We start from the raw sequence: 144179 nt of genomic DNA on the forward strand, positions 1-144179 counted from the left end.
TTACTTTATGCTTCTTCCCACTAGAATGTAAGTACTATAGTAGGGACCTTGTCTGTCTTGCTCGCCACTGTATCTCTATTCCCAAGAACCTAGGAGATGCTCAGTGCATAGCTGTGGAACTAATTAATGCATGCAAGCATGAATGTTGGGAACTGTGCTAGTTGCTTTATGTAGATTACCTATAATTTTTACAATAATATGCTTAAGTAAATATTATTATCCCTATTTTATAGATGAGGAGACTGACTAGAACTTAAACTCGAGCCTGTTTGTCTCCAAAAACTATTGATAGTCTTCTACATGACATCTCCCTCCCATTTTATCAAGCAGCATTAAATGTGATGAAAAAGTTCTAGGTGGCAAAATTCTTTGGACATTTTCTTTTCACTGGTTGTGTTAGGATCTGCATTTTGTCTCTTTTCCTTAAAATAAATGGAGAAGTAATTTCCAATGTCCAAGAAAACATATGTCATTTGGTTATATAAAATAAAGTTTACTGAGATAAATAAATTAACGAAGCTAGAGTCAATATAATAGGTTTTGGAGTTAGACAACCGGGATAAAAGTCCAGGCTTTTCCTCAAGCTTCAGTATCCTTTTCTGTAAAATTAGGATAAAAATATCTGCTGCGTAGGATTGTTGTAAGGACTATAAAATGCTTAGCACAGTACCTTTGTATGGCAAATGTTCAATAAAAGGTATTATAATATCAGTGATGATAATAATAATGCTGCCAAAAATCAGAATTCTATGGCTGGAAAATTGAAGGAAAACTCTCTAAGAGACGGTTCATTTACTGAGTGAGAGCTGGACCAGATAATTTCTAAGAAAAATTTTTAACTCTAAGATTATATTAATCTGATCCAAGCTTTTCAAACTCTATCGAGCAGGACTTTTTGTTTCTAATTTTCAATCTGTCATGTAGCGTACTTTTATAAAGAACAAAAATCAAATGACTGAAAAAATTAAAATTTTAAGACATACAAAATAAAAGCCTAATTTTTAAAAAGTTATTACATTCAACAAAAATAAAATTACTCCTTCAAATTGCCACCAAATTTTCTAAATGTGTTTTCCTTATTGCTTGCTGCATAACAATTCCCCCACACTCAATGGCTTAAAGCAATAATAACCAGTTGCCATGGAGTTGATTCGGACTCATGACCTCATGTGTGTCAGAGCAGAACTATGTCCCATATGATTTTCAATGGCTGATTTTTCAGAAGTAGATCCCCAGGCCTTTATTCCAAGGCAACTCTACGTGGGCTCAGACCGCCAAGCTTTCATTTATCAGTCAAGCGCTTAATTGTTTCTGCCACCCAAAGAACAGCTGTTTATCATCTTGCAATTTCTCTGCGTCAGAAATTCAGGAGCAGATCAGTAGATGATTCTGCCTTGGGGTATTTCGTGAATACATTCAAGATATCTGAAGGCTTGACTGGGGCTGGAAGATCCACTTTCAAGGTGATCCATCCATATGATTGGAAAATGAGTGCTGGCTGTTGGCAAGAGGCCTCAGTTCCTCTTCTCCACATGGACCTCCCCATATTGCTGCTTGAACATCTCCATTGTATGGCAACTGGTTTTCCCCAGAGCAGGCGGTCCCAGAGAAAGCAATGCGGAAGCCACAAAGTTTTTTATGACCTAGACTTAGAAGCCACCCTTGTCATTTTCACAACATTCTATTGGTTAGAATGGTTTGGCCTATTTCATATGGGCAGGGACTACATGGGGCATGAATACCAGGAGACAAAAATTATTGAGAGCCATCTTGGAGACTGACTACCACAAAAAGCTTACTCCCAATTTCCATACTTATCTATCTATAAACCAAACTTTGAGTAGCAGTTTCTTAAAAATAATCTACTCCAAGTTCCTCATTTTGCAAACGAGGAAACTGAGGTCAGCCCAAAGACACACCCCCTACTTAGTGGGAAAATCAGGTTTCGTATTTCCATTCCACAGTGGTTAAGTGCCCGGCTAACCAAAAGATTGGCAGTCCAAATCCATCAGCTTCTCCTTAGAAACCCTACGGGGCGGTTCTACTCTGTCTATACGGTTGCTGTAAGTTGGATTCAACTCCACGGCAAAGGGTTTGGTTTTTTGGTTTGGTTTCATTTCCATTCCAAGGGGCCTTAGTGGCATGATAGTTAAAGCTCTAGGCTGGTAACAGGAAGGTAGGAGGTTTGAACCCATCAGCTGCTCTGCAAGAGAAAAGACCTGGCAGCTACCCTATGGGGCAGTCCTACACCATCCTTTAGTCTTGCTATGAGTGGAAATTGACTGGATGGCTGGCACACGACAGCATTTCCATCCTAGTGTTCTATCACATTACATTGCCTTAATATCTATTTTATATCCTATATAACTAAAAGGGGAGGGGCATTTGCCCTGAGCCGCTCATTTAGTAATTAGAATGAATGGGGTGAGGTAGAGAAGCTGAGGCACAGATGCTGCTGCTATGAGTTCTTTTGGGATCGCCACAAAGCCATCTTCAAAGTGGCCATCAAATAGGATAATTCGGTGAGCCCAGTTCAAAAGCATCACAATGTGACAATGGGAAATTGACTTGATTTAGCTTCAAAGATTCTATTAACTCAGAGCAATGATGATTTTCTTGGAGAATTAATATACAGCCACGGGTAGAGAACAGAAGTGACATTAGTGCTTTGAAACTTCTTTTAACTCAATTCTTAGATCTACGTACAAAACATTATCGCTCAGATTCCTGCCCCTATAATACACTCATTTCTGAACCAAGTGGTTAAATATTGATCCCAATTACAAAAGAAATACAGAATATTTAGCAAGCTCATTTTATAAGATTGGGAAGTAACCTGCTTCAGAAATTGACGGTAAGTGAATCCTCCTAAACACATCATTCCTATTAAGCGGGGAGAAAATCAGTTGCTTGAGACACATTCTTTATTTTTAAGGTCAAAACTACATTAAAATTCTGACAAATGCACAGTAGTATGTTATTAAATTCTAGACCGTATTTTCCTGTCTTTATCCCCCTTGTTCTCCTAACAGAGCCCAAAGCCCAAAACAAGACAAAGCCAATGTTTCTGAGTTGTTTTTTATTTTAATTTTTATTTGGAAATAGTTTCAAGTTTACAGACAAATTGCAACAATAGAAATAGTGCATCTTTATATCCTTTGCGTAGTTTCACCTATTGTTAACATTTTTACCCCATTTGCTTTACCATTTGTTCTTTCTCTTTCTCTCTATACACATACATACACACATGTCTGTTTGATATATATCATTTTTATTTATTATAAACATAAATTTTTATTTATTTTAAAAATAAACCTTATTATGAAAATTAAATTTTATTTATTGTAAAATATATTACATGTGTTTTATTTTATTTATACTGTATATAATTTTTTCTCAGTCATTTGAGAATAAGTTACAATGCTCTTTACTCCTAAATATTTCAGTGTGTATTTCCTAAGAAACAGGGTATTCTCTTAAATCACCACAGTACAGTTGTCAACTTCAGTAAATTTGATATTAACTCAATACTTTTAACTAGTCCACTCATTTGTATTCCAGTTATATTAATCGATCCAGTAATGTCTTTTATAGCATTTTCCTCCTCTAGTCCTGGATCCAGTGTAGGACCAGGCATTGGATTTAGTTGTCAGGTCTCCTCAGCCTTCTTTATTCTGGAACATTTCCACAGCCTTTTTCTTTTATGACATTAACATTTTTGAAGACTAGTGTTTCCACCACCACCTCCCCCCTTTTTTAACATAGAAGGCTCATCATTTTGGGTTTGACTGATAATTTGTCTCATAATTAGATTCAGGTTATGCATTCTCAGCCAGAGTACTGAAAAGAGTGAGGTTGTGTCCTTTTCAAGGTATCACATCTGGAGCCACAAAATGTCCATCTGCCCCTTGTTGATCACCTGGTCAAGGTGTTGTCCAGTTTCTCCACTGTGTAGTTAATGGTTTTGAGTTTTTCTTCCCCTCCCTTGTAACTAATAAGCAATCTATGGGAAGACACTTTAAGACTGCGTGAATCTCCTGCTCTTTGTTGACATTTAGCATTTACTGATGGATCTACCTTCATCCAAGCTTTACTGTGATAGTTGCAAAATGATGATTTTTCAGGTCTAGCGCTTTCTTCACATTTGCCAGTTGACATTCGGGAATCTACTGTAAGCAAAAGTCCTCCCTTCTCCCCATGTATTTATAATCGGTATGAACTCATGAAGTTTTATTTTTCTCAATGGTTTATAACTCATTGTTGTCATTAATTATTTTGGTAGTTAAGTTGTCCAGACTTGGCCAGTGAGGGCCACGTCAAGCTGACTCCTTTTTCTTTCTGGCATATTGACATCACTTTTTGGAGCACTTCCTTACTTTCTGGAATAACAAGATGCTCCAGATCCATCTCATATCTCCTCTTCCCCAGGCCTGGAGGTTCCTGACTTTTGTTCCCAACTTAGGCTTTGGTTTGTCATTTAGTCTCAAAATGGCAGAAAGCCTCAGCTCTCTATCTATTTACTCTCTACCCCTCCCTCTCATCTATTCATCCCATAAATATTTACTCCATGTTTTCCATATACATAACCTTGGCCTAGGTGTCCTAGGTGATGCTTAAGAACTTACAGGCATCAGGAAACAAGATTAACATACATAAATCAGTTGGATTCCTCTACACCAACAAAGAGAACGTAGAAAAGGAAATCATCAAATCAATACATTTACAATAGCCCCCAAGAAGATAAAATGCTTAGGAATACCAGTGACATTTTTTAATGAGATGGAGAAACAAATCACCAATTTCATATGGAAGAGAAAGAGGCCCCAGATAAGTAAAGCATTACTGAAAAAGAACAAAGTGGGAGGCCTCATGCTACCTGATTTTAGAACATATTATACCGCCACAGGAGTCAAAACAGCCTGGTACTGGTACAACAACAGATACATAGACCAACGGAACAGAATTGAGAATCCAGACATAAATCCATCCACATATGAGCAGCTGATATTTAACAAAGGCCCAAAGTCTGTTAAATGGGGAAAAGACAGCCTCTTTAACAACTAGTGCTGGCATAACTGGATATCCATCTGCAAAAAAATGAAACAAGACCCATACCTCACTCCATGCACAAAAACAAGCTCAAAATGGATCAAAGACCTAAATATAAAATCTAAAATGATAAAGATCATGGAAGAAAAAGTAGGGACAACATTAAGAGCCCTAGTATATGGCATGAACAGTATGCAAAACATTACTAACAATGTACAAACACCAAAAGAGAAACTAGACAACTGGGAGCTCCTAAAAGTCAAACACCTTTGCTCATCCGAAGACTTCACCAAAAGAGTAAAAGATTACCTACAGACTGGGAAAAACTTTTTAGCTATGACATTTCCAATCAGTGTCTGACCTCTAAAATCTATATGATACTGCAAAAACTCAACTACGAAAAGACAAATACCCCAATTAAAAAATGGGTAAAGGATATGAACAGGCATTTCACTAAAGAAGACATTCAGGTAGCTAACAGATACATGGGGAAATGCTCATGACCCTTACCCATTAGAGAAATGCAGATCAAAACTATGATGAGATACCATCTCACCCCAACAAGGCTGGCATTAGTCCAAAAAACACAAAATAATAAATGTTGGAGAGGTTGCAGATGGACTGGAACACTTACACACTGCTGGTGGGAATGTAAAATGGCACAACCACTTTGGAAATTGATTTGGTACTTCCTTAAAAAGCTAGAAATAGAACTACCATATAATCCAGCAATTCCACTCCTTGGAATATATCCTAGAGAAATAAGAACCTTCACATGAACAGATATATACACACCCATGTTCATTGCAGCACTGTTTACAATTGCAAAAGGGTGGAAGCAACCAAGATGCCTATCAACGGATAAATGGATAAATAAATTATGGTATATTCACACAATGGAATCCTACTAAATGATCAAGAACGATGAATCTGTGAAATATCTCATAAATGGAGGAATCTGGAAGGCGTTATGCTGAGTGAAATTAGTTGCACAAGGACAAATATTATATGAGACCACTATTATAAGAACTCTAGATAAAGTTTGAATACAGAAGAAAATTTTCTTTTATGGTTACAAGGGTAGGGAGGGAGGGAGAGGGATATTCACTAACTAGATAGTAGACTAGAACTATTTTAGGTACAGGGAAAGGCAACACACAACACAGGGGAAGTCAGCATAACTGGGCTAAACCAAAAGCAAAGAAGTTTCCTGAATACAACCAAATGCTTTGAAGGCCAGAGTAGCAGGGATGGGGGTCTGGGGACCATGGCTTCAGGTGACATCTAGGTCAATTGGCATAACAAAACGTATTAGGAAAGCATTCTGCGTCCCACTTTGGTGAGAGGCTTCTGGGGTCTTAAACGCTAGCAAGCAGCCATCTAAGATGCATCAATTGGTCTCATCCTACCTGGAGCAAAGGAGAATGAAGAACATCAAGAACATGGTAAAGATAAGCCCAGGAGACAGAAAGAGCCACATAAACCAGAGACTCCATCAGCCTGAGACCGGAAGAACTAGATGGTGCCTGGCTACCACCGATCACTACCCTGACAGGGAACACAACAGAGAATCCCTGATGGAGCCGGAGAAGAGTGGGATGCAGATCTCAAATTCTTGTAGAAACACCAGGCTTAATGGTTTGACTAAGATGGAAGGGACCCTGACAGTCATGGTCCCCAGACCCTTCGTTAGCCCAAGACTGGAACCATTCCTGAAACCAACTCTCCAGACAGGGATTGGACTGGACAATAAGATAGACAATGATACTGGTGAGGAGTGAGCTTCTTGGCTCAGGCAGACACATGAGACTATGTGGGCAGCTCCTGTCTGGTGGTGAGACGAGAAGGCAGAGGGGGACAGGAGCTGGTTGAATGGACACGGGGAATACAGGGTAGAGAAGAGGAATGTGCTGTCTCATTAGGAGAAGAGCAGCTAGGAGTACATAGCAAGGTGTATATTACTTTTTGTATGAGAGGCTGACTTGGTTTGTAAACTTTCACCTAAAGCACAATAAATGAATAAGAGCTTACAGGCTAGTTTGACATAAACCTTTCTTCCCATGTGAAGTTTTTAAGTAGTGGATATACTTTAAAATTATGATATTGGTAAAGAATATTGAATATATCATGGACTACTGGAAGAATGAAAAAATCTGTCTTGGAAGAAATATAGCCAGTATGCTCCTTAGAAGCAAGGATGATGAGATTTCATCTCACACACTTTGAACATGTTATCAGGAGAACCAGTCCCTGGAGAAGGAGATCATGCTTTGTAAAGGAGAGGGTCAGTGAAGAAGAGGAAGACCCTCAATGAGGTGGATTGACACAGTGGCTGCAACAACGGGCTCAAGCATAACGATTGTGAGAATGAGGCAGGCCCAGGCAGTGTTTCGTTCTGTTGTACATAGCGTCCCTCTGAGTTGGAACTGACTGTATGGCACCGAACAACAACAAAATTTTAAATAAAACAAAGACTATATACAATAAATACTATGAAAGCTGTGAAAAAGCAAATCCACTGCCAACAAATCGATTCCAACTCATGGTGATGCCATGTGTTACAGAGTAGAACTGCTCCATAGGGTTTTCTTGGCTGTAATCTTTACAGAAGTAGATCGCCAGGCCTTTCTACCATGGTATCACTGGGTGGGTTCAAACAGCCAGCCTTTAAGTTAGTAGTTGAGCACAAGCCATTTGCACCATCCAGGGATCTATGGAAGATGTGAGGAGAGTTAAAAATCATTTCAACAACATGTAAATGCCTACTATATTATCCAGACACTAGCACATGCATGTAAGTACCTAGCCAGCATGTGCTAGGGTCTGGAGACATAGGGATAAATAAGAGACACCATCCCTGCCTTCAAGGAATGAAGGGTTTAACGGCAGTTTCTGGTTGAAGTGAGGAAACAACCTACAATAACAATAAAGTACAACAGTAAGAGAAAGGGGCGGGGGAGTGGGTTGGCGAGCATGTAGATTCCTGGACCACACTACCAAGAGATCATGACCCTGCAGATTTGTGGTTCAGCCCGGGAGCCTGTGTATTAATACGCTCTTCTTTCAGTTGACCAAAAAAAAAAAAAAAAACCAAACCCACTGCCATCGAGTCGATTCCAACTCATAGCAGCCCTACAGGACAGAGTAGAACTGCCCCATAGAGCTTCCATGAAGCACCCAGCAGATCTGAACTGGCAACCTCTTGGTTAGCAGCTGTAGCACTTAACCACTAAGCCACCAGGGTTTCCATTTGGGAGACTCCTAAACACTAAAGCTTAAAACCACTGAATGAGGAGTAGATGTAAATTGGAGAGGTTGAGGGAGACTGCTGGGAAGAAGAGGGGCTTGACCAGAGGGTCTATGTCAAATAAGAAGTCAGCAATATTCACTGGACCCAGATTTTGTCCCTGGGACAGTAGTAACATTATGTGAGGGAACTGAGAATTAAAGATCACCCCACCAGCTCCTCTCTAGTCAATACCCCACCCCCAACCTTACCACCATGAAAATTCCAGGCTCCCCTGAAGACTTGCCTTGTATAGTCCAGGTCTCTGAGTCTTTATTCTTGCCCATACAACTCCCCACTTCCTGGTCCAAGGCCATTTCAAATGTCACTTCCTCTTCACTCCAGACAGCCACCCCCTCCCCTCTCCAGGCAGATTTCATTGTTCCCTTATCTGTGTTTCTATAGCACTTTTTATGTATCTTTATTATGGTGCTGATCTTGTATCCTTGTGATTTGTTTACATTTCTGGCTAGACTGAGCTCAAATATCCTCGAATAACTCTAGGAGAAAGGCATTCATTTTCCCCATTTTGCAGATGAGAAATCTGAGGTTCAGTGAGGTAAGCCCAAGAACACAGAGGCTAAGAGCCTTGGTTCAAGCTTATTTGTGTCATTTATCAGTTGTAGGATCTTAGCTAAGTAAATGAACCTCTCTGTGCCCCAGCTTCCTCAGCAGTAAAATGAAGACGATAATAAATAGAACCTGGCCTGCACCTAGAATTGGCAAAGCACCAGGTGTAAAGCACATGCTAAGTGATATATAAATGTTTGTTAAGTCATGTCATTGCAATCGTGAAAATGGTGCGGGGACAACATCTGACCTCCTTTAATTTCACAAGGGGGAAGGAAAATCGAGATCAGCTGCTCAAGGTTGAGTCCTACAAGGCGGTGGTCAGACATGCCTCTTCTCTGTGCCATCTTTACCACCTCTGACACCAACCATCCCCCCCACGGTACTCTCCACTTCTCTGCTGGGTTTGATAATTCATTGCAATGGCCACACAGAACTCACAGACGATACTCACAGTTATGGGGTTTCTTAGGGAAGTAACAGGTTACAATTCAGGTTGAGGAACGCTCAGGATACACTTCTCCCATCAGGACAGCCTCTTCCCAGCCATGCTCTCCAGCAGGCCTCTCTCTGGTCCTAGGCCTCTGTCCTGCTCAGGCAAGTATTACAAAGCTCTTTTAGCCCTGCCACTAAGTCCCCAGAGGCAACCCAGGTGCTCAGCTTTTTCGCTCCGTGTGCTGGACATCTCCTCCCATTGTTTCTCTGCCACCACTTCTCAAGCTCTCTCTTTCTCTCTGTCTCCTGGTTCCAGGAGCTTCTCAGCGCAGGGATGCCGGGTTCAAAGGATGCACTCTCCGCTCCTGGTGATGGTGGGATCCTCTCTTTCTCACCTCTGGGGTGGCTCATTTCAAGCTCAGCAGAATGACAAAACCAACAAATCCCCTTGGTGGGCCACAATTACCCTATTTGCACAGTCCCACACAAAAGCGATCCGTTGCACAAAGCAATTCAAACCAACTAGGAGTCTGGGTGGCACAAGCAGTTTGTGATCGGCTGCTAAACTACAGATTGGTGGTTCAAGCCCACCCAGCAGCTCCATGGAAGAAAGGCTTGGTGAACTGCTTCTGTAAAAATGATTACAGCCAAGAACATCCTATTGAGCAGTTCTACTTTCTAACACATGGGGTTGGTATGTATTGTAATTGACTTGACAACAATGGGTTGGGTTTTTGGTTTTATCCACTACTCTATTTTAACTTTATAGGATTCCAAAGTTCCCTGAGAAGTAATGGCTCTGTTAAAGGTGGAAGAAAAGGAAGCTGGTTTGGGACAGAAGATGTTAATGAGGTAAGAGGAAGTAGCATGTACAGCAAACTGCCTAATTAAGGCACTGGATCATGGCAGGGAGCAGGTGCCTGGTTCTCCTGACACCAGGTCTAGAGTGGAGGGCACACGGTTACACACCCAGGTGAGGACCACCAGGGTAGACTCAAGGGGCTGGTCCCCTTTGAGATCCCTTTACATGTCCTCTCAAGCCAGTTGTGGGTTAGACATTTAGGCCCTGAGGTAACTTGCCACAAAGACCCTACCTGTCCATCCGTAATTCTGCAAGATGGTGCAGTTGACAAATAGAAAATGTCAATTATTACTTTGTTGAGGATACTAATTTGTTGAAGTATTGGCTGATTTTTTAAATTTGAGATGTGTAGTATTATAATGAGGATTAGGAATAAAGAATCATTTTTATTTTTACCTAATACTTTTTAATAGGATAATTGCATAGCCAAAATAATTATTACAGTAGTAGTATTTATGTTGATAGGATTTCAAATGGGGGACTGAGGTGTGATTGATCTGGTAAACAAAGCACAGGCCAACTGTTAGCTGAGTGACAAAAGTACATACACGTCATCAGTTTCGGGATCATGGATAGAAAGTGTTTGTCTACATGTGGAAACGTTACTCACTGATGAACCTCTGTGTCAAATATTGACCATTAACAACTTAGAGTGCATTACCTTCCTAAGTGGAGGATGATTAGAACAGCAATTCTCAAACTTGAATGTGAGTCAGAATCACCCATAAAACCTGTTGCTGCCCAGTGGATTCCAACTTACACAGACACTGTAGGACAGACCAGAACTGCCCCATAGGGTTTCCAAGGCTGTAAATCTTTACAGAAGCAAACTGTCAATCTTTCTCCCAGGAAGCTGCTGGTGGTTTTGAGCTGCTGACCTTTTGGCCAGCAGCTGAGTACTTTAATCACTGCACCACAAAGACTTGTTAAAATAGATGGTTGGACCCCATCCTCAGAGACTGTGATTCAGGAGGCCTGGGGTGGGGCCCAAGAATCTGCATCTCTAACAAGTTCCAAGGTGACACTGACACCGCCGGTTCTGGGACCATGTTTAGAAAACCACTGATTTAGAACAAATTTCCCCCCATGGATAGCACCTCACCAACCACCTCAGCTGGAACGCGATATAATTAGATTTGTTTTAAATAGGTACCTTAATGAAATTTCTCAGCCACTTTTAGCACTTTACAGACCAAGAGAGGCATTACTTAATTATTTCTCATCTCCAAGGAGAAAAAGGAGCCCTGGTGGCTCAGCGTTTGGCTGCTAACTGAAAGGTCAGCAGTTCAAAACCACTAGCCACTCTGCTGGAGAAAGATGTGGCAGTCGGCTTCCATAAAGATTACAGCCTTGGAAACCCTACAGGGCAATTCTACTCTGTCCTCTAGGGTCCCTGTGAGTTGGAATCGACTCGCTGGCAATAGGTTTGGGTTTTTTTGGTTTAGGAGAAACAAAACAGAACAAAAACTTTAGTAATGACTGGTGATAAACGTATCTCATGGTTAACTTTAGCATTAGCTGCATGTTTCTGATGTCATAACAATTCAACATATTAACACTTCCTGGTGTTTTCCAATATTTTTAATGAAATAGTTGAAAAACGTATCTTTCCTAGAGGTTTGTCCTCATTGAGACATTCTTGGGCTAGCGAGCCGAGAGGTGATGACCAGCAGGTGGCGCTGTGAATCAGTTCATGGTCCCGGCTGGATCCAGTGAAAGGCACAAAGAAAGGTGCCTGCTTTAAATCCTCAAAGTAAGGTCTTCTTAATCACTTGTCATAAAATACTCTGAGACACACGTCTCAGAAAATCGAAGTGTCAAGCTCAGCACCTTTGCCACATTTCACACTAGGTAATTACCTTCTCTCCCAAAGGGAACCTGTTTTATGTATTTGTGTCCTTTCTAGGTTACAGGTTTCCCAAAGGCAATAATCTTGCCTTGCACTCACTCTATACAAGGCTGAGGTGAAATGCATATTTTACAACAACAATTTAATTATTCTACATCCCCTCTGAGCTAAATGATGACCTGTTACGTAATTGCTAGTAATAGAGAAACATGCCTGCCTCATATAAACCCTAGCAATAAAGGGAAGTTTTTATTTGACCTAAAAATAAATTGCTTATTTCCTTCTCCTTTCAATATAAAAAGCAGGCCATTGCCTGCCATCCCCAAACTGTAAGTCGTTACCAAACAAGCAGCACTGCATTTTAGCCTGTCATTTTTATTAAGTCTGCAGGGTTTTCTGTTTTGTTTTTTATTACACACCACAAATACTTTGATATAGTCTAAGATAATAAAATAGTTGAACATTTTTTTTTTTTAGATTTACATTTGTATAGAAACAATCTGTGGAATCCCTCAAAACAAAGGTGTCTAAAAACAGTGATTCATCAACAGTGCTTTAAATAATTGGTGAAAAGTTGCAGTTTCCATTCTCAACTGAAATATGTCTCCATGCAGTTTCCCTTGGTCCAAAGCTTAAGGCCTTGGGAAGACGGCCAAGGAAAAAAGGATGGCCACTCTAGTCTCTGTCCTTTCCTGCGTGGAGGACAGTGATTGGAACAGGGTCATTATAAAAGCCAGGGAGAAAAGAAATCAATTGCACATCTCCAGTTTGCAAGGGTCATAGTCATTACCAGTCTTTACACAACGACTATCTGTAGATGCGAAATCCCATCAGGATGGCACAGCTCCTGCTTGCCCCCCCAAACGCTCCTTTCCTCTGCTAATCACATCAGTTATTTCAACTAGGCTGTGGCCATAAATTCTCCCTAAGTACTGGTCCTTTTGTCCCATTTATATCTCGTCCTTTGCATTATGTCACTTGTTTGCTATGTCTCGGTGCCCAGTAACGGTCTACCATCACCTAAAAAATGCCTCACCCCCCCACCCCCCGTAAATCCCCAAAGTGCCTAGGAGTGAAGACCCAATGGAGACAGTGTCTGCAGTAAAACACCTCCCCGAAGATGCTGGGGGGCTCTGGCCTATATCATCCCATTGATCTTAGTCCACTCATAGATGTCCTGTTCACACACTATGTCGGAGTTGATGAGGAGGTATCTGTCGCCCACACAGAAATGCTTCTGACAGGCAGCACATTTGAAACATTCCAGGTGGTACACTTTGTCTTTCACCCGCATTGTCATCTCATAGGCACGGATCCGCTTGTCACAGGAGGCACAGAGACCATCTTGACCAAAAAGTCTGGGGAAAAAAGAAAGAAAGGCTAAGAAGACAGTGGCAGAGACAGTACTGGAAGAAAGGGCTTGGGGACGGGTTCCATAAAGTAGGCCGGATTTCCAAGAGGTCAGAAAGTTAGGAAGACTTGGGCTCACACAGACAGCTAACTCCTGTAGTCTTGTCTAGAAGGGAGAAGGTAGTTGGGGATGAAACAGTAACCAGTGGTATTTGTGTTTGGTTTTAACTCCTGTCTTTCCTGAGCTTGCCTTCAGAAACCACTCACCACAGCCTGTAGGCTGTCCCAGGCCTCTCTGCTATAGAAGAGACTGCCAACTGAAGTGATTTGAGTTAAAGGGTTAGGGATGTAGCAGTATGCCCTCCCAGGGAGCTTTCACTTTAGAAGAGGAGCTAGAGTAAACCCCTAGGGGCTCTCTGTGGGGAAGGGACTGACCAGAATGTAATGAAATGGGTATCCTCCTGGGGCTCCTCAAACTCTATCATGTCAACAGTCACTAATTCCACCCATGAGGAGGGTTGGCCCTGAATTCCTCCATCAGCTGCAAAGCCCATCTCCACATGATTGTTCTCTGGGGACAGAGGGAATTTGACAGAAAACACCTGGTGCAGTTAATCATGCCTCAGCAATCTGGAGGACAAACTATCTCCCCACATTGAGTGGAAGACCTTAATTTACAATCGTCCTTGCCCTGCTGACATGGATCTCTGGGGAAACTTTTATTCTGACATTTAAATCAAGCCATTTCTAAATCTCAGTTGATAAACCACTTATTTCAAGCAATATTCAATGTCAAGGTGGGTGATGCAGCATGGTAGAGCCTGGTGCCTGTTAAACCCGTTGCTGTCGAGTCTATTCCAACTCATGGTGACCTTTGTGCTTAACTAGTAACTTAAAGGTTGGCAGTTTGAACAAACCTGGTGGGACTGTGGAAGAAAGGCCTGGCCATCTGCTTCCGTAAAGATCATTGTTGTTAGATGCCATTGAGTCAATTTTCAGTTTGTAATGACCTCATCTGACAGAGTAGACCTGCCCCATAGGATTTCTTAGGTTGTAATCTTTACAGGGGCTGTTGGCCAGGTCTTTCTTCTGCGGAGCCACTGGGTGGGTGCAAATCGCCCATCTTTCAGTTAGCAGCCAAGTGCTTAACTGTTGCGCCACCAAGTCTCCTCTGTAAAGATTAAAAAAAAAATTTTTTTTTTTTTTTTTTTAATCTTTACGTAAAGATGTCAGCCAAGAAAATCCTATGGAGCAGTTCTACTCTGTAACACATGGGGTCGCCATGAGCCTAGTGCTATTGTTGTTAGGTGCTATTGAGTCAATTCTGACTCATAGCAAGCCCACGTGACAGAGTAGAACTGCCCCATAGGGATTTCTAGGCTGTAATATTTTTTTTTTAATTGTGCTTTAAGTGAAAGTTTAGAATTCAAGGCATTTTCTCATACAAAAACTTATACACACATTGTTATGGGACCCTAGTTACTCTGACTATAATGTGACAGCACACTCCTCCTCTCCACCCTGTATTTCCTGTGTCCATTCAACCATTTTTTTTATTCAACCAGGTCCTGTCCCCCTCTGCCTTCTCCAGACAGGAGCTGCCCACATAGTCTCATGTGCTACCTGAGCTAAGAAGCACACTCCTCACCAGTATCATTTTATGCCTTATAGTCCGATCTAATCTTTGTCTAAAGAGTTGGCTTTGGGAATGGTTTTAGTTTTGGGCTAACAGAACTTTACGTGAGCAGATCGCCAGGTCTTTCTCTGCCAGGTGGGTTTAAACTGCCAACGTTTTGGTTAGCAGCTGAGTGCCTAACCATTGTACCACCAGGGCTCCTCTAGTGCAGAGGTTCTCAAAGTGTTATCCCAGTACCAGCACTATGGGTATCACCTGAGAACTTGCCAGAAATGCGGGTCCTCAGGCCCGCCTGATTGAGAAGCTCTAAGGGTGAGACTTAGCAGTCTGTGTTAATGAGCACTTGCAGGTGTTCTGATGCAGGTCGAAGTTTGAGAATCAGCCTGCAAGAGCGCAGTAACACAAGTAATGGAGTCAGAAAATCAGATTCAAAGTACAGAACCAGCCATGAGTACATGAGCGACCCAGGTGAGATACTTGATTTCTCGGAGTTTCAGTGAAATAGCAGTGATTACAAAATCTACCAAGAAGGAGCCCTGGTGGTACAGTGGTTAAGTGCTCGGCTGCTAACTGCAAGATCAGCAGTTTGAACCTACCAGCCACTCTTTGGGAGAAAGATGTGGCAGCAGACTTCCATAAAGACTACAGCCATGGAAACTCTTTAGGGCAGTTCTACTCTGTCCTAAAGGGTCACTATGAGTCTGAAAGCAGAGAATACCAGAGAGATGTTTACCTGTGTTTATTGACTATGCAAAGGCATTCAACCGTGTGGATCATAACAAATTATGGATAACATTGCAAAAATGGGAATTGCAGAACCCTTAATCGTGCTCATGAGGAACCTGTACATAGACCAAGAGGCAGTCATTCAAATAGAACAAGGGGATACTGTGTGGTTTAAAATCAGTAACGGTGTGAGTCAGGGTTGTATCCTTCCACCAAATTTATTCAATCTGTATGCTGAGCAAATAATCCGAGAAGCTGGACTATATGAACAAGAACAGGGCATCAGGATTGGAGGAAGACTCATTAACAATCTGTATTATGCAGATAACACAACCTTGCTGGTTGAAAGTGAAGAGGACTTGAAGAACTTACTAATGAAGATCAAAGACCACAGCCTTCAGTATGGATTATATCTCAACATAAAGAAAACAAAAATCCTCACAACTGGACCAATAAGTAACATCATGATAAATGGAGAAAATATTAAAGTTGTCAAGGATTTCATTTTCCTTGGATCCACAATCAATGCCCATGGAAGCAGCAGTCAGGAAATCAAATGATGTATTGCATTGGACAAATCTGCTGCAAAAGACCTCTTGAAACTGTTAAAAAGCAAAGATGTCACTTTGAGGACTAACATGTGCCTGACCCAGGCCTCACATGCATGTGAAAACTGGACAATGAATAAGGACAACTGAAGAAAAATTGACACCTTTGAATTACGGTGAGAAGAATATTGAATATACTATGGACTTTCAGAAGAATGAACAAATCTATCTCGGAAGAAGTACAGCCAAAATGCTTCTTAGAAGCAAGGTAGCGAGACTTTATCTCACATACTTTGGACATGTTGTCAGGAGGCATCAGTCCCTGGAGAAGAACATCATGCTTGGTAAAACAGAGAATCAGCAAAAAAGAGGAAGACCCTCAATGAGATGGAGTGACACAGTGGTTGCAACAATGGACTCAAGCATGGCAACAATTGTGAGGGTGGCGCAGGACTGGGCAGTGTTTCGTTCTGCAGTGCATAGGGTCGCTATGAGTTGGAACCAACTCGAAAGTACCTAACAACAGCAACAACAACCTTTTGGTTAGGAGTCGATTGCTTTATTTTTAGAGTCAGGGCTATCTAATTTCTCCTGCATCCTACTTTTCATCTGAAGATCTCTGAGTGTTTTCAGAGTACCACCTGGGAGCAAACTCATTACTGGGGGAGAACATTTATCCCAATGTAGCAGATGGCAGAGCTGTAGGTAACCGCCACATTGGAGGTCATGGAGTGGAAAGACAGTTCTGGTTTCCTGGCTGTTCAGTAAGTTAAGATTGGGCTTGAGCAAGGATAAATGAGACAAAACAGTGTGCGCAGAATGACTCCAACTGCCTGAGGTGCGTGCCCTTTAAGGAAGGAGAGAGTTTACTAAAGGGATTTCAGGGAGTAAATTATAATACACATCAGGCAGCTAATGAAGGGAAGGACAAAGTGCTGAGATTTGGAAGACAAGCTCAGGTCCCAGCATCACCTCTAAGTAGCCAGGTGACCCCAAGCAAATGACATCCTCCCTCTGGGTGTCTGTGTCTTAAACCATTAAGCAAAGGAATCAGAAGAGAAAGGTTCTATGGCTCCTTCTAGCTCTGGCATTCTGAGGCTCTAATATATTGGTAAAAGTAAACCAGCACTTGGCACTAATTTGAGCATTAACCTTTGGCACCAAGAATTAGTGTCTTGGGTTGGATATCCCAGAAGAAGATGCTGAGGCAAGGATTTGTGTGCAAGGGATTTTTTAAAGATATGTTTCTAAGGGAACCCCAACTAGAAGGGGAAGCAGGGGAAGGTGAACTAGAAGGACAGGAGGTTAAGTAAAGTTGCAATCTCAGCCAAGTCTCTCAGAGGGGAACTTCACCCTGATGCCACGGGGAACTCTGGAGTCTAAGTTATGTCTCCAGTCATCCTGATCCCAGGCAAGGTTGCAGGGCTTTCATGCTCCTAAGGTGTCAGTCATTGGTTAAGGTCCACCGGGGTTGGGGGATGTGGAGGGTGGTGGAGGATGCAGGGGCGCTAGGATACTTCTGGCTCTAAGAGACTCAGGTACTGACTATTGGAAATAAAACCACTGGGAATTTGGGAGCTACCTCAGAAATTGATAAAAAGGGATCCAAGGAGATCTGGGCAGGTACTAACAGCTACTGTTAGGATCTGAAAAACACAACAGCGGCATGATTCGGGTTTGGTATAGGAATCTCGTGATTATTTCAGGTTAAATACCTGGAAAGGATTATAACAGGTGAGTGGGTCATTGGGAATCCTCAAGGGGAGAAGCCTCCTAGGGGAAGGACTGAACCCCGTTACAGGTGCCATTCAGTCAACCCTCCTTGCGTTTTTACGAAGACACCACCAGATAGGTTAAGAATGCCAGTAAAGGTCTCACCCCTTCGGGAGTAAGGAAAAATGAAGAAAGCTAAATATACAAGGGGAAGGTTATTCCAAAGGACTAATGGACCACATCTACCACGGCCTCCACCAGACTGAGTCCAGTACAGCTAGATGGTGCCTGGCTACCACCAATGACTCTTCTGACAGGGATCACAATAGAGGGTCCCGGACAGAGCTAGAGAAAAATGTAGAACAAAATTCTAACTCACAAAAAAAAGACCAGACTTACTGGAGAAACCGCAAGAGTATGACCCCAGGACACCCTTTCAGCTCAGTAATGAAGTCACTCCTGAGTTTCATCCCTCAGCCAAAGATTAGACAGGCCCGTAAAACAAAACAAGACTAACGGGGTGCAACACCCCAGGGGCAATGACTAGAAGGCAGGAGGGGTCAGGAAAGCTGGTAATAGGTACGCCCAAGGTCGAGAAGGAGAGTGTTGACATGTCATGGGGTTGTTAACCAATGTCAAAAAACAATATGTGTACTAGTTTTTTACTAACTGTTTAATGAGAAACTAGTTTGTCCTGTAAACCTTCATCTAAAGTATAAAAGAAAAAAAAAAAGAATGCCAGTAAACAAGCCCAGGTGAAAGGACCATCCCTGAAACAAAACCATTTCTCTTTCCTCTGTCAAGAGGTGTCACATCTTAAGCTTTCTGCTGCCCCTTTTAATAACAATATAAATATTAAAGAATGGCTGGAAATACCCGCACTAACACGGAGTTAATTAACATGTTGCCTGGGAATGTAGCAGGGAGAAGAATTATTTCATGTCACCAAGACACAAGTTAATTAACATTGGGTTCTTCCAGACTATTTTTTTTTCTTTCCTTTTTAAAAACGGAAGAGATTAACAAGCCCAGGCAGCCCTGGCTGTATTCTTGAATGTTCTATAAAAATTACAGAGATAGAGAGAAGCCCAGGCTCTTCTGACCTTACCCAATCTGCACTTCATTTAATAAGATTCAAATGGTTTGACAGGGATGTAGTCAGGGAGCCCAGTGGGAATCATTTACCCGTCTGCTTTCTGAGCTGACTTGGCAAACCAGTTACTGAGCAAAACCAGGTCTCTATTTATCCCCGTTCTATTTTCTTGTGATGTACAAAAAAAAAAAAAAAAAAAAGACCAAAAATATAATCATAATCATTGAAAACCACCAAATTTCTTGGAACCACCAAATTTGCAAGGGCTCTATGAAGGAATTTAGAAAAAAAAAAAAAAGGGAGGGGGATCATATTCTATCAGTCTCTGGGTAAACAGAAGCTTCCTTCACTATTGAATTGCCTGCAGTTTTTTTTTCTTAATGTAAAATGCTCTCGGGGCAGGTTTGGGAGGACAAGCTAGCCTGGCAGCCAAGGGCACTGAAGTCTAAACAAGCTTCCACTGGTTGGGTGGTCCTGTACGCTCCACAGACCCTCTGCCACAGAAGATGGCAAAAAACTGACAGCTACACAGCTGAGCAGGTCTGACAGTAGAGGGCACCGAGTTACCTGCGCAGTAGCTAATATGAAACTAGGAATGCCAGAACATTCCAGGCAAAGGCACTCGTTGAGTGCCTGAAAATCCACACTGCTGAAAGTACGGCCCAAAGCATTAGAGATGTCCTCAGCTGGTGTCTCACTTGGTGTTGTAGAGTTCCTATCTCACTCCTTCACACTTCTATCTCCTGTCATTAGACAGAAAAAGACTTATACATAATGTCATGAGGGTTAGTTATAACAGTAGCTAATCTCTATTCGATACTAGGTACCAAGCCAAGGGAAACCCTGGTGGTGTAGTGGTTAAGTGCTACAGCTGCTAACCAAAGGGTCGGCAGTTCAAATCCGCCAGGCACTCCTTGGCAACTCTATGGGGCAGTTCTACTCTGTCCTATAGGGTCGCTATGAGTTGGAATCGACTTGATGGCACTGGGTTTGGTTTGGTTTTGGCTACCAAGCCAAGTGCTTTACATGTATTATCCCATCTAATCCTCACCATCACCTTGGAAGTTATGGTTGTCTGCTGCCATCGAGTTGGCCCCCAATTCATAGCAATCCCATACACAATGGAACAAAACCCTGCCCAGTCCGGCGCCATCCCCATGAATAGTTGTGGAATAGACCATTGTGATCTGTAGGGTTTTCACTGGCTGATTTTTGCCAAGAAGCTCACTAGGTCTGTTTCCTAGTCCATCTTAGTCTGGCAGCTCTGCTGAAACCTGTTCGGTATCATAACAACACACAAGCCGCCACTGATAGACGGGTGGTGGCTGCACATGGGGGGCACTGGCAGGGAATTGAATCCGGGTCTTCCATACGGAAGGTGAGAATTCGACCACTGATCCATCACTGCTCTCTCACCTTGGAAGCAGGTACTATTATTGTCCCCATTTTACAAATGTGGAAATGGAGGATTAGAGAGGTTAAGTAACTTGCCCAAAGCCACAGAGCTAGAAGGTAATAGTGCTGGAACTCAAGCTTACAACTGACTCCTGGGCCTCTGCCCTTAGCCATATTCCATACTGTCTTCCTACGGGCAGGCACATGCTTGGTGCTTCATGGAGAAGGCATGCTTTCCATCTTTAAATTTCTCATCCCATAATATCAGAGCCATACGAAAGAATATTTATAACCTATATGTATGTTTTGAAGCATGAAAATGAACTCCCAAGAACCCATCCCCAAGTATATAAAATGAAACATTCTCAGCTCCCATGATGCCCAACTCTCCTTTTGCCTGCTCCCCAGAGGTAACTACTATTCTGAATTTTGTGTTTATCATTCTCTTGGCTTCCAAAAGGGAGCCCTGGTGGTGCAGTGGTTAGGCACTCCGCTGCTAACCAAAAGGTCGGCAATTCGAACCCACCCACGGCCCCATGGGAAAAAGATGTGGCAGTCTGCTCCTGTACAGACTACAGCCTTGGAAACCCTATGGGGGTAGTTCTACTCTGTCCTATATGGTTGCTATGAGTCAGAACCAACTCGAGTGTAAATGGGTTTGGTTTAGTGTGTCATTCAAAAAAATTAGTATTTTACCACTTGGGAATGTATCCCTGAGAACATGCTCCTCAAACAGAAGGAAACGCCAAATGCTTCTCCGCATGGTGCGGCTGAGACTGAGCCTCCACAGCCTGACCTCATTCTGGCAGCATGATGGCTCTGTGGCAGGAGCTGAGGGAGCTACATCCAGAGACAGGTGTCTGTGGACAACCTACCTCCTTTCTGAGGCCCCGGAGGGCCAGGGATGAAAGAAAAGATACCTGAGATAGTCTCTGCGGCAGAGCTTCCGGCCCAGCTTGTAGTAGAGGCGCCGCCCCACCTCGCCCAGCCGGCACCCACAGAGGTCACAGCTAAGGCAGTCCTCGTGCCAGTACTGGTCGATGGCCTTCAGGAAGTAGCGGTCCCCAATGTTCTGCTGGCAGCCGCCGCATGTCAGCAGGGATGGGGGGATCTGCAGCACTTCGTCCACTGGCTCCCTGAAAAGGAAGCCAAGCATTAGGGACAACCTCATCTTGGTGAGACAGGCACCAGACACCAGGCTCTGAGGCAAACAGGTCCGTGGCAGAGCTTCTATTATGGGAATCTCACTTGATTGCCTTTTGGTGACAGAAGGAGAAGTGACAGGCCACCATATCTCTAGGCCAGATTGCAGAGACACCCACCCAGCCTCGAGTAACAACAGGAGTGAGCTAGACTGGCAACCCCAGATCCTATAAGAAGTGAACACAGGGCACAAAAAGCATCCAAGACAACTGTAGGTGGTGCTGTATCCCTACCACAGCCCAGCACCATTCTTGGCACGCTGGTGTCCCTTCTTTTCCCAGCTCTCCCTGCCTACTCTCCTCTATCTTCACAATTCTCCCTCTTTTTTCCTCCTCCCAGACCCAGGACCCAAGAGCATGGCCTAACCCCAGAGGAGGCACTTGGGACTAAACCAGTTGCTTGCTGCCCAGCAGCCAACTACCCAGAGTGCTAAAAATCCACAAATTCCTTATTGAATCTATGTGTGGTCCCTACTCCATGTCCTTCCCAGTTATCCAAAAGCAGGAGGTAAGGGAGAAAGAAAAAAGCAATAAAAAAATTATTTTAGGTTGCTTTCTCTTTCCAAAATAAAAATTCCATCAAGATATAATAGGAATTCTCCTTGTTTTATTTTCTACAGAAATTTCTCATCCCATCCTTCTTAGTGAATGACTCCTTGGAGATCTTGAATCCAAGATGTTAAGGGTCATTGCTGTTGTTACAAAGGACGTCAAATACAAGTTTCTTTCCTCACATGAAAATTTTTACAACAGCAAAACTGATCTGAAAGAAGTTCACTTGGTAAGGAAAATGGGGAGGGAGGCAAGATTATTTTAAAGAGTAGAAGGCCATTAGCAGGCTTCTGAACTCTCAATCCAGGCAATTCTGATACACGTTCTTTCATTAAAAACTTGTACATAGCATCTTCTGTCCACTTTGCTTAGCAGGAATCTGAATACATTTGTTTTACATATTAAAATAAATAATGTTGTCAAAATAAAATAAAAGGGGTGGAACGATTCTAGCGCCAAATGGGACACAGAAAAAGCCTAATACTTGTTGATTTGTAATAATTAACAAGTGCTCTTTGGACAAAAATCTATTATTATTATTTTTTCTTTAAATGGACCTGCTTCCAACTGTAAAATTCCCAAAGGGAGTTTCCCCCTGGGTACCTCGGGGGTATAAATCTTCTCCTATTTCTAGCTGACACCCACTTACCAGATGACCTCAAGTCCTAACTGGTCTGTGCCCACAGAACTCAGTACCCATTGAACGTAGGGACGATGAGCCTCAGGTAATCATTGTTTTTAACACCCTTTGACAACCTCAGGTGACTGTCAGGTAAAGTGTACGCCTCCATATGAATATGTAGGAGATGCTAAAACCATCTCTTTTTTGTAGATAAAGGACATGTTTGGGAGGTTATCTCCTATTAGAACAAGAAAATGTGAAATCCAAGCCGATTAAAAAAAAAAATTGTGATCTTAAATAGTTATTAGAATTCACTGGAGCCTGACTTCCTTCTCTTTGTTTCTACAGATCATGTATCAGGACTTCCATTTTTCCTTCTGAAAAATAACTAATATCCTTGGCATTTTCATGTGCATCAACTCAGAATTGCATCTCTTCTTCCATAGGCCATGATCTTATTTGGGACTTTCGAAAGGCGCCTGACACTGCTGCCAGGCTGAATGCCCCCGGCACTGATGCTGCCAACCAACTGTGAAACAGGAGAATTCACCCTTAGCTCGTGCAAAACTGCCTGGAATTAAAAATGAACTGTTCTTATTACGGGAAGGCAGCAGGGGCCACAGATTGCATTGTAGAGGAAATCTCTTAAATTCGTGAATTCTGGTTGTCTTTCTGTCTTGCATAAGCCTAGGCAAGACTCCATCTGTAATATGGAGTTGCTGATTGTAAGACTCAAGGTGGCCTTGAGTAAGTATACAAAAAACATCTAGTAGGATCATGGTCCACCATAGAAATGTTAAGCAAAAGAGTTATCATGATGGCCTAAGATGAGATAGGAAAGGACAGGATAAGATATTGCTTCCAACTATCTTTCTATAATTAATGATAATATCACATTATCTTTGGTGGAGGTTCCAAGCCAATGAGTGAGTGGAATTTACCCTTAATGTTTTATATTCCCTTAGAGCCTATTCTGAATATTGCACCAGAAAATTACTTCAGCCTGGATTTCTAAGATAATTTATCACCAATTTCTGAGAACGATAAAAAAGGATGCCCCGCATCATTTCATCAACTATCTTGTCCATCTTCACTTAGAACCCGTCTTCATTGGCCAAATAGTGAAGCAAAGGATGGAGGAGGTCAGCATCCTTCAGTGGGTGCCTGCTATGTTACCAGGTTGGATGCTTCAATTTTCTAATCTCAGTGAAAAAGAACAAACTTTGAAGAGAGCAAACTTCCTTCAGGGAACTGAAACCTCCACATTTATCTTCTAATAAAAGGATTAGTGACTCACTTCTGCTGATCGAAAGGGCATTAGGCACCAATGCATCCAATTCACTCTCTTATTATTGTATTGCTGTGGTCTTGTCCAGTCTCTGAAAGCTCAGGGCTAAATTGTCATTCTGGGCTTGTAAGAAAGTAAGCAAACCATTGTTTGCATAGTTATGGACTTTAAAGTAAAGGAATGTTATTTTTCTCCAGAGAATTTGTTTAAGGAAGCTTGAGTTTTTGTTAACACAAACGTAGATCCTTATAGACTGGTGTCTTAACCTTCAAGATTGAATAGTGATGTTTATATTCTCGTTGGATGGAGGCACTTCCTGTGTTTTATGAGAACATACTGAGCTTTTATGTTGGTAACTCAGGGTAAAACCCAGGTAAATAAACAGTGGAGGGCTGAAATTGGAGGCGGGAGACTTCCAGCAGGAAAGCACAATTCTTTTAAGGCAGGAAAAGAAAAAACAAAACAAATGCCTCTTAAAAGCACAAATGGACAAGTCATTAACCAGCTCCTTTGGTCTGTGTCACAAATCCCTTCAAAGGATTAGCCAGGGACTTCAAAGGAATAAAAATTCTCAAAACCAGACAACTAATGAATCTTTAAAGGGCATTAGCGTTAATGGGAAAATGGTATCTTAAACCACATTTTTCTCCCCATGTTAACACCAAGGAATGGGTTGGGAGTGTAGGTTCGAAGTGGGAAACACTCGAAACCAGTAAAAGGTTCAGAAAACAGATGCGACAAATACTCATTAGAGCCCTGGTTCCCTGACTCCAAACCCGTTTAAAACTACAGTGCAAACCCTGAGACTCCTCTCTCCAGAAAAATTCACCTATACACAAAATGGTGCACTGACTTTTAAGGGGTGGGGGTTACATGAACCCAGATTAACTCTGGATTTGGCGGCTCTAGAAGCCTCGAGGCCAGGGCGTGCTCCTAGGTGGGCGCTCAAACCCCTCACCCGAGGTCCAGCGGCACTGCTAGCCGCCACTCCGCCTGCGGACTGGAAAGGGCTGTCGGGGATCCCGGACACCTCCACTTGGAATGTCCCTCTTTTCAGGATCAAAAGGACAAAGAGAAAAGCAGCTGGGAGCGGACAAGAGGGGAGAAGGGAACAGAACCGAGCCCTGCACGATCTCCGAACAGCATCTGCGCCCCTCTGAGCTCCCCCCTGGGCCTAACCCTGTGCAAACTTTCCAGCTCGCGGCCGCTTCAGAGAGCGTCCCAGGCAGCCGGAGGGGTACAAGGAGGTGCCGAGCCAGTCCCCTCTCCCTGCTGCTCTCTGCCCAGTCCCTCTTGCAGGGTCCCCGGGGCTACCCCGTGAGAAAAAGAGAGCCCTGCTCAAGGCAGAGAGAGCCAAGGGCACGCTGCGGGCGCGCACCTGGAGCCCCCTCGCGGGCTCTTCTCACCACCCTGCCGCCCCGGAGCTCGAGGCCGTGGACACCACGGGTGGCGGGGGCAGGAGCGCCACACTTACTCAGACGGGTCCAGGCTCTTCCTCTCGATGGCCGAGGACATTGGGGAGGGAGGCGGCGTGCCGGGTGGCGGGGGCACTCCCTTTGTGGCGCGGGGCTGGCCGGCTACCGGGACTCGGACCCCCTCGGGTGCTCGGACGCCGCTGCCGCTGCCGCCGCCGCCGCCGCTCCTGCGCCTTCTCTTGCTCCGGCGCTCCGGAGGCGAGCTCGCCCCTCCGCGCTCAAGGACAGTCACCGCGCTCCCTTCAAACGCCAAAGAGAGAGAGCGAATCACCGGGCTGCGGGCGCGCCACGGCCGAGGATGGGGCCGGGGCGCGCAGCCTGGCCCTGGGCGGCTGAAGCAGCAGCTGCTGCTCAGGACTTAACCTTCCATCCCGGTCCCGCCGCCGCCGCCGCCGCCGCCGCCGCCGCCGCCTCCCGGTCCCGCTCGCGCGCTGTCGCCGGCTTCGCGCCGCCCGCGGGGATCGTGCGCGCCGCCCGGTGCCCGGTGCCCCTCGCACCTTCGGCCCGGGTCGCGGCGCGCAGCTCGCCGCCGAGAGCGGGGCGGGGGGGGAGGGGGTCGGGCAGGGGGCTGTGCGTCTCCCCCCCGGACTCCCTCCTTGCTCGGGAAGGTCTATTTTCGCTCAGCTTCCCTCTGTCTCTGGTTTCATTTCCTTTTTCCTGATCACGATTCAAATACAATAGAAGGAAATCACATTTAAAGAGACAGCTGCCCGCCCCCCCCTTCTTCTTCTTCTTCTTCTTTTTTTTAAACAGGGCTCCAGGGGATTAGCAATACAAACAGCAGCAGCCTCAGGACTGACTTGGCTTCTTAAAGGGGCAAGCATAGGGGATCGGAAGAGTCACTTCGGAAACACCTCTCCTTGGAAAGGAGACCCGGCTGCCTCGAAATCCTTCCTTAGGGCACCCACTCTTTCACGTTCCCCTTCTGGCTTAACTGAAACTAAAGTAACCAGTGGGCCGCTCAAGGAAGAAATAAAAGACAAATGTGTGAAATAAGCACATACAGAAACGCCAGCTTTCGGAGTGGCTTTCGCGCCTGTCGGGGGTTCGAGGTCCCAGGTCCACTGACGCCGGGCGCCGGGATGCCTGGGACAGTGCGGCTCTGCTGGCTGCCGGCTGGGGACTGCGTCCACGCTCCAGATATGCAACTCGAGCTGTGCAAGCAGGGACCGCACGGGCTGGGTACGTCTGAGCGTGCCAGGGGTAGCTAATCCCGGAGGGAGGGACTACGCTGGTCCAGGTCTCCTCTCCATCTGCCGGCGGTAGAATTTTCTCCCTCAGCATCTTTCAAAAGGCGACTGAGGCGGACGCCTGCGGTTTAACTGGCCCCGTGCAAAGTGTCAGTAAGTAATCTGTACAGAGAAAGCGCTTTTCCAATGACCAAGAGCAATAGGGAGCTCATTTTGTCCAGGATCAGTGAAGGGGAAAGAAGCCAGATTTGATGCTGGGGTTAGTTCAGGTCTCCCCCCAACCTTTAAGGCAAAGTCTAGGAAGAGTGAGGAATGCAGAAGGAGACAGGAGGACCAACAGAGTCTGCCCTCTGTAGAGAACAAATTTGGTTCCCCTGGGCCTCAAACTTCCTTGGAAATGTCTGCCTTCAAAGCGATTAAAGACCTATTTGTGCATGAAGTGATGATGTCAGCCATAACCCCAAAACACCCAAACCAGTTGGGGTGGAGTAGATTCTGACTCATGGTGACCCCATGTGTTGTAGGGTAGAACTGGCTCCATAGGGTTTTCAAGGTTGTGACCTTTCAGAAGCAGATCACCCCGCCTTTCTTCCAAGGTGCCTCTGAGTGTGTTTGAACCACCAACCTTTTTAGGTTAGTAGTCGAGTGCTTAATTGTTTGCACCACCCAGGACTCCTGTGCCAGTCATAAGTCTTGTAAAAAAGGAAACTATCAAGTACTTTCAGAATCCATAATTTTATTTGAACAGTCTTACTCATGGTCATAGGCATTTGATTCCCATTTTAAACATGGTAGTGAAGGGGCTTGGATGAGCTCACCCTGAAAAGTGGTGGCTGAAGTCAGAAATGAATCTTTGGATGCTTCATTTTCCCTCTTCAGACAACTCCTCATTGACTTTTCAGGACACAGCGAGAATTTTCTATTTTCTGCATTGCTTCTGCCATTTTCTCATCTCTATGTCCCAAAGCATGAGTCCGTAATGAATAAAATTAAAACTTGTGTGTGTATGTATGTGTGCACACACTAAAGTAAGTGTTAAGGGTAGTTTTCAGTCTAAGTCAAGGCCATCAGTATATCGGACATTCTCCTGATCAGACCCTTGTTTTTAACTTAAGAAAAAAAAAAAAAACTCCCTAGAATTTTGCAGCAGGCCTAAACTGTGTGATAAATATGTAACCTACAACTCTACGATCAGACATTAAAACAAACATATAGGTTGTGATTAGCAGTTTACTTAGTTATAACTGGTCAATGTAGTCATTAAATGTGGAAATTTTGGAATGAGATTGCCTGAGCTTGATGGAGGCTCTTAATTCTCAGCTAGCGTGGATAGGAAAGTTACGTAGTATAAGGAGGCAGTATTGGATAGTGGCTAAGAGCGCAGAATCTGGAGCCAGACTCAATGAGCTCCAACCCACCACTTACCAGCTGTGTGAACCTGGGCTAACCTGCACTATCCTCATCTGGCTCAATATCATCAGTCAGAACAAGGCAAGGGGCTGACTGTGGAACAGACCCTCAATTGCTCATATGCAAGTGCAAGTCGAAACTAAAGAAAATCAGAATAAGCCCACGAGAGCCAAAGTATGACCTTGAGTATATCCTACCTGAATTTAGAGACCATCTCAACAACAGATTTGACGAATTGAGCACTAATGACCTAAGATCAGAGAAGTTGTGAAATGACATCATGGACATCATACAAAAAGAAAGCAAAAGGCCATTAAAAAGACCGGAAAGAAGGAGAAGGCCAAAATGGATGCCAGAAGAGACTCTGAAACTTGGTCTTGAACACTGAGTAGCTAAAGCAAAAGGAAGAAATGATGAAGTGAAAGAGTTGAACAAGGGCAGCTCAAGAAGACAAAGTAAAGTATTATGATGACATGTGCAAAGACCTGGAGATGGAAAACCAAAAGGGAAGAACACACTCGGCATTTCTCAAGCTGAAAGAACTGACAAAAAAACTCAAGCCCCAAGTTGCAATACTGAAAGATTCTATGGGAAAAATATTAAATGACTTAGGAAGCATCAAAAGAAGATAGAAGGAATACACAGTCACTATACTAAAAAGAATTGGGCAACCTTCATCCATTTCAGGAGGTACCATATGAGCAGGAACCAGTGGTACTGACAAAGTCCAGGCTGCACTGAAGGCATCGGTGAAAACAAGGCTCCAGGAGCTGACAGAATACCAACTGAGATGTTTCAACAAACAGATGCAGTGCTGGAAGTACTCACTCATCTATGCTGAGAAATGTAGAAGACAACTACCTGGCCAACTGACTAGAAGAGATCTATATTTATACCTATTCCCAAGAAAGGTGATTATAGAACAATATCATTAATATCACACACATGTAAAATATTGCTGACGACCATTCAAAAGTGGCTGCAGCAGTATATTCACAGGGAACTGCCAGAAATTCAAGCTGGATTCAGAAGAAGAAGTGGAACCAGGAATATCATTGCTGATGTCAGATGGATCCTGGCTGAAAGCAGAGAGTACCAGAAGGATGTTGACCTGTGTTTTATTGGCTATGCAAAGGCATTTGACTCTGTGGATCATAACAAATTATAGATGACATTGTGAAGAATAGGAATTCCAGAACACTTAATTGTGTTCATGAGGAATCTGTATATAGACCAAGAGGAAGTTGTTCAAACAGAACAAGGGAATATTGCATGGTTAAAAGTCAGGTAAAGTGTGCATCAGGGTTGTATCCTTTCACCATACCTATTCAAACTGTGTGCTAAGCAAATAATCTGAGAAGCTGGACTATATGAAGAACGGGGCATTAGGATTGCAGGGAGACTCATTAACAACCTGCATTATGCAGATGACAACCTTGCTGGTTGAAAGTGAAGAGGACCTGAAAAACTATTGATGAAGATCAAAGACCACAGCCTTCAGTATGGATTATACCTCAATGTAAAGAAAACAAAAATCCTCACAACTGGACAAATAAGCAACATTGTGACAAACGGGGAAAAGATTGATGTTGCCAAGGACTTCATTTTACTTGAATCCACAGTCAACACCCACAGAAGCAGCAGTCAAGAAATCAAAAGACACATTGCATTGGACAAATCTGCTGCAAAGGACCTCTTTAAACGGTTGAAAAGCAAGGATTTCACCCTGAAGACTAAGGTGAACCTGACCCAAGCCCTGGTGTTTTCAGTTGCCTCCTATGCATGTGAACGTGGAGGATAAATAAAGAAGACTAAAGAAGAATTGATGCCTTTGAATTTATCATGGCCTGCCAAAAGAACCAACAGACCTGTCTTGGAAGATGTACAACCAGAATGCTCCTTAGAAGCAAGGGTGGCGAGAATATGTCTCATATACTTTGGACATGTTGTCAGGAGGGATCAGTTCCTGGAAAAGGCCATCATGCTTGATAAAGTAGAAGGCCAGCGAAAAAGAGGAAGACCCTCAATGAGGTGGACTGACACAGTGGCTGTAACAATGGGCTTAAGGGTTAGGGTTAGGGTTAGGGTTAGGGTTAGGGTTAGGGTTAGGGTTAGGGTTAGGGTTAGGGTTAGGGTTAGGGTTAGGGTTAGGGTTAGGGTTAGGGTTAGGGTTAGGGTTAGGGTTAGGATGGTGCAGGACTGGGCAGTGTTTTGTTCTGTTGTACATAGCATTGCTATGAGTTAGAACTGACCCGATGGCACCTAACAACAACAACATCCTCACCTGTAAAATGGGGATAAGAATACCTACTGCATGGGTTGTTGTGAAGGTTGAATGAGCTAATGCATGCACAGCATGGTACACAGACTTGATAAAGCAGTGGGGGTTGATAATAGAGTCTCATCATAATGAAGATGAACTGAGCTATGGGATTAAACTTGTGGAAAGCCCCGGCTTATGTTAAACCCATTGCCATCAAGTCAATTCTGATTCACAGCAACCCTATAGGCCTATAGGACAGAGTAGAATTGCCCCACAGGGTTTCCAAGGAGTGCCTGGTGGATTCAAATGCCGACCTTTTGGCTAGCAACTGTAGTACGCTTATCCACTACTCCACCAGGGCTTCCAAGTGCTCATAAATGTTGACTGCTACACTAGAGCAAAAGACTTCATTGAGAGAATTTAGAAAGGGTTTGAAGTTAAATTTAAAGGTGAAATGGGGTTTAAAATAAGAATTACCCACCCAAATTAAAAAAAATAAAAACTAGCCCTTATTTTTAAAAAGAAATAGACCAGGGTTCCTTCATGGCATTCATGGCAACCCGTAATTGCTCCAAAATAAAAAACATTTTCCGTTTTAATAATCATAATCTTGGTGACTTAGATATGTTTGCTTTAATTAGATCTGATAAGTTGCTACCTTCCTTGCTACTGTTTTGCATAGGGCTCAAATCAGTTGTTAAAATATATATATCCTTGGGTTCCAGGAGGTAACCTCAGAACAACCAATTTTTTTGGCATGAAGTTTCCTTTTAATAATATGCTTCTGCTTTGACCCGAGTATGTGAAGCAAGCGAGAGTACTGCGTATGACTTTGGGTCAGTTTCTTATCTTTCACAACTCTTTGGGGAGAACTTCCTTAGAGAAGGTGAATATTTGAAATGGTATCTTAAGATTTCAATTTCACACACAGTGGTTGTAAGAAATAACTGCCTACCGGTGGGATTTCATTTCTAGTCAACAGGCAATTAAATCGCTCAAATTTAAGTTTAACATTTAGAATCAAATCTCAAAATGTGTATTTATTATGAATAATGTTAAAGCAAACGTGACTTTATTGTATCCTCCGGTAGCAACTTGTACAAGCCTTATTCAGAAGAGCGACTCAGTAACTAAGAAGTGATTCTGAACGTGTAAAATGGTTCTTGAGAGTTGGGGAAATCTGAACTCGACCCCAGCCCAGTGGGATTGAAATGTAATTCCTTTTCCCTCTCCCTCACTCCTTGTGAATCTTAAATACTCTAAAATCTAGACATTTCCCGAGTTTTCCTTCCTGAATGCAAACGTCAACGGACTGAATCAGTCTGCATGATGAACCCAATCCCTGGGTGGGCAATTTTCTCCTCTGGTCATTTCCTATTCTTTTTTCCTCATTACATTTACTGTTGTGTTCTAGGGAAGGAGCGGCATTTTCAAGTGATGAAGGCTACCTTCCTCTGTGGAAAATGGACATCTAGTAGAAATGAAAATGCAAATGTCACTGGGAAAATGCCACAGATGGCAATTTACCGCCCTTTTTTTTCAACAATTATGAGCCGAGTTGCAACATATGCCTGTTAGTTGTGACATTCACATAGAGGAACGAAAATAGAGATTTATCTTAATATGGCTTTTGCTTCCTTGCAAAATTCTTTTTTCAGTTGTCACAGGCATCTGGCTCCCAAACTCCTTTCGGAACATTTCAGGGCCGGTTGATGGACATATTTTCACAGAATTTTAGAGCTATTAACCTCAGTGATAAATAAATCAGGTTTCCTATACAGTACAGAAGAGCCTGCAATAAATCTAAAAAAAAAAAAAAAATTTTTTTTTTTTAATGAACTGAATATTAGGAGTTAGAAAGACATATTTTCAGCTGTTTACCCGCTGTGTGATTTGGGGAAATTGCTTCACCTCTCTGAACTTCAGTTTCTGTTATTTGCCAAATGGAAATGATATGATGCTCAGCAGAGCCAGGACTAGGGACCCCACCTGCCTCACCCTAGTCCCAGCCCTGTGCACCTCACAGGAGTTTTGGCAGAATTCAACAGGATAATGCTTTGCAGAGTGCTGGCAAGTAATAAATGCTCAGAAATGATAGCTGTTGCTATTACCCCGTCTTTTAGAAGCAATCAGCACCGTACCAGGAAGCAACAATCTCCCCGTCAATCAGGCCACCCACCAAAGTATGCTGAGACTGAGGTGTGGAGGCACTACAGAAAGAGGTGAAGCATGCCTGAAGCGTCAGCAAGCCTCAGACTTAGGGAGCCCAGCATCTCTCAGCTATAAATGAAGGGCTGTGCCCATTTAGCCACTGGTTGGCTATTGACAGAGTCCCTGGGTGGGACAAGCAGTCAATGCATGCGGCTGTTAACCAAAAGATTGGCGGTTCTAGTCCATCCACAGGTGCCTCAGAAGAAAGGCCTGGCAATCTATGGCCAAAAAATCAGCCCTTGAAAACCCTATAGAGCGGTTCTATTCTGACCCACATGGAGTCACCATAAGTTGGAATCAACTCGATGGCAGCTTTTTTTTTTCCCATTACTGACAACTTGCTTCCTTTACTACACTGCCTGCTCCTGCCACATCCCTGAATTTATTTATCAAATTTTCCCCCTTCCAACAACTTCTAAACCATCTCTTACAACTAAAAAAAGAGGTTAAATCAAGTGCTACAGTAACTGCCCCCAAATTTCACAATTCTACAGCGAGTTCTTAGAAGTTACGCTCATATCATGCCCCAGTGGAGGGAGCTTTAGAAATCTGACTTCCCAGCTCACACCTTGGGGTGGCAGGGGTTTCAAAGTACCTCGTACCTAGCGGGCTTCCCCCACCCCTGCTCCAACCACAGCAGCTCTGCCCTTGTTGAACTTGAGCTTGTTGCTTCACCTCTCTGCACTTCAGCGTCTGCATCCGTGAGATGGGGGGTATTCAGGGTACCTATCTCACACAGCTGTTAAAGGAGTCTATGCATTAAAAGGCAGAAGGAGCTTGCAAAGGAGACTCGCACATAGTAAGCTTCTATGGAAGATTTTGCCTGTATTAAAAGATTCTAACTTTAGAATATTTGAAACTCCATTGATAATTCAAACCCTTGGTTTGATGGACAAGGTAAATACAGAATCAGCAGCTTCTTCTTCCTCCTCTATCACCACCAAACCCTCCGGCACCTTCTTCCTTGGATACCGGACTGTTATGGGTTGATTTGTGTCCCCAAAAAGATATGTTTAAGTTCTAATCCCTGGTACTTGTGAATGTGACCTTATTTGGAAACAGCATCTTTACAGATGTGCTTAGTTAACAGGAGGTTATACTGGAGTAGGGTGGATCCTAATCCAAAATGATTGTTGTCCTTATTAAAAGAGGAGAGGAGACCCAGAGAGACAAAGAGACCCAGAGAGAAGAAGGCCATGTAATGACGGAGGCAGAAACTGGAGTGACGCACCTACCAGCCAAGGAACACCAAAGGCTACGGGCAACCACAGGAAGCTAGGAAAGAGGCAGGGAGCAGACTCTCAGACCCTCCAGAAGGAACCAACCTTGAGTTTAGATGCCCAGCCTCCATAACTGTCAGGCAGTACATTTCTGTTGTCTTGAGCCACTCAGGGTGTGGTACAGCAACTCTAGGAATCTAAGACGTGGACTACGGACTTATCTGTCGCTCACAGTTCAAAGACGGAATCAGGACTGAGGGGGCTGGCTCACTGAACTGTCTTTGAGCTCTTTGTTCCTGCAATTGTCTCCCCTCTTTCGTTACTCAGAGGCAGCCCACCTAAGTGGCACACTGCAGTGCCTGGGATCCTAGAACAGCACATTTGAAGTCCTAACTCCTTACTGTGCCTAGAAGACCAGCACTATCTGACCTCTGCTATCCCTCTGACCTCTTCTCCATCACACCCCCCTAGTGCTCTGTGCTTGAACTGCACTGGCCTTCTTTCTATTTCTTGGAACAAACCAAGCCAACTCCTACCCGAGTGCATTTGCTCTTGCTCCTTCCTCTGCCTGGGATGATCTTCCTCTAGGTCACACTGTGGCTCTCATGTACTTCATCCAGGTTTCTGTTCGTATATTTCATCCTCAGAAGAGCCTTTTAAAATCCCACTCCCCACACTCTCCATCCCCTTATCCTGCTTTACTTTGCTTCCCAGCCTCATTGCTACTTTCACTTTGTTGTTGTTGGGTGCCGTTGAGCCCGTGTTTGACTCTTAGTGACCCTATGTGACAGAACAGAACTGCCTCATAGGGTTTTCTTGGCTGTAATCTTTACAGGAGCAGACTGCCAGGTCTTTCTCCCACAGAGCTGCTGGGTAGGTTCAACTACCAACCTTCTGATTAGCAGCCAAGCACTTAACTGTTGTGCCACCACCCAAAACCCATGCTGTCGAGTCAATTCCAACTCATAGCAACCATATAGGACAGAGTAGAACTGCCCCATAGGGTTTCTGAGGAGCACCTATGGATTCAAACTGTTGACCTTTTGGTTAGTAGGTGAGCTCTTAACCACTGCACCACCACGGCTCCTTAAAACCACTTTGAAGGCAGAAACTCTTTTTGAGTTATTCCCAGTTGTGTCTTCAGCACCTGGAAGGTGCCTAGCATGTGATAGACCCTCAATAAATGTTAGTGGAGAGAATGAATGTACAAATGGTAGCCTTGCCCCCTTGGCTAAAGCATGTTGCGCTGCCCTCTCGGGGTAAAAGTTGTGAAGGAACTTCAAGATCTCTTGTTTTTCTCGAACATCATTTTTGGGAGAACAAGAGCCCAGGTACCATTCAGATTCTGTCTCAAAATTTTGATTTGGGAAAGAGGTCAGGTTCTTGGTTCCCAGGAACTTTGAATGTGAGTGGAATCAGGAAGCAACAAGGGCCCCTCCCACACAAGGAGACATGGCTGCAGTAGACCAACGTATAGAGCACAGTCAATCATACAGGTAAAGCACAGGATTTGGAGACAGACAGGCTGATGTTTGAGTCCTGGCTCCTTCAAACCGGTTACCATCAAGTCGACCCCCGACTCATGATGATCCTATGTATGTCAGAATAGAACTGTGCTCCCTACAGTTTGCAATGGCTGATTTTTCAGAAGTAGATGGCCAGGCCTTTCTTCTGAGGTGCCTCTGTGTGGACTCACACTTCTAACCTTTCGGTTGGCAGCCAAGTTCATTAACTGTTCATACCACCCTATACGGTTTTAGGCAAATTATTTAACAGCTCTGAGCTTCGATTCTATCATGTGTAAAATGAGGATAATAATACCCCCTCACAGAGCTGTAGGAATAAAATGAGATCATGCATGTAAAATGTTAGCAAGGTGATGGGCATGAAGTAAGTGTTCAATGCGTGGCAGCTATTATTAGAACTAATTAAGCAAAGAGAAACTCAGAGGAGGATAGCGCAGCAGGGTAGGCATTCCTTGGCTGAACATAGGTGGATAACTGGAGTTGTGCCTCACCAAGGGCTCAGCCCAAGCAGGGTGGAGTCAGCCTCTTGCCTGGGGTGGGGGAGCTCTTGCCTTACCTTACCTGCTCTGCTGACTCCCATGGGGCAGGTGGGTTAGGATCACAGAGGCCTGGCCCAGTCTCATGCTCAGGAAGGCAACACAAGGAGATGGTGCTAGGAGCCTGTCCTGGCCATCAGCTCATCAGAGTCAGGGGCCCCTAGTCTGACACACTGTACCCCAGACAGGGTTTCTGTTGCAGGAAGGAGAGGGAGAGGAGCCACGCCATGGCTGGGGAAGCTGTGTTTTCCACCACTAATGCCTAGCTGAGCCTGGGCTGTGACCTTCCGGATGACTTGTCCCTACTCTCATTCTGTCTGTCTCTGTGTATCTTCCTAAGCTACAGACCTCAGTGGGAAGGATAGAGCTGGAATCTTGTTTATGATGCTGTCTTAGTTGTCTAGTGCTGCTATAACAGTACCACAAGTGGGAGGCTTTAACAAACAAATTTATTCTCTCACAGATTAGGAGGCTAGAAGTCTGAATTCAGGACGGCAGCTCTAGGGGAAGGCTTTCTCTGTCTACTCTAGGGAAAGGTCCTCGTCTCCTTTCAACATCTGTGGGCCTGATGTTCCTTAGAGATCTCCCTGTATCTTGGCATCAATCTTCCCCTTGATCTCGGAGGTTCTCAGTGCAGGGAACCCAGGTCCAAAGGATGTGCTCCACTCCTGGCTCTTTTTTCTTCATGGTGGTGAGGTCCCTCTCGTCTCTGCTCGCTTCTCTCTCCTTTTATCTCTTAAGATGAAAGGTGTGACTCAAGCAAGCATGTGGCTTGAGTAACGGTGGTGACTTAAGTAAGGATGGTGACTTGAGCCACACCCTCTTGTAAGGCTGTGACTGAAGGTATACCCCACACTGATGCTGCCTCATTAACATGTAGAAGTTATGATTTACATCACAAAATGGAGGATAATTACATCAGGTCAAACATGGAGGACAACCACATAATACTGGGAATCATGGTGTAGACAAGTTGACACATATTTTGGGGGGACACAATTCAATCCACGACAGATGCTCCCTAGAAATATCCACTGCTGAAATGTCCTTTGGCAAAATCCAAGGAGAGATCTGCTGGCTTTTCTCTGCCAGTTTTCTCTGCTTCCCTTCAGCTGCCCCTCATGTATCTTACTGCCAAACTCACCTATCTGGAACACTGTTTTCTTCACTGTCACTACCCTTGCTCAAGAATTTGCAATGGTTCCCTGTTGCCTGTGAGCATGAGCAAGTTGCTTCACCTCTCAAGACCTTCATTTTCTCATCTGTATAGGGGGAAGAAATGAGCTGGAAGGTTAAAACTGAAGCTTACCTGTGTTTCTATCATTCTAGCAGAAAACCAAATTCCCCAGGCTTCCACTAAAGGTGCTCCATAATCTGGCCCATTCCAATTTTATTTCTCACAACCCTAGAGCCTGAAACTTCCCATTCAGCTGCCCTCCTCCCTGATCTCAAGCACCCTGCTCATGCCCATTTCTGTACATTGTCTTATTCCATTCTATCTGGAATGTCTGCTTGTTTGTGTTTCAAAACTCCTGTGCTAGAATAGAGTTTTTAAGAGCAGAGACTTCAAAGATAAATAAACCTGGTTTCAAGTCTCTGTTTCACAACTGCTACCAGGGTCATCTTAAGCAAATCTCTGAGCTTCAGTGCGCACAGTTATAAAATAGGGCTGATGATAAATATAGGGTTAAGAGGAGTAATTGTAATCATGTATGCAGCAGGCATAGCACTGTGCCTGGCACATAGTAAAAAAAAAAAAGCCAAATCAATCAATTTGCCATCGAATCAATTCTGACTCATAGTGACCCTATGGGACAGAGTAGAACTGCCCCATAGAGTTTCCAAGGAGCACATAGTAAGTGCTCAACAAATGACAATGATCTCAGTTAGTACAAATCCTCCCCACTCCTCTCTGCCTCTCCAGATCCTGCCCATCAACCTGGACCTAGGTCAAGCGATGTCTGAAGGCTTCCCTGCCTACCGAAGCTCATGGTAGCTAGTCCCTTCCTGAGTTCTTCCAGCTCCTGGCTCTATGACCTGGTTAGATGCCTCATTGGGCTCTTACGTGCAATGATTTCATGTGTGTGCAGCATCTTGACTCGAAAATGCCCTATGTATTCGGAGAGGCCATGATTTGCATCTTTGCTGGTTCCCACAGCATTGATATAAATCTGAAGACATCTGGAGGTACTCAGTGTTGTCAATTGAATTGTGTTCCCCAAAAGATATGTTGAAGTCCTAGCCCCTGCATTGGTGAATGTGACGTTGTTTGGGGAAATAGGACTTTTCTTAGTAGATGTTATCAGTTAAATTAACAAAGTCATACTGAAGCAGGGTGGGACCTAATCGTAATCCCTTCTGAGTAGGGTCTTGTAAAAGAGGACAGACACAGAAACACAGTCACACACAGGGAAAGACAGCATGTGAGGATCCCTCTACAAGCCAAGGAATGCCAAGGCTTGCCAGCAGCCACCAGAACTTGGAGAGAGGCGTGGAACAGTTCCACTCTCAAAGCTCCCAGAAGGAATTCACATAGCTGAGATCCTGATTTGGACCTCTAAACCCCAGAACCGTGAGAAAATAAATTTCTGTTCTTTAAAGCCACCCACTTTGTGGTATTTTTGTTATGGCAGCACTAGGACACTGAAACACTTGTAATTACCTTAGCATTGAAACCTTCAAATATCAAATGCATGCCATCAATTGCAGGATACATCAGCCCAACTCCTAGATCATACTGACCTGTGGAGGAAGGGTCTTTACATTGGTGAAGAAGGTCCTATCTGGGACCCCAGAATTGGTACTGGGGTTGGCAAAGTTGGTCTCAGACCTCTTAAAAACCTGGTAAAAGCTAAAGACCAGGCCCTTAGACACACCTCCATGCCTACGTGATTAATTTTGCATATAATTCAGGGAGTTCACAACCTGCTCAGGTTTATCTGTGGATCTGTTTAACTGGCCCAGCGTTATGATAAAACCAGACCCAGGAGTTCCAAGACATTCAATGGCAATCCTTGCTGCTTAGCCCTTCGTGGGCCGTGCCAGTCCCTGACTTGCAGACAACTTTCTTTGCAGGAGCCCACTTAGCTCCAGGGACAGAAAAAAAAGGCAATTTGTCATTATGTACAGCTACATCCTGAAAGGAACTCAATGTTTTTGTATCTGTCCTCTCCTCCGAGTCCCAGAGTTGAATGGAATGTAGCAAGCCCAGGCTCCTTTTTGGGCGGTGGTGACAGTGGGTGGGGAGGTCTCATACACAGCATTTTTCATGCCCATTCAGGACACAGCCTGTTTCCAAAGGCCCGGGGGCTGCTTTTGGGCCAGCTCGCCTCCTCTCATGCTTTCAGGCTACATTGCTTCCCATCATATTGCAGAAGGCTGCCTTGAGTCCTATCTCGCAAAGGAAGAGCTATTAAAAATATATTCCATTTGTATTTCCTGCGTGGCCCTCCATCTGGAAATATCTTTCATCTGGCAACTTTCACAAAGTGAACTGAATCTTGAAGGAGGTCCTGGCAGGTTTATGCTGCCTTCTCTATCACTCTAATAAGTCATTTCCATCCTAACCTTCATGAGGGTCGAGCAATCGTGACTTGGTCTCGGAAATAGGATTGTCCTGGAGTGGCAGCCAGGCTTCCGGCTATGAAGCATCTTTTTAACCCTGAAAACACCCACTTGGAGGGCAAGAGCTAAATCTACAAGATTGCTAATACACACTCCATCTCTTGGCACAAATGTCACTTCCTTGGGGAAGTTTCCCCCGGCCCCTATGACCAGATCAGGACCTGCTATTCTACGCTCTCACTCAAAGTTCAGATCACAGTTTGTAATTCTACATTTTGTGATTGCTAAATACCATCTGGCTCTCCCCAAAGACTGCAAGCTGCTGTCTATTCTGCTCAGAATTGAGTTCTAGCATAGTATCAGCACACAGTAAGCATACAATAAACATTTGCTGAATGAATGACCCAACAAATGAGTGCGTGATGAATGAATGAAACCTACCTTACCTGCCTCTCTTCAAGTCCAGGTTGAAATATATCTTCTTTTCAGAACTGTGGTTCCTGAAAGAAAATGACAAGGAACCCTTCTGTTTAGGTAGCTAGAAGTAGAAAGGAGAGAGAGAAAAATGTCCTTTATCTTCAGTTAGAGAAATGTTTCCACAAGGTCCCTGATAAACTAGGGAAAAATGCCCCTGGGGCTTTCTGATAGGAGTGGGTGTCCTCGATAGTGCAGGCTGGGTAGGGCAGAAAGAGCTTTGCCATCAGGGCAAAGAGGTGGATTCTAACGGTTTCTTTGCTGGTTGAAAAGACTGCTTCCTGCCTGACTTTTTTTTTTTTTTTTTTTTAATTCTTCACATGCCAGCCCAGCTTGTAAATATGAAGGAGTGGCTCCCACTCCCAACATGTGGGGTCAGGGTATCAGGAGTCCTTATCGCTCCTATTGTGGCCTTTCGGGTGGATGCTCTGTGGTCCCAGAAGGCAAGAGCTCTGCTTCTGTCTCACCATTTGCAATCTCACATCCTTTTGAGTCTCAGAAAACCCCCACGAGTTAGAAACGGGAGGTAGCCAAGTTCCCATTTGATATTAGGAAATGAGGCTAAAAGCCTTCCAAATCTCAAAGCTGCCTGAGATAGAGAGTCACAAGACACTATTTTTCAAGAGGAAGAGCTGCATTAGGAAAAAGTCAACTCAGAGGCCCTGTTACCTAGTAAGTGGCATTTGTTGGATAGGCCTTTTAAGTAATCAGACAAAAGACTACAGTTAGGAACAGATGAGCCTATCATTGCAAGTGGCGCCCCACTGGCACAGTTGTTAAGAGCTATTTCTGCTAACCAAAAGTTTGGCTGTTCGAATCTACCAGCTGCTCCTTGGAAACCCTATGGGGCAGTTCTACCCTGTTCTATGGGGCTGCTATGAATTGGAATTGACTTGATGGCAACAGGTTTTTATTTTTTAACATGGCAAGTAATAACTATCTTTTATTAAGCACTTATTTGGAGCCCTGGTGGTATAGTGGCTAAGAGCTACAGCTACTAACCAAAAGGTTGGTAGTTTGAATCCATCAGCCACTCCCTGGAAACCCTATGGGGCCGTTTTACTCTGTTCTATTGGGTTGCTATGAATTGGAATTGACTTGCCGGCAACGGATTTTTTTTTTTTTTAATGTGTCAGGTAGAGTCCCTGGATGCTGAAAGGCTGGAGGTTTGAGTCCACCCAGATGTCCCTCGGAAGAAAGTCCTGGAAATTGACTTTGGAAAAATCAGCCATTGAAAACCCCATGGAGCTCAGTTCTACTCTGACACACATGGGATCGCCATGACACAGAATCAACTCGACTCCCTGGCAAGTGGTATGGGCCAGCTAATTTATATGTTTTGTCTTATCTAATTCTTATAACAGCCTTCTGAGATCAGTAGTATTATTATTCCAGTTTTACAGATAAGGAAACTGAGGCTCAAAGAAGTTGAATAACTTTCCCAAGGTCACATAATTACATACGGGTAGGAGATGGGATTTGAACCTAGGTCTTCTGACTCCATGTCCTAACTCTTACTCACCGTGCCAATGCTTCCCAAACTTCCTACATTTGCTGATTAACAATACACATTCTTAGGCCCACACCAAATCTACTGGAACAAAATCTCTAGGGGCTCAGAAAATCTTTGTCTGAACATTCGGTCTAAAGTAGCCTTCCCCTTAAGCATTAACATGCCATTGTTTTATTTTCATCTTTGCACTTACCACTGCTTGATATTTTCTTATTTATATATTTGCTTATTGTCTTTCTTCCCCACTAGGTGACAAGTCCCAAAAGTGCAGGGACCAGACATTCAAAATTGTATCTCCAGAATACTGAACCTGGGGTGGTACCTAAACCAGTAAGTACTTTATACATATTTATTGAATAAATTGGTAGATGTTGCCCAAAGCACTCTGTTAAGAAGGATTCTGAGTCTGGACCCAGGTTCTGGGTGAGAAAGAGGGTCAATCATTGAATACTGGTGTCTTCCAAGATTGTGGTATGAGGAAATGTTGACACACAGATCATGGATTTGACATCCCAGAGAGAAAATGGAATCCCCCAAAAGCTAAATGCAAGATGACTCAGCTGGTCAGTGAGAGAACCAAGTTCAAGGACTTTTATATCTTACTTGGGATGTCAAAATGCACATATATGCAATGGAGAACAACAGTGCGATACTGACCAGAAATGCAGTCAGGAGAAATCAGAGTAGGAGTAGGCATGGAAGCCTTCCTGGAGGAAGTAGAAATTGAGCTGCCCCTTGATGGGTGACTACCTGGGGACTTCCTTTGTGTCAGGCCTTGTACCATTAGCTTTAGATAGAGTGTTTCATTTGGCCCTTACAAAATCCTAATGAAGTATTACTGTCATAATTTTATGGATAAGGAAGCTGAGGCACAGAAAGGCTAAGGAAATTGTGCCAGGTCACAGAGCTACTAAGGACTGCTTGTTGGAATTAACAGCCAGCTTCCTGTGATTTCAAAGCTGGTTGTCTTAACCAACCCAGTAAGCAGAGCAGGTGCGTCTGGCAGGCAGTAGCCTGAGTAAGGGTGTCGGTGTGGGGTCAAGAGCTGGGTGTGCAGTTCAGGGGTAAAAAACCCATTGCTGTCGAGTCGATTTCGATTCATAGCAACCCTATAGGATGGAGTAGAACTGTCCCACAGGGTTTCCAGGGAGCACCTGGTGGATTCGAACTACCAACCTTTTGTTTAGCTGCCATAGCTCTTAACTGCTACACTACCAGGGTTTCCAGTTCAGGAGTAGTGATGGAATAATGATGGGCTCAGGTTTCCTTTTGCTGGAATATTGTTACAGTCCATCTCGGCTGCTGGGTCTGCTCTTCGCTCCCATCTAAAGCCATTGGATGTCAAAATGCACCACAGCGGAGGCAGTAATGGCAAGTCCTTCAACTGTTTGTTGCTAACTCAAGCATAGCCAAAGCGAGGGGAGTCCCTCAACAAGGAGGTCCCCTGGCAAGAGAGTTCTGTGATGTCTCAGCTGAGAGAGGGCCTGGTCCTGGGGCCATAGATATAGGATAGTCGCCCACTGGAGGTAGTTTTTTAACAATGCTAGAGGCTGGGAGGCTGGGAGGCAGACTCATTTCTGGCAGTCCGTCCCTGTGTGGGGCAGTGGATCAAAACAGGAAGGGTGGGATGCCTCGCATGCAACTACTTGGGTGTAGCAGAAGCGTTTGGGGCTGGGGTTCTGATGGTTTCTGCCCTGGCCAAATGTCATTTTGCTATGAGTAACTTTTTGCACCCAACTCAAGTTGCCCCTGACATTTGGTTCACTATGTCACAATTCTTACTAATATACTTGCATGTAGGCTGTACTGGTTTTTCATAGCCAGCTGTGTATGTAAAGTCCACCTGCTAGCAGGAGGACCCCCTGAAACAAAGTACCCCAGGCTACAGGGAACATTCAGGAAAAAAGGTCCTTGGGAGTTTGGGGCACCTTGTGTAAAATTTGAGTTACATAGTTAACTTTTAGGAGCCTTGGAGGCACAATGGTTAAGCGCGTGGCTGCTAACTGAAAGGTTGGTGGTTCGAACCCACCCAACGGATCCTCAGGAGAAAAAGACCTGGTGATCTGCTCCTGTCGAGTGGACTCCGACTCATAGCAACCCCATCGGACAGAGTAGAACTGCCCATAGGGTTTCCAAGGCTGTAATCTTTAAGGGAGCAGACTGCCACATCTTTCTCCTGTGGAGGAGCTGGTGGGTTTGAACTGCCAACCTTTCAGTTAGCAGCCAAGCGCTTTAACTACTGCTCTACCAGGTGTCCTTCTGTAAAGACTGCAGCCTAGAAAACAGTATGGAGCAGTTCTACTCTGTCATATAGGGTCACTAGGAGTCGAAACAACAGTTAACTTTTGATTTGGTGGTGCATCTTTTGGGCTATTTAGATACTTTGCCTGCGTTATTTATACACACATAAAAGGAAATTCCCTAGGGGGTACATGCTTGTCGCTGGGCAGCTAGCAAATCACCTGGAACTAGTCTATCATCTGCTACCCCCAGCAGTTAGGAAATTTTGTCCTTTGGTTAAAGCCCCAAGTGCTGGCACTGTTGGTGTTATGTAGGCCAACAGAGCCTTGACTATTCTCTCTGCCGCTTCAGCTATTTTTCCTTGTATAATCATATTGTGAGGAGTCCCTGGGTGGTACAAACAGTTGATGTGCCCAGCAGCTAACTGAAAGGCTGGAGGTTCAAGTCCACCTAAAGGTGCCTCAGAAGAAAGACCTGGAAATCTCCTTCAAAAAAAAAATCAGCCATTGAAAACCCTATGGAGCACAGTTCTACTCTGACACACATGAGGTTGCCATGATTCAGAATCAACTCAATGGAAACTGGTTATTAATTGGTCATATTGTGAGCCCCTAATTCTATTCCTCTAGCCCCAAATGCCCTTTTTATAATTAGGGCAATGGGTAGGAAGATGGCTTGTTACCTCCTATTGGGGACCACAACCAATGAAGTCCAATAAGGGGGTGGCTGGAAGTGTGTCAGGATGGGCAGTGTTGCAGGTGAGGTTGCTAAGAGTGGGTCTAGGTAGTTGGGACATCAGAAGGGAGTTATCCAGGGGAGTGGCACCAGTGAACTTGATTTCCTCCAGGCTTCTAATTGCTCATTTAATATCTGGGCCAGAGGAAGGCTGTGCCACCCATCATGTTATGTAGGCGTCGAAACGTACAAACATAGGCAAGTGCATTTGGACAGGTGAATGATCTGGACTCATGGGCCAAGGACATGATAATGTCAATTAATGTTCCATAAAACTGGCCCTGGAGGGGGTAAGGCAAGACCTAGGGGCTTAAACTGGTAGTGTTTGGTATTGTGGGCCTGTTTCATGAGCTGAGGGTCGTTGGCAGGCAGGATGGGAATTAAGAGGTAGCCTTCTCTTTTCTTTCTTTTTTTTTCTCATGGGAGCAGATAGCAGGCCCAACATTGTGTGATGTTCAGCCATTGGGATGTGGCCTTGGCTATGAGTAGATACAGATTAGCCTCGGGGTAGCCTTAAGCAGTGGGCTTGTTTTGGGTGGTGCAAGAAGGGACGTTATAGCAAAAGTGGGGACAGGGACTGTTTTCATAGGGTGAGAGGACTAAAAGCAAGGGTAATCATGAAAATGGGGTCCATCGTGCTTAATGGGGAAGACGCGGAAGGAGAGGGAGTTAAAATTTTGGAGGTCTGAGTGGGGGTCAGCTGAGTGAGGGTTCCCGAATGTAAGAACTCCATGCTCTGGCAGGGGGAACCTTGGTAAATGATGTAGGTAACCAGGTAGTCATCCTCTGGGATGCTGTGGTTGGCTGGGCTGCAGTCATTGTCTGGGATGCAGTGATTGGTTCCCCAGACAGGTACAACTCTTGAGCCAGATCCATGTTATGGAGCATAGGTTGACATCAGGAAGGCTGTCCTAAAGATATGCAAAGTGGGAGGAGTGCCTGGGGTGCATTTAGCCACGCTGGGCTGCCATTGAGCACCATTACTGTAGTAAAAGTAGCCCAGGCCAGGCTACAAATGCAGGACCACATTCTTTTTTGTTTATCCTGATGGCTGTTTGGGATAATGTAATATGCCCAGCCTGTGGTGTTATAGAGGAATAGTTGTACATGCCAAACAGGGATAGCACTGTGGGTGCAATATTGCCCAGGTGTCCTGGCATTGAGTAGGGGAGATTGTGTTTCAGACCCAGGTCATCAGCCATATCAGGTATAGCCAGCTAGTGACAATCAAAAGGCTCCACAATAACATTTTCAGGTTTTTAGGCTCCACAGCAGCATTTGGGGCTGCCCATTTATAATAACGGGGCACATCTGAATCTCACAGCTGTGAGTAGCTGCCGATGCTTCAGCATCAAATAATGGGGAATAGATGGCTTCAGGAAATAGAATATTGGTAGGTCTCCACCACCAATAGCGTATTAGTGTTGGGAACCAGGAACTCTTTCACCTTTCTCCAAGATCCACATGGTGTTAGGTGTCAGTCCAGGCACCAAAACTTCTGTCTCCTGTGGGAAGGTCTGGAGTTAGCTAGCCTTTAAATCCATCATAACTGGAGTATGCTTTAGGTGGTAGTGGTGCTTGCTTTCCAGGCAGGCTAGTAGAAACGTATCTTAGGGATTTTGCTGTTGACCAGTAGGCAGAGGCATAACTAAGGTATGGCAGGTAAGGTGCATGCCCTGGGTGCCCCTTGAGGAGGGGCGCTAATGAGCAGTTTCTATTGGTCATCACAGTTTCCATCACCAGTTGTGAAATGCCATTCAGCAATTTAAAACTAATTGCCATAGGCTCTATTTTCCATAGATAGGCCCCTGCCAGCAGGGTCCAGCTTATAACTCACCCTTGGTCTGGGCACCAATTCTTTGTGGATGGTGCTTAAATTGAAAAAGGGAGAGGAATGGAGGGTTGGGGGAGCTTGAAGCAGGCAGCTGGATGTGGACATCCATGACTTGGAGCCTGGATCTCCTGTTAGAATCAGGAAGGGCAGAATGAGGGAGAGGTGCTGAGGGCATTTTGGTATGGGTGAGCGGCCCATGAGGACAGGTAGTGAGGGACATAAGAGCAATGAAAGCCCACTTGGGAATCCACATGCCAATCTGTAGCTTTAACACTTTTAAAAAAGGTGCTTTTTAAGAAGCTGTCATAGAGTTTTATGAGACCAGCTGCTTGGGGCTGATACAACATGTTGAAGTTCCAGAGGATGTATTGTTGGAGTACCCAGGTCTGGGTGGCTTGGGCTATGAAATCGCTGTCCTGATAAGAATTAATAATGTCCAGGAGGCTGAATGAGATCAATATGGACTTGATAAGACCCATTATCACAGAGTCCGAGGTAGCATGGCAGGAGGGATGAGCCAATAATAGATAAGTGTATGTGTCCACCATGGTTGGACATACCAGCCAGTCCAGGGGACCTGGGTAAGGGTCCGTTATAATCAATTTGCCATTGGGAATGCAACTGGGTCCCTCAGTCATTCTGCTGGGAGTTACGTATCATGCCCGATTCTTGAACTTCTATCTGATTTGACAAAAGGGGAAAGTGAGACTCAGGAAGGGTAAACAACTTGTCCAAGCAGGATGGCTAAAACCAAAACCAAACCTGTTGCCATTGAATTGATTCTGACTCATGGCGACCCCATGTGTTACAGAGTAGAACTGATCCATAGGGCTTTCTCGGCTGTAATCTTTACAGAAGCCGATCGCCAGGCCTTTCTTTCATGGCACTGCTGGGTGGGTTCAAACCACTGACCTTTAGATTAGGAGACAAGTGCAAGTGGTTTGTACCACTCAGGGACCTTAAGTAGGTGACAAAGCCAGGATTCAAACCCAGAATGGTTTTACCACAAAGACTGTGCTCTTTTTTGTTAGAGATGCAATACTCCCAAAGAGTTTTGTAACTAAGAAAATGGGTCTTTAATGTACAAAAATGGGGAAATTCTGTGGAAGAACAGGTTTGGGTGATGAGAGGGGAAAGATGATATAACCATTTTGGACTCTGCTCTTGTTTGAGTCCAGCTGGAGTTAAAAGTCCAGGGTTAGTATTTCCTATGTACTTGAGTATTTCCTGTGTGCCAGGCACTGTGCTGGGCACTAAGGATTTAAAAACCAGAACATGGTTCCCTCCCTTGAGATGCTCACTGTCTTTGGGTGAAGATCTGAGGGCACACTTAGTGAATTCAGGGTGTGGTAGCTAGGCACCAGGCCAACTACAACACTGAGATAGGCATGTGGCCAGACTCTCCAGGCCAGGTACCTGCCACGTAGCAGTGCCTCCTGGTCCTGCTTGTTTAATCAACAGAGTCACGGAACACTTAACACTGTGTCAGACATTGTGGACACATTAGAGATACAGAAATGAGTCAGGCAAGGGCCTCAACTCAGGAGCTCACAGAGGCAAGGAGGAGACAAATACTTCATTCACTCAATCATTCATTCACCAGCTAGAAGCAGAGTGCTTACAGTGTGCCAAGGACTCCTAAGATCTGGGTATAAAACAATTAACAACGCAGACACTGTCCCTGCACTCAAGGAACTTACAACCTAGTAGCAAGTAATTGTAATAAATATTATTATTGTTATTAACAACAACAACTAATAAGGGCTGACTCAGTGCCAGCCACTGTACAAACACTTACATGATTTATTTCATTTATTCCTCACAATGACCCTATTGTCACCCCATATTACAGATGAGCAAGTTGAGGCTGCAGTCTCCCTAAAGTCTATAATAATTCTTTGGAAGCACAAAGGAGGGCATAACTAATTTTACCTCGTAAAGTCAGGAAGGGCTTTACAGTAGATGTCATATTTCTGATGGAAACCTAAAGAACTATGGGTTTTCTCTAAACAGAAACATTGGGGCAGGAACCATCTAGAATAATGAAAGTGTAATACCTGCTTCAAAGAGTATTTGTGAAAAGTCAACAAAATACGTGAAACCCAAGCACAGTGCTTGGCATGGAGCAGGTATTCCCAGTTGTTTTTTCCCCTTCATTGGTTGTGTGCAGTGAAAGGAAATCGTGACCACTTTCCCCCACCCATTCACTTTGGTTTTTTAAAGACACCCTTCAAATTATAACTTCCCTGGGAGCCAAGGCCTCTCTAGGGCACTCCGTTATGATCCTTGCCTTCAATTCAGAATTGGAATGTCTTTGGAAACGTCAGTGAGGGCAGTGGACCCACCTCCTCATTGCATAAGGTGGTTGTGCAGACACGCAGATACACACACGCTCACACACACACACACACACACACACACACACACACACGGTTGCTGGGGAGATCGTGGTAAACACCAGCCTCTCTTCAGGATCAAAATAACTGAGTGGTCTCCCTTTGTGGCTGGTGTAGAGGAACAAATTAGATGGGTAAATTAGCAGTTCCCAAAGACATTAGCAATTGCTCACAGCAGTGCCTGCCTCACTGTGAGGCCTCTCCAAGTCACAGCCTATGAATAGACACTTCCTCTCTGGAAGAGAGAAGCCAGAGTGCCCAGAACACCATGGGGGAAGCTTGAAGGCTCACACTCCCTTCAAAATGGTTTTGTTTTTAAAGACAAATTTAATTACCACTTCTTTTGGCTCCTTAAAGAAGAAAAAAGTTCCCTCATCCATCAGAGAATTAATCAAGCCTACTCACCAGCAGATGATGTAATCCTGGTGTCTTCTTCTATCAGATCTAGGCCGCTGCCCTGCTGATGCCTTCCCCACTAATTGCCCTGCTTTGCACCTGTTTCTTCTCAGGAGGCCCTAGCACCCTAGCTTCAGGTGCCAGTGCTACCTCCTCTCCCTGACAAGACACCCACAAGCCCTTGTGGACAGCAAAGCCTGCTCCAAGACTGAGGGGGTGTTTCCTTCTCACGTCTGCTCACGGCCAGTAGCTGTCCTCTGAGTGTGTTGCAACCCAGGGTTCGGAGGGCTGGGCCTGTCGACTCTGGCTGTCTATCTGATAGGGCGGAGCCTTTGCCCTCACAGTGAGCTCTCTCACGCCAGATGTGCTCTGTATGGAACCCGAGGCCTTCAGGGGAGGTCCTCTGTGCAATATAGCAAGAGCTGGGTGGCTCATATCCTAACTCAGACCCTCACCCTCTGGCTCAGAACATGGACGAGGCTGACAATCTGCAGCTTCGAACCAGTTCCGACAGACTCTCCTATTCCAAGAAACTACCTTGGACCCTGTTCACACAAAGCTCCCTCTTCTTCCTATGGCTCCTCCTTTTGAACTTCTCCTCTCCACCATCAACCAGTATTTACTTTCCCTCTTGCCCAGTGCAATGACAAAACAACCAGTTGATGTTGAGTCGACTCCAACTCATGGCGACCCCACGTGTGTCAGGATAGAACTGTGCCCCACAGGGCTTTCAATGGCTGATTTTTTGGAAGTAGTTTCCAGGCCTTTCTTCTGAGGCACCTCTGGGTGGGCTTGAACTTCCAACCTTTCAGTTAGTGGCCAAGTGCATTAACTGTTTGCATCACCTAGGGCCTCCCTGCTCAATGCAGGACTATGCTATCCCAGTCAAGGGACTGCAGATTGTTATAGAAAGCTCACATAGACTTGGAATTGAATCCCAGCTCCACCACTTACTAGCTGGACACACGTAAATAAGGTATGCAGCCTCTCAGAGCCTCAGCACAGAACCCTCATCTGTAAAACAGGAATAATGGTACCCACATTTCAGGGTTGGTGAGTGATTAGATGTGATCATGCAAGGGAACAGCTTGCACAAGTGCCACTAGTCCTTTACATTTGCAGAATTTGCTCATCCAGCATTAATTTCAGTCTATGGATTTGCAATCGCTTCATTAGATGGTAAATTCTAACTTAGTGTTTCTTCGGAGCACCTCAGGGCCTGGAGCAGCTACAGGCATGCAGAGGTCACTCACAAGTACTTGGTTCTTTACTGGCTCAATATAAGGAGTCTCCTGTCTCTCAGTTTTCTGTCATCACCACAAAGCTTTATCAGCTGCTCTCCCAGCCCTGCCTCTTTGATCCTGGGCTTTGGGGCCACTACAGGCTCAGGCTCTCCTTTCCTTGTGCTCCACCCCCTAATGAGCTCCTGACTGCTGAAGCCTTGGTCTGCACGCTATTGTTGCCATCCACACATCTCATACCCTGAAATGGCTGCTTCCTCATATGGCAGTGTCTGTCAGCTGCCCCTCTTTCCCACCCCCCCCCACCCTCCCCCCTACATGAATTGTCTGTCTGCTGGGCCAGGCCCTAGCCCAGGGCAACAGCTCACCAGGCCTCACCTCTGAGTCTCTTCCAAGCACTAGCAGCCCACCCTGGTCCAAAGGTACCATTTATAGCTGATCTCTGTCAGCACCTCCTACCTTCCGCTTGGGAGCCTGTCAACACCCCAGCCATCACTGTTCCTGCAATGGCTGACAACCCTGGTGCTGCTGAGGCTGCTCTGGGAGAGTCAAGCAAAATGATTTCCATGGTGGTGATGGTGGTGGTGAGCACAAGAGTTGGAATCTAGCTGAATCCGCGTCTAGTCCAGCCTCCTCATTTTGCAAGGAGGTGTCTCGTTCCTCTTTGTATCTGCCACACCAAACTTGGGGTCTGGCATACAGTAGGTACTCAGTAAATGAATGCTTACAAGTTGGAAGTCCTAAGGACACATAACTAGCTAGGGATTTCCCTTTCTCAATGCCTGTTGATGTCCCGTTCACATTTCTTTCTCTTGTACTTGCGAACCAGAAAGTTAGCTCGTGATTAACCTTTCATGATCTTTCCTTTACTTCTGTGGTGGAAAGCAAATTTGCAGCAGAAAAAAGAAAGATGCCCAACCCCTTTGTTTCTGCCTCTTCAACCTTCTCTAGATCTTAAGATCATGGCGAGGATCTCTGAAATTCAGGCCCATTTTCAGAAACTGGAGCTGATGAAGGAAGTATGACACAATCTAACATTTTTCTTATCTGGCAGTGTGGTCTGGTGGTTTGCACAGGGGCTCTGTAAGTCGGAAGTCTGGCTTTCTATTTCTGGGGCTTAAGGGAAACCATGTAACAACAGTCTTTGCAGCCCTGGGCACTCTTGCTTTCTGTTTTTCTTGTTCCGTGTAATAAGCCTGGACTGGAATGGGTTACCCACAGAAGACAGTAGTTCAACAAGGAAAGGAAGTGTACCACCCTTCTGCCCCACCTTCTGCCTTGCTTGAGAATGTGAAGGTTAGCGGTCAGTAGAGGAAAGATAATCCAAAGAAATGGAAAGTGAGGGTAACGAGCGGGAGGAGAGTGGTTTGGGGCTGAGAGTATGAAGATGTGGTGATAGGTTACTTCACCACATCAAACTAAACCTTTCTCCGACTACACCTTGTGAGCAGGAAATCATGATGGGCTCTTAGAGGGGGAGATTTTCACTGGCTGAGGAGCCCCCTATGTGCCTGGAAAAGGAGGTGGGAAAGAAGCGAGCCTTGCTTTTCACTCCAGGGAGCAAATCCAAAAATGAGGAAATGGAGAAGTTCTTTGTTCTAAAGTAGAAAAAGGGAAGAAGAGATGGAAAAAGCAGAAAGAAAGTGACAGTTTATTTTTATTTTTATTGTGCTTTAAGTGAAAGTTTACAAATCAAGTCAGTCTCTCATACAAGAATTTATATACACCTTGCTATGTACTCCTAGTTGCTCTCGCCTTAATGAGCACACTCCTTCCCTCCACTCTCTATTTTCACGTCCACTCCGCCAGCCTCTGACCCCCTCTGCTCTCTCCCTTCCAGACAGGAGATGCTGACATAGTCTCACGTGTCTGCTTGATCCAGGAAGCTCACTCCTCACCAGGATCATTTTCTATCCCATTATCCAGCCCAATTCCTGTCTGAAGAGTTGGGTTGGGGAATGGTTCCAGTCTTGGGCTAACAGAAGGTCTGGGGACCATGACCTCCGGGGTCTTTCTAGTCTCAGTCAGACCATTAAGTCTGGTCTTCTTAAGAGAATTTGAGGTCTGCATCCCACTGCTCTCCTGCTCCCTCAGGAGTCCTCTTGTTGTGTTCCCTGTCAGAGCAGTCATTGGTTGTAGCAGGGGAAAGTGGCAACAAATTTGATTGAATCAGAAAAGGGGGAGGAAAAAAAAGAGGAGGGTATTAAGAGCAGATCTTCTGAAGGGCAGAGAACAACAATAACAGGACTTTATTGCTGGGCCCGGGACGGTGTATACTGCAGCTTCATAAAGGCCTCCTGAAGGAGTCTCTGCGTCAAACCAGCCTAACAATTCTCAAAGATGGGAGCGTAAATCTCTGAGGAATCCGACTGCATCCCAGACTTCAAAACACATAGAGATTTGAGTAGCCTTGAAATTGATAGAAATCTTTCAGAGTTTGATCAATCAAATGATCTCACTATCATTACTCAGGTTCTGGGGCTCTATCTAGAAAGAACAGGGTGAGTTGGGGAAAATAGTCATTTAACAGGCCATTTCCTTCCTCATTTCTACCCCACTGATCTTTAGGTCTCAATTCCTGCTACTGTAGTTGTTGTTTTACTAACCAGGAAGCTGTGAGACCTTTTGGGTTATCTTTAGAGTGACCCCCTGCAGAAGGTGTGAGGCTGAGTCTTGGAGTGGGTGATCAGATGGCATTCACCTCAGGCTAACTAAAGTGTTGGGACGATGTTTTCTCTCTACAAGGGTTGTGCAAACAGTATGTTTCCCTGGTTAACTATATGTGAATTATAGAGAGTCTAAGATGATGGTGGGAACCTGGCATTTTATGAGACCCCTGTGGTGATAGCACAGAGAAAGAAAAGAAAATTTGAATGCCAGGTGTAATTATATGATTTGGGATGCCTTAAAGAAAAAACAGTCTCTCTGGAAGGGTCAGCACCAACAAAAAGAAAACGGACTTTGTGGTTAGACAAACCTGGGTTTGAATTCTGGCTCAGTCTCTCACTTGGTCAAGCCACTTACTCTCTCCACCTCTACTTTTCATCTATAAATGGGTGTTGTAAACCCTCTCAAGGCTGTTTCAAGAATTTAATAAGTATATAATACATAATTTAATTTAATAAAATATATATTAATTTCATAAAATATTCCAATTGCTGTTGAGTTGATTCTAACTCATGGAGACCCCATGTGTGTCAGAGTTGAACTGTACTTCATAGGGTTTTCAATGGCTGGTTTTTTAGAAGTAGATTGCCAGGCCTTTCTTCTGAGGCACCTCTGGGTAGATAAACCTCCAAACTTTTGGGTAGTTAGCTGAGTGCTTAACCATTTGCACCACCTGGAGACTTCTGAATAAAATATAGACTATACAATCTTTTATATATATATATAATTAGTATAATTGCTGGTAGGTCATAAGCACTCAGTAAGTTGGAATTTGTTGCCCTTCTGTCCCAAAGTGCATTCTGGGGATTCATTTTTAAACATCAAAAAGATATTTCCACTATGCAGATTTCTCTCTAGCCAGTTGATGTTTACAGAGAGAAAGCTTTCAACTAGCAAAGGAGATCAAGGTGGCAGAGCACATTTCAGGGAGGATGGCCAAGACCAGCGATGTCCTCTCATTGAGTGGAGACGAGCAAATGCTACACAAGGAGCCCACAGCGCTCTAGCAGGCAGCAGGGAAGCATGTGCCTCATTGTCTCTCCAATGGGTTATAATCTCATGTAATAGATGAGGTAGCTTAAGCTGGGTCCAGACACCCTGAGCCAGTCTGGAGGCCCTATGGGGCAGCATCCCAACCTCAGGACATAATTACCTACAGGACCGAGTTGTCAAAAGCCAGCTTGCCCCAAGGAGAGGCAAAGTTGAGGGACATTTGTTTCATCTCCAAGGACACTGAGTAACAGTGAAGAGAAGGCAGAGGTGTTTCTGAGTCCTAGAGCAAGAGAGCTGTAAAAAGACAGGGAGTGAAAACAGAATCAGAGGCTTCACTGAAATATCTGTGGGAGAGCAACACAAAAGGTATTGGTGCCAGTTGCTTGGCTACGAGCAAAGATGGTACTGGTGGCTTCAGAAGACAGTGCCTGGAGGGCCAGTTTCAGTTGCCTCGGCTTTGGAAAGCAGCACTAGGTTTTGAGGTCATTCACTGATTCATTCATTCAACACATTTACTGAATGCCTATTATGTGCTGGGTTGGGCATCAATGCCTAGGATTCAAAAGTCAGTGCCCTCAATACATGTGAGCCACAAGAAACATACCTGAAGATTTGCTTCCAAAACTACACAGGGCAGTGCGGGGGGAAAAAGGGAATATGATGGGCCTGGAGTCACCACAGAGCCTGAGCCAGGGGATCCTGCACAGTGTCTGCCCCTGAGACCCTGTTTTTATCTGCAGCCTGGTGAAATCATGGGCTTTATTTAAATGCTCATCTGTAAAATGAATTGGCTCAACAAATGATCTAATACTGTATTTAAAGGTCTCCAAACTGAAACTCTAAGCCCTTATAAAAAGCACTAACGAAGTATGAACCGAACTTATAAACAGCACCCTATATGACTTTGTGATCCAGTTTGACAGTTTTGGATTATCAGCTTCTGAAATGGCCCGTGGGTCTCATTCCTCCTCTTTACCTTGTGTTAGGATCTGCTCCAGCTCCTTGCTGCCATGTGGGTCTATAGGCCCAGAGATGATAACTAATCTGCATTTCAAAGGGAATTCTTCTAGTTTTTAAGGACAGGCAACTAATTTAGCAATATTTTTAAAACCTGTCTGGGCCTACACTGTGGACTTTAAATAAATAAATAAACAGGCTGAATTCAACCAATGGCTACCAGTTTATAACCTTTGGGTTTTACGATTGGAACTGGATCGAGTCAGGAGAACTGAGCTCCAGTCATATTTGCCTCTGATATCTGCGTGGTGTTGAGCAGACCATCAAACTCCTACGGGATCTTGGTGTATGCTCTGCTGTATATTCTCAACAACAATAAAAAATTAAATAAATTATAAAATATAAAACAACAACACCTTCTATGGCACCCAAGTTTCCTCACCTTACAATGAGATCTTAGAATTCAGTATAGCTTTCCCACTCTGACAGCCTGTACCTATGTTTTAGAGCAAGTACTTCATGAGTGGATACGTTGACTCGTGAATAACTCACTGTTTTTGCACAAGATTAGAAAGTGTGTCCATGTCCTTTTAGTTGGGAGGGGCGTTCCATAGGAGTAGAATTGTCTGCCTTTCCTCCTCCTCCTTTGCATTAGAACCAACTGTAAAATAGATAAAGAAGCCAAGTGGGAATTAAACTATCGTAAAAAAAAAAAAAAATTTTTTTTTTTTTTATTAGCTTTATTGCTGGTAAAGCTGAATAATCATTGCCCTTTCAACCTGTGGCCAAAGTAGGGGCCTCTTATTACCTTCTCCCAGGTTTAGGCCAAGGGACCTGCTTGTGGACAGAGTTCGGGGCTACAGATCAGAACCTTATGCCAGCAGCCATACTGAGGATCTAGCCACCTTACCTTGTGGGAGCATTGCTGTGTCAGTTCCCAAGAGGGCTCATCTGGGCCGAAACACAGCCTGGTCCTGTGCCATCCCCACTGCTTGCTACGCTTGAGCCTACTGTTGAAGCCACTGCGTCAATCCATCTCAATGATGGTCTTCCTCTCTTTACTGATTCCCTACTTTACCAAGCATGATGTCCTTCTCCAGGAGCTGGTCCATCCTGATGACATGTCCAAAGTACATGAGACAAAGTCTCGCTATCCTCGCTTCTAAGGAGCATTCTGGCTATACTTCTCCCAAGACAGATTTGTTCATCCTTCTGGCAGTCCATGGTATATTCAATATTCTTCACCAACACCATAATTCAAAGACATCAATTTTTCCTCCATCTTTCTTATTCATTATCCAGCTGTTTCATCATACGAGGCAATTGAAAATACCATGGCTTGGGTCAGGCGCACCTTAGTTCTCAAAGTGATATCTTTGCTTTTCAACACTTTAAAGAGGTCTTTAGCAGCTGATTTGCCCAATGTAATATGTCGTTTGATTTCTTGACTGCTGTTTCCATGGGTGTTGATTGTGGATCCAAGTAAAACGAAATCCTTGACAACTTCAACCTTTTCTCTGTTTAGCATGATGTTGCTCATTGGTCCAGTTGTGAGGATTTTTGTTTTCTTTACGTTGAGGTGTAATCCCTATTGAAGGCTGTAGTCTTTGATCTTCATCAGTAAGTACTTCAAACCCTCTTCACTTTCAGCAAGCAAGGTTGTATCACCTGCTTATTGCAAGTTGTTAATGAATCTTCCTCCAATCCTGATGCTCCATTCCTCATATAGTCTAGTTTCTCAGATTATTTACTCAGCATACAGATTGAATAAGTATGGTGAAGGCAACCATGATGCACACCTTTCCAGATTTTAAATCATGTAGTATCCCTTTGTTCTGTTCAAACAACTGCTTCTTGGTCTAAGTACAGGTTCACATGAGCACAGTCAAGTGTTTTGGAACTCTCATTCTTCACAATGTTATCTATAATGTGTTATGATCTACACAGTTGAATGCCTTTGCATAGTCACTAAAATACAGGTAAACATCTTTCTAGTATTCTCTGCTTTCAGCCAAGATCTATCTGACATCAGCAATGATATCCTTTGTTCCACTTCCTCTTCTGAATCCAGCTTGAATTTCTGGCAGCTCCCTGTTGATATACTGCTGCAAACACTTCTGAATTATCTTCAGCAAAATTTTACTTACATGTGATATTACTGATATTGTTCAATGATTTCCACATTCTGTTGGATCACCTTTCTTTAGAATGGGCACAAATATGAATATCTTCTAGTCTGTTGGCCAGATAGCTGTCTTCCAAATTTCTTAGAATAGACGAGTGAGCCCTTCCAATGCTGCATCCATTTGTTGAAACATTTCAATTGGTATTCTGTCAATGCCTGGAGCCATGTTTTTCACCAATGCCTTCAGTGCAGCTTGGACTTCTTAATCAGTACCATCGGTACTTGATCATATGCTACCTTCTGAAATGGTTGAACATCAACCAGTTCTTTTTGGCACAGTTACTCTGCGTATTCCTTCCATCTTCTTTTGATGCTTCCTGTGTCGTTCAATATTTTGCCCATAGAGTCCTTCGATATTGCAGCTTGTTATGGGTTGTATAGTGTCCCCAAAAATGTGTGTCAACGTGGCTAGGCCATGATACCCACTATTGTGTGGCTGTCCACCACTTTGTGATCTGATGTGATTATCCTATGTGTTATAAATCCTAACCTCTATGATGTTAATGAGGCAGGATTAGAGGCAGTTATATTAATGAGGCAGGACTCAATCTACAGGATTAGGTTGTATCTTTAGTCAATCTCTTTTAAGATATAAAGGAGAAAAGTGAGCATAAAGGGTAGGGGCCTCATTACCACTAAGCAAGAAGAGCAAGAAGTATGTCCTTTGGACTCAGGGTCTCTTGCTAGGAAGCTCCTAGACCAGGGGAAGACTGATGACAAGGACCTTCCCCTAGAGGCAACAGAGAAAGAAAGCCTTCCCCTGGAGCTGGTGCCCTGAATTCTGATTTCTAGCCTCCTATACTGTTTTTTTTTTTTTTATACTGTGGAAGAATAAATTTGTTTGTTTAAACCACCCACTTGTGGTATTTCTGTTATAGCAGCACTGGATAAGACAAAATTTGGTACTGGAAGTGGGGTGCCTCCAAGAACTTATTGGTAGAGCTAAAGAGTTTCATAACACTAGCCTATGCAGAGCAGAGGCCTCACTGGCCCAAGAGGCCTGAGGGGTGGAGGGGCCAAGAGGCCAAGAAACCAGGAAGCAGAAGCTGAAGAAACAAAGAGCACAGGAAGCAGAGCTGCCTTAGTCTCAAAGGGTAAGGCCATGACCTCTGGGGTCTGAAAGGGTGGAACCACAGCCTGCTGGGTCTCAAAGGGTGGGGCAATGGCCTCTTACATTTCATACAGTCAGATCATCACCACCTTGGTTCCGGAGTGTGGGGCTGCTTTTCACGAGTGCCAGTGGGATGGGGCCAAATCCTCTGCCCAGTGCTGAGGTGGTGTGGCTGCCATGCTCAAGGGGCAGAATAACAGGGCCTGCCAGGGCCGAGGGGTGGAGTTCCCACTCAGATGGACTAAGAGAATTGGGCCACCCAAAGCTGAGGGAGCAGAGTTGCCGTTCCAGTGGGCCTGGAAGAAGGAGCTGAAGCCCAGGGCCAAGGTGCCTCCACCCAGATTCCAGACAGTGTGGCCAACACCCAGAGTCTGTAGGGAAGGACCATTGCCTAAATGGTCTCAGAAAACAGAGGATTATTTTCAAGCCTTGACAGATAATGCATGTGTTCTGCTAGGTTTTGGACTTGCTTCGTGCCTGTTATTCCTTCTTTCCCTCCAATTTCTCCCTTTTGTAATGGAAATGTCTACCTTGTGCCTGTTCTACCAGGGTTCTTTGGAAGAAGATAACTTGTATTCTAGATTTTACAGATGAAGAGGAATTTTTCAGAAAATGGAATTTGCCCTTGGAGTTGATTTAAGACTTTTGGGGTAATATGATGGGGTGAATGTGTTTGACATGTGGCAAGGACATGAGTTTGGAGGGGCCAAAGGGTGGAATGTTCTGGATTGAATTGCATGCCCAAAAATGTGTGTCAAGTTTGCTAGGCCATGATTCCCAGTATTGTGTGGTTGTCTACCATTTTGTGATCTGATGTGACTATCCTATGTGTTGTAAATCCTAACCTCTATGATGTTAATGAGGCAGGGTTAGAGGCAGTTATGTTAATGAGGCAGGACACAATCTACAGGATTAGGTTGTATTTTAGTCAATCTGTTTTGAGATATAAAAGAGAGAAGTGAGCATAAAAGGTGGGGACCTCATTACAACTACACAAGAAGAGCAAGGGGTGTCTTTTAGATCCAGGGCTCCTGTGCCGAGAAGCTCCTAGACAAAGGGAAGATTGATGATAAGGACCTTCCCCCAGAGCTGACAGAGAGAGAAAACCATCCCCTGGAGCTGGTGCTCTGAATTCAGATCGACTCGACTGCACTGGATTGGGTTATAATGTAAGAGAATAAATTTCTGTTTGTTAAAGCCATCCACTGGTGATATTTCTGTTACAGAGCACTAGATAACTAAGACACAACTCGAGGCTTAAATTTTTTCTTCAGTTCTTTTAGCTTGAGAAATGTGAGCATATTCTTCTCTTTTGGTCTTCTAACTCCAAGCGTTTGCACATTTTCTTTTAATACTTTACTTTGTATTCTCAAAACCATCCATTAAAGTTATAGTCAAGAAAACCTTATGGAGCAGTTCTACTTATAACACATGGGATCATCATCACTTGGAATGAACTCGATGACAACTACCAACAACAACAAAGTCTTAAGAAACTTACATTTATTCCCTCCTGCCACTCCCCATCAAGGACTATATTCTCCAGCCTCTCAGACCACTCACTGGATTCCCAATATTCTGGGTCATTTCCTGTCTCCATGCTTTTGTTCGTGCTACTCCCTCTTCCTAAAACGTCTTTCCTCTATGGATAACTGCCCATCCACTGAAATCCTGCTCACTCTTCAAGGCCAGATCAGATGACAACTCCCTGTCCCTCAGATAGACACTGCTTTCTCCCGAGAACTCCCAAAGCTGCCCAATCATCCATCATAACACTTTTTGCACTGATTCTAGTGGGTGTTTGCTGTCTTGCTCCCCTGCTCACCATGTGCCCCTGAGGGCAGGCACCTGTCTCATTCATCTCTATGACTTTAGGGCCTGTGTGAGAAAGACTCTCAAAGCTGAGTCTCTGGAAGGAAGATTTCTTGAACACTACCATTAAGGCTCTGTGTGGGACAATTGTTTAATAATACTTATAGTTCCAACGCCTGAAGCACTGTGTGTATGGTGTTCTACGTTCATCTTCTCTGATCTTCAGAGCATCCTGTGATGGGTACTCCCCCCTCCCCCAATTTACAGATGATAAACTGAGGTTTAGAGATCTGCAGTCATCCAAAGTGACCCAGCTAGAAAATGGCAAAGTGACACTTGAACAAACATCTCCTTGACTGCAGAGCTGGGAAGCCTCTCATTTGAGTGGACGGTCTGTGCACCCAGCCTGGCAGACCTGCATTTGCTTACTTCAGACAGGATCTAGGACAAGGAGTTCCAGCTAAGCAGTGGGTTCAGGGCAGCTGCCCTTTGGCACATGGACAAACACCTTCCCTGGAGGGGATGTCAAGGCAGGGGGCCAGGGCTAGAGAGAAGACCTGTCTCTGGGAGGGTTTCACTGGCTTCGTTCCTCTGGACGGGGCTTGGCCAGCCCAGGGGCTCTCGTCTTTCTCCCTGTTTGTGGCACTGACTAAGCCTAATCTCTGTACTATGATCAGCCTGACAAACTGTTCTCAACTCCTAATGATGCTTCTCTTTTGGTTTGGCATTTTCCACCTGGGACTGTCCTTTTCCTCCCCAACTCATTGTCTGTTGCTTCTTGTTAACTTTGGCACAGCAGGAAGGCAAGTTTAACTCCCTGGCTGAGAATCCAAAACTCACTGCCATTGAGTTGAATTCTGACTCATAGTGACCCTATAGGCCAGAGTAGAACTGCCCCATAGGGTTTCCAAGGCTGTAATCTTTATGGAAGCAGGCTGCCACATCTTTCTCCCACAGAGTGGCTGGTGGGTTCAAACCACTGACCTTTTGGTTAGCAGCTGAGTGCTTAACCACTGCACCACCAGGGCTCCTTTCCCTGGCTGAGGGAGGACATGAATTCCCTGACTTTCTCTTTTGTTTCAGCTTCAGATCAGATACTCTATCTCTCCTCTGTCCTCAAAGGCACCATTTCCATAGCGGGGCTAGGTGATCTGGGCAGTTTTATGATGACATAAAAAAAAAATTTTTTTTTTCCTTCCTGCAAGAGGCTTTTAACTAGAGTGTCATAACTAACTCTGAGCGCCTTATTACTGAAACTCGTTCTGCCAAGGGAGAGACTTTTTGTACTCAAAACTTGTTATAAAGAGTGGTCAAACTGGGGAAAGAAGCCCAAGTCATCAGGCACAGCCTGTCCCCCCCAGGTCCCCTCCTGGCACAGGTCTTCCGAGGGCTGTACTGAGGGGCAACCATAGTAAATGTCAAAACACAAGTCTCTGACCTCCCACTATACTTGCCTGTTTTCTCTTTGCTGCCCTTGTCCTCTTTTCTCTTCTAATTCGCTTTTTCTTACTTCTCATGTTCTCTTATCCCTGTATACACCTTAACTCTCCCAATGAGTCCCCCAGCCTTGCGTGACCCCACGGCGGCACTCAGCTGAGAATATATTTTGATGTGGTCTCTGAGCTCCGGCGGACCACCTCTGTCCCCCTTCTGGCTTACTCCCAAGCCACAGTGAACTTCTCTGCTTTATGCTTTGAGGTTTAGAGTCTATGAATACAAAGGATCTGAATTGTGAGCCAAGATACACACAGGAGGAGGGAGACACCTGTATTTGAGGAGCCAGGCCACTTGCCTCCTAGAAGATCACCTTTCTTTCTGGCCCTGCCCTGCTCACCTTGAATCTGGCCTTGACAACCTGATTCTTAGCCCTTGGGCTCCTTGGGCTCTGACTTTCTGTTTGTGGCATTGGCTGAGCCTAATCTCTCTGTTAGGTCCATCCTGACAGCCTGTTCCCAACTCCTGATGATGTTTCTCCTACGTTTTGGCATTTTCCACCTGGGACTGTCCCCCAACTCTGTGTAAACCCTTTATAAGACCTGAGCCACTTCTTCTAAAACTAAGCGCTATAATGTAGAGGTTAAGAACACCGCCCCAGCTGATAAAGATTTAATATCCGGAATATACGACAAACTCCTACAACGCAATAATGAAAAGATGAACAACCCAATCAAAAAATGGGCAAAGGATTGAACAGACATTTCATCAAAGAAAATATACAAATGACCAATAAGCATATGAAGAGATGCTCATTAGTCATTAAAAAAAGGTACATGCAAATCAAAACCACAATGAGACACCACTTCACCTCCACTGTTGTGTCGTTAGGTTCTGTCCAGTCAGTTTATGACACATAGCAACCCCATATGGCAGTGTAGAGCTATCCCATTGGGGTTTTTTGATCTTTACAGGAGCAGATCCCCAGGTCTTTCTCCCATGGCACCGCTGGGTAGGTTCCAACCTTGAGGTTAGCAGCCAAGCGCTTAACTGTTGCACCACCAGGGCTCCTTTCACCTCCACTAGGATGACTACTATCAGAAAACCTGAAAACAATAGTAAGGATGTGGACAAATGGGGACCCTCGTTCATCATTGCTGGGAATGTAAACTGGTATAGCCACTGTGGAAAACTTTGGCAGCTCCTCAAAAGGTTTAACCTAAGATTACCATATAACCCAGCAATTCCACTCCTGGGTACATACCCAAAAGACTTGAAAACAGGGACACAAACAGATACTTGTACAGAAATATTCATTGCAGCACTATTCACAATAGCCAAAAGGTGGAAACAACCCAAATGTCCATCAACAGATAAATGGATAAACAAAATGTGGTATATACATACAATGGAATATTATTCAGTCATAAAGAGAAATGAAGTTCTGATATACACTATGGCATGGATGAACCTTGAAAACATTATGCAGAGTGAAATAAGACAGAGACAAAAGGACAAATATTATATGATCCCACTTATATGAAATATCTGGAATAGGTAAGTACATAGAGACCACAGTTTATTAGTGATTACCAGGGGCAGTAGGGAGGGGAAAAGGGAGTTACTGCTTAAGTGGCACTGCGTTTCTATTAAGGGTGATGAAAAAAACTGGAAACAGAAGCTCAGTGTCTTTTCCGCTCCCTCCTGTCCACCCCTGGTAACTACTAATAAACTTTGTATACATTTGCCTATTCTAGATATTTCATACAGGTGGCTCATATAATATGTCTTTTCATGACTGACTTATTTCACTTAGCATAATGTTTCAAGGTTTATCCACATTCTAGCATGCATCAGTACGTCATATCTCTTTATGACTAAGTACTACTTCATTGTATGGATGTCTTAGTTATCTAGTGCCGCCGTAACAGAAATACCAGGAGCGGACAGCTTTAACAAACAAAAATTTATTCTCTCACAGTTTAGGAGGCTACAATTCCAAATTCAGGGCATCAGCTCCAGGAGAAGGTTTTCTTTCTCTGTCGGCTCTGGGGGAAGGTCCTTACCATCAATCTTCCTCCGGTCTAGGGGCTTCTCAGCGCAGAGACCCCAAGTCCAGAGGACAAACTCCTCTCCTGGCTCTTCTTATTTGGTGGTAACAAGATCTATCCTCTCTGCTCACTTCTGTCTTTTATATCTCAAAAGAAATTGACTCAAGATACAACTTAATCCTGTAGATTAAGTCCTGCCTCATTAACATAAGTGCCTCTGATCCTGCCTCGTTAACATCATGTTGTTGTTGTTGTTGTTGTTGTTAGGCGTCTGTTGCTTCTTATTAACTTTGGCACAGCAGAAAGGCAAGTTTGACTCCCTGGCTGAGAACCCAAAACCCATTTCTACTGAGTTGAATTCTGACTTATAACAACCCTATAGGACAGAGTGGAACTTCCCACAGGGATTCCAAGGAGTGGCTGGTGGATTTGAACTGCCGACCTTTTGGTTAGCCGTCAAGCTCTTAACCACTACACCACCAGGGCTCCCGTTAGGATTTACGACACATAGGATTATCAGATCAGATCACAAAATGGTGGACGAGCACACAACACTGGGAATCATGGCCTAGCCAAGTTGACATATATTTTGGGGGGGCACAATTCAATCCATGAGAATGTATGTGCCACATTTTGTTTATCCATTCATCTATTGATGAACAATAGGCTGTTTCCACTTTTGACTATTGTGAACAATGCTGAAATGAACATTGGTGTACCTAGATGGAAATTTATTTGATCCTCCCAATAGCCCTATGAAAGCAATGCCAGGTTATCATCATCCCAAGCACCCAATAAAGTGGGTTCACACACAAAGGTGTGTGTAGAGCTAGAACGAACACCCAGTTCGTCTGCCTTTGGCTAAGCCATCTCCTGAAGCACTGCTGTCTTGTTAATCTCAGATAACACCTCTATCCCCACCCCTTACTCCTGGTTTCTATTCCAAGTCAGAAACAGGAAAAATAGACAAAAGACCAAGCTCACGGTTCACCTCTTTTCCAGAGTCTGTATCCAACCCTCAAAAGCGTACTAGCAATTGGTGAGTAACTTGCTTACTCATCTTCCTGCCTACTTTATTTATCGTTAAGAAATTTGCGTGAATTTTCCTCCTTGTAAGCCAAGAGGCCTTCTGCTTTGACGGGCTGCTTCTCACAGAAAGCTTTCCCTCAAAATGTTTGGAAGCATATTTTGAATATAACAGAACAAGGTTTTGATTTGTTTTTCAAATTATACAGTGGTTTCCTTACTTCTATAATTACAGTAGAAATCACTGCTTGTTGGCACCGCATTGCCAGGGGCTAAAGATAGAAACTGGGTTGATTTCCACATAATGATCCAGATAAAAAAGGCTCACAAGTGAACCCTAAGCCATAAATCCAGTGCAGCGTATATAACTGCCTTACGTTTAGCAGCGGCCATGGAAAGTTTCCCTGATTTGTGAGCATAAAAATAAAGCATTTTCCTGTGGACAATTGCTAACTGCAAATTTTTTCCGTAGCCAGATTTGCTCTGACCCCAGGGGTGAACCTTTGGAGAGCATGCTTCATACTAGCAATTCCCATGATGCTAACAATCCCATTGTAGGACCAACAATTAATTATAACAATAAGAAAGCCATTATTCATCCAGGCCTCCCTTCCTGCTCTTAAATTCACAGAACTCTCTGCCACCTGGACAGTTGTTGGTGTGTGTTTCTGTGTGTGTGTGTGCTTAAAATAACCCAATTAAAATTACGTATAAAACACACAAGTGAAAAACTCTGAAAGGAAAAACGTCAAAATAATAAAAGCAGCTGTATAAGAGTGGTGATACTAATAGAAATGTGTCTTTTACTTTATTCTTTTTTTCTAAAATAACTATATTGTGATTTAATTACATTAAGGACTTTTCTATCCCTTCATTGTTTATTGAGTGCCTACTGCGTGCCATGGTAACCCCATGTGTGTCAGAGTAGAACTGTCCTCCATTGTAATGGCTGATTTTTTTGGAAGTAGATCACCTGGCCTTTCTTCCAAGGAGCCTCTGGGGGACTTGAACCTCCAACCCTTAGATTAGCAACTGAGCATGGTAAACATTTGCACCACTCATGGGGTCACCGTGAGTTGAAATTCACTTGATGGCAACTGGTGTTGGGTAGTATACTGTGTGCCAGGCACTGTTCTAGGTACCAAGGATACATCGTAAATAAGACAGACACAGTTCCTTCTTTCATGGAGTTTCTAGTCAATTAAGGGAGCTAGTCCATAAACAAGTAATTATATAGATTTATTAACTACTGTATACAACAAATATTATTGACTACCTGTTATGTGCCAGCAACGGTTCTAGGCAGTGAGAATCAGCAGTGAACAAAACAGGCAAACACCCTTACCTTCATGGAGCTTACATTCTAGTGAACGTAGATGGTGATTTATTTCCAACTAGGATGCATATCATGAAGGAAAAGTACAGGGGACCTGACCACATCTGAAAGGTCAGGGGCAGTCTCCCTAAGTAAACAATATAATTTTAAGTACCTCAAATAAAACAGAGCTTTGTTTTGCTCTCCAGGATGGAGTCTCCCTGGACATGGCAGGAGGCTCCCAACATGACTAAATTTTGGTGGATGACTCCTTGCTGAGGTCTGCCTCTCAGTTCCATCTGCCACAGAGTATAACCTGGTACCAGAACTGCCTGAGGCAACGTGTAGACTAACCAGGTGGTGGACTGGCTTGAGTAGGGGGGTTGGAACCAAGTTTCCATTTATAGTCCCCACCCATTTTTTGGCCCCAGTACATTATGTATGGGAAGTCCTGATACAGGAAAAGCAAGGCAGGCAGCGCAGACAGTAACTAATGGGCCTTCCTCCTGCAGACGGGGAAAACTGGAGCAGAAAAGACGTAACACCAGCTCCAGCCAATAAGCCCCTGCATCGCTGGCCAGGAGAAAGCAGCTGCTAGGTTTCTGGTCTGCCCCTCAGACTGAGGAGCTCCAGGTCACCAGCCTGAACCCGTTTATGCACATCATGCCTGGGTCGACTTGGAAATGGCTGAAGGCATTTAAATGGAACTTCCAACCTCTGTCCCCAGCCCCAAAACCGTGAGTAAGTATTTGGGACTGTGTTGTATCGATCATGCCTCCCACCGGCACCAGGCAAAACACTGTGAAGCAAGTCAAGTTTCCTGTGACAAGGGAAGCCGGTCTCCTAATCCTTTCTCACTGGACAATCAGGTTGACAAAAACCATTAAGTTTTCTGAGATTAGAAATCCACTGTCAGAGGGAGCCGTGTATAGAGTTTTCCACTCCATTACACTCTGGACAATAACCAGAGGCCAAGTGACAGGAAAAGGCCAGGGCTTTTTAAAGTTTCCTGTGTCCTTGGGTGGAGGGAAATAAATTAACAAGTGCCTACTTTTTGTCAGACACAGGGTATATATTATCTCATTAATCAACCCAACAATCTATGAGGAGGGCTCTATTTATTGCATTTTACAGAAGAATAAGCTGGGACTCAGAGGGATTGTGTCACTATCAAAGATTACACAGCTAGTTAGTGTCAGCTGGGGTTGAGAATCTGAGTCACCAGGCCCCAGGGGTCATTAAAGCTAATGATCTATTTTCTTCTAGGTGGTTGTTGTTTATAGTGGAATGACACACTGCCTGGCCTCACCATCCCCATGATAAGTTGCAGATCAGACAATGTTGCCTTGTGTTCCATAGGGTTTTCATTGGCTGACTTTCAGAAGTAGATTGCCAGGTCTTTCTTCCTAGTCTGTCTTAGTCTGGAAGCTCCACTCAGACCTGTTTGGCATCATAGCAACATGCAAACCTCCACAGACAGATGGGTGGTGGTTGCACCTGCGGTGCATTGGCTGGGAATTGAACTCGGCTCTCTCGCATGGAAGGCAAGAATTCTACCACTAAGCCACCATTGCCTCTTTCTTCCAAGCAGAACCATACTTTAACCACCCCTGAACTGGCTTCACTCTGAAAAACTCCACAGTCCTGGAGCAAGTGGAAGCAGGCTGGCACAGTAGGTAAGGTGCAAACTCTGCTGCCTGGCCATGCAGGTCCACGCTTCAGTTCTGCCTCTCACCATATGACTTGGGACAAGCTCTTTTCCTTCCAAAGCCTCCTTGTCCCCATCTTACTCATGAGGAGATAGTAACTTAAAACACCCACCCCATAAGCGTTCTGAGGATTAAATGAAATCACATATGTAAATCATTTAGCATTTTGCATGGCACATGGTAAAAAAAAAAAAAAAAATTAGGAGTCGGCAATAGGAAGTGGCTTTTTTACTTATAATTTTACTGTAAATTCATATAATTACATTATTGAAAGTTTGTATAATAGAAAAAAATCACCTATATTCATAACCATTATCATTTTGGTATAACCAAACACAAAACCAAACCCACTGCCATTGGGTTCATTCTGACTCACAGCAACCTTGCAGGAGAGAGTAGAACTGCCCCATAGAATTTGCTAGGCTGTAGTCTTTATTGCAGCAGATTGTCAGGTCTTTTCTCCTACAGAGCCACTGGTAGATTCAATCCACCAATCTTTTGCTTAGCAGCCAAGCACTTAACCACTGAGCTGCCAGGGTTCCTTTCATTTTGTTATATTTCCTTCTAATATTTTTTCTAATGTATCTATTTTTTCCACAGATATAATTATTTTTTCCTTGAGGCACTGTATTCTACTCTTGTTTTCACTTAGCAGTATATTAAAATCATTTATTCATGTTGCTACAATCTTTATTTTCATAATTGTAAAATATTCTATCATTTGCATATACCATAATTTACTTATTCATTCCTCTATTGCCTTACATTTAAGTTGTTTCTAATTTCCCCCTATTAAAAATAATGCTGGGATGAAGATTTTTGTGCATGTAGTGTTTATACATACTTCCATCTGAGCATTTACCACATCGGGTTGAAATGACCTGTTTCTATGGCTGTCTTCCCTAACTAGGCTTGGCGCTTCTGAAAAACAGCAATGGGTTTCCTCACCATAGTATCTCCAGTATAGAATGTGGGTGCTGAATGTTTGTTGAGTCAAACACTTTTTCCCTGTTTAGAATTTTGATTTTAGATATTTCCTTGAGATAGATTCCTGGAAATGGAATTACTGGGTTAAAATATAAGTTGTACTAATTGAACCTTCTATCAGTAAGTGGTGTAGTGGTTAAGAGCTACGGCTGCTAACCAAAAGGTCAGCAGTTCAAATCCACCAGGTGCTCCATGGAAATCCTATCTGTGCCAGTTCTACTCTGTCCTATAGGGTCACTATGAGTCAGAATGGACTTGATGGCAATGGTTTTTTTGTTTGTTTGTTCTATCAGTAAGTAGTGACTTTTTACTGTCAATCAACTTCATGGTCTTTGTGAAAAATTAGGTAAAACACTCTTGAAAAAGAGAACAAAAGGTGGGAAGATTTACCATATTTCAATACATACAAGGTTATAGTAATTAAGTATACATGGTATTAGCACCAGGATAGACCAGTAGATCAAGGAAATAGAACAGCTCCAAGAAACAGATCTATACATAAATGGAGTTTGACTTATGATAAAAGTAGCCCATCACAGCAGTGGGAGAAAGGGTGGTCTTTTAATAAATGATGTTATAACAATTGAGTACCCAAAAAATGGGACTGGACCCCTACCTCACACCATGTAGATGAAGTCAATTCCAAGTACACTAAGACCTCAATGTGAAAGGTAAAATAAGGAAGCTTTAAAAAAATAACATAATATCTTCATGACCTCAAGATAAGATTTCTTAAAGCAACACACAAAAAGGTTCCATAAGTTTGACTACATTAGCATCAAAAACTTCTGTTCATCAAAAGACGTATCACAAGAGAAAAGGCAAGCCCCAGGCTGGGAGAAAACAACTGCAACACATACAAATAACAAAGGAATGTGCCCAGAATATGTAGAGGAAAGGGCAGACAACCCAACAGAAAAAGGGGCTAATGATTTTTACAGACATTTCCTAAAGTGGAAGTCCAAATGGCCAATAGACATTTGAAAATGTACTTAAGATCTATTAGTAACCAGGGAAATGCAAATTAAAACCATAATGAAATACTGCTTCACACCCAACAGATTGGTTAAAATTATAAATCTGACAATATAAAATGTTGGCAAGAATGTAAAGCAACAGGAACTTTTATCCATTGCTTATGGAAATATAAAATGTATGTAAACTGGAAAGTTGGCATTATCTACTGAGGTGTTAAAAATCCATATCCAATAACACACTAATTTCACTCAAAATCATACTCTACCTCAGAGATCAGAAAATTTTTCCTGTAAATGGCCAAAAATAAGTATTTTAGCCTTTGTGGGACTCTATCACAACTTCGCAACTCTGCTGAGCAATAAAAAAAGAGCAATAAAGCAACCATAAAAAGCAACCATAGGCAATACATAGAGAAATGGGCTTGACTGTGTGCCAATAAAACTTCATGTATAGGCACCGAAATTTGAATTTCATAAAATTTTTACATGTCACAAAATATTCTTCAGATTTTATTCCAACCGTTTAAAAATGTAGAAGCCATTCTGAGCTCATGGACTGTACCAAAACTGGTTATGCGTCTGATTTGGCTAATGGGCTGTAGTTTGCCAACCCCTGCTCTGGACCAGTGTGGCTCAGGGGTCAGCAGCATCACTATCACTTAGGAATTTGTTCGAAATACACGTTTATGGAATCCACCCTAGACTTTCAGAATCTCTAGGGGAGAGGGCCAGGAATCTGCATTTTAGTAAGCTCTCCAACTATTTTCAGGCAGACTCAAGTTTGAGAACCAACTGTAGAGAAACTCATGCCTACGTGCACAAGGGTATACATACAAGAACATCCATAGCAGCATCATTTTGTAATAATCCCAAACTGGAAACAACCAAGATATCTAAGAACAGTAAAAAAAGATAAACGGAAAAAATATTCAGTAATGAAAATGAACAAACTAGAACCTCATGCAGTATGGATAAATTTTTTTTTTGATTGAGCAAAAAAAAAAAAAGACAGAATATGGATATTATGATTCTATGTTGTTGCTATTGTCGGTTGCTGTCAAGTTGGTTCCGACTTGTGGTGACCTCATATATGCAGAGTAGAATTGCTCCATAGGGCTTTCAAGGCTGTGACCTTCCAGAAGCAAATCGCCAGGTCTGTCTTCTGAGGTGCCTTTGGGTGGGTTATAACCACCAACTTTTTAGCTAGTGGTCAAGCACTTAACCATTTGCACCACCCAGGGACTCTTATGATTCTGTACAATTATATAAAGCTCAAAAGCAGGCTAATGAAATTTATGTTGCTTTGGGGTAAATAAATGACCAAACAGTAAAATGAGGCAAGGAAGCTACACTCATTAAAGTTAGGATTGTTATCTCTGTGAGGAAGAGGGGATTGTCATTAGGAAGGGACACTCGTGAGGCTTCTGGAGGGCTGGCAATGTCCAATTTCTTGACTTGGGTGATTGTTACCTAGGTTATTACTTTATAATAATTTGTTTAAGTGTACATTCGTTTTATACACTTTTCTGTATGTGTGATATATTTTAAAATAAAAATTTTAAAAGAAAAATAACTACCAGGAACAGCAACTTTCTAAGCTAGCTCTGTGTGTGGAACCTGCCAGATCCATTTCACACCTTGACTTCCTGCTTGGCCAGTTCCCTGTAGCCCACCCAACTGCAAGTTGAAAATTTATAGGCCAACTGAGCCCAGATGGTTTCCTGTGATAGCTGCTAGGGGCATAATAATGAATACACATCTCCCCGCATGTTCCTGAATGCATTTTGGCAGGATTTTTACTGCAGGCAGTAAAACCTAGTTACAAAGTCCCTTACTGTCTCAGGGGCCTGGCCACACTGCAGTTGAGCCACACTGCCTCTTGTTACAGGCATCCTTGTTCCACATAGCATCCTTCAGAGCTGGCTTTTTCTCCATTGTTCTATGAGGTTATTTGATTGATTGTTACTAATAATCATCGCATTTCTAACTTTCCCTCCTGCCCCCATTCCTGTCCTCATAGCTGGAACTTCCTCTTTGCACTAATTGGAAAAACATCCTCTGGGAAATGGAGCATCTTTATTGAGTCAATCTTTGGTGATGTCAACTGGCAAGATCCAGTTTACAGCAGGGAAGTGAAGGCTCTGAAACCTTCCCAGTGCAATGGTCACAGAGTCCAAGAAGCCAGGCTGACCTGACATGTATCCAGATCCCCATCTGGAGAAACTAAGGGTCACATTAGGGGAGGGCTAACTAGAAAGGTTGGGGTCAACCCAGGGGTCCAAGAGCCATCCCAGCTAATGATTCCCCAATTTGCCTCCCTCCTACTTCATTAACAGTAGCTTTGTAATATTAGCTTTGTAATTAACACCATATTTTCCAGACTTCCTTGTAGTTACATATGGTCATGTGACTAAATTCTGACTAATGAGAATGCAAGCAGAAGTGGTGTGTGAACTTCCAGAAAGATCCTTAAAGAAAGGGTGCATGTCCTCCCCTCCCCTCCCCTCCCCGCCCCTTCCCTCCCTTCTCCTTCCCTTCCCTTCCCTTCCTTTCTTGACTGGAGTATGGCTGAAGCTTTAGTAGCCATTTTGAACAAAGAGGAGACTTTGGAAATGGGGCCCATGCCAATGGATATTGAAGTACCATAGCAGCCCTGGACTAAGCTACTGCTTGGGGGCGGCGGCGGGGTGGGGGGAGCTTTCTGTCACTTGGAGCTAAACCCAGCCTTAACTGATACACCAGCATTTCAGGTAATGATAAAGAAATGGAGACAATCTCAGTGGCCTCCCAGAAAAGACTGATTAAATTTGGTTACTCATTTACTGACCCATTCATCAAAGTTTTAATGAGTGCCTACCCTGCCCTTCTTGTCTAGGCATTGGGGATATAGTGAAAAGAAAAAAAGAAAAAGGTGGTGTCTTTACCTTAAAGAACTTTAACAGAAGAGGAGGCAGGAAGCATAAAAAAATGAACTACAACATAGGGTAAGCAGTGGAATCATAGAGGCTAAAGAGTTAGAAAAAATATTTTAACAAGATGGGGAAAATGTTCATGACATACTGGCAATGAAAAGTTGGTTATTAAAGATCATGCACAGTAAGGGGGGGTGTAGAATAAATGGATGTATGACTTGTCTGAACATACACTGGCATTTAGTAGGCTAATGAATGAAAAAATTGTCTATTTCAGGGAGGGAGAACTATTTTTTCTCTGTATTTTTCTGTACTTTCCAAATGTTCCCCAATAAGTATGCATTACTTGTGTAATAAAGAAAAAAAAACATTGCCATTAGGAAACAGTGTGAATTATAAAGTTGAGGATCAAGATGAAATGTGTAGGGTAGCAATTTGTTACGCTATTAAATAAGTTGTGCTGAACAGTCTCAAAAAAGAAACTCAAGCCTGAGGTCTGAGTTTGGCCTCTCCCTAAGAGGAAGATTCTGGAAGGGTCTGGTCTCTGCCCTACGCAATGTCTGGAAGCATGCAGGGAAGTTTGCCCAGGGCTTTGTTCTACATTTTTAGTGGGGCAGGACCCACTGCAGCCAAGTTATTAAGCACTGGCCCTATCCTTCTCTTCCCATGGCTCGTCTCCACTGGGCCTCCTGCCCCACCATTAAAGCAGCTGTTGTTGTTTTGTAGGGGCTAATTAACTCCACACTGCATGAAGCCAGATGCTAATTGGCCCACTCACTTAATCAACTTTAATGTCTCTCTTCTGGTGGACTGAGCTGCTGCTTTTGTTCCCCTGATCAGCAGCAAATGCAGCTTCGGAGGAGTGGCAGTAACAGCCTCTTGTGGCCATATGTAGCCCTAATCCTGGTACCCACCACCAGGAATGCTGGAGGCCCATTTGACCTTCCGTTAGCTCAATGGATAGGCACTTAAGTTCATAATCACCACAGCATCTTGAGACCTGAGCTTATTGCTTCTTTTCCAAACGTTGCATGATGGCATGAGTCATCAGATGGTCGGTTCCTCAAGAGAATCGGCCTGATCTTTGTCCGTTGCTGACACATTGAATTGAAGGCTCTAAATTCTAATTAACTTACACAACTACTGCAACTACAGTTTATTGGGGTGTTTTTTTTTTTTTTTCTGTAGCAGACACCGTCAAGCTTTTTTCATTGTAACATGAAGGCAACACGGTACCTGATAGGTAAGCAATATATATTTTTAATGGAATGAAGAAGAAACCCTGCTCTTATTCCCATCTGTCAGATGAGAAAACTGAGGCAATAATAGTATATTACATCTGTGATTGAAATGACGTACACACTCATTTCAATCACACAGCCCTATAAGATTAGAACCATGTAGTATTATAATTCCAGTTTACGAGAGAAATGGAAGCTTTCAGAAAGACAGATGATTTTCTGAAGGTCACAGAATGTGTGTGGTAAACGGAGTAACAGCTCTCCAAGAAGTCCACATCCCCATATGTTGCCTTATATGGAAGGAGGGATTTCGCTAGTATGATTTAAGTCAAGGATCCTGAGATGGAAAAATTTCTCTGGATTATCCAGGGGGGCCCAGTATAATCACGAGGACCTTTAGAAGAGGGAGGTAAGCCACTCAGAGTCAGAGAGAGATTTTAAGAAAGCAAGCAAGCAGAGGTCAGAGAAGAAAGAAGATGCAATGCCACTCACTTTGAAGATGGAGGAGGGGAATGTAGGGAATATGAGAGAGTCAGGAAATGTAAGCAGCCTCTTGAAGCCGAAAAACACAAGGAAACGAATTCTTCCCTGAAGCCACCAGAAGGAATGCGGCCCTTCCAACACCTTCATTTTTAGACTTTTGACCTCTAGGACTGCAAGACGATAAATATGTGTTGTTTGAGTCACTAAGTTTGTGGTAATTTGTCATAGCAGCTACAGGAAACTAATACACAGAGTCAGTGGAAGAGCTAGAAGGAGCCCTCGTGGCCCAACAGTTAAGTGCTTGGCTGCTAACTGAAAGGTTGGCAGCTCAAACCTACCCAGCGGCTCTGCGGGAGAAAAGACCTGATAATCCGCTTCTGTGATGATTACAGCCTAGAAAACTCTATGGGGCAGCTCTACTCTGTCACGTGGGGTCTCTATGAGTCAAAATCAACTCGAAATCACCTAATAACAACAAATGGAAGTGCTAAAGGCTTAAATTTAGGCACCATGACTTGAACTTCCCCAATTTTTACAAAGTTGATAAGATTTTCCCATACCTAAAAAAAAAAAAAAAATTTTTTTTTTTTTTTTTTACTCAGTACATGGTGATTTAGAATTTTAGCCTCCCATAAGACGAGAAGAACGGTGCCAGTGGGGCTGTTGGCCCAGCTTCTCCTTGCAGCTTAATGTGCTCTCTGCCTCCTTCCCAGGCCAATCCACATTCCTTGTCCTTCTTTTCTTTCCTCTTCTTCCTCAAGCATCTAAAACCCAACTTAAGACACTACTGTTGTGGTACAGCTTATCTAGGGGGAAACTACGGTTCTGTGTCTATTTGAAGATCAGCTTAGACCAGGGCAGAATGAGTCCTGGAGCTTGTGGGAGTTTGGCATTTGGGAGACAATAGAGTAGCGTGGTTAAGCTATTATGTTTGAATTTACCTGGTCCACTTACTTCTAGTATGTTGTTGTTGGGTGCCATTGAGTCAATTTTAAAACTCATGTGACAGAGTAGAACTGCCTCACAGAATTTTCTAGGCTGTAATCTTTATGTGAGCTGATAGCCAGGTCTTTTCTCCCAAGGAACCGCTGGATAGGTTCAAACCACCAACCTTTTGGTTAGCAGCTGAGCGCCTAACCATTGCACCACCAGGGCTCCTTACTTATAGTATAACCTTGGTTAAAGTTAACTTAAGCTCTTTGTGCTTCCATTTCATCTTCTATTGAAAAGCTGGTAAGGATGAAATTAACCCACACATCATGCTTAGCATAATACCTCACGATGATAAATACTCAACAAATGTTGGTGATAACAACACTGATGCAAACTGAATACCTGGCTTGAAGAGCCATGAGGCTCACTGCTCGGAGGCCTAAGGATTGACAGCAGTGGTTCTCAAACTGTGGCATGCATCTGGAGAGGCTTGTTAAACAAGGCTGGGCCCCAAGTCCAAAATTTCTGATTCAACAAGTCTAGGGTGGAGATTCTGGAATTTTACATTTTTTTTTTTTAACAAGTTCCTGGAGCCCTGGCGGCACAATGGTTGAGAGCTATGGCTGCCAACCAAAAGGTCAGCAGTTCAAATTCACCAGCCGCTCCTTGGAAACGCTATGAGCAATTCTACTCTGACCTATAGGGTCGCTATGAGTCAGAATCGGCTTGATGGCAATGACTTTAACAAGCTCCCAGACAGGGGATACTGCTGCTCTAGGGAACATACTTCGGGAATCACTGATTTCGAGCACTGAGAAAAGGATCATACCTTCTTCATGATTTTCTCCCAATACCCAGCATAGTGCCTGGTATATAATAGGCGCTCAACAAATATTTGTGGAACAAACGCATTTTTTCCACCATCTCCCTGAGACTTTAAATGTCCAGGAAGCTGCCCTTCTCCATAAAAAATTCCATTCTCTATCTTTTTTATCACCATCGTATTTACCACAACTTGGCGTGGACAATCTCCTCCTCAGAGACTCCCTGTTTTCCCCTTGAATACCCTCCATTTCCCCAGCGAGTGTCTCTCCCCTGGATCTCAACCTTTTCCATTAACTCCATGAGCTGCACAGCCTGTTCCAGGACATCAAGCTTTAATTTAAACAGAAAATAATCAATAAGCTTAGCAAATTGCCCATGGCAACCTCTGCTGAGTGAATCAAAGGGTTTTATAGGTAATTTAAAGGGTGTCCTCACTCATTCCTCAAGGTAAAGCTTAGCGCATTGACAAGAGCCCCTTCCTGCCCTGGCCCGGAAAGCTTTGGAAGGAAACAGGAGAGGGAAGACTTAGGTCCTGGATTGGGGAAGGTTGGGTCAGGGAGAAAAATCCTATCTTTTAGTATTAAGTTTCCAAGGAAAAAGCACCGGCATTTGATACTGAACTTTGTGTGAGTCAGGGTTTTTTTTTTTTTTTTTTAAATAGGCAACAGAAACTGATTCTGGTTACCTTCGGAAAATGAAAGCATTGGCCCACTATGTGGTGTAATTGAAGAAAAAGTTTAAATACCAGGCTCTTAGAAATATTAGAAATAGAGTCACTCTCTTAAAGGTGCTGTTTGGAGGATATATCTGTGCTTTTTTTGCCCTTGTGACTTTCTCTTCAAGGTTGATTTTCCAAGAAAGCATCGGAGCAGCCTCCCTGAGTCACATGCCCCTCCCTTGGTGTGGAAGGAAGGGGCACCTGATGGGCAGTCCCACTAGGAGTGTAAGAAGGGAGGGAGGGCTTGTTTCACATAGAAATATCAAGATCAAGTTACTGAAGAAAGGGATGGCAAAGCTGGGCTGGCAAAAGCATGTTTCTGCTGCAGAACTTTTCTGGTGATTTTGTGTTTTCGTATTCCCCAAAGGAGAACAGCCAATCCAGCAGTGTTTATAGACTGTAGGGCCTGTGCAGGAATTTGAAGGGCCTGCTAGCCTGTGGCCTGGCTATCTTCCTGAGCCAGAGAGCTGTCTCTCATGTTCTGAGAATCTCCCCAGTTTCTTCTGAGAAGATTGTCCAACTTCTAACCTCTTACAAACAACACAGCCTTCTCTCTCTCTGGGGTGGTATTGAAAATACTTGAAACTGGTACACCATGAAAACAAGTTTATCAAAACGGCTAAGCTGTAAATAACCTATAAGACCAAACTGGTCCAAGTCTGCTGACCATCACTGTGGTGTCTCCTTAGCCTAAGTGGGGCATTGAAAGTTTGTTCCCTCTGATCTCCACAATGGATGTCTGGAGTGAATCCTTATTCCTTGAGAGAAGTATGGGATCTTCTTCAGCAAGTGTTGCAGACCCAGGGCTTTGTCAGAGACACCAGGATTTAATGTGGGAACAGTACCGTGCATTTAGCCTTCTGAAATCAAATGCCATGAGTATGTTGCTCTTTCCTGACTATTGGACCCTAGAGCCGCACTTCCTGGCTTCAAAACCCAACTGTACCACTTACCAGCAACTTATTTATCTTCTCTGAGCCTGCATTTTAATTCATAAAAAGGAGATAATAATCATCCTTGCCTCATAAAGGTTGTCATAAGGATTAAATGAGTTAAACCATATAAAGTGCTTAGCATTATGCTAGGTTCGTAACTGGCACTCAGTAAATGCTGTTGTTGTTATTAGTATTGTTAATATTTATCTTCTGAAAATACCAATGGCAGAAAGTCCCGGAATCAAAGAATCAGGTTCTAAAAAAAATCAGAGCTTGGAAATCAATATATTTAACCTCTTCCTTAGACAGAAGGGACATTGAAGCCCTGGGAAGGGGAATCAGTTGCCCAGGGCCACAAAGCCAGTTAAGGGAGCGCCAAGACTATGGCCCAGCCTGTTGCAGTCATATGAACAGCATCTGTGGTGTTGGCCCCATGCATAGGCCAAGAAGGTTGACACCTACTGGGTGCTGTAAGAGATCTGAGAGACCTGAGAATGGAAACCTGTTTCACCATTGGCTGCTATAGAACTTTCCTGGTGGTTCTATCTGTCCCAGGCCCTCTGGCCAGCCCTGGGGGAGAAGTGGGAGGAGGGCAAGGTAGAATGTGAAAGACTCAGGGCTGAAGAGTCAGATTAACCTGATTTCTGCTGCATGCTGCATTCTCATGGGAGAAACTGGGATTTTTAGTGGCCTTAATTCTTTTTTTTTATTCACCTCAAAGCATTTTCACACTCTATCGTTTTCTTTAACCTCCACTCCACTCTGTGAGCTAGGTATTATTAGTCCATTTGAAATATGAGGCAGAGGTTAAGTGACTCATACTTTACCTTTTTAAAAACCTTTTTATCATGGAAAATTTCAAATATGCTTTAAAAAAATAATAATGTCACAAACCTCTATCCATTCATAGGGTAAACAATTATCAACAAATGGCTATTCTTGTTTTATCTATGCTTCCGCCTTCTTTTCCTCCTCCGGTGGATTATTATAAAGCAAATTCCAGACATCATATTATATGATTCATAAATATATTGCAAAATGGTAATCATTTGATTATATATAAAAGTTATATTATAAATATAAATATGATATACTTATTTTTTAAGATAATACCATAATCCTATTATATCATCAAGTAACTGTTCCTCTCTTATGGTTCTTACACAGTATCTTATTGTTTTCTTAGAACAATTGTAATTGTTATTATTAGTAATAATAGTAATTATTATTAAATATAGTTTTACTTTTTTTATAGTTTATGTTATTAAATATTCTTCTAAAATGTAATATTTAAGCATGCATTGTATTAATGAACCATAATATGTTGAGTCAATTGTGTTTTCAGACATTTACATTATTTCCAATTTTTCACTTTAAAAAGTACTTCAAATAAACACCTGTAGTAGAGATGGCTAGGTGTCTCCCAATATCCATTCTCCCCGTTTTCCGTAGGATAGAATCCCAGTCTCGTCTGATCTGACGAAAGATCAGCTAAAAAATTTTCAGCTTCCAGCTTCTTTTGCAATTAACTGAGACCAAGTGAACATGTGCTAGCCAATGAGATACAAGCAGGAGCATAATTGGGACTTCTGGGAAGGTTGCTTAAAGGGAATTGGCTCAGCTGGGAAGTGCTCTATTTTCTGCCCTCCTTCCTTTCCTCTTTCCAGGGCGTTGAACCGGTTTGGAACGGTTCAAGAAGTGTTCAGCAATTGTTCACATAAAGGAGGGTAGCCTATGCATTGCATAGCAACCAAATCTGTTGCCCTTCAGATTTTGACCCAAGTAAGAAACAACAAAAAAAAAAATTTTTTTTTTTTTTAAGAAACAAACAGTGGTGCCCTATTCAAAGATGGCGACTGAGTGCCCCACTTTGAGTATGCGTTACTTGCCACGGTCCCGCCAATAATCCAATTTCCTGCGTGAAAAGCAAACAAACCCCACTACCATCACAGCAACCCTATAGGACAGAGTAGAACTGTCCCATAGGGTTTCCAAATAGCAGCTGGTGGATTCGAACTGCCGATCTTTTGGTTAGCTGCTTTAACTCTTAACCATTGTGCCACCAGGGCTTTTGGAACTTTTGAGATCCATGCAGGAGATTTGATTTTTGGCAGGATTGTGGTGAGTGACACACATTCAAAGTGGCACAGTCTGCCACCATCTTCGAGTGGGGCACCATTGTTTCCTACAGGGAAAGCAGACATTTCCTGCGCAACCCGTATGCTGCCCTCGTTTACGCTGGCAATTACTGAACCGTTCCCAACAGGTTTGAAGCCCTCCTCCTTCCTGCTGCCTGGTACGCAGGCAGAGAGTCTGGTGGTCCAGCCACCATTTTGGACCATTAAAATGGAAGCCATACACTAAAGTAGTTAAGCAGAAAGATAGAAGGAGCCTGGATCTCTGGATGACCCGAGTTGGAGATCTGTTTACTTCCAGATCATCCTCATGTAACAAAGCAATAAATATCCCTCTTATTTAAGCCACTATTACTTTGGGATTTTCCACTGTTTGCAGCTGAACCTAGTCCTGATGGAACTCTTGCACACATGCACGATTATTGGCTTAAAAAAAAAAAAAACCGTTGCCATGGAGTCAATTCCAACTCATAATAACCCTACAGGACAGAGTAGAACTGCCCTGTAGGGTTTCCAAGGAGCAGCTGGTGGATCTGAACTACCAATCTTTTGGTTAGAAGCTGGAGCTCTTAACTACTGTGCCACCAGGGCCCCGATTATTGGTTATGGTACTTCAAATTTTTACCTCATATTACATATACATGTGTTCATATCTCACCAGTCATATTAATTTGTAAGTTCCTTAAGGACAAGGGTTTTTGTCTGTTGAATCTTTGTTTCCCACACAACAGCTATGACAGTACCTGACAAAAAATAGAGGCATAAAAATATTTTCTTGGAACAATGCATGAACATGAACATATGAACATGAGACTATGTGAACTTGAGCAATGACCTTGATGTTAAGCCAAGACTTAGTTTCCTTCACTGTAAAAGGAACTATTTATGCCCACTCCAGAGACTTTTAAGAAACCCCAATTATGTGTTACTGAAAGATCTCTGAAAACTATATAATGTAAGAGTTTATCTTTAAGAAGGGCAGGAGAGCAGAGTGATAAGAAGGCCCTGAGGCTAGAACATGCTGATCTTCACACAGAAGAGCAAGAACGTAGTGTGGCTAGAGTAAAATTATGCAGGGGAAGAGGGGCTGGTAATGAGCTTGGAGAGGGGTCTTGCAGGCCATGGTGAAGACTTCTAAGGGTGATATGTACTTCAAAACAGCATAAGCCTCATCAGGTTAATATGAGAGGATTGCATTACAGTGCTTACCACAGTGCCTGCCACGGGGTAAGCATTTAATATGTGGTAATTATTATTGTTGTTGTTATTATCAGGGTGGTATAGTTGAAAGAGAGCAGGACCGGGAGTCAAAAAAAAATAGGGCTTACTGTTGGTTTTGGAAATTGCCAATCTCAAGACACAAACCAAGTAACTTTTGCTTCTTATGATCCCAGTTTCCTCATATGTGAAATAGAGATGTGGAAAACGTAGGATCAGGCAAATGACTGTAAAACTTTTGTTAACTTCAGAACCCTTTGCTTAAATGGAATATTTCATGAGATGTCAAATAGATGAAAATGCAGTGATTATGGTAGAAGGAGTTGGGGTCTTGAATGCTAGCTTAGCCTTACCCTCTCTGTCATCATGGTGGTCCCTCAAGGGGCTCCTCAGGCACTGTTTAAAAACCACTAGACTGATGCTGAACATCACTAGTCATCAGGAAAATGCAAATCAAAACCACAATGAGATACCACTTCACTCCCACTAAAATGGTTACAAAGGAGCCCTGATGGTGCAGTGGTTAAGTGTTCGGCTGCTTACTGAAAGGTTGGTGGTTTGAACCCACCAAGCACTGCACAGGAGAAAGATGTGGCAGTCTGCTTCCAGAAAGATTTACAACCTTGGAAACCCTATGGGGCAGTTCTACTCTGTACCATAGGGTCACTATGAGTTGGAATCGACTCCACGGCAACAGGGAAGGTGGCTATAATTAAAAAAAAAAAAAGGAAATTAAGTATTGGTGATTGTCAGAGAAATTGGAACCCTCTTATGCTACTGGTGGGAATGGAAAATGACACAGCTGTTGTGGAAAAGTTTGGTGGCTCCTTAAACAGTTAAAGCATAGAATTACCATATGACTCAGCAATTCAACTCTTAGGTATCTACCCAAAAGAAGTGAAGACAGTTATTCAAAAAAAAACTAGTACATGAATATTCATAGCAGCACTATTCACAGTAGTCAAAAGGTGGAAACAACCCAGATGTCCATCAACTGATAAGCAGATACACGAAATGCACTATATCCATAAAAGGAAATATTATTCAGCCATACAAGGAGTGGAGTTCTGACATATGCTACAGCATGGATGAACCTTGAAAACCTTACGCTAAGTGAAAGAAGCCTGACACAAAAGGTCACTTACTGTACGGTTCCACTTGTATGAAGTATCCAGAATAGACAAATCCATAGAGACAGAAAACAGATTAGTGGTTGCCAGGGGCTGGGTGGAGGGAGAAATGGGCAGTGACTGCTTAATAGGTATAGGGTTTCCTTTTGGGATGATGGAAATGTTTTAGAAATAGATAGAAGTGATGTTTGCACAACACTGTGAATGTACTAAGTGCCACTAAATTGTACACTTTAAAATGGCTAATTTTATGTTATATAAGTTTTACCTCAATTTAAAAAATAACCCACTATACTGGTAACTAAGATCCTTCCAGTTCTAATGCTCTGTCATCTTGTCCCATTGCCACTTAACATCTGTGGAAGAATTATAATTTTGAACTGGCTTGACGCATCCTAGTACCCGGGAAGAGTACCATGGTTTCTTTTGACCAATAACCTTTATTACCACCATCTCTCAAGCCCAGAGTAGTGCCCTGAGAAAAGAAGTATCCAGGAAGCATATGTTTTAAAAGGGTAAAGAAGGTTCGGAAAGGGCCAGCCCTTGAAACATAGACCAGGTATAAAGATAGCATAAACAAGGGTGGGAGTGGGGATGGATACTATAATGGAAGGCCAAGGGAAACCCACCAGACTCCATCTCTGGGAGTAATGGGGACCATTATCAGTTGGAAGGCTAAGTCGTCAGATGTTCATTACCAAAGTCATAAAGTTGAGTTCTTTCTCATCTGCAAAGCTTAAAAGGAGAGACCCTCCAGGGTCCCCAGGGGTCTGGACGGATTGGTAAGACTCTAGACCTGTGCTGTCCAAGATGGTAGCTGCAAGCCCTGATGGCACAGTGGTTAATAGCTTGGCTGCTAAACAAAAGGTCAGCAGTTCAAATCCACCAGCCACTCCTTGGGAACCCTATGTGGCAGTTCTACTCTGAGTCAGAATCAATATTTTCAGCCACAAGTAGCTATTGAGTTCTTGAAATGTGGCTAGTCTTGAAATGTGTCGTAAGTGTAAAGTATACAACATATTTTGAAGACTTGATATGAAAAAAATGCAAAATATCTCATTAACAATATTTATATTTATTATATATTGAAGTGATAATATTTTGATTTACACCACACAAACGTACACTTGTTGCCATCATATTGATTCTGACTCAGAGTGACCCTACACGACAGAATAGAACTGCCCTATAGTGTTTCCAAGGAGCTGCTGATGGATTCAAATTGCAGACCTTTTGGTTAGCAGCCCAGCTCTTAACCACTGCAGCACCAGGGCTCCATTTTGGATATACTGGGTCATAAATATATTATTAAAATCAATTTTTTTAATGTGGCTACTAACCAGTTAAACCAGTTGCTGTGGTGTCAATTCAAACTCTTGGCACCCATGTGGCTACCAGAAATGTAAAAATAACTTGTGCGGCTCACATTCCATTTCCTTCGGACAGCACGGCTCTCTAGACCGTTGTATTACTCCTCCAGGGCAGAGATGGCGTTGTCCAGAGTCATTTCACAGAAATAACCCAGGCTAAAATGGAAAAGGTTTTTTTTGTTTTGTTTTTTGAAAAGCATCAGTGGGCCTTTAAGCTTCCCAAATGGTTGCCTAAGGAAATGTGAGCATGCCTTGTCCCAAGACAGCACAAAAAACAGAATCCATTAAGCAAATCAAATTTTGCTTGCAGCCTGGTTACAACCACAGATTCATTCAAAGCTTAAAGTCTTTTTAAGCAACTCAGTTTTCTCCAAAGGACTGTGTGGCCGTAAACATAGCAGAGGGGAGAGGCTCCATCACGCCCTTCCCCGTTAAAAACTAAACCCACTGTCGCGGCCCTGTAGGTAGAGTAGAACTACCCCATACCGTTTCCAAAGAGCTGCTGGTGGATTTGAACAGCAGGCCTTTCGGTTAGCAGCCATAGCTCTTAACCACTGTGCCACCAGGGCTCCTGTCCTTCACCAACATCCCAATATGTCTCCTAGTGTCCCATTGAGGGAGGCGGCCTCAGAGACCAAACCTTCTAAGAGACACCTGCTCTGACTTATCCTCCTACACCGGGCAGAATAAGCTGCCCTTTCTTCTGAAATTGTTCTTGACAAGATAACCACAAAACGGGCCATAGATGGCCTCAACCTGCCTCTGGGTAGAGACGTAACATCCTAAGGAAAGAAAATCAACCTCTTCCTCCATCCTGGGGATCAAACCCTTGTCTAAAGAAAATGCATAATCATTCCCAAGCTCTGAGTGCCTGTGTGAAGGTCAATCCTGAATATTCATGATGAATTTGCATTTCCTTGTCTACTCTCTGTAAAAGCCCACCTCCCCAAGCGGCCTGTGAGCAGTCTTGAAGGCAGCAGCCCCGATTGCTCCTTTCCTTGCACAATGAAATAAAGGCATCTTTCTGATCTCCCACCGTGGCCTCTTGTTTATTGGCTGTAACAAGTCACACAGAGCAAAACCTGGGGTTTTCACCCGGCACACCAAAAAAAAAAAAAACAACCCATTGCCATCAAGTCAATTCCGACTCATAGTGACCTTATAGGACAGAGTAGAACTGCCCTACAGCATTTCCAAGGAGCGGCTGGTGGATTTGAACTGCCAGCCTTTTGGTTAGCAGCTGAACACTTAACTGCTGTACCACCAGTCCCAGAAAAGGGAAATGGATTAGGATTTTCAAAAACACATGAAGTCAACCAGAAAAACTGGTTGACTGTTTAGTCTGTGACCAAGTAAAATTTGCACATTTTCTATCCAGATAGAAAATAAGAACAAAGAAACAACAAGCATCAGATACGAGTAGCCAGTTCTCAGCGCTGCCATGTTAGTTACATGCTGCCTGTGCTTTTGGCTGTGTTACAGAATGAAACAAATCCCTTTATAATCCCTCACACTGGCTCCAGAAAATATTTTCACAAGCACCAGAGCAGACCCTTTGGGTATTTCTTCCCATAAGTGTTCTTCTCTTCTCAAAACTTTTTCTTCCTTTTTGCTTTTTTTTTTTTTTAATCAGTATCCTTTTACAAAATAGTGAACTGAAATAATTCAGGTGCTGGGGTTGTGTCAGATGACTATGGGGAGGGGAGTCATGTGAGCGCTGTTCCAAACAGAAACCCCCCCACAAAAGCTCAGTGTCCTCCCCAAACTCACCGTACCCCACTCCCTGCATCACACACCTTCCTTCGTTTCTTCTTCCACTCAACACATTAATTTTCCCACTTTCTGCTTAGCAACATTCTCTTGCATTGTTTAACTCTTGAGTAGTTACTTTAACATTTCATATATTTTGTAGGGTCTTTGAGCAACGTGACTGTTCCCCTTAACCTCCCACCCCTATACCTAGCTCAGTATGCCTTCACATAACCCTCAATAAATGTTTGTTGAGTGACCGAATGAAGTTGAATCTGATATTTGCCAACTCTGATAAAATGGAGGAAATCAATGTCATCATTTCCAGCTAGATGGAGAAACAGGACAGCTATATAAAATGATCTGAAGGAGAAATTGCATTCTACACTTTACTTTCCGGTCTCTGAAGGAGGCTGTCATAACAATGGACTATAAATACAGGGAGGGTGAATGCTATATCTGTAAAGAAGCAATTCTAACAGCGGTCTGGTAGAGCCAAGAAAATCCAGCTTCTTCTCCCCAAGTATATACACAGGTGCACCCTGTGGAATGAAATCCACTTAACTTGATTTTATGGACAGTGATTCATGCAAACTCAGTTCCAAACTGCTCAGCATGGCTCAGTTAAATAAATTACAGCAAGAGTAAGCCAGCCAGCAGTAAAGGCAAAAGACAGAAAATAAATTTGAGGTTGAGAATTGAAATTTTACAGCGCATGGTGTGTGCCAGAAGTATCTTTCTTCTGGGGAATTCCAAAGGAATCTTAGAAATCATTTAAGACCAGCCCTCGATTTGACCAATGGGGAAACTGAGGCCCGGAGAGTATGTAGTCCATGCTCAAAGTCACCCAGAATAACTGGCAGATGGGGCTTCTGGGTCCCAGGTTAGAGTGTCCTTCATCTCACCAGGCTCCTGAATGTCTTGCTCATCACCACAGTGCCAAGAAGCTCAATAAATATAATATAATTTTTTAATTGTTTATACTAATTATTTAATTATTTTTAATCAACACTATTTGAATTAATGAATGCCTGAATCATTCTAGGCTAGGGATAGCCAGAGTCAGCCTGAGAATTAAAGGGATGAAGAAAGATCTAAGAAGACTGCCAGGGATGGATTACCCAATAAGCAAGGTATGCATGGGCTTACCTGTGCTTACTTACTAATCTGTAGTACACAATTTCACCTGCATATGGTAAAAAACAGGTGAAATTGTGCACTACAGATTAGTAAGCAAGCACAGGTAAGGTCGTGTGTACCTTGCTTAATGTAATCCCTTGAGTACCTTGGTTACTTGTTAATCTGACTCTGAAGACCACCCTCCAAATAAATACTTATTTAGGGATTGAAGAGTACTGTTCCAAGCAGCTCTCTGTAGATCCTCATTTTTCCCACTCCCACTGGGGGAAGCACAACCAGCCCCACATTTGTGGCCTCTCTGTTGAGCTGTGACAGGCTTGCCACAGTGCTTGAATCCCTCCCATTAGTGATACTCCCTGAGGGTCTTTGGGGCTAAGGCATTACTGCCCAGGTGTGGTGATGCATTAGCAGGGTTGTTGTTGTTGTTAGGTGCCCTCAAGTGGGTTCCGACTCATAGCCACCCTATGTACAACGGAACAAAACACTGCTTGGTCCTGTGCCATCTCTCATAATCGTTGTTATGCTTGAGCCCATTGTTGTAGCCACTGTGTCAATCCATCTCATTGAGGGTCTTCCTCTTTTTCACTGACCCTCTATTCTACCGAGCATGATGTCCTTCTCCCAGGCACTGGTCCCTCCTTGACAACACATCCAAAGTATGTGAGACAAAGTCTCATCATCCTTGCTTCTAAAGAGCATTCTGGCTGTACTTCTTCCAAGACAGATTTGTTTGTTCTATTGGCAGTCCAAGGTATATTCGATATTCTTTGCCAACACCATAATTCAAAGGCATCAATTCTTCTTCAGTCTTCTTTATTCATTGTCCTGCTTTAGCATGCATATGAGGCAACCGAAAACACTATAGCGTGGATCAGGCACACCTTAGGCCTTAAAGTGACATCTTTGCTTTCTAACACTTTAAAGAGGTCTTTTGCAGCATATTTACCCAGCTCAACGCATCATTGATTTTTTGACTGCTGCTTCCATGGGCGTTGATTGCGTATCCAAGCAAAATGAAATCCTTTACAATTTCAATGTTTTCTCCATTTATCATGATACTTTTGCCTTGTTAACCCCTCAGCAGGCATCCCTGGATGGACTAGGTTCATGGTTAAAGTGAAAGTCCCTGGATGGTCCAGATTCATGGATAAAGCAAGTATCCCCAAATGGTGCAGGCTCATGGTTAAGACAGGCATCACCAGATGGTCCAGGCTTGTGGATAAAGCAGGTATCCCTAGATGGACCAGGTTCATGGTTAAGATGGGCATTCCCAGATGGATCAGGCTGATGGTTGAAGTGAGCATCCACAATGGTCTGGAAGATGATCAAATCTGGTACTTTCTTTCATTCTAACTCTTTTCATAGCTCTTTCTTAAGTTCTTGGGGGTACCCTGCTGGAGTCCTCTCTTCTGCAGTTCTCTCAATAGCCTTCTGTAACTCATTTTCCACTCAATGGTCATCTGAACACCTCCAGCCTCTTTCTGCTGAGGTCTCTGCACCCCTCCTGACAGCTTTATTGAGCAGGACCAGAGACAACTCTATATCGGCTCTCTTTTCTTATACTTGGGCCATGGGAAATACACACACATCCATTTTCCCTGACAAATTGATTCCAAAGCAACAGCTGTCTTCAAATAAACTTCTTTACCCATCTGTTCCTCAAAATCCTATGGAAGCCCTCTACATGAGGCTTCATGTGAGGGGGCAAGTATCCACCTGTTCTCGGTTGGGGGTAAGTGGGTTAGAAATCACAGAATGGTTTTAACTAAAGTTATCTTGCTTCCAGAATCCCCATTATCCACCTCTGACACCTTTTTATATCTCAAGTGAGGAGATTCAGAAGGGTCTTAGCCTTTTTATTTTAAAATTTGGATTTGTCTCACATCCATGTTAGGTTCTGATATCAGTCATATTGGTATTCCAGTCAAAAACTTAGGCTGAAAAAAATCTGTTCTAACATCCTGTGACATTATCTTAAGCTAAAACAAAAACAAAAAACCAAGGGTTGGAGGGGCAGTGAGGGGAGGATTACTGATTTTTCTAGCCAGGAGGGTAACTGAAGATGATGGGAACAGGAGACCTAATGCTTCCTAGAACTCTCTCGCCACCTTGCTTCTCTGTTCTCATAGGATACCTTCTTCATTCCCTTCCCCTGCAGACCATCTTCTTCCATAGATTGGGAACATGACCCCTGACTGTTCTGGCCTAACATGATTCCAGATGAGTGACGTGAAACTGTAGTTATTGTCTAGTAAATCTTTATTAAGTGCTTACTATGTACTATGAAGAGAACTTGAAGCACTTACTGATGAAGATCAAAGACCACAGCCTTCAGTATGAATTATACCTCGACATAAAGAAAACAAAAATCCTCACAAATGTGGACCAATAAGCAACATTGTGATAAATGGAGAAAAGATTGAAGTTGTCAAAGATTTAATTTTACTTGGATCCACAATCAACACCCATGGAAGCAGCAGTCAGGAAATCAAAAGACTCATTGCATTGGGCAAATCTGCTGCAAAAGACCACTTTAAAGTGTTGGAAAGCAAAGAGGTCACCTTGAAGACTAGGCTGCGCATGACCCAAACCATGGTGTGTTCAATTGCCTTCTATGCATGCGAAAGCTGGACAATGAATAAGGAAGACCAAAGAAAAATTGATGCCTTTGAATCACGGTGTTGGAGAAGAATATTGAATATACCATGGACTGCCAAAAGAACAAACGAATTTGTCTTGGAAGAAGTGCAACCAGAATGCTCCTTAGAAGGAAGAATGGCGAGACTATGTCTCACGTACTTTGGATATGTTATCAGGAGGGATCAGTCCCTGGAGAAGGGCATCATGCTTGGTAGAGGGTCAGTGAAAAAGAAAAAGACCCCCAACAAGATGGATTGACACAGTGGCTGCAACAATGGGGTCAAGCATAACAACAACTGTGAGGATGGCACAGGATCGGGCAGTGTTTCATTCTGTTGTACATAGGGTTGCTATGAGTCAGAACCAACTTGATAGCACCTAAAAACATGTACCAAGTAGGCAGTCCTTGACTGGTGCAAACAATTAACACACTCAACTGCTAACCAAAAGGTTGTAGTTTCAAGTCTACCCCAAAATGCCTCAGAAGAAAGCCCTGGCAACCTACTTCTGAAAAATTAGCCATTGATAACCCTATGGAGCTCAATTCTACTTTTATACACATGGGGTTGCCATGAGTCAAAGTTGACTTGATGACAATTGGTTTTTTTGGAAGTACCCGGCACAAGCTAAAGCATTACACACTCAACTCATTTAGTTCTCACCATATCTCTGTGAAGTAGACAGAGGTAGTCCCTGATTTACAATGTGCTTGGGTTACAATGAACAGCACTTTCAACTGTCTTGTTTTTTCTTTTTTTTAACATCGTTAGTAGTATGTACTACATACAGTGTTGCAGCATGTAATTTGCTAATGTTATCATTCTCAGATGCTCAATTTTCTGATTTACTATTTGAAACACTGCCATATAGATTTAATTTTCTAAACTAAACCGGGGCTTCAGTTGCTTGAAAACATGTGGACCCAAAAGCTGATTCCTTTGCTAAAGCCAATAGGCAGATTTCGGAAGCAGTGAGATGTTACAGCAAAATATGTGAAGAAAAAAAGAAAAGGACCATACAGACAACTCTCACTAATTTTCTGACTAGAAACGCCATCCCCATTCCCAGGGATAATCCAGATGATCCAGAACCTTCAACAGGAGGACAACTCTCACTAATTTTCTAACTAGAAACGCCACCCCCATTCCCGGGGATAATCCAGATGATCCAGAACCTTCAACAAGAGGAGTTATTACCACAACTGGCAAAATGCCAATGTTGTCCAACTCTTCTTCATCATCAAGGTAAATTTTTATGATTTGTGTGTTTTTTTAATGTATGCATTAAAATATATCTGTAAGTTTATATGTAATGTTTCCAACTTCCAAAGACAAATAGAGATTGGATTTATAAAGATACTGGCAATAAAAGACAATAATAATGAAAACTAAAAAAAAAAAAAAGAGAGAGATACTCAACTTACGTCAGAACTGACTTACGACTGAATCGTTGCAACAAAACCGCATCGTAAGAACTGACTTAGGACTGAATCTTTGGAACAAAACCGCATCGTAATTCGAGGACTGCCTGTAGTGTTATCATTCCCGTGAGCTGTAGTGGATGGTTGTCATTTTTTTGGCCACCCAGCACTTGTGAACACCCTTTCTACATTTGGGCATTCCCTACTTTATGAGTTCAGGCCTCCTCAAGGAGCAGCCAGAAGTGTGCTTTTCTAGATTCCTTTGCAGCTCTAGTGCAGACACGGATGGGAACAGCCACCAACCTGGGGCACCCATGAGGTAGGTCAATTCAGAACTTTGTGACTAGGAGAAGCTGACCTCAGGTATGATTCAGTCTGAGGAGAACAGCCAAGACATTCAGCTTCCAGGGTCCGCAGCAGTGAAAGTCCCAGTCATCATGATCGGCCTCAGAGTGGTCATCAGCAGTTGCCTGGGCGTGGCAGCTGGGAGTGGGCTCATTCATCTGCAATGGTATTGGGTGTAACCTGGGGTAGTTTCTGAATGAAAAGCCTCCAAGCCTGACCCTCCAACCCTCTCAGAGAATTCTGTGAGCTTTCTTATACATTTTAATAAGTTCCTTTACTCTTGAACTCAGAGTCCTTTACAATGTTTGCAACTAGAATCCTGACTGAAATACGAGAATACTGGAGTACAGAGAGGTAAATAGAATTGTCCCAAGTCACACGGCTAGTAAAAAGAAAACTAGGATTTAAACCTTTGCAATGTTGATTCAGAGCTTACTCGTGTAATCTGTGCCCTATGACTCCTGTGGTATTTGTTCTAGCAGGGAAGCCTCAAGGAAGTTCTTTATTGCCCACTCCCTTGAGTCATATGCCCATCACTGAATCAATCACTGTGGCTGAAGATGATGGGAACTAGTATTCCATCCATTAGATGTAGCCACTACAGTACCTATTATCTATTGCCATAATAAGGACCTCTGATGGTACAGTGGTTAAAGCACTCTGCTGCTAACCAAAAGGTTGGCAGTTCAAATCTACCAGCCACTCCTTGGGAGAAAGACATGGTAGTCTGCTTTCATAAAGATTACAGCCTTGGAATCCCTATGGGGCAATTCTGCTCTGTCCTATAGGGTCACTGTGAGTCCAAATCGAATCCACAGCAATGGGTTTGTTTTTTTGTTATTGCCACAATAATGCTGGAAAGCAAACAGCCACAAAACTCCAGTGGCATACAACAATCAACGTTTATTTCTGCTCATGAGTCTATGGGTCAGTTGGGTGGTTCCAATGTGCTTAGTAGGAATTACTAACGTGTCTACAGTCAACTGTAGGTTGGCTTAGGAGGCTTGGCTGATCTTGGGTGGACTGGGTTCTCTCACATATCTAGGGTCTTGACTTTGCTCCCCATGTCTGATCTTCCATTAAGTTGATCTAGGCACGTTTCCATGCTGAAAAGCAGAGGAGAAAGAGATAGAGAGAGCAAAAACATGCAAGGTCTCTTGAGGCCTAGGCTTGGACCTAGAGCAACAGCACTCCTGCTGTATCCTTTTGGCCAAGGCAAGTCGCAAGGTCAGTCCAGATTCAAGGGGTAAGGAAATAGTCTTCACCTCTTTCTTTTTTTTTTTTTTTAAGGAGTACACAAAGTTTGTCTAGAGGACACAGAAGGTACAGAAAAATTTACATGTGACAACAAAGATTCCATTACAGAATACATGATTAGCAAGATAACACAGGATGGACCTTTCCTGTTGGAGATCTTCAGTTAATCTGTTTAAAATATATTAAGTATTCTCTGCAAGGGCAAGATGCCTCTCCTGGGTTTACCTGTTAACAGTCATGGGTCACTTTCTCAGAAGCAAAAGAAGCACAAAACTGTTCTTTGAGAGAACTAATAGTGCTGCTCTAACAGAAATACCACAAGTAGGTGGCTTCAACAAAAGGAAATTTATTCTCTCACAGCCTAGTAGGCTACAAGTCTAAAATCAAGGCACTGGCTTCAGGGAAAGGCTTTCTCTTCTCAGCTTTGGAGGAAGGTCCTTATCATCAGCCTTCCCCAGTGACGATCTTCTCAGCACAGGGACCTGGGTCCAAAGGAATAGTCTTCACCTCTTGATGTAAGGAGCTGCAAATTGCAAAGAGCATGGATACAAGGAACGGTAAAGAATTAGAGCCATTTTTGAAATCAGCCTACCACATGGATTTCAGAGCTTGCCATATAGTAAATACTCAATAAATAATGATTATGATGATTAATATGACAATTATAGTTAATAATAGTATTTTTATTAGTTTCATAATAAGGAGCCAAAGCAGGAGGTGGAGTGCCTGGATCAACTCTATTTAGCTTGCCCTCAGGAAGACCGCCGAGTTTTGGTAAAGTGGAGGGCAGACCCATAAAAGGAAAATATAAATTCAAAGAGTCAGCCTTCCTATTAATTAATCATTTATATGTACCTACAGCACTGGGTTTTGGGTGTGTGCTCCCCAGTTTTGCCCCAAAGTATAATATCATAGTTTTGAAGTGTGCTGGCATTAGCAAATAATCTCAAATGTGCCCACAGAGTTAGTCACAAGAATTTCCAGCCCATTATTGTTGATAATAGAGAAAAATTGAAAAATACAGACAATTGGTTAAGTAAATTGTGATACCTTTTGTGATGAATATGATGTAGCCATTTAAAATGATGCTGCAGGATATTTAATGACATAGAAAGATGCTGCTGATATATTGCTTAGAGAGAAAATCTTTCTTGGAAGAAGTACAACCAGATTGCTCCTTAGAAGCGAGGATGGCAAGACTATGTCTCACGTACTTTGGACATGTTATCAGGAGGGATCAGTCCCTGAAGAAGGACATCAGGCTTGGTAAAATAGAGGGTAGGTGAGAAAGAGGAAGAATCTAAACGAGATGGATTGACACAGTGGCTGCAACAATGGGCTCAAGTATAGCAATGATTTTAAGGATGGCGCAGGACCAGGCAGTGTTTTCTTCTATTGTTCATAGGGCCACTATAAGTCAGAACCAACTGGACGACACCTAACAACAACAACATAACAGCGTGTATAGGGTGATCAGCTTCTTTTGATTCTCCCACACAACTGTAGATCTACCATGGGGGTTCATTAAGTCCTTCTCGATCAATATCAGAGCCTCAAGAAGTGAAATTTTAGGCAACCTCCTCTCTCATTACAGTATCATTTTCCCAGTTTCAACCATTTGGTTCTTCAATTTCCATCTTATTCTAAATCCAGTCATGAATAAGCATATGAAAAAGTGTTCAAACTCATTCATAATCAGAGACAAGCAAAAAAACCACATGGAGGTACCACTACACAACTGCCAAAATGGCTTTTAAAAGAGGGAGAGACAATACCAAGTGTTGGTGAGGAAGCAGAGTAGTGGCAAATTAATTACATACACTACTTTGGAAACAGTTTGGCTGAGGTTATAAAAATTAATGTGCACATCAACTACATGTATGAGTCAGCAGTCCTCTCCTACTTGACACTCAACAGAAATGTGTGAACATGTGTACCAAGAATATGCACAGGAATGTTCGTGGCAGCATTATTCAGAATAGCCCCAAACTAGAAACAACCCAAATGTCCATTTATAGTACAACAGATAAATTGTGATATATTCATACAATGGGGTACTCTGTGGTAATGAAAATGAAGTACAGCCATAAGAAAAAAAAAAGTAGAAGAAGTCAAATATAAAAATATACACACTTGTATTCACACACATATTGTATTGTTGTTAGGTGCCATTGAGTCATCTCTGACTCATGACTACTTCACGTATTACAGAAAAAAATGGTGCCCGGCTTCATGACCATTGGTATGCCCGAGTCCATTGCTGCGGTCACTGTGTATTTTGAGTGTTTTCCAACCTAGGGTGCTCATCTTCCAGCACTATATCTGACATGTTCTCTTGTGATGCATAGGGTTTTCATTGGCTAATTTTTTGAAGTAATCACCAGGCCTTTCTTCCTAGTCTGTTGTAGTCTAGAAGCTCTGCTGAAACCTATCCACCATAGGTGATCCTGCTGGTATTTGAAATACCAGTGGCATAGTTTCCAGCATCACAACATACAAGCCACCACAATACAATGACTGACAGGTGGTGGACATATTATGCAGTTCCATTGGTATGAAGTTTAAACACCTAAAACTAAACTGTAGTATTAGAGGTCAGAATGGAGGGAGGAGTGATTAGAAGGGAGCACAAGAGGGGTTTCCACTAGAAATAATCTACTCAACCTGGATGTTAGTCACCTGGTATTTGCTATACAGCAGTTCATTGAGCTGTCCACTTAATCATTTGTGTATTTTTTCTGCAAATATGATATACAGCACAATAAAAAAAATAACTAAATTAATTTAAAATAGATCATGTAACAAGACATGGCATTACAGCACTTTCTTGGCGTTCCTGCCTAAGAAACTGGGGTTGACTGTCTTCTGTGATTCCTCAGTGGATAAGAGGTGGTCCCTGAGCGTCACCTGAGTCCCCAGGAGCCTTGGGGCACTGCATAAACAAGAGGCACAGCCCAGGTCCTGATGAGAGAACCCAGTCTGGCAGCAAACTCAGACCAGCAAAAACCCCACTTGGCACATTTCTGGGAAAAGCCCAGACAAGGTGGGAGACCCACCCCACGAGCACTGGGATCTCATGGGAGCCTCTCCGTCTGCCTGTGTTGGAGATCGGCAAGCATGTAGAACTGAACAAAGCCCCTACCAGCCCCCACTGAAGGAGCTGTTTGTTTCCAAAGGCCTGATGGAACAACTAACTGTAAGCTCAGGAGAGGAAATTACACAATGGATGTTGAAATGTGGGCTTGTTGAAAAGTTGTCACTCGAGTAATGAATGCCCTATTTCCTGTTTTTTGCTGAAAGTTAAATGCTGGGCATAATTAGCTAGTAAAAAAGCAAACTTGGCAGCAGAACAAAAATAGCACATTTTGGGAGCCCAGGCCAATTAAAATTGTTTATGCAGCCATTTAGCAATATTTTTCTCCAAACTATTACAACCAGGAAATATGCAGCATGAGACTGGAAGGCAAGTTCGTGAGAAGAAAAATGGTCCACACACTGATCCTTTAAACAGCCTGGTGTTCTCGGGGGATTTTATAATAGGAATGAACACTGCCATCCTCCTGAACAACCTGGGCCTCCTTTGGATCTTGAGGACAGACAGCATCACTCACCTTTTGTGGCAGGCATCTGTCCACCAGCCGCCGCAACCCGCTAATGTTCAGATTAGCCAAGCTCCCGTACGCGTTATAGAGGCCAGTGGTTACGGTGTTAGCTGCCTCTTGTGGTCACGCAAATCATCTGGCTGATGCTGTAATCAGATTGAGTTTATGAAACATCTTTGCTAATAACTGGGCAGTCTGGCTAGTGTGAGGATCAGTTGCTCAAACTCGGCAAAATCACCCTTGGCAAAGTTTGTCATGATTCCTCCTCACCACTCTCTTCCCTACTTTCAGTGTCTCTGACAATCTTGCATCTCAAATACTCAGGTTACATCTTTCCTTCCCTTTCCCAACTTTCCTGTCAAAATGTGGTTGAGATCCTTCATTTGCAAAACAAACTGACCCTTTGGCATCAAGTCGATTCCACCTCATAGTGACTCTATAGGACAGGGTAGAACTGCCCCGTAGGGTTTCCAAGGAGCGCCTGGTAGAGTCAAACTGCTGACCTTTTGGTTGGCAGCTGTAGCTCTTAACCACTATGCCACCAGGGTTTTCCTTCATTTATAATAGTGTGTAATTGAGCGATAACAGCTTTAAATGGTGTATTGATCAAAGTTTCTAGCTAAGAATGAAACTTTGGTTATAGAATTTCAGGCATTATCCAGTTCCATCAAGGGATAAAGTGGGCAGTTGGGAGGCAGGGAGCCTTCCCGGCATCCCTAAAATTTTACCATAGGGAAATAGCCCATTCTACTTAGCTTACCACGTTAACCCACTTGGCTGAGCCCCTCTATTGGCTGACAGGAAAGAGATCTCTGGAGACCTTCACTCAGCTGCAAACATCGCCCCAGGAGCTCCAGTACCTTTGTTTTTAAGCCTGGCCACCTCCCAGCCAGACCTCTTATCAGGCAGCTTCCCAGCCCTGTGGCACCGAGCTCAGCATAGCTCACCTGCGAGGCTAACTGTTTAAAGCCTTTTGTCACCATTGGGCTGGACGGAATTATTTGAACAGTAGACGAGCCATCTCCTTCCTTCCTGTTCACCCTCTGTTCATTTTCACACTCATTCATTCACTCATTAATTCATATGTAGGTTGTTGTTGTTGTGTGTTGAGCCAATTCCGACTCATAGTGATCCTATATGGCAGAGTAGAACTGCCCCATAGAGTTTCCTGGGCTGTAAATTTTTTTTTTTTTAATCTACAGGAGAAGATTGCCAGGTCTTTTTTCCCATGGAGCCACTGAGTGGGTTCCAAACACCAGTCTTTTTGTTAGCAGCCAAGTGTTTAACCATTGTGCCACCAAGAAGTACTTATGAAATATATGTATGAATCCAAAATATTAATTTACCTTAAGGACTCTCCTTGCCTTGACCACAGCCTCCCCTTCTCACCTTTTCTCTGACTATTCACTTTCCTGAGTTTGCTAGGAACTACCTGCCTTAGAAGGACAAACTGTCCTTTTCTACTTTTGTGCTTTGTTCAGGCTCTGTCCTCTGCCTGTTCTTTTTCACCATGTATCCAAACAAATCTCTCCCATCATATAAGACCAATCTGAATCCCCCTTTGTCTTAGTTCCCTGATGCTGCTAAAAAACAAAACAAAACAGCACAAGTGGGTGGCTTTAAGGAACAGGAATTTATTTTCCCACAGTTCTGAAGGCTAAAAGTCCAAATCAGGGTCTCGGCTAGATGGATTCCTTCTGTGGGCCTCTCTCCGAGATTCTGGTGTCTGCCCACAATCCTTGGTGCTTCTTTGGTTATAGGTGGGTCCTCACATGATGTCTGTTTTTCCCCTGTGAGTATGTCACTGTGGCTATTCTGCTCTTTTTATAAGATACCACTTAAAAGCAATTAGGTGTAGGACCCATGCCATTCTGCCATGGTACATTAACATAACAAAAGAAAATTCCTATTTCCAAAAAGGGTCATATTTATAGGTACAGGGGTTAGAACTTCAACACATATTTGGGGCAGCACAGTTCAGCCCATAGCACCCTTCTTCCCCACAAAGCCACCGCTGCCCACTTCTAACCACAATGGTCTCTAACTCATATGAACTCCTGCAGTGTTTATTCCTTCAACCTATACATGGCCTATAGTTAAGAACTGCCTGTGGCATGCCTTGTATTGCTATTGGACATTTTCTCCTTGGAGAGAAAGTATAGCATAGGGTCAGCCTCCCTCACTCCAGCTTATGGGCATTTGAATCAGGAGGGGACTTGTGGTCAGCAGTTTCCAGGCCAGAACTAAATGAAGTTCCTGGCAATGGTCCCGCTCCCCGGTTCTCACAGGAATTTCCTGTCAACCCCCTCCCTCTGCCATCCATTTCCTCTCCTCCAAGTCCCACCTCTGAATCATGAATTTTCCTGCCTCCCCTCCATTCTGTCTCTCCCCTCCACTTTAACAAGGCTTCAGATAAGAAAACCTGGTGAAGTCTACTTCATAGCCCTGAAAGATGACACCAGAAAACTTTATTCTGTTTCCACAGATGGATGTAGAGCAGTACCTGTAACCCTTTGCCATTAGCCCACCAAAACCCCCCAAAAAAACCAAACCTGTTGCCATTGCGTTGATTCCAACTCATAGCAATCCTATAGGACAGAGTAGAACTGCCCCATAGAGTCTCCAAGGAGCGGCTGGTGGATTTGAACTGCTGACCTTCCAGTTAGCAGCCAAGCTCTTTAACCATTGTGCCTCCAGGGCTCCACATTAGCCAACCAGTGGCCTCGAAAGCTCGTGTAATCCAGATGCTCATCATTTAATCATTCCGTCAACAAATCTTTTTCTGAGCACATACTGTGTGCCACACCGTGTGCGGGGCCCCAATGATACAGCAGTAAACAGACTCCAGTCTTTGCCCTCCTCCTTCAAGGAGCTGGCAGTGTAGAAGGTGATTCAGGGAAGTAAACAAGCAATTATAGTACAAATTCTGAAGGATAGTGCTGGATAGGGTTAAGTTATCCCTCACAGATGAAATTCCATTCTGCTTAAAGATCTCTGTTGAGAAGTAGGGTTCACAATGTTCTTCTATATCCTCTTCAAGGCTTCAAGTTCTTCATGTCTCACCCAAGTCTTCAAAAATCTCAAATCGTTCCCCTTACCTGTTACACTTAGCAGCAATCTTAAGAAAGAGTTAGTCACAGTGCTTAGCAGGATTCTTTATGTATTGCGGAACAATAATTATGTCAGGTTTCCAGTCTTCTGTCAGGAACTTTAACTTTGCCTAGCGTGGTTCAGCAGTAGAATTATCACCTTCCATGCGAAAGCCCCGGGGGTTCAATTCCTGTTGGTGGAGGCTTGAGTGTTGTTATGATGCTGAACAGGTTTCAGTGGAGCTTCCAGACTAAGATGGGCTAGGAAGAAAGGTCTGTTGATCTACTTCCAAAAATCAGCCAGTGAAAACCCTGTGGATCACAATGTTCCAATCATGTTGTTCATGGGGCATCCATGAGTTGGGGGCTGACTTGAGAGCAGCTAACAACAAGAACAGTGTTGGAAATTATGCTACAATAGCAATAACTCAAGGGGAAAAAAAAGGTCCTAGCTGTCATTTGAAGGAGCCCTGCTGGCATAGTGGTTAAGCACTCAGCTGCTAACCTAAAGGTCAGCAGTTCAAACCCACCAGCCTCTCCCAAGGAGAAAGATGTGGCAGTCTGCTTCCGTAACGATTACAGCCTGGGAAACCCTACGTGACGGTTCTACTCTATTCTATAGGGTTGCTATGAGTCGAAATCAACTAGACAGCAATGGGTTTGTTTTTTTTTAGCTAGTGTTTACTGAAAATGTGTTGAGTGCCAAGCACTTTAACAGATCTGGTAGATCTAAAGGCCCAACTCATTGGCATCGAGTTGATTCTGACTCCTGGTAACCCCATGTGTTATGGAGTAGAACTGCTCCATAGGGTTTTTTTGGCTGTAATTTTGACAGAAGCAGATCACCAGGCCTTTCTTTCATGGTGCCACTGGGTGGGTTTGAACTGCCAACCTTTAAGTTAACAGTGCTTGCGCCATCTAAGGACTTTTCTACAGGCCAGAGGGGGTAAATTACCACATGCTGGGTCATTAGTATGGAGCCCTGGTGGCACAGTGGTTAAGAGCTTGGCTGCTAACCAAAACGTCAGCAGTTCAAATACAACCAGCTGCTCCTTAGAAAACCTATGGGGCAGTTCTGCTCTGTCCTATAGGATTGCTATGAGTCGGAATAGACTCAACAGCAATGGGTTTGGGTCATTCACACCTTCTTTGGGCCTCCCTACCTCCCTGATGTTTGTCTCTCTTGTGAACTGCCATGTGCCTGATCCACATCCATTTTCTCCTCTTCTGGAATCATTACTCCAACTTTGTAGACACAGATTATCTAGGTGCCCCGCCCTCCTTTGGCCAAAGAGTAGGCAAGTGACCCAAACTAGACCACATTGATGCTCTCTCCCTTGAACTTGAATCTTAGGAAGGTTGGCTGGACTGATCTAGCTTCACTGCTGTGTCCTGAAGAGACTTCCCATTAGGTCCTACTTTGCTTAAGTTCACCACAGTTGATTCCTGTTGCTTGCAACCAAAGAACTGTAACCAAAACAGTCGTTAATTAGAACCTGCTGATGAATATGCTGTCTTATCACTCTTCTTTTGTTCTGAAAAAAGCTGATGTTGTCTAGAACTTGCAAAGTGCCTCTAAGCACTTTGTGGAAGGAGGAGAGACTCAGGAGCCAGGGCCACAAACTGTGGGACATTAGAGAAAGGAACTGCCTGACAAATAGCAAACATGCCAAATGAATGCTTTCAGGGAAACAAGAGTTGCCTGAGCACTATTGATTCTAGGTTCACTAATGGTTTGGGCTGTGAGGCTGGGTGTAACAGCTCTGCCTCGCTCAGTGCGGTAATACATGGCCAAGTCAGGCCTATTTTCTGGTGTCAGCAGGGAAATGGGAGACTATTAAGGAAGTGCCTTATCTGAAACATAGCTCGGTGTCACTGGGGAGATGGTGGCAATTAGCATGATGGAAATCAGGCAGCAGCCCCAGCTCCTGGCCAGGTGTGGAAGAAATTAGTAGGTAGCCTCTTACCTGACAGGTCAGCATATGCCCCAAAACGGAAAGGCCCTGGGAAAATGCTGGTGCTCCTGTTTCTCTGGGACAATCTTGCCCCTTCCTAGTACCTTCTGGTCTGCTCTCTACACACTCATTTGCTGGTGGCTGTCTACTCCACTTCCCTTTGCCTTGATCTCAATAGCATTGATAACCCTTCACATTTGAATGGAGTCCCTGGGTAGCACAAACTATTAAGATGCTCAGGTGCTAACTAAAAGGTCAGCAGTTCCAGTCCACCCAGAGTTGCCTCAGAAAACAAGCCTAGTGATCTACCTCCCAAAAAATCAGCTATTGGAAACTCTATGAAGCACAGTTCCGCTCTGACACATGTGGGGTCTCCATGAGTCAGAATTGACTCAACAGCAACTGGTTTTCTTTGAATGGTGCTATTGTGTTTATTATATCAGGTAGGCCATGTGGGAAGGGGCCCAAGCTTTGGAGACAGGATTGTCTGGGACAAGTGGATAACAAAGGCAGACACCGTCTTTATCCTCTTGGTGCTCAGTTTAGAGGCAAGTGTGAGGGGCCTTATTCTGAAGAAACTCTCCCATGAGTCTCATCCCTTCTCTCCCCTCTGTTTACAAGTGCACACAATGTAAAGAAAACAAATATGGCCTGCCAGGTGGAAGACCCATTCCCTGCTTTACTCTAGTTTACTGTGTGTTATGGGTTGAATTATGCGCCCCCTCCCCAGTATGTAGGGTCACTATGAGTCAGAATCGACTCGACAACAATGGGTTTGGTTTGTTTTTGTTTTTTGCCCCCAGTATGTATTGGAAACTTAACCTTATACCTGTGGATATAATCCTGTTTGGAAATAGGGTTTCCTTTGTTAGGTTGATGAGCCCATACAAATATAGGGTATGTCCTAAAGCTAATCACTTCTGAGTTGTAAAAGGAGCAGGTTAGACACAGAGGTGGGCACATGTGAGGATCACCAAGGCTACCAATAAGGAAGAAATATACATGGTTGAGACCTGATTCGAACTTTTAGCTTCCAGAACTGTGATAAAATTAATTTCTGTTCTTTAAAGCGACCTACTTGTGGTATTTCTGTTTTAGCAACTCTAGGAAATGAAGAAGACACTGTGTGACCTTGGAAAAATCCCTTTGCCTCTCTGACCTTCAGTTTTCTCAGCCATAAAATGAAGCAGTTACCACATGATTCCTGAGTTAGTTCTCCAAGAAGCAGACACCAAGAGGGGATAGATCGTGCAAGGATGTTATGAGCATAGATGACTATGAGACAAAACAGAGAGGAAGCCAGGGTACGCTGGGAGCCTTCAGACTGAGATGCAAGTCTGATCCTGAGCGAGGAGAGAGGGAAGGAGGGTTAAGTTGAAGCCTCCTAAACCATGTGCTGTGTAAGGAAGGTTCATCAAGACCTCAGGGAGTCCTCAAGCCAAAGTCAGCTGTCAGAAGAGCCCCTGTCTCCCAGGAACAGGTCCGTCTTATATCCATGTTGTGCCAGTCGTTGGCTGGGAGCAGCCCGTGATAGGTCTGGGAGCAGCCCGTGATAGGTATGGCCTCAGCACAAATGCAGAGATGGATTTCAAAGCACAGCATCTGGGGCCTCCTGTAGTTGGAGGTCTGCAAGGTGCGTTCTTGTGGTCACAATAATCTCTAACCACCCTGAATGCTCTGATGTTCAGCATTCTAAGAACCCTCACGACATGCCGGCAGACACTAGACCCATGCTAACTTGAGGGGTCTGGCTGGGCACTGGCCAGCAGGCTGACCTCTTGATAGCCCCTTCCTAGCAGCTGCTCTCAGGCACTCCCTGATGGCAAAGTTAGGAGGATGTTTATATTCGTTTGATACTTTGGAATCAAATGTTTCCTCTCTCCTATTTTTGGCCTTGCTTTGGTCTTCAGAGAAGGGAAGTGAGGGGCTTCAGCTTCCCTACTGTCGTCTTTGTTTGAAGTGAAGCCAAACAAAAGAGGCCCTCCGCTGATCTCGTGTGCCCTGCCTTTCCTGGCGCCCCAAGCCCTGCAGCGGCTTTGCCACCTGGACCCTCTATGCACATGTCCACACGTAGGATGCAGTATGTCTTTGAGTTCTGGGTGAGTCCATTCTACCACGTCCTAGCTGTGTAACCCTGAGCAAAAGACAACTTCAGTGAGCCCTGACTTTCTTATCTATAAAATGGGTATAATAATACCTAACTCATAGGGTCATTGTGAGGATTGACTAAGATAAGTGCTCAATGAATGATAATAGAATGTGCTCAATAAATGACAATAGTGGTAGCAACTATTAAACACCTACTATCGTCAGTATCTTTATTACATCTTCTCTTGAGAGACAGGAGGTTATCAGAGATTTCTCTTGTCCTCAGGAAGCATACAAGTTAGTTGGGAGAATAAAAATGTACAGAAAGCCACACTGTGATTAGCTGCCAAGGTTGAGGGGCTGGCTTGGAGAATTTTGTTCCAATCAAGTTTATCTCATTCCTGTCTTGATTTTTACAGGACTTCCCTCTCATGTCTGCATATTTGGTGTCCTGAGCTCACAGGCAATGTCTTAGACCCAACACATAATTTTGAGTGTGTAGAGAGGGTGATCGGGGCACAGAATGAATGAGTGGATAAATGAACAGGTGAATGAATGAATAAGTGAATGAGCAAATTAACAAGTGAATGAATGAATTAACAAACAAGTGTCTCAATGAATAAACAGGTTAATGATTGAACAGATGAGTGAATGAACGGTGAATGAAAAGATGACTGAGTGACTTGATGAACAAGTAATGAATGAACAAGTGAATGAATGTAGAGGTAGGAATGATGAAAGGGACCCACTATTTCCAGAGTAGCTGGCCACTTACTTTATATTTATTATATTATTTAATCTTCCTAACAGCTGTGTGGACAAGGTATTTATTAGACCCATTTTACCACTGAGAAAACTGAGGCCCAGGGAGGTAAAATGAGATATCCAAGGTTATGCAATTAGTGAGTGATGGAAGTTGCACTCAAATCCAGGTTGCTTGCACTCGTTTCACTAGGCCACACTCTCTAAGGAGGTGATGATGATGATAGTGATGATGATGATGATGCTAAAATTTAACCACAGGGCTCTTTGATTTGTAATACTGGAAGTAGGAAATACAAGCCCATGGTCTGGGGAAATGGAGAAAGGAAAAAATGCTCCAGACAGAAATAAGAGCAAGCTTAAAGGCCCTGACATAAGAGGAGTAGGGTACATTGCAGGCACTGAGAGAACTGGAAGGAAGAGCCGTGGGTGGGAGTGATGACAGACAAAGCAGGAGGAAGAAGTGGACTGGTGGGGCCAGGTGATGAAAGGGCCTTGTAAACCATTAAGCAATCAAATTTAATCCTGAGGGCATGAAGCTGCCCTTGAAGGGTTTCAAGTAGGGAGTGATGTAATCAGATTTGTCTGATGGCTTCAGAACGATTTACCCGGGTAAGCCCCCTTCCCTGGGGAAAACCTGTCCCCTGGAGAGAAAAGTATGAAGAGAAAGGTTTGGAATTCCCCCAGCCCCCATAAAAGCACTGCCTGCTCAAACTTTCCCTGACCTGTCCACCGTCTGGACAGAGGCCCCGTGGCCAGCTGGAGAGGAGCCTTGTTGATTACTCACTGTTCCCTTCCCGCGAGGACAGGCGCTGATGTGTTTTCTCTTGATAACACTGGCTCCTTTCGAGCAATAGGACTTCCTGTCTGATCGGAGAGCAATTACTGCACCTCCAAAGAGAAAATGCTTTAAACAAATCGAGTTTTAGCCCTTTGCGATAACGGAGACGTTTGCTCACTAATCAGCCATTAGCCCTGACTTTAAGGAAAAGTGGGCACTTAGGATGCTCAGTAACCAGAATGAAGTTTCCAGATCTGTTTGGTAAAAGATTCCAGTAGCCAAAGGGGACCTTTCCCCAGGGAATCTGGGCCTGACTCCTCCCATCCCAGTGTGGGCCCGAGGCTTCTGGCTTTCTTGCTCCACAGCCCCCGGCACCTGGTGCCAGGGAGATGGGAAGAGCAATGCTAAGGTTTGGGGTACTCACAGCAAGTCCGAGCCGCACGGGTCAAACTCGGCACCCTGGGTCTGTCTATATCAGAGTGTCCTGAGGACATCTGCATGAACACAGATTGTCACCCAGCAGCTGTCAGTAAAACTGCCCTCCCACCCCCCAAGAGTAGATAGGAAACTTGGGGGCAGTGAGTTTACGTCAAAGGGGAGAAACAATTGGGAAAGGAGGGTGAGAATGTTTGCACAACTTGAAGAATGTAATCAGTGGCACTGAATTAGACATGTAGAAATTGTCGACTTGGTGTATGTTGTGCTGTGTATGTTCTCAACAACAAAAGCAAAACAAAAAAAACTGCTTTCCCCTACCTTGGGAGGGTCTGAAAACTGAAAATCCCACCCCTAAATGAACATTCTTATCAGAAACCATTAGTTGTCATGACTGTCCCCTTGCAAGTATCCGCTGGAATAGTCCACACTCTTTGCTTGCTATTTTAAGACTGACAGAGGTTAAGAGGAGAACAGTAATATTAGCTAACACATATAGCACTTAGGTGTGCCAGTCACTGTTCTACACACTTTTCATATACCAAGTCATTTAATCCAATGATCTTATGACCTAATAATAAAAACTATTATTCCCATTTTTAATATGCTAACTGGGGTACAAGGAGCCCTGCTGGTGCAGTGGTTAAGCACTCAGCGGCTAACCAAAAGATTGGTGGTTTGAACCCATCAGCTGCTCCTTGGAAGAAAAGACCTGGTGATTTGCTCTCATGAAGATGACAGCCTAGGAAACCCTATGGGGCAGTTCTACTACATCGTATGGGATTGCTATGAGTCAGAATCGACTTGATGGCTCACAACAACAACAGCCCTTACAGAGCTGGCTGAATATCCCCAGTGTTTGGGAACTCTGGGTCTGGCGGACAGTCCCGAAAGCACATTAGTTTCCAGAAGGATTCCTGGGGCAGCAGAAGCTCTGCCCTTTTGGAGCCAAGAATCTGTCAGGGTGGTCACTGTTCTTCCCCTGGCCTCGCTATCTTACGCCATTTATTGAGTATTTTCTATGTACCAGTAACTATGCTAGGTGCTTTGCATAAATATCTAATTTCACACTGAGGACAGCACTCTGAGATGGCTGTCTTCATCCCCATTTAACAGAGGAAGAAACAGTCTGTCAGAGGAAAAGTGAATTTCCTAAGGGCACACAACTACTACTTAGCAGGTTTGAACCCAAGCTCATCTGACCCTAAAGCCCACAGCATCAACCCACAGCGTCAACCACTCTGCTTTTGTTCCCAGCCTGTGCAGGGCAGTGCAGTCAGGCCAGCTCCACCCCACCCCACCCCATCCCCATTCACATCTGCAGGCAGTTTGCAGGGGCTCCTGGGTTCCAGTAAGAGGGAGAAGTACCCTGTTTGGGCAAATGCTGTTCCCACCAATGCACACAGTAGGGTGTAGATGTCTGATGGAGGCTGAGATAAGAATGATGCAGGACGGCTCATAAGGGGTGGTTCTGGGTAAAAGCCCTTGGGCAGAGGGTGTGGGCTGGAACAGCACTCAGTGGTACCTGCATACCAAGCACGGAGCCAGAGAAATGGGTTCTTTTTCCCAGGAACTCTGGGCCCAGGGAATGGCCTCTGAGGAAGCCAAGACCAGGATCCTGGGCCCACTTCCAGCCTTCACATCCAGCCAGCTTTATCCTTCTCTGGCCTTCACCTTTGAGGTGGCTGCATTTCTACCAAGGATGAAGGCAACTTGAGCCAGCCCTCGGTAGACTGGGAGGGCAGTAACTAACAGCAAAAATAATAATAACACCACCAACAACCAGTTGCCTTCGAGTCCATTGCGACTCGTGGTGACCCCATGAGTTGCAGAGTAGAATGGCTTTCCATAAGGTTCTCTGGCTGTGATCTTTTGGAAGCAGATCACCAGGCCTTTCTTTTGAGGTGCCTCCGGGTGTGTTCAAACGGCCAACCTTTCAGTTAGTTGTTGAGCACTTAACTCTTTGCACCCCCAGGGACTCCAATCATAATAATAATAGCTACTATTTCTTGAGGGCTTACCAACATTAAAGTAGTCCCATTTAATCCTCGAAACAATCATTTGGGGTAGATTCTTTTATCATCCATTCCCACTTGATAAGGAGGGAAACTGAGGCTCACAAAGGAGACTCCCCAAGGTCACATCCAGTAAGCATAGAGCCTGGTCTCCCCAGTTCCAAAGCACATGCTGTCATAGGAGTTGTGGACACTTTTCAACTGAGATCAGTCACAAGGTTGCCTGTCATCAACACCTTAAAAATAAAAGGGGGGCGGGGTGGTCTTTGTCCTGTTGTCATTCTCCCATGATCCTGGCTTTGATGGGGCTCTCACGGCCTCTGCATGGGAACCCTGCTCTGGGATACTGGCTCTCTGGCCAGCAAAGGGTGTGTGTCTGTGGGGTGAACCGTTCTATCACACTGAAGTGGAGTGGAGAGGAAGTGACTCAATCATCAAAGGCCTGGTCTTCCTCGGGGAACTGTCCCTAATCACAATTATCCCACTACAATAATACTGTTTCAGAGAGACTGTGAGCCAGGGCACTGTGTAGCCATGTAAACTGCTTCCTGTATCTGCCAAACACAACAGCATTCGGCAATTAATAGAATCCAGCTAGGCCTCCTGCTCAGATAAGGCCAGAGAGGCATGGCTGCTGGCCTTGTTGTTCTAATGACGAATAGCTTTAGTTCTGCAAAATCATTCTCTCTCCTCCTTGCCAGCATGGGGCCACCGCAGCCTAGAGTCCCCAGGAGGCCGAGGAGAGCCACGTATATTCTGCGTGCTTCTGAAATTTCATTGAGATAAAAATTATTTTCATTCTCCTGCGAAATAAAGGCCACAACGACCCAGGCCAACCCAGGATCCTTGTACAGAATCGAAGATGTGGGATTTTAGCAAGGCCCTAGGGTCCCATAGATAAATAGATGCTTCTTGAGGTGGCTCAAGGGAAGGAGGAGTTGAAAAAAGTTAATACAGCAAGACCTCTGGTGTGTATCAGGGCTCTGGGACTTTTAAGACCCCCTGATTCGTATACTGAACTGCTTCACAGGGCATGCAGAGCTTCTTTAGAAACTGACCTGAAAATCAGTTGCCGTTGAGTCAACTGTGACTCATGGCAACCCTGTGTGTGTCAGAGTAGAACTGTGCTCCATAGGATTTTCATGGCTGTGACCTTTTGGAAACAGATCACCAGGCCTTTCTTCCAAGGAGCCTCTGGGTGGACTCAAACCTCTAACATTTCAGTTAGCAGTTGAGGGTAATTAACTCTTTGTACTACCCAGGAACTTCAACAGCATGATAAAAAACCCAAACCAAACCAAGTCGATTCTGACTCATGACGACCCCCATGTGCTTCAAGGGTTTTCATAGCTATGACCTTTTGGAAACAGGTCACCAGGCCTTTCTTCCAAGGCATCTCTGGGTGGACTTAAACCTCCAACCTTTCAGTTATCAGACAAGAGCGTCCACCATTTTTACCACCCTGGGACTCCAGAAAATGACTTACCCAAAAAGCCAAAACCAAACTCAATGCTGTCGAGTCGATTCCGACTCACAGCAACCCTATAGGACAGGGTAGAACTGCCCCGTAGAGTTTCCAAGGAGTGCCTGGCGGATTCAGGCTGCTGACCTTTTGGTTAGCAGCTGTAGCACTTAACCACTAGGCCACCAGGGTTTCCAGAAAATGACTTAGCCCTACATAAATTTTTGTGGTTTTCTAGATGCTATTGGGAGGCAACATTTCACAGTTCAGGGCCTCCAGGGTGAAAGTGGTTCGATAAATGATGGAGGTCCCACAGCTAGGCCTGGCTGAGACATTCTGTTGCTCAGAGCTCCAGGTCAAACAGAGCAGAAACGTGTTAAAACATCTCCCTTCTCATTTTTCTAGTTTCTTTCTGGTGACCCGCACCCTCATTTCTTGTCACTGGGTGGGGCACCCTTCTTCTTGCAAAGAGTCTGTATTTTCTGAGGGAAAAGTTGAGTAATTAGGTTTGACTTATTTTGGACCCTTAAGCCAGTTCCTATAAGGTCATGGCTGGTCAAGCTGAGGGAGGTCTGATCCTGATTCCCTTCTCGGGGTGTGACTTCAGGGCTTGCTCACTTCCCCTTCCCAAGACCAATGCAAATGAGGACAAAGGGAGTTTTGCCTGAGTAAGGCCAGAAGAACCTTTGGTGGGAGGGAGCACGCCCAGGAGGATGTGGGTGTTCTAAAATTGGCTCTCCCTTTGCCAGAAGACTCTCTCTCAAGGTGATTTGCAAATTGTACTCAAACAGGGTAATTTCCCCCCAATTTTGGGCTTTTTCTGTTGTTATAATTGCTGATCTGTGTGAGGCCTATTCTGATGAATTTTCTAGAGAGAATTCTATTTTTTATGCACTACAGAAGCAGGTAGAGAGGTAGGCTGAGGAGGGTGCCATAGTACATCATTTAAGAGTTTGACTGTTAGGATTCATGTCTCAGCTCTGCGCTTCCGAGCTGTGTGACCTTGGGCAAGTTACTTAACTTCTCTGAGTCTCAGTCTCCTCATCTGTAACATGGTGCTAATTATAGTACTCACCACCCAGGATTATTGTGAGGATTGAATGACATCATGCATACAAAGTAGTTAGCCCAGTACTTGGTTCATGTAAGTGCTCAATACCCACATACCAAAAACCAAACCAAACCCAGTGCCGTCGAGTTGATTCCAACTCATAGCGACCCTATATAGTGAGCCACCAATGACTTAATTTTTATGCAGTATTAGATTATCCCTCTTCCCTACTCCTAGTACCCAGCCCTTCCTGAGCAACAGCAAGCCTATGAAACATCCCTCATTACATGTATGGTAGAATGGATTGTATGACTCATCCCCAGGCCAGGCTTGAGGACTTACTGCCTTACTAGGTGGCCCATTTCTTTTTCAGGTAGTTCCAGCTGATGGAAATGTCTTCCTTTCATTGAGCCAAACACTGTCTCTCTGGGCCATTACCTGGGTCTCCCTGCGCATCCCAAAATCACAGAAAATTTAAGTCTCATCTCCAAAGTTTACTAGTGGTTGCCAAAGGTAGGTGGTGGGGAGGGGAAAAGTGGACTCACTGCTCAGAGGACACTGAGCTCCTGTTAAGGGTGATGGGAAAATTTAGAAACAGATAATGGTAACGGTTGAACAACATGATAAACGTAACGAAAGTCACTGCGAAGAATGTTGAAAGGCAAACAATTTTTTACATATATATTTACCACAATTAAAAAAATATATATAAAAAAGGAAGTCTGATCTTTGTTCCGTGTGGAGACCCTTGAAATATTTGAAGAGAGTTGGCACACGCCTTCTGAGATGTCTCCACTCAGAATGCTTGTGAGTCTTTTCATAAGGCTGGCCACTCTTACCGGAATCTATCCTTGCCCATCACTTTCTCTGTAGTGGGAAGGCAAGATCAAAGAAACCAGAAGACTCATTGAGTTAACAGGAAACATATTGCAAGTTTTCACATCTTTTGTTATGAAGGTGAATCGCCACTTCTATGGTGCCAACATAGCTGGAAGGTGGTTGACTGTTGGGAGGTGGCTCTGGATACTAAGTACACCTCAATGTCCTATGGCTGGTGGAACTTCTCCTTCATCAGAAGTTCTGGAGGTAGCTTTACTGGACTGGTGACAGGGCCCCTCTGAGGTAGGGCTAGGGCTCCACCTCCCCAAGGCCAGGCAGCAGGTTGAGCCAGATAACAACTCCATAGCTACATCAGGGAGCCCCAGAAAGGCCAGGACTAATCTCTCAGACCATGTTGTGGGAGCATCTGGGGCCTGGGGAAGGGGCACCATGGTCTTTGATGCACTTGATTTGGGCCCAGAAGTCCTCTCACCCCCTCCTCTGCATGCAACAGTTAGCTGCTTCAGAAGATAATATTCAGTCTCAGATCTGCCACTCTAGTTCAAAGGGGATGGCCAACTTTGGCTTTCAGTTGCTACCTAATAAAGACTTCAATCCAAATCTGTTGGCCCAATGTCATATTGAACAATTATTACTACCACGCACATTTGAGTTCATAGTTACTTTGTCTGGTTTTTAGTATTCTGGCGCTTAAAAAGCATCCCTTCATCCATTCATCCATCTACCCATTCATTCATTTGATAACTTGTTTCTGAGTTCCTGCTGTGTGTCAGCCATTGTGGTAGGCACAGGAATACAATACTGAGCAAAACCAGACAGATCTCTGCCCTGACAGATCTAAGATTTAAGTGGAAGAGTCAGATATTAATTAGATAGTTATGAAAATGCATACAGAACAAGTGCTAGAGTGTTATAAGGAGATATAAGAAAAAGGAACAAAGTTCTGAGGGAGTATTCACGAAGTCAGAAAAGGCCTCTAAAAGAGCCCCCGGGGGTAGAGTGTGTGTATCTTGCTCATTATGTGCCCAATGCTATACTAAGTACTTTACGTATATTTAATTCTCACAACAAACCTACATAGTAGGTAGAATTCTACTCCCCCTTTACATATAAGGAAACTGACATGCCAGCCCTTCTCTCTAATGTGACTCAAATTCAACCCATTGTCTCTCCTCCTAAACCCACATCCCTGTTCAGTTTAGTCACCATCACCTTCCACTTTGCTGCTCCCTAGGATTTGAAACCAAGCATCCTCTCATCCTCCTTCCTATTGCCGTCAAGTCAATTCCTACTCCTAGTGACCATACAGGACAGATTAGATCTGCCCCATATGATTTTCAAGGCTGTGTAAAGATTAATTATTTTTTATAATTAATCTTTACAACAGCATACTGTCACATCTTTCTCCTGTAGAGCAGATGGTGGATTATAACCATGGACCTTTCCACCTTTTAATTAGCAGCCGAGTGCTTAACCACTGTACCACTAGGGCTCCTTTTGTCCTCCCTAGAGCATCTTTATCTTCTGGATCTGAAGAGTTGCTGCTTTTGAGCTCTCTTCTGGATTTACTGTCCTCTCTTCATTCTTAATATCTATTATTACTTCATTCTTGCTGCCACTACCCACTGCCAGATCCTCATCTGGGTGGAGGTGATATTGCCTGAGAGGTTTCCACATATGTAGACCCTCCTGACCACAAACAGGCAAGATCTTCCTTAAAACTTGGTGCTCCTCCCTTCTCGGAGTCCTTTTAGTCATCAAGGGCTTTAGGCACAAGGCCCAGGGCCTACACGCTTTTGGGGGGGCGGTCTCAGGATAATGTTCGTTGTTGTTAGGTGCCGTCAAGTCAATTTCAACTCATAGCAACCCCATGTGACAGAGTAGAACTGCCCCATAGGGTTTTTTAGGCTGTTTTTAATCTCTACAGGAGCAGATCTCCAGGTGTTTCTCCCCTGGAGTGGCTGGTTGGGTTTAAACCACCAACATTTTAGTTAGCAATTGAGTGCTTAACCATTGTGCCACCAGGGCTCTGAGGTCTGAAAACTACTTCTTAATCGACACCAAACTGAAAAAAGAAGAATTAATAAATGTTCAGTAAAATGCCTTAAAATTTAGTATGTTAAAATCTGTATCTATAAACATTTTATCTCAATAGCTTTAGATTAGTTTTTTAAATCACGTTGCAAGAATTTCTGAGTGAACATGGTGACAGTTGAGTATTATAATTGTAAAATGTATTTGTGACCAAATAATTTCAAAAGTGAAAACTATCAAAATCTTATCTGCTTTTTCTTCAGAAAAAAATATGTATAGTGTGTGATGTTGATGTGCCCTGGTTCTACAAAGTTCTTAAAATGCCCCTGTTCATCTCAAGACTTTCCTACCTCAGTACCTACAGTATCACCCCTTCTACCCTGAACACCCCTGCCCATATGTACCCACCTTTTGGTACTCAGCCCCCACCTTTTGGTACTCAGCCCCCACCTTTTGGTACTCAGCCCCCACATGTCAGTCAAGAAATCAAACGATGCATTACATTGGGCAAATCTGCTGCAAAAGATCTCTTTAAAATGTTGAAAAGCAAAGATGTCACCTTAAAGACTAAGTTGCACCTGACTCAAACCATGGTGTTTTCAACCGCCTCATATGCATGCGAAAGCTGGATGATGAATAAGGAAAACCAAAGAATTGGCGCCTTGGAATTACGATGTTGGTGAAGAATATTGAATATACTATGGATTGCCAAAAGAACAAACAAATCTGCCTTGGAAGAAGTATGACCAGAATGCTCATTAGAAGCAAGGATAGCGAGACTACATCTCACATACTTTGGATATGTTGTCAGGAGGAATCAGTACCTGGAGAAGGACATCATGCTTGGTAAAGTAGAAGGTCAACGAAAAAGAGGAAGATCCTCAATGAGATGGATTGACACAGCGGCTGCAACAATGGACTCAAGTGTAATGATTGTGAAGATGGTGCAGGACCAGGCAGTGTTTCATTCTGTTACACACAGGGTTGTTATGAGTCAGAACTGACTCGACAGCACCTAACAATAGCCACAACTAGTCCTCAGTGCCCTCCATAACCCAGCCTATCCTGAACCTAAACCTTATTCATTCATTCACTCAACAAATTCAACTGATACTTACTGTCATTTATGTTCTGAGTTAGGCATGAATCTAAGGGGGATACAAAACTGAGCAAGAAAATGTGGTTCCAGCCCTCTAGGAACTTACGTAGACTGGTGGGGGTAAGGAGGAGGATTAGAGACAGCCAGTAAGCAAATAAATAATAATAGGTTTATTATTTGAAGAAAAATAAGAGAAAATAGGGAGCTTGAGTGTGGCTGAAAGGCAGGTGCTCTTTAGAGAGGGTGGCTAGAGAAGGCCTCTCTGAGGAGGCCACATTGAAGCAGAGACATGAATTAAGTCATGGAGCCAGCCCTGGATAGGTCTGAGGGAAGACAATTACAGGCAGAGGGAACACCAGTGCAAAGGCCCAGAGGTAGGCATGGGCTTGGTGGGCTGGAGGAAATACAGGGAGACCAGTGCAGCTGCAGGAGAGTAAATAAGGGGAAAGTGTTAGGAGTTAGGTCACAGAGATGGGGTGGGATGGGCAGAACACGGATGACTTTGGTCAAGACTGAACTCCCTGATCTTCAGTATGTTCCTTCAGCTGCTCAATTTACAAATGTTGCTGTAGTGTGGGAAGTGCTTAATGGCTGACCAGCTCCTTAAGCAGCAGCAACAGTTTGCAGAGCACCGTGGGGCATCATGCATCTGCCAACACCACCCTCTGACATCTCTATGGGCAGGGCCAGCCAGGCACAAATTGCTTCACTAAACCACCACTGCCTGCCAATTCCAGCAAGCTTCACTGCCCTAAGAGTCCCATTTGCCACCCCCCAGTTTTCTCTAAAATGTCAGTTGCCCCATGAAATTGATGTATTTTGCCTTGACTGGTGTTCCAGTGGACAAAACCCAAATCTGTTATTTTGGTTCTTTTTTGGTCATATTCTGACTCAGTATTCATAATTCTTAAAGTTAGTAAGAGTTAAGTGAGTGTAACATAATTCGAAACCCTTCTAGTTTAGAAATCTGTGGGGAATTGTAAATATTTTTCCCATGAATGAAATTCACTTGGCTTTTGTTGAAAAGGTGTTGGGGGTAGGGAGGATGCAGTTAAACTTGGCCAATAACTATTTATTGAGCACCTCTCTGTGTCAGGCCATATTCACAGCACTGGTAGAGCAGTGAACAAGATACCAAATATTGTATGATCCCAAACCAAAAAAAGATCCCACAGTGGCACAAACAGTTTGTACTCAACTACTAATTGAAAGGTTGGAGGTTTGAACCCACCCAGCGCTGCCACAGAAGAAAAGTCTGGCAATCTGCTTCCACAAAGATTACAGCCCAGAAAACTCTATGGAGGGAGGAGACAACCCAAGACAGTAGCTTAGTCAGATACACCATGCCATCCCTCTACAGCAAAGATCCAAGAAACCAAGTGAAACAGATACAGATGACAATCCTGGAACCATGAACATCAAAAAGAATGAGGAAAAATTGATCAAATACCGAACGGAAGGAGAAACTGAATGAAAACAGCAGGTGCCCTGCCAGCTGACCTGGTAGAGTGTGGCCATCTCGAGACAAAGCAAGCAGCAACCCTAGGAGAGGAGCACAGGAAAGCAACTTCACAGAACTCCCACTAGGAGACAGAGAAACTGTATAGGCAAACCCAGAGTGAAGCAAGGTGAGCAGGACATAAACCAGATTTAACAAGTGAAAGTATAGGAAGAAGGGCAAGAGCTCCAGGGATTCTGGCAACCACAGAGCAGGGAGGGAAGCCAGGAAAGAGAGACAGGACCACTCACCAGCGGCAGTTCCCAATCATTAGGGTGGGTGGCATGTACAGAGTAGTAGATGCATAGAATGTTAGGAGGAGGTCCCCTACCACACCAGACTCTGAGTAGTAGCCCTCTCCCCTCCTCACATTTGTTTGGGGCCAAGTCCCAATTGCTGGCTGCAGCCTACAGGGAATGCCCCAGCACCCAAATCATACCTGGTGACCAGAGGACCGTGTTCCCCCTCCCTGCTACACTCTCGCACTGATCAGCAGTGTGAGCTCCCCCACCCTTGCCACCCCACCCACCGGGGGACTGGTGGTACAAAGCTCCTTTTCCAGCCCTGCCCCCTACCAGCGATGTGCATCTGCCCTGCCCGCCAACCCCAGCCACCCTGCCCATCCAGTGAGTGGCAGTGTGTACTCTCACACTTCTGTATTGATGACCAGCAGTGGCACTCCCCCACCCCACCCACCCCCATCATCTTGCCCACTTGATGAGCAGCAATGTGCACTCCTACACCACTGGACAGATAACCAGCATTGGTGAGTGCTTGCCCAGCCCACCACCCTCCCCCATCACCCTACCCAAACTACGGGATGCACTTCTGTGCCACTGGACCAATGACTGGCTGTGGTGCACACTCACCCTGCCCAGCACACCCACTGCACTGCTCACCTGATGAGCAGCAGCATACGCTCCCATGTCACCAGATAGACAACTGGCAGTAGTGAGTGCCCACCCTGCCTACTGTCCACTTCCCCTCCACTGCCCCAGCCACCTGGCAAGTGGCAGCACACACTCCTGTGCCACAGGACCAACAATTGGCAGTGGTGCACACCCACCCCATCCTCCCCCAGCTGCTGCACTGCCCACCCGGCAACAGGTGGTGACCCTCCCATGCCGCCAGCCAGTGATCGTTGGAGCATGCCTACCTCGCTCGCCCTGATAAATCAAAGCTAATAAAAAAAAAAACCCAAAGTTAAGACAAAACAAACATACAATAAATAAATAAAATAATACCTTAATGCCTCAGAGACAGCAGACATTAACAAATCATAAGAATAAACAGGATAAGATGGCTCAAACAAGTGAGCAAAATAAAGAGAAAGAAAACTTTCCTGAGGAAGAAATGATAATAAAACAACTTGAAAAGGAATTCAAAAGACTTATATTTAGTATCCTCAAAAAGATTAAGGAAAACACAGGAAAAAAAAAAAAAACCCTTGAAGAATTCAGGAAAACAATACAAAAATAAAATGACAGACTCAATAGATAATTAGAAACCATACAAAACAACTAGAAATTCAGAAGATTAACAATAAAATATCAGAAATAGATAACACAGTGGAAGGACACAGAAGTAGAACTGAATCAATGGAAGAAAGAATCAGCAAAATAGAGAACAAATCCCTTGATACTAATTTGTTTGAGGAACAATCAGAAAAAAAATGGTGAAAAATAAAGAAAGCCTAATAGTTATGGGGACTCCATCAAGAGGAATAACTTATATGTAACAAAAATTTCAGAAGAGGAGGAGAAAAAAGTACAGAGAGAATTTTTGAAGATATATTGGCAGAAAACTTCTCAAATATCATGTAAGACAAGAAGGTTTCCATTCAAGAAGCCCAACAAACACAATACAGGATAGACCCCAGAAGAAATTCACCAGCACATATCATAATCAAACTTTCAAAACCAAAGATGAAGAAAGAATCCTGAAAGCAGCTTATGAAAAATGAAATATCACTTTTAAGAGGACAGCAATAAGACTAAGTGCTGATTTATCATCAGAAACCATACAGGAAAGAAGGAAATGCAATGACATATATAAAAACCTGAAAGAAAAGAATTTGCAAGCCAGAATCATATATCCAGCAAAACTGTCTTCAAAAATGATGGCAAAAATAAGACATTCCAGATAAGCAGAAATTAAGGGGATTTGTAAAAACCAGATCAGCCTTACAAGAAATATTAGAGGGAGTCCTTTGGATAGAGAACCATCAGATAACAACCTGAAATAAAGACACATGACAGTATCACCCAGATACTAACCAATATAAAGATTTCACAAAAGTAAAATAAAGCTACAAAACTGACTACAGGGAACTAGAGGTGTAAGGTATAAATGACAACAACTACAAAACAAAAATTGGGAATAAAAGGCATAGTTATAGAACTTCCATATGGAGAGGAAGTCAAGGGGATACCAAGATATAACAGACTGTATTAAATTTAAAAGGATAAAGTAAACCACAAAGAAAATTAATAAATCTACTCACCAAAATAAAATTAAAAAAAAAGATTCAGTAAACACAAAAACAATAATAATGATTGATAGGAAAAGGGAATCCATATATAGAAAGAACTCATCACAGAAAATTAAGAGGAACAAAGAAAATGTTAATACCACACGCAAAAAAGTATAACAAAATGACAGCAATGAGTTCATGTCTATCATTAATCACACTGAATGTAAGTGGATTAAATGCACCACCAGTCCAGAGATAGAGAGTGGCAGAATGAATTAGAAAAAAAAAATCACCCATCAATATGTTGCCTATAAGAGACACACCTAATACACAAAGATACAAATAAGCTAAAAATCAAAGGATGGAAAAAATATATATCAAGCAAACAGTAACCAAAAAGAGCAGGAATAGCAATAATAATTACAGCTAAAATAGGTTTTAAGTCAAAATCCATTATAAGAGACAAACAAAGGCATCATATAATGATTAAGAGGCCAATTCACCAAGAAGCCATAACAATAATAAATATTTATGCACCCAATGACAGGGCTCCAAAATACATAAAACAAAGTAACAAAATTGAAAAGAGACATAGGCAGTTCTACAATAATAGTAGGAGACTTTAACACACCACTTTGGATGATGGGCAGAACAACTAGGGAGAAACTCAATAGAGATACAGATCTAAATAACACAATCAACCAGCTCGACCTCATACATCTATAGAGAACACACCACTGAACAGCAGCACAGTACACATTCTTCTCCAACGCAAATGGGTCATTCTCCAGAATAGACCATATTATAGGCCACAAATCAAGCCTCAATAAATTAAAAAATATTGACATAATAAAACGCATCTTTTCTGACCATAAAACTAGAAATCGATTACAAAAGGAACAAGGAAAGAAAAAAAAAACATGGAAACTGAATAACACTATTGGGTCATAGAAGAAATCAAAAATGAAATAAGAAAATTCTTAGGATTAAATGAGAATGAAGACACAACATACCAAAACCTCTGGGACACAGCAAAAGCAGCTCTCAGAGAAAAACTAATAGTAATATATGCACACATCAAAAAAGAAGAAAGTTGCAAAATCAATAGCTTGACCCAACAACTTGAACAAGGAGAAAACGAAGAGCAAAAAAAGTCTACATTCACAGAAGAAAGGAAATAATAAAGATCAGAGCGGATATAAAGAGTAGAAAGAATCAACAAAACTAGAGGTTGGTTCTATGAGAGGATGAATAAAATTGACAAACCACTGGCCAAATTGACAACGAAAAGAAAATGAGAAGACACAAATAACAAAAATAAAAAATGAGATGGGCAACATTACAACAGGACCAACTGAGATAAAGAGTATCATAACAGAATATTATGAAAAACTGTACTGCAACAAATTTGAAAACCTAGAAGAAATGGACGAATTTCTAGAAACACACTACCCACCTAAATTAACACAAATATAGGTAGAAAATCTAAGTAGACCCATAACAAAAGAAGAAATTAAAGATGTCATTGAAAAAAAAAAACAAAAAACTCCCAACAATAACAAAAAAAAGGCCCTGGCCCAGATGGCTTCACTGGAGAATTCTACCAAACATTTAGAGAAGGGTTGACACCAGTTCTACTCAAACCATCCCAGCACATAGAAAAAGAAGGAATATTCCCTGCATTCTGTGAAGGCAGCATAACCCTGATACCAAAACCAGGCAAAGAAAATTACAGACCAACATCTTTCATGAATATAAATGCAAAAATTCTCAACAAAATTCCAGCCAACAGAATACAACAGCATATCAAAAAATAATACTTCATGCACAGGTGGGATTCATACCAGAGATGCAAGGGCAGTTCAACAGTAGAAAATCATTTGATAAAGTCCAAAGCCCCTTCCTGATAAAAACCCTCAACAACATAGAAATAGAAGAGAAATTCCTCAACATGATTAAGGGCATATATGCAAAACCAACAGCCAACATTATTCTCAATGGAGAGAGATTGAAAGCATTCCCCTTGAGAATGGAAATGAGACAGGCATGCCCATTATCACCACTCTTATTCAATATTGTACTGGAAGTCCTAGCCAGAGCAATATGGCAAGAAACGGAAATAAAGGGTAACCGAACTGGTAAGGAAGAAGTAAAACTAACCATATTCGCAAATGATGTGATCCCATACACAGAAAAATTTCACAGATTCCACAAGAAAGTTACTGCAACTAATAGAAGGGTTTAGCAACGTGGCAGGGTACAAGATTAACATACAAAAATCAGTTGGATTCCTTTACACTAACAAGAAGACAAGGAGAACTCTGAAAAGGAAATCAAGAAAACAATACCATTTACAATAGCCACCAAAAGGATAAAATACCTAGGAATAACCCTAATCAGGGACATAAAAAACTTACATAAGGAAAACTACAAAACACTACTGCAAGAAACCAAAAAAGACCCACATAAATGGAAAAACATAACACGCTGATTGATTGGAAGACTTAATATTTACATCAATACTACTCAAAAAAAAATACAAAAAGTGATCTATAAATATAATGCAATCTTGATCCAAATTCCAGCATTCATAACGAAATGGAAAAACTAATCTCCAACTTTATACAGAAAAAGAAGAGGCCCCAAATAGCTAGCTAAAGCAATATTGAAGAAGTACAAACTAGGAGGCCTCACACTTCCCGATCTCAGAATTGCTATACAGACACAGTAATCAAAATAGCCTGGTACTGGTACAATGACAAACACATAGACCAATGGAATAGAATTGAGAACCCTGAAGTAAATCCATCCAGCTATGGACAGCTGGAGCCCTGATGGCACAGTGGTTGAGAATTCGGCTACTAACCAAGAGGTTGACAGTTTGAATCCACCAGCTGCTCCATGGAAACCATATGGGGCAGCCGAGTCACTATGAGTCAGAATCAACTCGATGGCAACGAGTTTGGTTTCGAGCATGGCCAGCTGATCTTTGACAAAGGGTCGAAGTCCATTCAATGGGGAAGAGACAAAACCAAAACCCGTTCGTTGACGTTGAGTTGATTCCAACTCATAACGACCCTATAGAGTCTCCAAGGAATGCCTGGTGAATTCGAACTGCTGACCTTTGGTTAACAGCTGTAGCTCTTAACCACTATGCCACCAAATGGTGCTCACAAAATCTGCAACTGAAGCTACTCCCAGAGGTTACCTTTCAGCCAAATAATAGATTGGCCTATAAAATAAATAATAATGCCTGTGAAGAATGTGCTCCTTTGAACAGTCAACTATACAAGACCAAACAGTCTACATTTACACTAAAGCAAAGTTACACAAACGGAAGGAGGGGCAGGGAAACTGGGTGGATGGAAAGGGGCAGGTTGGGTAGAATTGATGAAAGTGCTGACACATTATGGTGATTGAAACCAATGTCACAGAACAGTTGGTGCCTGGGAATTTGAATGGGAATCTAATTTGTTTGTAAATTTTCACCTGAAACACGATAAAATAGCTCAGTTCTACTCTGTAACACAGGGGTCACCATGAGTCGGAATCGACTCCATGGCAACGAGTTTTTTCTGTGTCAGCCACTATTAAAGGCACCGGTAGAACAGTGAACGAGACACACCAAATATTGTATGATACCACTTACATGAAATACCCAGAATAGGCAAATGCATAGGAATTATTGCTTAATGGGTACAGAGTTTCTTTCTAGGGTGATGAAAAGTTTTGGAAATAAGCAAGGGTGGCACAAATGATTAAATGCTGAACTAAGCAAAAGGTTAGTGATTCAAACCCACCCAGAGGCACCTCGGAAGACAGGCCTGGAGATGTACTTCAGAAAAGGCCACAGCCTTTAAAAGCCTGTGGAGCAGTTCTACTCTGCACACTTGGGGCTGCCATGCGCCAGAATCAACTTGATAGCAACTAACAACAAAACAATGACGGTTGCAAAAAAAAAAAAAAGAATGAAAATTGAACAGCAGCTACAGACCCAGTCATCTCCTTCCTTACTGGCTCCAGCAAACAGCACAGTCCTTCCTCCTTTTTTCCCCTTGGAATGTGGCTTTCCTTACCTGGAATTATCCCACAACCTCATCCCCTTTCCTTCCACCAACTCAATCCCCTTCTCAACAGCTCCAGCCAGAGGAGCGCCTTTTCCTTCCCACCACCCACCAGACTATATATCAGCATGCTCAGTTATGGTGACATCAGTATATCTTTGTACTTTATCTCATAACCATATTCGGCAGATGCCCAGCCCCCCCCATTTGTTAGTACTCCCAAACACACACCTAAGTCCCTTGATAGAGCTAAGCATGTAATAAGTGCTTGATACAAAACAGAATTCTCTCAACTGAGTAAGAGCTGTCATTTCCTGACTACTTACTATCTGCCAGGCCCTGGGTTATTAGGATTTTCCAAAAATGGTTTCATTTAAATATAATAGCAAACATTGCTGAAAAAGGTACTCCTTATTATTTCCATTTTACACATGAGGAAACAGAAGCTCAGCGGTCTTAATGACAGAACCAGGGCTCTACCTAGGTTTCTTCTTATCAGAGAAAGCGTATCTCTGCTTTTTCAGTCTTGATATTTTAACCTTAAGTGTTAAAAGAGTCTATAAACAAATTGAAATGTTTGATAGAAACACATGGAAGACCCTTGCAAAAATCCCTGAGATGAATCATCAATCCATTGGTCTATCCATCCATTAGTCTATCCATCCATCATGGCCACTACCTTTCCCTCTAAAAAAACCCATTGCTGTCGAGTCACTTCCAACTCATAGTGACCCTATAGGACAGAGTAGAACCGTCCCTTAGAGTTTCTAGGAATGTCTGGTAGATTCGAACTGCTAACCTTTTGGTTAGTTGCTGTAACTCTTAACCACTGTGCCACCAGGGCTCCCTTCCCCTCTGGTTTATGCCACATCTTTGAGTAAAGTATAGGTATATCCTACAGATTGGTGGGTAGGATAAGAAGGGGAATACTTCCCTGGTCCTTCCCTGAATTAACCCCTGTCATGAATTTTGTTCCCCCAAAAATGTGTGTATCTATTTGGTTAGGCCATGATTCCCAGTATTCTGTGGTTGTCCTCCATTTTGTGATTGTAATTTTATGTTAAAGAGGATTAGGGTGGGATTATAACGCTCTTACCAGGTCACATCCCTGAGCCAATATAAAGGGAGTTTCCTTGGGAGGTGGCCTGCACCACCTTTTATCTCTCAAGAGATAAAAGGAAAGGGAAGCTAACAGAGGGGTACCTCATACCACCAAGAAAGAAGCACCGGAAGCAAAGTGCATCCTTTGGACCTGGGGTTCCTGCACAGAGAAGCTCCTAGTCCAGTGGAAGATTGACAAGAAGGACCTTCCTCCAGGGCCGAGAGAGAAAGAAAGTCTTCCCCTGGAATTGACGCCCTGAACTTGGACTTCTAGCCTACCAGACTGTGAGAAACTAAATTTCTCTTTGTTAAAGCCATCCATTTGTGGTATTTCTGTTACAGCAGCACTAGATGACTAAGACAACCCCTTTGCACCTCAGGATGAAATGAAACAGCGGTGGCAGGCGGGCTATAAAGATAGGCTCTTGACCACCTCCCTTCCTTGTCAATGCTTCTCTTCACCCATGACCGGCCCTGAAAAAGTAGTTTTGAGTGCAGTCAGGCTGGGGCTTCTGTCTAACTGGTTACCCTTAGGGAGGCAAAGTATACTTCAGAGACTCACACTCAGATGTGCAATCTGCTGCTTGTCTGGATCAGTGGTGCCCAGTAAAGCAGAAATGACCGCAGCTATGGTGCAGTGGAGAGGACTTCAAAGGACCACACGGGTGTCTTCCTTTTGCAATACACCCGAGGAGTCCCTTAACCTTCAGAGCCTCTGTTTCTTCTTGTTTCATAGGTGTAGTAGGACAGGATTTTTTTTTTCTTTCACTTCCTTTATTTTCTCCAGTGCCTTGGTACAGAAGAGGTCTTTAGTGAGGCAGAATTAAACACTGATACTTTGTTAAGCAAGTTAAAAAAAAAAAAATTCCTGTGGCGTCAACTCTGTGGATATACCCATGTGTGTCAGAGTAGAACTCTGCTCCCAATAGAGTTTTCAATGGCTGATTTTTTAGAAGTAGATCTTTTGGCCTTTCTTCTGAGGTGCCTCTGCGTCGGCTCAAACCTCCAGCCTTTGGGTTAGCAGCCAAGCGCGTCATTTGCACCACCCAGCTCCAGGCTGTTGTTGCCATGTGAGGGGAACACAGGCTCATTGCTGACAGATTATTGCACTTCTCAAGAAAAACCAGAAAGTCCGATTTTTATGCAAACTCTCCTTATTTTAAGTATTACCTCTTACCTAAATCAGCTTTTTGAAAACGGCGTGGTCAATAAAATGCACTGTTTTAAGGGGAAATACTTCCTGGTGATTCATTAACGGAAAGTGACACCTGTACCAGTAAAGCTCCTGGCCTCTCTTCCTTCATTCCTGCCCTGCTGATGAAAAGTAACTTACCTGACTGCAGGATTTGGAAGGAGAAACTGAACAACTGTATCCAGTGCCTTGTGCTTCCCATTCCCTTGGGAGCCATTTGCCCACAGGGGGCACGAATTCTGCCCAGATCATCCAGGGGCCATCTTTGGCTCTGCTGAAGGGCAGCCTACCTCCACATGGTATTTCTCCCTAATTCCAGGGTTCTGTGTCAGGAATCCTATTTGCCCACAGATATAAGGTATATTCTCCAATATCTGCTTTATCATTAAGTTGATACATTATCTCTATCTCTACTCTTTGGCCTTATTTTTCAATTGGCTCACAAATTGGGTAGAAAAGAGGAGCTCCATTTATTGAATTTGGAGTCCCTGGGTGGTACAAATAGTTAATGCACTCAGCTGCTAACTGAAAGGTTGCAAATCCACCCAGAGGTGCCTTAGAAGAAAGGCCTGGTCATCTACTTCCAAAAAATCTGTCATTGAAAACCCTACCCTGGGTTTCCAAAGTTCTACTCCAATACACATGGAGTCACCATGAGTTGAAATCAACTCGATGGCAATTGGTTTTATTTATTGGGTCTACCTCAAGACTCCAAGAATTTATAGGCTAGAAGGAAATGAAAGTCTCGGGGGGGAAAAATAGTCTACAGGGCTAATAGTCTACACAAGCCATGGCCTCTTCTACCCTGAGACCAGAAGAACCAGATGGTGCCTGGCTACCACTATTGACCATTCTGATCAGGGCCACAATAGATGGACCCTCATAGAATGGGGGAAAAATGCAGAACAGAACTCATATTCTTAAAAAGTTCAGACTTACTGGACCTGTTGAGACTAGAGGATCCCCTAAGACTATCATACTGAGATACTCTTTAAACCTGGAATCAAAACTATCCCCTGATGTCACCTTTTAATGAAATAACAGATTGGCACACAAAGTAAAGAATATTGCCCATGAGTACAGTGCTCCGTTAAAAAACCATCTAAAACCATCTACACAAGACCAAAGGGTCAACAATTACTCTAAAGCAAAGAAGAGAAGATAAGGGGGCAGGGAAACTAGAATACTGGAAATAGAATGGCCAGAATACAATTAAAGAGGATATTGACATAGTGTGAAAATTTTAACCAATGTCACTGAATAATTTGCGTAGAAATTGTCAAACAGGAACCTAACATGCTGTGTAAACTTTCACACACACACACACACACAAAAAAAATAAAATATTATTCATAAAAAGAGAAAAAATGCTTATAAGCCAGATCTGACCCAGGTCATAAATTTGCTCCCAGCGACTAAAAAGTGAATCTTTGGGTGCACAATTAAGGCCTGACATCACCAGGAGCCCTGGTGGTGAAGTGGTTAAGAGCTTGGCTGCTAACCAAAAGGTTGGCAGTTTAAATCCACCAGCTGTTCTTGGAAACCCTATTGGGCAGTTCTTCTCTGCCCTGTGGAGACCTTGTGAGTCTTGATGGTAACCTCTTTTTTTTTTTTAATCATCTCACCAGGGCAAAAGCAGAGCTGTGCATAGGACCTTGAGAATCTTCTGGTGATTTCCCAAAATGGAGTTGGGAGGGATGGGGTAGACAAGATTGAGGAAGTTGTGGGAGACAAGAGAAGAGGGAGGAGAGACCCAAAAAGAAGAACACCTAGATACCCATTAGAGATGGACATTATAGAGTCTGAAAGTGACTTATTGGGAAATTAAAAGAATGTTTTGTTTTGTTTTTATTGTACTTTAGATGAAGGTTTATAGAACAAACTAGTTTCTCATTAAACAGTTAGTACACGTATTGTTTTATGACATTGGTTAACGACCCCAGGACATGTCAACACTCTCCCTTCTCAACCTTGGGTTCCCTATTACCAGCTTTCCTCTCCCCTCCTGCCTTCTAGTCCTTGTCCCTGGGCTGGTGTGCCCCTTTAGTGTCATTTTGTTTTATGGGCCTGTCTAATCTTTGACTAAAGGGTGAACCTCAGGAGTGACTTCATTACTGAGTTGAAAGAGTGTCCAGGGGCCATACTCTCAGGGTTTCTCCAGTCTTTGTCAGGCCAGCAAGCCTGGTCTGTCTTTCTGAGTTAGAATTTTGTTCTACATTTTTCTCCAGGTCTGTCGGGACCCTCTATTGTGATTCCTCAGAGCAGTCAATGGTGGTTGCCAGGCACCATCTAGTTGTACTGGAACCAGTTTGGTGGAGGCTGTGGTAGATGTGGTAAAAGAATTTTTTGCACCATCTTCTGAACATCACGCCTGTTCAGGATCACCTGAGAGTAAGATTAATTTCTTTCAGGTAATGGTCTGTACCTATGCATCCTTCCTAGGGGTAACATGAGAATAATAACATTTCTTGTGCCTCAAAGCTTGAAAGGATCAAATGAGTTGTCTTTGGAGAACCTAACTGTAAGCCCTTGTTATCTGTATCATCAATAACATAATCCAAGATGCCAAGAAGAGTTGAACTTACTTGTTCTGAAACTCACTTTCTGAAACCTCAGAGCACTAAGATCAAATGTTGTTTTCTTGAGGATGATTTAACAGCCATTGGGAGCAAGGGAAACTAATACTTAGAAAAAAAATAAAATAAAGTAAAGAGTAGAACCATTTTGACAGTCATTCATCAAACATTTGTTGAGCATTTACTACATGCCTGTCACTGGCCTGAGAACTGGGGTTACAAAATTGGGTAAGTACTCTGAATAAAGAGAGTGTATAGTAGTGGCAATTTCCGGCAATTCAATGTGCTGTGTTTTTGCTTTGCCTTATTTTAACTGAAAGTACATTTTTAAAGACTGTTTGGGAATTATAGCCCTATAGTAAAATATGTTTTGTTTCACTTCCTTTAGCTGTTACATTATGACAGCACTGACCTTCTGACCAGGAGGAAAATTCTAGCCTTTCTAAATATCCCATATTGCTGGGCTTAATGGGTTTTTGAAATAAAGGGATCATATTTCTTAGCCTGTCAAAATACAGAGCATGAGAGCTTTTTAAAACTGAAGTGCCTGCTCTGAGTGCAGATCCAATGTCTGCTGGCTGATTGAGAGAGCTGAGAGCCAGTTTATCAGCAACTTGTTATTTTTGATGGAAGCAGAGGCGACTGGGACAAAGAAATGACCTCAGGGAGGTCAGACTAACTTAAACATGATGTTGGTGAGAACAATCAGGCATCAGATGCCTCACACTCAATCAGAAGGGAATTTTAAAGGATTTTAACCTGGACATAAACCTAAGCCCCATCTAACAGCTTCTGCAGTACTATCCTCAAAAGGAGTTGGAAAATGGATGAAGGCAACAGCAAGATGCCCAGCCTGATGAATAAGCACAGGTTAGCTATAAAATGATGGGCTGTGGTCTTGGGGGACATCTGGGTCAATTGGCATAACATAGGTCATAAGATAAGGTGTTAAAAGCTTGTGAGGGGCCATCTAAGATACACCAGTTGGTCCCATCTTGTATGGAGCAGTGGAGGATGAAGAAAACCAAAGACTACATGAACCACAGCTCCTACCAGCTTGAGCCCAAGAAGAACTAGATGGTGCCTGGCTACCGCCACCAACCACTCTGACAAGGACCACAATAGAGGGTCCCGGACAGAGCAGGAGAAGAATGTAGAATAAAATTCAAATTCACACACACACAAAAAACCCCACCAGACTTACTGCTCTGACAGAGGCTAGAGGAACCCCTGAGACTATGGCCCCTGGACACCCTTATAACTGGACGAATGGAAATGGAGAACCCGGAGTGGAAAGGGGGAGAGTGCTGACAAGCTGTGGCGATTGCAACTAGTGTCATGAAACAATTTGTGTATACATTTTTGAATGAGAAACTACTTTGCTCTCTAAACCTTCACCTAAAGCACAATAAAATAAAATAAAAAATGATGGTTTATGTTGTTACTAATAATGGAAGAATAAGAAAGCTGCTTTGGCATCAGACCAGCCTGGTTTTATATTCCAGTTCCACTACTCCCTAGCTATATGACCTCGAGAAATGCCTCAGTTTCCTCTTCTGTGAAATAGGGCTGATGACAGGATACCAGAAGCTCCTCGTATGTTAAAAAATACCAAACTGGGTCAAAAGGCGATTGTGATGTTTTAATGGAAGAATTCTGCCAGTGTATTTTTGTGACTGGATGTCAAACCTCATGTAAAGATTATATTTAAAGTCAAATTTGAGGCCTTTTTTGACTGAGGCTCATGCCCAATGATCCTGTCACATCCCGCCCTAGCCTTGAGACCCCGAGACCCTGCTCTTTCCTTGTGTATGAGACAGCTTTAGGAGTATTTCAGGTTTGGCTCATCATATCAGCCACTTCCTCCCACTATCATATATCCTGGATAACTTTCAGTACCTGATCTCCAAAGCATGGAGAAAGGGGGAGGAGAGGATCCCAGAGGCAATTCACTGTATGTAAAGGGACAGCCAGGAGTCCCTGGGTGGTGCAAATGTTTGCCCTGCTGCTAACCAAATGGTTGGAGGTTCAAGTCCACCCAGAGGCACCTCAGAAAAAAGGCCTGGTGATCTACTTCCAAAAAATCAGCCATTGGAGACCCTATGAAGCACACATGGGATCAGCATGAGTTGGAGTCAACCCAACAACTGGCTTTTTTTTTTGGTTTAAAGGAAGTCAAGGCCTCATAAAGACGGGCCCCCCTCTGCAGGAGGTGTTTTTATTTCACAATTAACAAAGGGAAAAGGAAACCTTTCTAGATTAATTTTTCTCTTAAGGTCACAGGATTTAAACGTCTCTGCCACTCAGCCATAGCTCTGAATGAATTATAGGAGCCAATTATTCTGCAAGCATGTGCTTCCTCTGTTGGAATAGACCCTCTGGTGCTCTTCTGCACGTTTCTCCAAGCATAGGGTGGGGAGCTCTTGTTAAGGCCAGCCAGAAGCATCCTATATGACTCAGCACAGACCCAGAGTTCTCATAAAGGTGGGGGGAGGGGCCAAGCGCAAGGCAGGAGGGAGGGAAAGAGGGACACAGGCAAGAAGGAAGCCAATTGCTAATTCCACCTGGACACAACAAACAGCTCCTTCAAGATGCTTACAGAGTAGGTTTGGGATCACAGGACACACATCAGAAGGAGACACATGAGAATTCAGCTTAGACTACGCTGTGTACGGGAGCAGTAACCCACTGGGATAATTCCACATTTCCTTTTTGCTGGCTCCAGGTCTTAGTAGATCATTAAACGAACATCAAGAGGTGTCCCTGGTATTGGGGATTACAAGATAGAAGGGTTTCCCAGCCGGGGTGTGAAATAAATCATGGAACAAATGCCCATGGACAAAGGGAAGTGCCTATCAGCACTAGGCCAGTAAACAGCCTGGGAGATACAACGGCATAAACCAGAGAGGGTTGGTGATGTCAGTTTATATGCTTCTGTCTGACTGTTTCTGTGAACTGTGAGCCAGGGAGCAATGTTTGTAGCATATTGAACTAGAAAAGAATAGTTGTTGATGTTCCCAGGTCTGTCATCTTTTTATTCTTTATTATTACCATCACCTCGACCTTTACCACCAACATTGTTATCATCATCATCGATCATTTTTATCATCATTGCTTGCCTCTGCACAGTCTCTCACAGTTGATAAAGAACTTTTGCATCCACCATGATAATTCGATCATCACAGTAACACTTTGAACTGGACAGGGCAGTATCAGCATCCTCATTTTCCCAAAGTGTAAACCAAGTAAGTCATAGAGAAGAAAAGTGGCTGGTCCTAAATCCCATGCTCAGGTTCAAGTCTCTTGGGATTATTGTCAATTTACAACACTAAAATATTACTCTGTGGGTGATATAAAAATATTTAACAACTGATAAGCCATGGCTACTGACCAGTCAGAACAGATGCCAGCCGTAAACAATGGATTTGGCCATTCTGGTTCACATGGCTGAATATCTCAAGTTGTCTTACAGGAGGCCACTGTTCTAAACACTACAAAAGTGTATCTGCTGGTCTAACCTTCTTTGCCATTTTTGTTCCCAAAAAAGACCGCAAGGTGAGACACGAAGGGGTAAAACGGTGTGTTATTATAATAAAGAGGGGTTTTTCTATCTTATTTCCCATGAGGCAAGGGAGTGGGGAAAGGGGTTAGGGTGGTGTGGTGGGAATGGCCACTATTACATGGGCTGAAGAAAGTCACCAGTCTTTGGAGCCGGAAGATTGAGTTCAGACCATGTCTTTAGGGTGTCCTGAGGGAATTACAGGGCTTTAAACAAGAGATAAAGCCAGGAATCTGAAGCCAGGTGGAAATGGGATCAGAGAGGAAGCAGTTGAAAATCAAATGAGAAGCCTGTATTTCCCACTGGGAAATAGGAAGGTCTGCTACTTGCTTCTCTTGCTGTATGGCATGTGGGCATATTGGCCTGGCTTAGATACGGGAATGGGAGTGGACCACAGGTAGCCAGCGCTTTCATCAAAACTAAAAGACAATGTGTACAATACGAACAATGTGTACAATACGAACTCATAAATTAATAGAAGATAAATCAGGTTTTCACTTTCTCAGAAGATACCTTCCCTATTTTCCATGGAAGAATGTTACTTATTCTATTTTTATACTTTATTATATCAACTGTTCTTATGCTCTATCCCTTGAAAGTGATTTTTTATTTAAAAAAAGTACACATCCACAGAAAAAATTAATATAGATAAGTTAAAAATAAAAGGAAATTAAAATCATCCATGGTTTTTCTACCTAGAAATTACATGGCTTTGATATGTTGATGTATATCTTTCCAGACATTATCCCATGCATAAAACTATCACCATTTCATCATTTTTATGATGATTTACAAAAATTTAGTTATTCTATGCCCACTGTTTTGTCTACTACTTACCATTCTTGAAGTTCAGGGACATTATCTTTGTCTGACAATGTAGACTTAATACCAGGAGTCTGAAAATATTTTATTGCATGGATATCTTGTTGATATCATAAAATCAGAGGCAGAATTATATTTATTAGAAATATCCAAGCACAGGGCTCAAAAACAAATCGCCTGTGCCTGAGCATCAGTCTGTGTTTTCAAAGTGGCCATGTAAAACACAAAGCCCCGTGGAGCCATATATCACCGCCACATAAACAATAATAACAATCCCTGATTTATATCTTCATATTTTCTGCCGTGTTCTTGCAGAAAAGTTGGTAAAGGCTGATCGGACTGTTATGCCTACTTTTTTAGAAGATGGACGATAGGAGAAAATATTACCACGATGAGAGAGGAGGAAAGCCCAAAGGAAAACCTGTATTTTACAAGTCTGGGACTTGTCGGCATGATACACGGTTCTAAAGATTAGAGCAAAGCAAAACAAGTGTGTGAGTTATTTTGTAGATCAAAAGTTTCAATCATCTTCTGGGGCTTGTTTCTTAGGCATTTGGAGGTCTATAAATGATAAGCAAGATGCTAAACTAAAAAATAAGATAAAATTTAAAAAAGCCCAGAATGTAAGGCTTTCAGGTGAATGGTCTTTAACTATGTTTCTGTCTCCTATCCTCATCAAAAGAATTTTTATCAGTGGGGGAGCAGAGCTTAACATTAAGATGAAGGTGTGTTCCTTTTTTTATGATTATAATCCTGCTGAATTGAAACGAGGCAGAAATGTGTGCAGAGATATGTCATCACACAAAGTCTCTCCATTTAAGCAGGAAGTCACACCTATGAGAAATTATTCTGGCAGGATTTCTGAGAATCCACATTATTATTATGGGATTACTTCTAATAGAATTTCTACATAAAGGATGCTTGATTAATTCAAATGTGTATGCTGCAGGGATGCAACAATTTCAGAATCCACACATTTGGAATTTGTGACATTTTAAACATACCATACCCGAATCTTACTGTATTAAAAGGTACTGCTGATCACCCCACTAGTATCAATTAAGCTCTTTTTGCCCAGAACTCAGCCAACCACCTCTCTGTGTTAGAAAGAAATTCTATTCTTAGAGAGCCTACCTCTTCATTGAGAAGAAAAGTCTTATATATAAAAACATAAGAAAAGACCAAAACAGCTCAATGGTGAGCTTCTATAGAGAAGGTTTCAGAAAAAAAAAAAAAAATCATTGTGGGCTGGAACACTGAGCCCCAACACTGATTCTTGTATACTACAGGCAGTGAGAAGAGGAAAGGATAAAAAAGCAAAATAGATGTTCCCCTCCATGCTTTCATATTCCATGAAAACAGGAAATGAAGGAAAATCCAGGGAAAGGGTGATGCAAGATGGGAGGTAATGAATTTGCAAAAAATATGGGAAAGGATGCCAGGAACAGAAGAAACATTTATTTTGCTCATTCTTTCTCTTTCTTTCTTTAAACAAATATTTACTGAACACCTATTGTGTGCCAGGTACTGTGCTAGGTGTTGGGGATAAAGGTAAATAATGTAGACATGGTCCCAGCCCTCATGGGGCTTAAGGGGGCAGGGGGTGACAATAAGCAAGTAAACAAATAAACAAAGTGAATACAGTCTTTGCTAATTACTGTGAAGGAAATGAACAAGTCACAGTGATAGGGGATATGGGATGGTTGGAGAATCTACTTTAGATAGAGTGGTCAGAAAAGGTCTCACTGAAGGAAGTGCTTTTAATCAGAGACCTAAAGAATGAGAGTAATCAGACCATTCAGTGTTTTAGGTATAGGAAACAGCAGGTGCAGAGACCCTGAGACAGGAAGGAGTTTGCATGATCAAGAAGTGTTAGAAGGTGGGCATGGTTGGAGCAAGCTAGTGAGGGAGAAAAAGAGATGAGAATGAAGAGCTTGTGGTGAGGGACTCGGATTTTGTTCTAAGAGCAATGAAAAGCCAATAAATAATTCTAAACAGGGGAGTCATGGAATCTGATTTGTGTTTTTAAAAGATCATCCTAACCCCTACCTCATACCATATACACCATATACTATAATTCACTCAAAAAGGACCACAGACCTAATATAAGAGCTAAGCCTATAAAACTATTAGAAGAAAATATAGAAATAAATCTTTATGACCTTGCAAAGGCATAGAGACAAAAATTTATTGTGGTTACCGGGGCTGGGGGGAGGAAAGGATGGGAAGTTATTAATTAAGGGGTATGGCAACGAGTGGTTTTTGGTTGGAGTTTCTGTTTAAAGTGATGAAAAACTTTTGGAAATAGTGTTAATGGTTATACAACATTGTGAATGCAATTCATGTCCATGAATTGTACACTTAAAAATGATTAAAATGGCACAAGTTTTGTTTTGTGTATTTTACCATAATAAAGTTTTTTTTAATCTTTGTGACCTTGGATAAGACAATGGTTTTTAAAATAGGACACAAAATCATGATCAACCAAAGAAAAAAACAAGATAAATTGGACTTCATCAAAATTATAAATGTTTATGTCTCAGAGGACACCATCGAGAAAGTAAAAATACAACCCACAAAAAGGGAGATAATATTTGCAAATCATGTATCTGATAAGGGGCTTGCGTCCATAATATATAAAGAACTCTTACAAATCAACAATAAAAAGACATTTAAAACATCCGTAAAAACAATTTGAAAATGGGTAAAGGATTTCAATAGACATTTCTCCAAAGAAAATATCCAAATGGCAAAGGAGCACTTGAAAAGACACTCAACATCATTAGCCATCAGGGAAATGTAGATCAAAACCACAATAAAATACCACCTCACACTCACTCTGTTGCCATTGAGTCAATTCCAACTCATAGAGACCCAATAAGATGGAGTAGAACTGTCCCATAGGATTTCTAAGGCTATAAATCTTTACCGAAGCAGACTGCCACATTTTTCTCCTGTAGAGTGGCTGATGGGTTCAAACCACAGATCTTTGGGTTAACAATCAAGTGCTTAACTCATTGCACCACCAGGGTTCCTCTTGCTATAATAAAAAAAACAGGTAATAACAATTGTTGGTGAGGATGTAAAGAAATTGGGACCCTCATACACTGCTGGTGGGAATATAAACTGGTGCAACCTCTTTGGAAAATAGTCTGGAAGTCCTACAAAATGTTAAACATAGAGTTACCATAAGACCCAGCAGTTCACTCCTAGATATATACCTGGAGAACTGAAAATATATGCTTACCCAAAAACTCATACATGAATGTTCACAGCAGCCTGATTCATAATAGCCAGAGTGGAAACAACTCAAATATCCATCAGCCGATGAGTGGATAAACAAAATGTAGTATATCCATACAATGGAATATTATTCAGTCGTGACAAGGAATGAAGTACTGATACATGCTACAACATGGATAAACCTTGAAAACGTTAAGATACCTAAGAGAAGCCAGTTGCAAAGGCCACATATTGTGTGATTCCATTTATATGAAATGTCCAGAGTAGGCAAATTCAGAGAGACAGAAAGTAGACTAGTGGTTGCCAGGGTCAGGGGCTGGGGGAGGAGGGAATGCGGAGTGACTGTTAATGAGTACTATGGGGTTGCCTTCTAGAGTGATGAAAATGTTCTCGAATTAGATAGTGATGATGGTTGCACATATTTGTGAATGTATTAAAAACCACTGAATTGTATAACTTTAAAAGGTTGAATTTTATGGCATGTGAATTGTATCTCAATAAAGCAGCATAGTGGTTAAGAGCTCAGCTGCTAACCAAAAGGTTGGCAGTTCAAATCCACCAGCTGCTCCTTGGAAACCCTATGAGGCAGTTCTAATCCATTCTACAGGGTCGCTATGAGTTAGAATCAACTAGACAGCAATGAGTTTTTGGTTTTTTAAAGTCATTATAAAAAGCAAACAACAAAAAAGATTACCCTGGCTGATCTATGAAGATCCTTGGAGGGCAAACATGGAACCAGGATATCAGTTAAGAAGCAACTGCAGCCATCATGATAACAGGTGATAATAATTCACATGTTGTTGTTAGGTGCCATCGAGGTGGTTCCAACTCATAGTGACCCCATGTACAACAGAACAAACACCGCCTGGTCCTATGTCATCCTGACAATCGTTGCTATGTTTGAACCCATCCATTTTTGCAGCCCTTGTGTCAATCCAATTGCGTTGAGGGTCTTCCTCTTTTTGGCTGACCCTGTACCTTACCAGGCATGGGGTGGGGGTGGGGGGGCAGAAGCAGTGGGAATCATGTGTTGCTGGCTTGGGAAAGTAGATACAGGATGTTGTCCTTTACTGTCCTTCCTCAGAGGGAGAGTCAGTTTCCGGCTTGAATGGGAAAACTTGCACTGAAGCATAATCCCAGCCCTAAGAGGTAGGTTTAACTATCCCTGTTTATCATTAAATAAATGAGGCACATAGAAGTTAAAATATAAATGCCCTCGATGGAGCTCAGGGCATTTTTAGGGCAGTGAAACTATTCTGTAAGATACTGTAATGGTAGACATGTGACATTATGGATTTTTTAAAACCCATAGGACTGTACAACAAAGAGTGAACCCTAGTGTAAACTATGGACCTGAGTTAATGTCTTAATATTGTTCGTCAATTGTTAACAAATGTACTACCAGAATGCAAGAAGTTAATATATTGAAATCTACAAAAGCTGGAACCTACCTAAGGTGGAAACTTGTCAGAGAAGGAAAACTCAAATATTTTCCACTAATAGAGAGTGAAAGAACAGCAGTAAGATTGCACCCTGTCAATGGCAGAAAACTTGTGAGACCTGGAAAAACAAGGCAGCCCCATCAAGCTCCGGCTCTCACAGGTTTCACTGTAATGAGAGAAACAGTGTATGGGGGAGAGAGGATATATGGGAACTTTCTGTATTTTCTGCACAATTTCTCTGTAACTCTAAAACTGTAAAAAAAAAAAAAAAAAGGAAAGAAGCAAAGAAAAATACCCCCAAAACGGCCTAATAAGTGTTAGTGCTGATTAGTATCAATCTGACTGTAACATCAATGCTCTTTACTGCACAGTATACGAAGAGATACATACATATATATATATGTGGTGGGGAGAAAGGTCTAGTAGTATATATATGTGGTATGCTCTCTCTCTCGCTCTATATATATGGTATATACTGGTATATCGTCTAGGCAATACTGGAAGGAAGTTAAGGAGAGAGAGGTCAAACATCCCAAATGGAACATTTGTGTCACTTTGGCCCTAGCCTAATACCTCGAATATACTGGCACTGAGCGACAGAGAACCCCAAAGGTACTACCCCCAGTATCCAATCAGTAACCAAGTCCTGTTAATTCTAAATGTGTCCACAGCGTCCTCCATTTACAATGCTGTACCTTCCTCATCTCTTGCCTGTATTATTGCAACACACTCCTAATTGTTGTCCCTGCTTCCAGTGTTACCCACCACTCCGCCCCTTCCCCAGCATATGCAAGCTGCAGTGTGCACACCCATGAACATACACCCATCCCCTCTAACCTCTTTTCCATCACTAGGTTGTGCTTTCTAAAATTGCAAACCTGTTCATTTTACTCGTTAGCTGCCTTGGAGTCGGCTCCAACTCATTCATTTAAACTTGACTAATGACTTTTTTTTAATGACTTACAGTGTATCAGGTACTTTGCTAGACCCTAGAAGTAGAGACATAAAGGACATAGCTCTTTCCCTCAAGAAATACATGGTCCACTGGGGAAGGGAAGCATTAAAAACATTTTCAATGTGTCCTATGTGGCAAGCGCTATAATAGGGATATGATAGGTGTATCATATCCTACAACTGACTTTTAAACAGGTTACTCTTCTCTGGAGTCGTTCCATCTGGCCATGTTCATCTTGCAGTGTGGCCATCAAAACTAAAAAGAATACAATGGAACCTCCAATCTGAATGCTATAATTGTAAGAATGCACCCAAGAACTATATTTAGCTGGTAGCTAACTAAAAACTACTAGTATAATTTCATGAACTGCTTTGGGGCCCATCCTATACGATTGAAATGAAAAACAGATAAAAGTTCGACAGACAGACAGAGAAACATTTTACACTTATTCACCATTGGTAAATATCCTCTCATTTCTGCCTAGCAAAGAAAGCCCTCAGATACAGCATCAGGCCTAGGGGAAAAAAAAAAACAGGGTTCAAATTCCAGATCTGCTACCTCTAGCTGTGGGATCTACCTTATAGGCTCGTTCTGAAGATTAAGTGAGATAATGGATGAAATCATCTAGCATATTACCCGCCCCACAGTTGGAGATCCATAAAGCTAGCGACATTTTATTCTTGGTTTACTGGTTCATGAAGATTCCATAAAACCTCATGCGTGGACACCCAGTGCATGAGGTTGTGCATCAATTTCAAACATGACAGTGTGCCTTCTAAAGTTTTCAATAATCACTCCACTCCCAACTCCATTCTTCATCTGCACCTTCTGAATTTCAAGCTTTTCATGGCCCAAGCTGCAGGCTCTCTAAAGGTTAACAAACCAGCACCGCCACCTGGAGGACACCAAGAGAATCTGGGTAAGAAAGCAATTACAGGGCCCCAGACACACTAACTCAGCTGTTTTGCACTGGTGCTAACAAGGCCCAGTTCACAGGCTCATCCCCAAAGGGGCCAATTAGCTTTACACCAAGACACACTTTGGAGCACAGCCCCAGCCTCTACACTTAGCTCCCCAGTTCACACATGTGTGGCTGTTGCTTAGAAAATGGATTCATCACTCCAATCCCATTTTTCATTACTTCTAAAAATTTCTTAAAAATCCAATGTAAAACAGTATGGAAACAACAAAGATGAACAAGACCTGCTCCCAACTCCTAAGGAATCTTCAGTCTACAGCAGTGTTTCCCAAAATGATTCCTGACACATTAATACGAGTTATGAGAATAAATGGCTCCATAGTGTTAAATTCGTTTGGGAAACACTGAGCTAATCGAAGTCAAATGGGTTCTTTCCTGGAGGGCTTCTCAGAGCCTTTAATATGCTAAGATGCACTGTTAATTTTCCGAGAAGGAAACGGAATGTGCAGTGTTTCCTGAACTTGGATGGCCATAGAGACCTTCTTCCCTGCTTTTAAAGAATAGGGATGAATCTGCTGGCCCAGGGAATGGCTATTTCCACAGGAACATCTATTTTAAGAAGCACACACCTCCACTGGGAAAGGTTCACAGTCTATTGCTAAGTAAACAAGGAAGCAGACCATGGAACAGCATCCCATTTTGAAAAAGAACACAGGTGTACATGTAATGGGGGAAAAAGCAAGGAAGGACATGAACCAAAATGTTAACAGTGATGATCTTTTTGTTGGAATTATTGCTCTTTGTTTTACTGTGTGTCCTTTCTAATTTTCCAAGTTTCTGCAGTGAATATATATGTAAATTAAAAATAAAAACACATAGCACCTGTTCTAGGACAGTATATCATTTTCATATGGCAATTATTATAGAATAATGTAAGAGCCAACATTTACTGAAGGCTAAGTAAGTGCCTAGCATGTGAATTATCTAGATTATTTCATTTAAAACGTCACATAAATCCTACAAAATGAGGTACCATTTTTGCCCCAGATGAAAAATTGATGAAAGAGAGAAATAAACCCAGTAGAGCCAGAATTTGAACACATTACATCCCTCTTCGCCAGCTAACACACACACACACAACATAAAGAGAAAAGTGATGCCATTCCTCCAGAGAGAGGCTATTAGAGGGTAATAACGAGAAAGCTTTGCTATAGAGCTACTAAAAACTAGTTGCCATTTATTAAATGTTCACCGGTGCCAAGAATTATTCTAAGTGTTTCTACAGACATAAACGTAAGCCAGATATCAGCTAGGCTCTCCTAGCCCTTTAAGATTTGCCTTCTGCAGTATTGTTCGGGTCATCTCTCTCATCTTCCTTCCTTTTTGTGTGCCATCAAGTCAAGTCAATTCTGATTCATAGCGACTCTACAGGACAAAGTAGAACTGCCCCATAGGGTTTCCAAGGCTGTAATCTTCACAGAAGCAGGCTGCCACATCTTTTGGCTGGTGGGTTCGAACCACTGACTTTTCAGTTAGCAGACAAGAGCTTAACCACTGCACCACTAGGCCTCATCACTGATCACTACAGGCTAGAGACGGCTGAACTGTTCTACCCCCAAAAGTGGAGGGAATAGTTTTTTGGAGTTTCTAGTGATCAGTGAAACCCCAGAAACTATTTATTCCCTTGACTTTCTTGGGTAGAACAGTTCAGTCAATACTTTGCTTTAATCCCACCTTGGTGTGTCCAAAGACCATTAACATGTTAAACAGCAGTCTTCTACTCCAATCATATGCTAGCCCACTTGTTCTTGCTCTCCCGCTTTCTCTCTCTCTCTCTTTAAGAAAGGCACAAAAGGAAAATTTATTTCCTCACTGATATGAAGCACACCTAAAACACACAAAAAAAAATACTCCCCTTAAAATGCAGAAGTGGCTATAATCAGTTTTGATTTAAAATACGGTTTTTATTATCTCTACACATAAGTTGTTGAAGGAGGTTCTTTTATTAACTCCATTTTACAGATGAAGAAACTGAGGTCAAGTAACTTGCCCAAGGCACCAACACAGTTAAGTGGCTGGAGCACTGTTTGAGCCTAGGCCTGCTTGACTCCACAGCTCGTGTCACCAGGATTTAGAGATGAGAGGGGACACTCTGAGTGCAGAACGTCTACAAAAACAAACTCTCCCAAGGAAACAGCTCTTATACTACAAAAAACATATCAAGCTGGCTCAATTTCTTCAATGTAAATAAGAACAGACTAGTTAGACGACACCCCGCTTGAAGCAAACACACAAATATTCACGCTTCAGGTAAAAAAAAAAATATGGGCCCACAAACCAATTAAAGATTTAACTGTCTTACCTCACTGACAGCTTGTTGTTCTTGTTACTAAGTACCATGGACTTGATTTCAACTCATAATGACCCCATGCGACAGAATTGAACTGCCCCATGGGGTTTTCCAGGCTACAGTCTTCATGGGAGCAGATTGCCAGGTCTTTCTCCCACAGAGCTTACTTGTGTCACCAGGGCTCCTGACAGCAGGAACTCTTTAACAGAAAATCACTTTTTCTACACCTATCCCCCTGCCCCCTTTAGGAGCCAGGCGATTATCCACATTAGAAAACCATTTATTTATGTTTAGTTTTTTTTTTTTTTTTAATCATGGGGCATCTTTTTCTTGCTCTCTTTGAATCTGAAAGAAGATGGTTATTAGACTTTTTCTCTCACTGGATGGCACATTTTCCCTGTCCCAAAGTCACAAACTCCTGCAAAGTTGAACAAATCAGTTTTTTTTCCTTCCACTGCCTTCCAGGTGAGCCTTGCAGCTGAATTTTTCCACCACTGGGTCTTAAAGGGCAGGCAGGACTCAGGGCAGAAGGCATTGCAAAGTAATCTTAGACAGTACGGGTTCTTCATTATGTCTGCAAAATGCCACTAGCGCCTTTGACCAAACTGCACAATTTTGACATCTTGTGATGTAGCTGGAGTTTGAGAAATGGGGCTGAGGGTTGATTGGGGTCCAGAAAATAAATCTTTTCTATTGCCAGGAAGCAGTTACAGTTACACAACTGAAATACCAGCTCTTTGGAAAAGCTATCAAACTCATTCATGCAGTTGGGCTATATCATCATCCAAAGCACTTCTTAGATGCTCGGTGTTTGAAGCATAGCACAGAGTGAGTTAAGTGGACACAATCTATTATGGAAGACATTTTCCAAGACAGGGTGTACATTTCTGGTGCTGGTAGTAAGATGGGTTCAGACAGACGCCAAAGAACCCCTCTCAGAGGCTGACATGGTATATTATAATAATAACTAACATTTATTGAGCCCTTTCCATTTGCCAAGCCCATGCTGCATGTCTCACATGCCTATCTGGAAATCTAAATACAAACCCGTAGAGGCCAAGGCTCTCCTGGGAAGGAACTCAAGAGATTAGGCCCACCAGCCTGGTTCAAGTACAACCTTGGGATTGGAGAGGAAAGGTGGGTATTTGACACACACATTTTCCACTGGCCCAGCTCAAGGGAATTTATGTCCGATTTGTTCCAGCAGTTCTTCCTTTTTCCTTGATCCAAGGCTTTTTCTGCATGAGTAAATATTAACGTTGATTTCTGTTACGAAGGCTGGGAGTGGGCTAGCTAGGGACTCATGGGACCAACATCATCAGAAGAGAAGTACCCATTTCTGCACCAGACTTTCCTCCTTCCCTCCTGTTTCAGTCGAAGAAGTGACCTGGCTCCTGTGCTCTGGAACTCATCTGCTACCACTTTCTCAAGAATGTTGCTTCTACAGATTATTCTTTTCCCTCCTGCAGCATCAACTTTGTCTCCTCTGCATCACTGCTCTCTATATGCAAATATCTTTAAAAACAAAACACAACAGAACTTCTGTAGACCACTTGTCCTGCACTCTGCTCCTTTGCACAGTAAATCTCGGAAAGTGTTGCATATTTCTTACCTCCTATCATTTTCTCCACCCACTCAGATCAGGCTTTTGGGTCCCGCCCCAACCCCCATTCCACTAAAAGAGCTCTAAACAAGGCTCCCAATGTCCAATTCTCTGTCTGTATCTTGCTTATTAGCAGCACCTGGCCCAGTTAGTCTTTCCTTCTTCCTGTGGTTTTCATGACTTCTGTTTTTGCTTATCTTCTCCTGCTTTGCCTGAGGGCTCTTTCTCCATCTACTTGCTGGTTCATCCTCATTCACCATCAGACCTCTAAATGTTGGAGTGCCCCAGTCTCCACCCACAACTAGTTCATACACTACTCCCCAGTTAATTTCACCTGCCACCCTCAACCCCTCTTTAAACACCACTGATGCTGCATAGACACTGAAGCCTCTCAAATGTATTTCTGTTGCCCAGACCTCTTCTCAAACTCCAGATTCAGATACTACTGCCCACTATACAGCTACGCTTAGAACAATGTCTAAGAGGCACCTCAAATTCAACAGAGTCAAAATAGAAGCATGGTGCTTACAGGAGAAACAATGCACCAGGGAAGGAGTTATATGGCAACTCTCTATACTCTCAGCACAATTTTTCTGTAAACCTAAAACTTCCCTAAAATATAAAGTCTATTTTTTTAAACTTGAAGCATGTTCTTTCCCACAAATCCACTCCCTTCAATCCTTAACCATCTGGGAAAATGGTACCACCACCCATGTGCTTGCTTAGGCCTCAAACCCAAGAGTCACTCTTAATTTTTCTTCCCTTTACGGCCCTGTTCCAACGGGCCAGTAAATCCTGACAAGTCAGCCTCCAAAATAGATCCAACTTCTTTCTATCTCCCCCATTTTATCCCTAACAAGCCTTTCCTGCTTGTCCTACTTCATCAACCTCCTAATTGGTCTCACAACCATAGCTCTTATCTTACTATAAAATATCCTCCACACAGCAAATGGAGTGGTCTTTCTAACATGTAAATCAGATCCCATCAACCCCTCTTCCCTACTTAGAACTTCTAACAGCTTCCCATTGCTTTGATGATAAAATCCAAACTCTTGACCATGACATACATGAGATGGCCCCTGCCTGGCTCTCTAACCTTATGTCCTTCCTGCCTTTCCATCGTTTGCTACTCTCTAGCTACAGTGACCTTCTTCTGTCATTCCTGACTCAGGCAGGGCCTTTGCCCTTGCTGTTAACTCCTGCCTAGAACAACAGCCTAGCTAAAACAATCTCCCCAGGTACTCTCTATTACATTACATCAAAACCAAACCTGTTGCTGTGGAATTGATTCCAACTTATAGCGACCTTATAGGACAGAATAGAACTGCCCCATAGGGTTTCCAAGGAGCAGCTGGTGAATTCAAAATGCAGACCTTTTAGTTAGCAGCAGAGCTCTTAACCACTGCACCACCAGAGCTCTACTCTATTATATTACCCTATGCTATATATTTTTAGACACCTTATCCGCATCTGAAATTAGCTTATTTACTCATTTTGTCTCATTAAAATAGAAGCTCTGAATATCTGGTAAAGTATCTAGTGAATAGAAGGTACTCACTGTTCTCTGCACTCATCTCCCTGGTTCTCAATCCCTGCTGTATATCTTGGATTTCAAGCTCAGCTTCTGGCCTACCTTGGCTTGACGACCTGTTTGGATTTCGTTATCTGGTTGTCTGACCTCGGCTCCCCATTTGGTTCTTGGCTCTGCAGGTTCTCTGGACTTCAGCCTCTCTCGAAGCTTTGCTTGAGAGTCACATCCTCTGCCATCCTGGGCCCTGGGCCTGTTTCTCTGCAAAGAGAATTCCATCTGAGGTCAGCCAGCTCATGGGACAGCAGCAGTCTACATTGGCTCTAAGACTATAAGGCTTTACCTTGAAAAGTTTCACTTTCACCACGGTTCCTTGAAGCAACCAAAGCAAAAACAGAAACTCAGACCACTCCAAGGGAGGTGAGATTTCTTCAGTGGTTTCTACACGCCAGACAGCCAAAACTACTGGACTATCCAAGAAACTGGACTGCCAGGAAGTGGTAGAAGCTTTCCTGACCAGAGAAATTATCTGGCCCTGGAAGAGTGTTTCTATCTCATCCTGATGGGCTGGCTGGGACAGTCCATCAAACATGGTCAACGGTGGCACTTGGTGGAGTCCAGGATCATTGCAGCTATAGGCCCCAAAAATATAGAAAAAGGAGAGGATCTTGTCTATGAAAACAGGTGGTTGTTTGCGCCTGGAGAGAAATGTACCCCCAAATGTTATAACTTCCGCATGAAATCACCATATAAGGCTAGAATGGACTATTCTAGACCCTGACAACCACCCAGAGAGACTTCTGATTGCCTCACTCCCTTAGTTGGAATTTTGGAGTTACAAGAGTTGGAAAGTCACACCATGTAGCTTAAGTTAAAAAGAGGAGGAATACAGTAGTATTTCACAGAAGCTAATGACAGGGAAATACAATTCGACCTCATGAGGGCCTGGAACCAGGAACAAGAAAGTTGGAAACAAGGATCCCCTCTCTCTGTCTCTCAAAGTCCACATGGTTTTCTTATCCCTTGTTCTTCGTGCATGTCTCCTTTAACCCCTATCTGGTGACCAACTTTCCCTGGCACAATACAAATGTGGTCATTCCAACCCCACCTTAGCATGACCCTCCCACCCACAGTCACTGGGCCCCAACTCTGAATTTCATGCAGAAATAATATGACTGCCCCAGCATAGGTCAGCTATCTACCCTTTCTCCACTGATACCAGAGAGAAACAGAATGACATGGTACCAGCATGTCTCCATGCCCCATTCTTGTCTGTGAGGGGAAATTATCATAGAAAGGGATCATGACCAAAGAGGAATCCAAAGGTTATCTACCATACCGAACTACAACATGATGCTTTCTGGAATGCAAGTATCTGAGTCCCCGTAAAGACCAGACTGAGGGAACTGAGAGTCTTGTACGCCACCCAACCCTTGAAGAGCCCTGAGACAACATCTCACCTGCCCATTACCTGGTCCCACAGGAGGAGCATGCCCACTGCAATAATCCATAGCCCACATAGCTGGCCTTTCTCCAAGCCACCTCTGAGTCTTCACTCATTCATC

At 43.2% G+C, this 144179-nt stretch overlaps 1 protein-coding gene and 3 long non-coding RNA genes across 5 annotated transcripts; 1 reads left to right on the forward strand and 3 right to left on the reverse strand.

Annotated features, from left to right (window-relative positions):
- Positions 1-11765: 11765 nt before the first annotated feature.
- On the reverse strand, positions 11766-26142 carry LMO2 (LIM domain only 2). Its single transcript, XM_049890877.1, has 4 exons — positions 26015-26142; positions 25651-25891; positions 21433-21648; positions 11766-13409 (listed from the first exon to the last, which is right to left on the reverse strand). Exons 1-4 carry the CDS (start codon positions 26019-26021, stop codon positions 13190-13192), a joined length of 684 nt encoding a protein of 227 aa, XP_049746834.1. The 5' UTR covers positions 26022-26142; the 3' UTR covers positions 11766-13189.
- Positions 26143-26821: 679 nt separating this feature from the next.
- Positions 26822-49423, reverse strand: LOC126079696 (uncharacterized). 2 transcript variants are annotated; one of them, XR_007518236.1, is made up of 3 exons: positions 49170-49423; positions 40018-40071; positions 26822-26904 (listed from the first exon to the last, which is right to left on the reverse strand). It is a non-coding gene; the product is annotated as an uncharacterized LOC126079696 (long non-coding RNA). The 2 variants fall into 2 exon arrangements; XR_007518235.1 differs by having other exon boundaries at positions 26830-26904; positions 40013-40071.
- Positions 26859-67836, forward strand: LOC126079698 (uncharacterized). The gene is made up of 4 exons (XR_007518238.1): positions 26859-26990; positions 41182-41359; positions 41808-41888; positions 66465-67836. It is a non-coding gene; the product is annotated as an uncharacterized LOC126079698 (long non-coding RNA).
- A 24439-nt stretch (positions 67837-92275) lies between these two features.
- On the reverse strand, positions 92276-142744 carry LOC126079697 (uncharacterized). The gene is made up of 3 exons (XR_007518237.1): positions 142720-142744; positions 95688-95824; positions 92276-92599 (listed from the first exon to the last, which is right to left on the reverse strand). It is a non-coding gene; the product is annotated as an uncharacterized LOC126079697 (long non-coding RNA).
- Between the last annotated feature and the right edge of the window lie 1435 nt (positions 142745-144179).

The sequence above is a fragment of the Elephas maximus genome, chromosome 7 (assembly GCF_024166365.1).
Source record: "Elephas maximus indicus isolate mEleMax1 chromosome 7, mEleMax1 primary haplotype, whole genome shotgun sequence".
Taxonomy (NCBI): domain Eukaryota; kingdom Metazoa; phylum Chordata; class Mammalia; order Proboscidea; family Elephantidae; genus Elephas; species Elephas maximus.

Coding starts and splice junctions, on each gene's coding strand:
- LMO2 (XM_049890877.1), bottom strand. Junction 21,649..25,650: donor AAGAGCCTGGACCCGTCTGA/GTAAGTGTGGCG, acceptor CTTCCTTTTCAG/GGAGCCAGTGGACGAAGTGC. Junction 13,410..21,432: donor TGCCGCAGAGACTATCTCAG/GTATCTTTTCTT, acceptor TTTTTTCCCCAG/ACTTTTTGGTCAAGATGGTC.